Source organism: Pleurodeles waltl, chromosome 2_2, assembly GCF_031143425.1.
Source record: "Pleurodeles waltl isolate 20211129_DDA chromosome 2_2, aPleWal1.hap1.20221129, whole genome shotgun sequence".
Lineage (NCBI taxonomy): Eukaryota > Metazoa > Chordata > Amphibia > Caudata > Salamandridae > Pleurodeles > Pleurodeles waltl.
Genome location: NC_090439.1, coordinates 1,097,093,798 through 1,097,237,976, shown reverse-complemented (window position 1 = coordinate 1,097,237,976; position 144,179 = coordinate 1,097,093,798). Strand labels below are relative to the sequence as shown.

Below are 144,179 nucleotides of genomic sequence, written 5' to 3'. Positions count from 1 at the left end.
GCAAACCCCAGATTAGGCCAACAGGTGTCACCTGTAGTGGGTTAGACTCAGTCCCCCACACCACAGGCGTTCTGCCGCTCAAATCCAGTAGTCTCATTAGAATAATGAGAGCCTACGCAACATTATCACCTCTGGCCTGTTCTTAGAACACTGCAGGATTTCTTATAACAACACCGCATGAGCCTAAGGGGGACAAAGGGCATTCCAGTCATGACCATCTGTAGTAGAATCCTTAAAGTTGATAGAAGAAAGTCTCCAAGGAGAAAGATGAAGGTATTTCTTTATTCATCAAGTAGAGTGGTACAGAAACTCCAGCCACACCTACAGGCAGCCCCTCTAGTTCTCAACTGCCAGAATTCAACACATTCTAGATCAGCCAAGAGCTGGTGCGGGGGGGGGGAGCAGAACATATCAAGTACAATATGTGCTACACATACATTATAGACTTAATCACAAAATACAGAAATCTGAAATATGACTAACAAAATACAGAAATATGAAATATGACTAAACTAACACCTATATACTACACCATCCTTTGACATTCACCATTCCATTGACAGCTTCACTAATCCTGGCGCTGACTCTTCAACCAATCGAGAGGATTGCCATTCAGACAAACAGGTATGGGGTAAGGGTCCTTCTCTTAGACCAGAAAAGGCAGAAGGGTTATCACTGCTATGCTCTCAGATTTTAGACATAGGGTGTAGGTAGGTAGGAATCATTTTGTTTTTTAGGGTCATACAAGATGGTGGGGTTGTTTATAATCTTTACCCTAATTGTGATGACTATTAGGTTTATAACAACTTACAATAGAAGAGCATCCAAAATAAGACAGGTATTCAGAAATAACTGGTACATTCTGCGTACAGACGACAGTCCAGCTAAATATCGGACCATACAACCATGTATAACTTTCTGAAAGTGTAGATTCCTGATAGACATACTGTGCACTTACATGACTACCATTAGACAGCAGGGCATAAGCAATTTACCAAAAGGGTTTTTCGAATGCGCATGCTGCAAAGCATGTGAGAATAGTGCAAATACTAAATACATTTTATTTCCTGAGAGTGTCAGGCCACTCAGCATACAGAAACATCTATCTTGCAACTCTGAGTTTTGTATATACAATCTAAAGTGCAGTTGCAACAGGTACTATATAGGAAGCACAATCCATAAGGCCAAAAACATGGTACTGGAGAACATAGGAACAATAACACACAATGACAGACAATACCCTGTGGTGAGACACTTTAAGGAGTTTAATGCAAGCTGTGTCTCTAAATTACAGATGATAGTCATGGACAGGATAGAACCTAACATGAGAGGATGTGACTGGGTCCTGAGCCTTAGGCAACTGGAGTCAAGATATATTCTCAAATTCAGTACCATGACCTCAGTAAGTCTGAATGCTGACAAAGAATTGGCAGCAGACTTTGGCTAACTATGATGAATTGGACTGGGTTAGATCATCCCTAGGTATAATGCAGTGTGAATATCATGGTTGTTTTGTATGGAGGGTTTTAATTGTATAATGGTCTTAATTGTATAATGACTTTAACTTTCTCTGACAGGTGCTGATAATGCAGGTGACTAGGTGTAAGGTGCCTGTGCAGGGAACTGGATATGAGATGAGCTAAGTGGTTTTACAATTTTGGGGGATTTTGATATATAAATAAGCCCACTTGGGTGCAATCTTACATGCTGAATGTACCATATATGTAAAGTTGCAAACCTTTTTTTGGGTGCTATGGCATATGCCTACTAGGGCGGTACTATATTTTGGTTTGATCTCCAACAATAATGGACATTGCTGTAAACATGTAACCAAAAATATTAAAGTTATTATGCTAAATAATCAGATTAATAATGTGGTAACTGCAGTTTAACTTTGATTAACGTATTCGCATGAAGGAATTTTGCGCTTTAATTAAAATTTCAGATACATGATCAGGGGTGATCCATTAGATGTATAGTATATTCAAATACTGGATAATAAAATAATACCAACTAGTGAATCACTCACTTAAGAGTTTATTTTCTTATTACATGTATTTAACTTATCTACTTTGTGTTTGACTCGTAGATTGGAATGCCACCCATGGCTGATGTCAATTAAATAACTGGTTTAGCTGATATGTTAAAACTAGTCTAACATGGTATTTGTAAACCAGAATGCAGATCAACACCTGTATCTGCATGGCCGTCTTTTGTGTCAATATCTCACATTGTCACCTTATAGTCACTGAGTTTGACTATGTTTGTAAAACATGACCCGTGATCAAGGTGAAGTATCCCCAAAACGAACTGGGTGCAGCTGTTTGCCGTGATAAACAGGGAGCACATTTGCACACTTGCAGCTCATGTCCTGTGTTCTGTTACCCAGAATGCTTTGGGTGGAGGACATTACATATCGATATTCTAAAATGACTTTACTTCATAATTCTTCAAATCGTAACTCATTATTGTGTTTTATCTGTTTTCTATGTCTATGATAAGGAATCATGGTGAAGGGCACTTTAAATTTGTGGAGAAAGTGACGTGGCGTGTCATGTGATCAGGGCCGGTTTGAGGCCTAAACACGTTATAGCAGACTAAGAAATTAATTGGAAATATACCAGAGACCAATCTTTTGATGTGCGAGTGAGGCAGTTGATGAGAAAATATATACATACATATATATATATATAGATATATATATATATATATATATATATATATATATATATATATATATATATATATATAAATATTCACTTGAAAAACCAAAGTTCATAGGGACATTATAGTAGGTTCTGAATTTATTCACACAAAACCTGAGAAATTCAGTAGTTATAGTTAGAGTTATTTCAAGTAACTATAACTCCTGGCCTAAGGTAACAATGACTCGCGTTGTCGGCATGCACTGCTAATGACCCCAGATATTACAGCACTCACACAACAATGAAACATTATTAGTCAAAATATTTAAGAAAACACTGTGCATGGTAGGGGCGCGAGTTATAGTTACCTTAGGCAGTGAGTGGAGTGGAGTAGAGTGTTGTGGAGTGGAGTGGCATACAGTGGAACACTTTGGGCATCATTACAACTCTGGCGGTCACAGACCGCCAGGGTTAAAGTGGCATTCATACCGCCAACAGGCTGGCGGTATGATTCTCCATAGTATGACCGTGGCGGTAGCACCGCGGTTACACTGCCGGGACCGCCGGTTTACTGCCATGGATGTCCCGGCGGCCAGAATCTGCCAGGGCAGCGCTGTCCTGGGGATTTTTATTCACCCTACTGCCAGCCTGTCCATGGCGGTAGACACTGCCATGGAAAGGCTGGCGGTAACGGGAGTCGTGGGGCCCCTGGGGGCCCCTGCACTACCCATGCACTTGGCATGGGCAGTGCAAGGGCCCCCAGGCACAGCCCCATCGCGATTTTCATTGTCTGCCTGGCAGACAGTGAAAAGCACGACGGGTGCTGCTGCACCTGCCGCACCGCCACATTGCCACCAGCTCCATTAGGAGCCGGCTGCAATGTTACGGCCGACATCCCTGCTGGGCCGGCGGGGATGTCCAAATGTGGCCGATTGGCGATTCAGCCTTGGCGGTTGGCCTCGTCCGACCGCCAAGGTTGAAATGAGGGCCTATGTGTGGCTTATAGTGGAGTGTCATATAGTGGCATGGAGTGGGGTACAGTAGAGTGACAAAGAGTTAAGTAGAGTATTTTACAGTGGACTGTCACAGAGTAGAGTGGAGCAATCTAGAGTAGAGTGGCATAGGGAGTAGAGTGAAGTGGCATCGAGTGGTGTAAAGTGGAGTAGAGTGGCATAAAGTGGAGTGGAGTGTCAGAGTTGAGTGGCATAGAGTGGAGTGGCATAGAATGGAGTAGAGTGTGGTAGAGTGTGGTAGAGTGGAGTGGCATAGAGTGGGCGTGACATTAAGGTGAATAGAGTAGCATAGACTGAAGTAAAGTGTTGTAGAGTGGAGTGGCATAGTGTAGAGTGCATATAGTGGAATGGCATGGAGTGTTGAAGAGTAGAGTTCCATAGAGAGAAGTATTGTAAAGTGTAGTCAAGTGTTTTAGAGTGGAGTGGAGTAGAGCGTTGTAGAGTGTCATAAAGTCATATAGTAGAGTGGCATAGAGTGGAGTAAAGTGGTTTGGAGTGTTGTAGACTGGAGTGGAGTAGAGTGTTGTGCTGTGGAGTGGCAAAGAGTGAGTGGCATAGAGTGGTATGAAGCAGAATGTGGTAGATTGAAGTACAGTGTCCTAGCATGGAGTGGTGTATTGTGGCATAGCCCGGAGTTGCATCGAAAAGAGTAAAGTGACGTAGATTGGAGTAGAGTGGCATAGAGTGGCATGGAATAGTATGGAGTGATGTAGAGTGGTGCAGAGTAGAGTGGCATAGAGTGGAGTTAAGTGTCGTTGAGTGATGTATAGTGTCATAGAGTGGAGCAGAGAGTTGTGGTGTGGAGTAAAGGGAAGAGGAGCAGAGTGTCGTGGAGTGCTGTAGAGTTGAGAGAAGTAGCATGGAGTGTTGTAGAGTGGAGTATAGTGGAGTAGAGTGTCATAGAATGGAATGTTGTAGAGTGGAGTGGTGTAGAACTGAGTAGAGTGTCATCTAGTGTGATGCAGAATGGACTGAAGTACAGTGAAGTGGATTAGAGTGTTGTAGAATGTTGTGGCATAGAGTGGAGTTGTTTAGACTGGAGTGGCATACAGTGAAGTTGCATAAGGTAGAGTGGAGTAGAGTGCCATATAGTAGAGTGGCATAGAGTGGCATAGAGTGTTGTGAAGCAGAGTGGCATAGGGTGGAATAAGTAGAGAGGAAGCGTAGAATGGAGTAAAGTAGTGTGGAATGGAGTAGAGGCTTGTGGAGTTAGAGTAGTGTTGTAGAATGTCATAGAGTGCCAAAGAGCAGAGAGGAGTAAAGTGTTTTAGAACTGGAGTGACCTAGAGTGGAGTGGAATGTCATACAGTGGAGTGGTGTAGAGTGAAATAGAGTGCTGGAGACTGGTGTGGAGTGGTGTAGGTGGAGTAGAGTGTTGTCAAGTGAAATGGCATAGAGTGGCGTAGAATGGCTTACAGTGTAGTGACATAGAGTGGAGTGGCGTGGAGTGGTGTAGAGTGGAGTAGAGTTTTGTAGAATGGAGTTTCATACACTGGAGTGGTGTAGAGTGGAGTAAAATAGCATAAAGTGGCATTGTGTGGAGTGGAGTGATTCATGTGAAATGTGCCGGCCGGACAGCAAAATGAAAACAGCCTAGCTGACGCTGACTAAGTGAGAGTGAAGAAGACGCCAGTCAATCATAAGTAATGGGTGAGCTCTAAGCCCTTTTTAGTTTTTGCATGCATAGCACTTACGCTGTACTAAAATGTCATGTAAACGGAAACAAAATAATTCCATTACTTACTGCTATTTACCACTGGTAGACTCCGACGTCACTCCTGTTTCCTTGCTTCTTATTGATCAAAGCCTCCTCTTTGCCTCAGCTTCCTCCTGAGCTTCTCTGTGTGTCCCTGCAGTGGAGCATGGGCCAAGTACAGCTTCCTATCTGCAGCCAGTGTCTTTCCACTGGCTGCAGGCTTCTGCTGGTACTCTTTTTTAATTTTGTACATGCACTCTTCCTATAAGTGCATATGTCTGCATTTCCTCTCTCTTACCCCCTCTACTCTTCCTTTTGTCCGTATGTTTCCCCAACCGTGCCATCCTCCCACTGTCTGATCTGTTTAAGCCATGCCCTGCCCTCCTCCAGCTATTGGTTCTGTTCAATTCCTCTCATTATCCTTTCCTTTAATCCACCTGCCCTCCTCCCGGTGTACGTTCTCATTAAATAATCCCCTGCCCTTCCCCTGCCGTTCTTTTTAAATCCTCCCTCTGTCTGTTCTTTTTAAAACCTCCTTCTGTCTGTTCTTTTTAACATATCCAACCCCCACCCTTGTTCCGTTCTTTATAACTCCCCACCCCACTCTCCGTCCGCTGAACATTCTTTGTTCCCCACTCTCCTTCCTCATGTTGCTAGCCCTCCTAGCCCCCCCACTCTGTTTTAAGACATATTGCACAGCACCGTGGGCTGCTCTGCAACATGACATAAAGAAAAAAAATCGCTATGATGCGGTGAAGACTGACTGCATCATAGCATTTTTTTCTTTCTTTTTTACTTTAAGTCATGTTGCACAGCTGCTCGTGCTACTGCTTTGTAACATGTAAAGAAAAACATTGACAACACCAATATATCTGCATAAGTGAAAACTATTGGCTTTGTTGATTCTTGTTAGGTTTGTTTAAGATACAATAAATATCAAAGAGACAGTGCACGCTCGCTACCACAGGCAAGACCTAACAACAACTTGCAACAAAGAGATAAATGGGTAGGGGATGTTTGGCTGTGGATGAAAGAGGCATGATGTGGAATCAAGACCAGACAGCATTGGTATTGATACCCCTGACGTTATTGGTGATGGCTGCGGGCTTCTGACCAAAAAGTTTACCTTGGCATATATTGTTTTACCAGCTAGGCACTTAAGCACAGACAGGAAAAATGGGAAAGGCAGTGGTGAAAACGGAAAGGGAATTTATGTCTAGGATAGGAAGAACAAAAAGGAAGTACCAGTGAGGAGGGGAGAACACAATGCATCATTTGAAAAAGAAAAATGCAAAGGGACATCAGGGGACAAAAATACCAATACTATGGAGGGCAAGGGCTGACAAAATGAGTTAACTAATAATCTCACCCTAAAACGCTACAACCACTCGCCAGGGGAAGTAAGCACTATATAAATAAAACTATATTGCAGTGTCACAAAAAGGACAGGCTTAGTGGGACTTTAGCACTTTAGCAGGATTTTGGAAGCTTATGCAGTGTGACAATAGGCATGCCATGAAGGGCTGGCACAAGTGAGCAAGTCCCAAAGGAAGAGATCCGCTCAGGACTAAGAAGTGGGAAAGAAACAGAATTTCATGTTGCCTTTTCAGAATTGTGACTTCAAATCCAACTTTACCATTTAAGAGGATTTTAAATTAAAATTCATTTGAGTCCAAATTTGACATTTCCATGCGTTCGCAATCAAAAGTTAACACTTAAATCTGATAAGGTAAAGCAATGTTATCCCTTGGGAAAGACAGGCCTTACCATAATGAAAATAGAATTTGGGTTTTTTCACTACTAGGACATGTAAAACTAAAAGTAGATGTCCTACATTTCAAATACAATGAACCTTGCCTGTGAACCTTTTAGGGACTAGCTTAGGGGCAGCTTATATTTTTTTTAAAGGAAGGGTTAGGCCTAGCAAAAGGTGTATTTTATTTTGCCTGGTCAAATTGGCAGTTTCAAATGGCAATGGCTTGCAATGGCAAGCCTGAGACTTGTTTCAAAGTGCTACTTAAGTGGGTGGCACAAAGAGTGCTGCACTTTAACATTGGAAAGCAGTGGTAAAGTGGACATAGTTCTAATGCCAACAAAAAAAGGAAATTCAGATAACAGGAGGGTTGAAGGCAACAAGTTTTCGGGTGACCCAACATGGGCCATGGCATCTACAGCACAACCACTTGGCAGTTCTATGCCCACTTAAATCCAGTTGGATTGTTCTGTCAACACTCACCTGAACCACTGAATTGACCCATGGGGAACCCGTATAATCACTTGTAAACCCCATCAGTGAAGTACCTACCCTTAACCTGCTCCCAGATGCATATCAGTGGGCAGACTGTAACACCATGGCCAATAAAGTGATGTGGTCCATTCCACTCCTTGGATCAGGCTTCTGTACCCAACCCAAGGAAAGCTATGCCCCTAAGGAAAGCACAAACAGAGGCCACTAACAGCTGTCAGTGTCAAAAGCCTGGCCGGAGTCATCGACTACCAGCTGGAGACTCCAATTAAGGGCCTTGGATATTCCTCCAATCCAGCCTTGGCCTGACATGGAGTTCCCTACTTGCTCCTAAACACCCCCAAGCCTCTGAGGTTCCTCAGAGTAAGGGAGGGGGAAACAGGCATGGTTGTTAGGCACCCCCTTCAACTCTCTTTCCCACTTTTCCATGGGTGGTAGCCTGGGACTGGTCCTCCAGCCCAGGGTCTGTACCCTGAGATTGAACAGGGGAGAGGGCTGAGCCTTCCCACCTCTTGTCCATCCATCTAGGCCTCTGTACCCTCTCCGTTTGGGAGTGATACCACCAGAAACCATTGTTCTGATCTTGGCAAACCAGCTTTTCCGCTACCATAAACTGTCTGACAGCAGTATCCCTCGGAGCAGTGATAGGGATCCCCATCACTGTGATCTGGTGGAAGTGACGACTCCTACCTTCAGGGCTCACAATCTCACTCTCTGAGTCTATTTCCGAATTAAGGGAGACTAGAGCATGTTATATATCCTGCCCCTATGGACTATATCCCCCTAAGGCCACATGGACAACACCTGTAGTTTCCATCAGTGGGTGGTTTCTTGGGACAGACAAAGCCCCTCTGTTTGAGTCCTAACTGGGAACACTCAAAGCAACTGGGTTTGAAAGGGGGCTCTCTGGTCCTCTGCCCACCACAACATCCCCCTTACTTTCCCCGCACCTTACTCTGGGTCTTGTCTGTGTTACCCTGGGCCTATCCCTCACTCTCCTGGGGGGTACCTTAATTACCCTTCTTGCGGTCACTCCCAGGCACTTTATTAAAAACTCTTGTACTAATCCAGACTTCTGCATCCTTTGCAAGCTACCTGGGGTCAGTGAGCTTTCTATCAATCATGTGTTGGTGCTATTCTGTAAAGAAAGTACTGAGCATGTGCTCTCTCACAATGAGGTCCTATAGCACATTAAAATCACTCACTTAACTGCCTCTCACCCAACCTCTCAGTTACTGTAGGAAAGTACCATCTTGCCTGGCATGTTACCCCCATATTTCACTGTATATATGTTGTTTTAATTGTATGTGTCACTGGGACCCTGGCAGCCAGGGCCCCAGTGCTCATAAGTGTGCCCTGTATGTGTTACCTGTGTTATGACTAACTGTCTCGCTGAGGCTCTGCTTTTCAGAACCTCAGTGGTTATGCTCGCTTATTTCTTTCCAAATTGTCACTAACAGGCTAGTGACCAATTTCACCAATTTACATTGGCATACTGGAACACCCTTATAATTCCCTAGTATATGGTACTGAGGTACCCAGGGTATTGGGGTTCCAGGAGATCCCTATGGGCTGCAGCTTTTCTTGTGCCACCCATAGGGAGATCTGACAATTCTTACACAGGCCTGCCAGTGCAGCCTGAGTGAAATAACGTCCACGTTATTTCACAGCCATTTACCACTGCACTTAAGTAACTTATAAGTCACCTATATGTCTAACCTTTACCTGGTAAAGGTTGGGTGCTAAGTTACTTAGTGTGTGGGCACCCTGGCACTAGCCAAGGTGCTCCCACATTGTTCAGGGCAAATTCCTCGGACTTTGTGAGTGCAGGGACACCATTACACGCGTGCACTATACATATGTCACGACATATGTATAGCGTCACAATGGTAACTCCGAACATGGCCATGTAACATGTCTAAGATCATGGAATTGTCACACCAATGCCATTCCGGCATTGGGGAGACAATTCCATGATCCCCGAGTCTCTAGCTCAGACCCGGGTACTGCCAAACGACCTTTCCCGGGGTTTCACTGCAGCTGCTGCTGCTGCCAACCCCTCCGACAGGTGTCTGCCCTCCTGGGGTCCAGCCAGGCTTGGCCCAGGAAGGCAGAACAAAGGACTTCCTCAGAGAGAGGGTGTTACACCCTCTCCCTTTGGAAAAAGGTGTCAGGGCTGGGGAGGAGTAGCCTCCCCCAGCCTCTGGAAATGCTTTGATGGGCACAGATGGTGCCCATCTCTGCATAAGCCAGTCTGCACCGGTTCAGGGATCCCTCAGCCCTGCTCTGGCGCGAAACTGGACAAAGGAAAGGGGAGTGACCACCCCCCTGACCTGCACCTCCCCTGGGAGGTGCCCAGAGCCCCTCCAGTGTGCTCCAGACCTCTGCCATCTTGGAAACAGAGGTGCTGCTGGCACACTGGACTGTTCTGAGTGGCCAGTGCCAGCAGGTGAAGTCAGAGACTCCTTCTGATAGGCTCCTTCAGGTGTTGCTAGCCTATCCTCTCTCCTAAGTAGCCAAACCTCCTTTTCTGGCTATTTAGGGTCTCTGCTTTGGGGAATTCCTTAGATAACGAATGCAAGAGCTCATCAGAGTTCCTCTGCATCTCTCTCTTCACCTTCTGCCAAGGAATCGACTGCTGACCGTGCTGAAAGCCTGCAAAACTGCAACAAAGTAGCAAAGATGACTACTGCGACCTTGTAACGCTGATCCTGCAGCCTTCTCGGCTGTTTTCCTGGTGGTGTATGCTGTGGGGGTAGTCTGCCTCCTCTCTGCACCAGAAGCTCTGAAGAAATCTCCCGTGGGTTGACGGAATCTTCCCCCTGCAACCGCAGGCACCAAAGAACTGCATCACCGGTCCTCTGGGTCTCCTCTCAGCACGACGAGCGAGGTTCCTTGAACTCAGCAACTCTGTCCAAGTGACTCTTCAGTTCAAGTTTGGTGGAGGTAAGTCCTTGCCTCCCCACGCTAGACTGCATTGCTGGGAACCGTGTGTTTTGCAGCTACTCCGGCTCCTGTGCACTCTTCCAGGATTTCCTTTGTGCACAGCCAAGCCTGGGTCCCCGGCACTCTAACCTGCATTGCACAACCTCCTGAGTTGTCCTCCGGCGTCGTGGGACCCTCTTGTGCAACTTCGGGTGAGCTCTGGTTCACTCCACTTTGTATTGCCTGTTCTGGCACTTCTGCGGGTGCTGTTTGCTTCTGAGTGGGCTCTTTGTCTTGCTGGACGCCCCCTGTGTCTCCTCACGCAATTGGCGACATCCTGGTCCCTCCTGGGCCACAGCAGCATCCAAAAACCCTAACCACGACCTTTGCAGCTAGAAAGGCTTGTTGGCAGTCTTTCTGCACAAAAACACCTCTGCGTGACTTTTCACGACGTGGGACATCCATCCTCCAAAGGGGAAGTTTCTAGCCCTTGTCGTTCTTGCAGAATCCACAGCTTCTACCATCCGGTGGCAGCTTCTTTGCACCCACAGCTGGCATTTCCTGGGCATCTGCCCCCTCCCGACTTGATCGTGACTTTTGGACTTGGTCCCCTTGTTCCACAGGTACTCTCATCTGGAAATCCATTGTTGTTGCATTGCTGGTGTTGGTCTTTCCTGCAGAATTCCCCTATCACAACTTCTGTGCTCTTTGGGGAACTTAGGTACACTTTGCACCCACTTTTCAGGGTCTTGGGTGGGCTATTTTTCTAACCCTCACTGTTTCCTTACAGTCCCAGCGACCCTCTACAAGGTCACATAGGTTTGCGGGTCCATTCGTGGTTCGCATTCCACTTCTAGAGTATATGGTCTGTGTTGCCCCTATCCCTATGTGCCCCCATTGCATTCTATTGTGACTATACATTGTTTGCACTGTTTTCTATTGCTATTACTGCATATTTTGGTATTGTGTACATATATCTTGTGTATATTTGCTATCCTCATACTGAGGGTATTCACTGAGATACTTTGGCATATTGTCATAAAAATAAAGTACCTTTATTTTTAGTATATCTGTGTATTGTGTTTTCTTATGATATTGTGCAAGTGACACTAGTGGTACTGTAGGAGCTTCACTCGTCTCCTAGTTCAGCCTAAGCTGCTCTGCTAAGCTACCTTTTCTATCAGCCTAAGCTGCTAGACACCCCTCCACACTAATAAGGGATACCTGGGCCTGGTGAAAAGTGTAAGTACCCCTTGGTACCCACTACAAGCCAGTCCAGCCTCCTACATTGGTTGTGCAGCGGTGGGATAAGTACTTTGCAACTACTTACCACTTTGTCATATTGTACTTTTCATAAGAGAAAAATATACAAAACAAGTTCAGTGTATGTACACCTAACCAAAATGTTTTGCTTTTCTTCTCTCACTTCTTTGCTAAGTGCTGTAAAGTACCTCTAAACTTTCAAAAAGTTCTTAAAAAGTTTTAAAAGTTTTTTTTTCTGTTCTTTAAAAAGTTCTGAAACTTTTTCTTTCTTTTTCTGTCCCTTAAACTCTTGTCTATCATGTCTGGTACAGGCCAAACTCTTGATCTGGCCAGAGTAGCTTATGACAACCTTAGCTGGAAGGAAGCAAGAAGTCTCTTCGTAGATAGAGGTTTAGGGGTAGGGAAGAATCCCTCAAGACAACTGTTAGTTAATATGCTCATTGAACAAGATAAGACCTTAGGTGGCACTTCTGGTGAGAAATTAGCTGATGGTTCCCAATCTGATCCAGGGGCACCCCTAGCAAAAGATTTGGGAGGGAATCTTTCCAACCTGCCCCTTAGCAGGCCACCTAGCATAGCTGGTACTGATGTGAATTCACATCACAGTAATAGTGTTGCTTCTCATCACAGTAGAAGTGTTACTTCTGTAGGCCAGAATGTTAGAGTGCCATCTGTTAGGGAAAGGTCTCCCTCTGTTCATTCTCACCATTCTTTTGTGTCAAGGAATGCCCAACCCACCCACCCTGATGACAGAGTGTTAGAAAGGGAGCTCAATAGATTGAGAGTGGAACAATCCTGACTGAAGCTCAAGAAGCAACAGCTGGATTTAGATAGGCAGTCCTTTGATTTAGAAAGAGAAAGACAGAGGTTGGGGTTAGGACCCCATGGTGGCAGCAGCAGTATTCCAAATAGTCATCCTGCAAAAGAGCTTGATTCTAGGAATCTGCACAAGATAGTTCCCCCTTACAAGGAGGGGGATGACATTAACAAGTGGTTTGCTGCACTTGAGAGGGCCTGTGTTGTACAGGAGGTCCCTCAAAGGCAGTGGGCTGCTATCCTATGGCTATCTTTCAGTGGAAAGGTTAGGGGTAGGCTCCTTACTGTTAAAGAAAGTGATGCCAATAATTTTACAGTTCTTAAGAATGCACTCCTAGATGGTTATGGCTTAACCACTGAACAGTACAGGATGAAGTTCAGAGAAACCAAAAAGGAGTCTTCACAAGACTGGGTAGACTTTGTTGACCATTCAGTGAAGGCCTTGGAGGGGTGGTTACATGGCAGTAAAGTTTCTGACTTTGAAAGCCTGTATAACTTAATCCTGAGAGAGCATATTCTTAATAATTGTGTGTCTGATTTGTTACACCAGTACCTGGTAGACTCTGATCTGACCTCTCCCCAAGAATTGGGAAAGAAGGCAGACAAATGGGTCAGAACAAGGGTGAACAGAAAAGTTCATACAGGGGGTGACAAGGATGGCAAGAAGAAGGATGGTAAGTCTTCTGACAAGGATGGGGACAAATCTAAAAATGAGTCTTCATCAGGCCCACAAAAACACTCTGGTGGGGGTGGTGGGCCCAAATCCTCTTCAAATCAAAACAAAGAAAAGAAACCATGGTGCTATTTATGTAAAATAAAAGGCCATTGGACAACAGATCCCAGTTGTCCAAAGAAAAGCACCAAGCCTCCTACCACTACAACCCCTGCTGCTACACTTAGTGCCCCTAGTAATAGCAGTGGTGGTGGGAGCAAACCTACTAATAGCCAATCCAAGGGAGTAGCTGGGCTCACTTTTCGTAACTTAGTTGGGGTTGGTCTGATTAGGGAGACCACAGAGGCTGTGTTAGTCTCTGAGGGGGCTATTGATTTAGCCACCTTGGTTGCTTGTCCCCTTAACATGGATAAGTACAAGCAACTACCCCTAATAAATGGTGTTGAGGTTCAGGCCTACAGGGACACAGGTGCCAGTGTTACAATGGTAATAGAGAAACTGGCCACCCTGAACAACACCTACTTTGTCACCAGTACCAAGTAACCGATGCTCATAACAACACTCTTAGCCACCCCATGGCTGTTGTGAATCTCAACTGGGGGGGGGGGGTTACTGGTCCAAAGAAAGGTGTGCTTGCCTCAGATTTACCTGTAGACTGTCTACTAGGGAACGATTTAGAGACATCAGCTTGGGCCGAAGTGGAGTTGAAGGCTCATGCAGCAATGCTGGGCATTCCAGGGCATATTTTTGCTTTAACCAGGGCTCAGGCCAAAAAGCAAAAAGGACAGGGTGACTTGGATCCTGGAAGAATGGACCAAGTGCTCCCTAAAGCTAGGGTTAGTAAAGGTAAAACACTACCTACTATCCCTCCCTCTACAGTGGATTCAATTTCTGAGGAAGAAGAATTTCCACCCTGTGCAGAACCTACACCAGAGGAGCTGGAAGCAGACACTGCTGAGCTTTTGGGTGAAGGGGGGCCTGCCAGGGAGGAGCTGAGTGTGGCACAGCATACCTGTCCCACACTAGAGGGTCTAAGGCAGCAAGCTGTCAAACAAGCAAATGGGGATGTCTGTGACTCTCACAGAGTTTACTGGGAGGATAACCTTTTGTACACTGAAGCAAGGGATCCAAAACCTGGAGCTGCCAGGAGATTGGTGATTCCTCAGGAATACAGAAAGTTCCTCCTAACTCTAGCCCACGACATTCCCTTAGATGGACATTTGGGGCAAATGAATACTTGGGACAGGCTTGTCCCCTTGTTTCATTGGCCTAGAATGTCAGAGGACACAAAGGAATTTTGTAAGTCCTGTGAAACCTGTCAAGCCAGTGGCAAGACAGGTGGCACTCCAAAGGCACCCCTTATTCTACTGCCTGTGGTTGGGGTTCCCTTTGAAAGGGTAGGGGTTGACATAGTTGGCCCCCTTGACCCTCCTACTGCTTCAGGCAATAGTTTTATCTTGGTGGTAGTGGACCATGCCACCAGATATCCTGAAACAATTCCTCTAAGGACTACTACAGCTCCTGCAGTGGCAAAGGCCCTCCTGGGAATCTTTTCCAGGGTGGGCTTCCCAAAAGAGGTGGTATCAGACAGGGGAAGCAATTTCATGTCTGCTTACTTAAAGGCCATGTGGAAGGAATGTGGTGTTACATACAAGTTCACCACACCCTATCATCCACAAACAAATGGACTGGTTGAGAGGTTTAATAAAACTCTCGAAGGAATGATAATGGGACTCCCTGACAAACTCCGCAGGAGATGGGATGTCCTGTTACCTTGCCTCCTTTTTGCTTACAGGGAGGTACCCCAGAAAGGAGTGGGCTTCAGCCCCTTTGAACTCCTATTTGCACACCCTGTAAGAGGTCCTCTAACACTTGTGAAGGAGGGTTGGAAACAACCTTTAAAAGCTCCAAAGCAAGACATAGTGGACTTTGTACTTGGCCTAAGATCTAGAATGGCTGAGTGCATGAAAAAGGCCAGTAAAAACCTTCAGGCCAGCCAAGAGCTCTAAAAGCAATGGCATGACCAGAAGGCTGTTTTGGTTCAGTACCAACCAGGGCAGAAAGTGTGGGTCTTGGAGCCTGTGGCCCCAAGAGCACTCCAAGTCAAATGGAGTGGACCCCACATAATTGTTGAAAAGAAGGGTGAAGTCACCTACTTAGTTGACTTAGGCACTGCCAGGAGTCCCCTTAGGGTGCTCCATGTCAATCGCCTGAAACCCTACTATGACAGGGCTGATCTCACCCTGCTCATGGCAACAGATGAGGGACAGGAAGAAGAGAGTGACCTTCTCCCTGATCTCTTCTCTTCCACAGAACAAGATGCTCTAGTGGGAGGTGTAGTACTGGCAGATTGTCTTACTGCTGAGCAGAAAGACCACTGCATAAATCTCCTGGGTCAGTTTTCTGAACTCTTCTCTACTGTGCCATGCACCACTTCTTGGTGTGAGCACACTATAGATACTGGAGACAGCTTGCCTGTCAAAAGTAAGATCTATAGGCAGCCTGACCATGTCAGAGACTGCATAAAGCAAGAGGTGCAGAAAATGCTTGAACTGGGAGTGGTTGAGCACTCTGAAAGTGCATGGGCCTCTCCTGTGGTACTTGTACCAAAACCTCATTCCAAGGATGGTAAAAGGGAAATTAGATTTTGTGTTGACTACAGAGGTCTCAACCAGGTAACCAAAACTGATGCTCACCCTATACCCAGGGCAGATGAGCTAATAGATACACTGGCATCTGCCAAGTATCTAAGCACCTATGGTTTGACTGCAGGGTATTGGCAGATCAAGTTATCAGAGGATGCAAAAGCAAAAACTGCATTTTCAACCATTGGAGGCCATTACCAATTCACAGTAATGCCTTTTGGATTGAAAAATGCACCTGTCACTTTTCAAAGGTTGGTGAATACAGTCCTGCAAGGGCTGGAAGCTTTTAGTGCAGCATATCTAGATGATATAGCTGTCTTTAGCTCCAGCTGGGATGATCACCTGGTCCACCTATGGAAAGTTTTGGAGGCCCTGCAGAAGGCAGGCCTCACTACCAAGGCTTCAAAGTGCCAGATAGGGCAGGGGAAAGTGGTTTATCTGGGACACCTGGTAGGTGGAGAACAGATTGCACCACTTCAGGGGAAAATCCAAACTATTATTGATTGGGTTCCCCCTACAACTCAGACTCAGGTGAGAGCCTTTTTAGGCCTCACTGGGTATTACAGGAGGTTCATAAAGAACTATGGCTCCATTGCAGCCCCTCTTAATGACCTCACATCTAAGAAAATGCCTAAAAAGGTATTAAGGACAGCAAACTGTCAGAAAGCTTTTGAGGAGCTGAAGCGGGCCATGTGCTCTGCACCTGTCCTGAAAAGCCTCTGTTACTCCAAAAAATGTATTGTCCAAACTGATGCATCTGAATTAGGGGTAGGGGCAGTCTTATCACAACTTAATTCTGAGGGCCAGGATCAACCTATTGCTTTTATCAGCAGGAGGTTGACCCCTAGAGAAAAGCGTTGGTCTGCCATAGAGAGGGAGGCCTTTGCTGTGGTCTGGGCACTGAAGAAGTTGAGGCCATACCTGTTTGGCACTCACTTCATTGTTCAGACAGACCACAAACCTCTACTTTGGCTAAAACAAATGAAAGGTGAAAACCCTAAATTGTTGAGGTGGTCCATATCCCTACAGGGAATGGACTATACAGTGGAACATAGACCTGGGAGTACCCACTCCAATGCAGATGGACTCTCCAGATATTTCCACTTAGACAATGAAGACTCATCAGGTCATGGCTAGTCTTATTGTCCTTCGTTTGGGGGGGGGTTGTGTAGGAAAGTACCATCTTGCCTGGCATGTTACCCCCATATTTCACTGTATATATGTTGTTTTAGTTGTATGTGTCACTGGGACCCTGCCAGCCAGGGCCCCAGTGCTCATAAGTGTGCCCTGTATGTGTTACCTGTGTTATGACTAACTGTCTCACTGAGGCTCTGCTATTCAGAACCTCAGTGGTTATGCTCTCTCATTTCTTTCCAAATGATCACTAACAAGCTAGTGACCAATTTCAACAATTTACATTGGCATACTGGAACACCCTTATAATTCCCTAGTATATGGTACTGAGGTTCCCAGGGTATTGGGGTTCCAGGAGATCCCTATGGGCTGCAGCATTTCTTGTGCCACCCATAGGGAGATCTGACAATTCTTACACAGGCCTGCCAGTGCAGCCTGGGTGAAATAACGTCCACGTTATTTCACAGACATTTACCACTGCACTTAAGTAACTTATAAGTCACCTATATGTCTAACCTTTACCTGCTAAAGGTTGGGTACTAAGTTACTTAGTGTGTGGGCACCCTGGCACTAGCCAAGGTGCTCCCACATTGTTTAGGGCAAATTCCCCGGAGTTTGTGAGTGCGGGGACACCATTACACGCGTGCACTATACATATGTCACGACATCTTTATAGCGTCACAATGGTAACTCCGAACATGGCCATGTAACATGTCTAGGATCATGGAATTGTCACCCCAAAGCCATTCTGGCATTGGGGAGACAATTCCATGATCCCCCGAGTCTCTAGCTCAGACCCGGGTACTGCCAAACTACCTTTCCCGGGGTTTCACTGCAGCTGCTGCCAACCCCTCAGACAGGTTTCTGCCCTCCTGGGGTCCAGCCAGGCTTGGCCCAGGAAGGCAGAACAAAGGACTTCCTCAGAGAGAGGGTGTTACTCCCTCTCCCTTTGGAAAAAGGTGTCAGGGCTGGGGAGGAGGAGCCTCCCCCAGCCTCTGGAAATGCTTTGATGGGCACAAATGGTGCCCATCTCTGCATAAGCCAGTCTGCACCGGTTGAGGGATCCCTCAGCCCTGCTCTGGCGCGAAACTGGACAAAGGAAAGGGGAGTGACCACCCCCCTGACCTGTACCTCCCCTGGGAGGTGCCCAGAGCTCCTCCAGTGCGCTCCAGACTTCTGTCATCTTGGAAACAGAGGTGCTGCTGGCACACTGGACTGCTCTGAGTGGCCAGTGCCAGCAGGTGACGTCAGAGACTCCTTCTGATAGGCTCCTTCAGGTGTTGCTAGCCTATCCTCTCTCCTAAGTAGCCAAACCTCCTTTTCTGGCTATTTAGGGTCTCTGTTTTGGGGAATTCCTTAGATAACGAATGCAAGAGCTCATCAGAGTTCCTCTGCATCTCTCTCTTCACCTTCTGCCAAGGAATCGACTGCTGACCGTGCTGGAAGCCTGCAAAACTGCAACAAAGTAGCAAAGACGACTACTGCGACCTTGTAACGCTGATCCTGCCGCCTTCTCGACTGTTTTCCTGGTGGTGCATGCTGTGGGGGTAGTCTGCCTCCTCTCTGCACTAGAAGCTCCGAAGAAATCTCCTGTGGGTCGACGGAATCTTCCCCCTGCAACCGCAGGCACCAAAGAACTGCATCACCGGTCGTCTGGGTCTCCTCTCAGCACAACGAGCGAGGTCCCTTGAACTCAGCAACTCTGTCCAAGTGACTCCCACAGTCCAATGACTCTTCAGTCCAAGTTTGGTGGAGGTAAGTCCTTGCCTTCCCATGCTAGACTGCATTGCTGGGAACCGCTTGTTTTGCAGCTACTCCGGCTCCTGTGCACTCTTCCAGGATTTCCTTTGTGCACAGCCAAGCCTGGGTCCCTGGCACTCTAACCTGCATTGCACAACCTCCTGAGTTGTCCTCCGGCTTCGTGGGACTCTCTTGTGCAACTTCGGGTGAGCTCCGGTTCACTCCACTTCGTAGTGCCTGTTCCGGCACTTCTGCGGGTGCTGCTTGCTTCTGAGTGGGCTCTTTGTCTTGCTGGACACCCCCTCTGTCTCCTCACGCAATTGGTGACATCCTGGTTCCTCCTGGGCCACAGCAGCATCCAAAAACCCTAACCACGACCTTTGCAGCTAGCAAGGCTTGTTGGCGGTCTTTCTGCACAAAAACACGTCTGTACAACTCTTCACGACGTGGGACATCCATCCTCCAAAGGGAAAGTTTCTAGCCCTTGTCGTTCTTGCAGAATCCACAGCTTCTACCATCCGGGTCAGCTTCTTGGCACCCACAGCTGGCATTTCCAGTGCATCTGCCCCCTCCCGACTTGATCGTGACTTTTGGACTTGGTCCCCTTGTTCCACAGGTACTCTCGTATGGAAATCCATTGTTGTTGCATTGCTGGTGTTGGTCTTTCCTGCAGAATTCCCCTATCACAACTTCTGTGCTCTTTGGGGAACTTAGGTGCACTTTGCACCCACTTTTCAGGGTCTTGGGGTGGGCTATTTTTCTAACCCTCACTGTTTCCTTACAGTCCCAGCGACCCTCTACAAGATCACATAGGTTTGGGGTCCATTCGTGGTTTGCATTCCACTTCTAGAGTATATGGTTTTTGTTGCCCCTATCCCTATGTGCCCCCATTGCATTCTATTGTGACTATACATTGTTTGCACTGTTTTCTATTGCTATTACTGCATATTTTGGTATTGTGTACATATATCTTGTGTATATTTGCTATCCTCATACTGAGGGTATTCACTGAGATACTTTGGCATATTGTCATAAAAATAAAGTACCTTTATTTTTAGTATATCTGTGTATTGTGTTTTCTTATGATATTGTGCAAGTGACACTAGTGGTACTCTAGGAGCTTCACTCGTCTCCTAGTTCAGCCTAAGCCGCTCTGCTAAGCTACCTTTTCTATCAGCCTAAGCTGCTAGACACCCCTCTACACTAATAAGGGATACCTGGGCCTAGTGCAAAGTGTAAGTAGCTCTTGGTACCCACTACAAGCCAGTCCAGCCTCCTACAGTTACTTGCTAAAGTAATTCAGGAAATCCATTCAAGATTGATTAGGCAACTCCTCATGGGTTACGTCTCAAGGGTAAGCCTAAACTTAGTGAGAAGAATGGCTTTCATGGGAGCATACCTCATCTCGTCTGCTACCTCCAGTGTGAGCAGAGTATCCTTTCCTGCTGTACACATGCGTTTCCAGAGACCCACCCCTAATTCTACTCTGGGATCCTGTTTATACTCAGCTCCACCTTGTAGGCTGAAAACCATATACCTATGTCATCCTTCACCAAATAGGTAGGCACCAGGTCTTGGTGAATACGAACCCTCAGTTCTCCACTGGCCACTGTATTGCTGCCAGCATAGATGCTGGACTGTGAGATCTGCTTGCCATTTAGGTCGAGCTTTTGTTTACTCATCTCATAAGCCAGCAGAATTTTCTTCTCCTCTTGCGCCAACTTGCTCTCCTCTAGGGCCCTGTCAGCCTCAGCTTTTCTCTCCACTGCAGCAAATTTCAATTTGACCAGCTACATCTGAAACTCTCTCTGAGCCTTACTGTCCTTCAGTTTCTCAGGGAACAGGTTGCGGGAAGGCACACTTCTCCCTGCCCTGAAGGGGGATCACTTCTGTGAGCAAGTTGTCCTTCTCCTCTGGTGCTGCAGCTCACGGCCTGTGACCAGGCTATCTTTCTCTTCTTCCTCCTCTATTACGCCCACCTCCTTCTCCTCGGGACCATCCACTTCCTCCTCCTGTCATGTGATCGGCATCCTTCTTAGCTCCTCAAAGGCTTGCAGGGCTACATGAAGATCCACCTTTGTGGCTTTTCTTCCCACATTTAGCCCTCTTTTCTTTCAAAGCCTCTACAGCTCTACATTGCTGAAGTTATCATTGTTGGTCAGCTCCATCTCCATTGTAGCAAAAAGGATGTGAGGCAAATTTTAATTTGGAAAAAGGAAACAATAGCCAAATCAAACATAAGGTGAATTAAAACAAAATCCAATTCGATGTCATATACACCTCTGAGTACCAATGTAAGAAATCAGGTTCTGATTGAGGGGTATAAACCCATCCTAAGCAACCAAAGACTACAGTCCTCGTCAGGATGAACCACAGAAGTCACCAAATTAACCTGTGCTTAACCCTCCAGTAGTCTGGCACAAAAGCAATCAGGCTTAACTTAGAGGCACTGTGTTAAGTATTTATGCAGCACTCGAACAGTAATACAGTGAAAACACAACACAAGAAAAGGCCCACAAAAATTTTGAAATATAGGGAAAATTCTAATAAATAAAATTACAAAAAAATGAATTAAATCAATAGAACCAGAGTTATGAATTTTTGAAGTTTTTAGTGAAAAATAGCGCCTTGAAGATCAACGTGCCAACAGCAGGTATTTGGTTGAGCAAGACTCGGGCAAAGGCAAAAGTTAAAGCCAATTGCGATTTAGCACAGTTCGGACACAACAGGTAGATTGGGCCCCCCTGTCTCTGCTTACTTTCGGACCTAGAAGAAATTCTGAAAAATGTTAATGCAGCAGGGCTGTTACCAAGCAGGAGTCACCATTGGTGGGGATCACTGGACAAGGTCTTGGTAAAGTAATCAACAATGGTGAGAAAAGGCTCTAAGAGGGAGAACTGGATTTCTATGTCATCTTCATTGATGGGGAGCCTGTCGCAGTCGAGTCCAGTGAAGATTTTTCCCTTTGGACTTTTAATCAAAATCTCCAGCGGGGCAAAGCTGCAAGTCATAGTGGAAGAGTGCTCCACAAAGCCAGATACTGTCGCTCAGAGGTCTGGATGAAAAGGATTTGCTGCCCTGGAGAAGAACGTAGCAGGAACTACCATGAAGTAAAGCCAACATGTGATGCAGCTTAAGCAGATCAACTGGGTTCTGATCTTCTGTTGGTTTTTCTGGCATTTTTTGGTGAAAAGTTTTCAAAGTCCTAACTTTTAGGGTTAAGCAGGAGAAGCACTACTAACATCACTTTCAAGGGTCCAGGACCTGGGGCGGGCACTACTTGGGCGGTTTTGGACTCAGTCCAAGCGAGGCCAGGTGCAAGGTTCAAAGTGTCTGGAATTTATAATGTCACTGTAGCACACACAGGAGGCCACACAACTTGACCTTGGAGTCACTCTGGTAGTCCTGGGCTCAACAAAATGGTCCTTTCTCCTTCCAACACCAAGGCAGGCCTCAAGCAGCTGGGCAGTCTTCCGAAGAACAAGGCAGGCGTCAAGCAGAAAGGCAGTCCTCTGGAGTCAAGGCAGCCTTCTGAAGTCATTCCATTGGCCCAGGAGTAAAATTAGGAGGTGGATCAGGAGGTCCAATATTTTACATGGTGTCAGCCATTGAAGTGCGGGTGACATCCTTGCTATACCCACATCTGATTCTGGAAAGCTCTTCCCTTTCCCTTTAGGCTCCAAGTAGTCAGGGTGACAAAAGACTGGTGGCAGGTTCCTTTGCATGTGTGCTGGGGGTAGCCCTTTGAAATGTAAGTGAAGCAGGGAACAACTCTGCCCTACCTATCCTGCAGGATGGCTCATCCTGCCAACACCTACTCCCCCTTTGACTCACTCTCTGGGAGGTATACACAAAGGGCAATTGCCAAGATATTCAAAGTCATGTAACCGGGGCACAGGCAGCAGGCACCAGATGGTTAGGACAAGAACATGCTAACCTACTAAAAGTGGCATTTTAAGAATTGTGATTCAAAATCTGACTTTGCCATTAAAGAGGATTTCAAATTTCAAATAATTTCTGCCCAGACCTAACGGTCCTATCTCTTTCTAATCAAATGTTAGTACTTAGTAAAGGTGATTAGATATCACAGTGTTATGCAATAGGAGAGATAGCCCTTACAGTAGTAAAAAAAAACAAATTTTAGGAGTTTTGCATTACCAGGACATTTAAAACTTAAACATGTCCGAATTGTTAAATACAATGCAGCATGCCCAATAGGCTTTTTAGGATCTACCTTAGGGGTGATGTATATGTATTAAAAAGGAGGGTTTGGCCCTAACAAAGGGTTAATTTTGCCAGGTCAAATTGGCAGTTTTAAAACTGCACTAAAGGCTGCAGTGGCAGGCTTGAGGCATGTTTTAAAGTGCTACATAAGCAGGCGGCCCAATGAATGCTGCGGGACCACATTTAATTTGCAGGCCCTGTGTACATGTAGTACTATATACTAGGAATTAACAATACATTAAATATGCTGATCAGGTGTAAATCAAGTGTATATGCTATGTTTTAGGTGGAAAGCACAAGCACTTTAACACTGGTTAGCCATTGTAAAGTGCACACTTAATGCCAATAGAAAGTAAACTATAAAAACATGAGGGGTGAAGGCAAAATGTTTAGGGTTTACCCTGCAGAGAGGGCCAAGTACAGCACATGCTGCATAATGTTTGCACTCCAGCCATGCTCCCCTGTCCCCCTACTCCAGCTGTGTGTCTCTTTTGAAAACTCTTGACAAGATCAGCTCAGCTCTGATCATTTCAGTGGCCCTATCCATTCTGTGTTTGACCCTAATTACTCCTGTGTTTTATTCCTTACAGTCCCTCAGCACCATCACTGGTAACCCCTGCTAATGACACACTCAAAAATGCACGTGCACTCTCTCCTTAGCAGACCTCTACCATCCAGACAGGTCAATCTATATTGTCTTGCTCTGAAGCAAATCCCTTACTGAACTCATTTCATATATCATAGCTGTCAACACACCTAGCACACAATAAGACCCTTTTGCCTCTCAGATCTTCAGCTCTCATATCCAGCGCTCTCCTCTGTCTGACCACTCATAAATCACTTTCATACTTCTGGCATACGTCCGACATGTTTAAACTCTGCAGTCTTTCTAAATCTCCCTAAGAGTACCTATTGCTGATCTCTCATCTCTCACTAACAATTGCCCTCTTTTTTAACTCCCGTTTCCCTCCTCTTCTTTAAGAACCTTATCAAGCTGTCCCAATCAGGTTTCACTAAGCTCCACTCCACAGAAACAGCTCTCTCAGAAACATCTAACTTGGTCACCTCTGTACACCAGAACTGACTCTCTTCCATCATTATACTTTTGCACTAATCTTTTGGACACTACTCTAAGCTCCTCTGTAGAATCACTAGGCCCCACCATAGTTATCTCTACACTAGACTGTAGAAAAGCTTAATTCACTAGTCGCCTAACTACAGTCAAAGTGGTAATAAATCCGGCTACGAGAATTGTCTCACGCATAGAGAACAAACACATTTCACCGGTCCTAGGATTGTGTTAACTCCATACAGCCATTTTCCTGAGATGGCGAGTGTGGAGAAGAAATCAATGTGGTTGCTGTGCAGTAAGGCAGTGTCTCTGTGAGGAGCATGACTGGGTGGCCTCACTACCTAGACCGTGCTGATGTTTCCACAGCTGCAGCAACCAAGAAGATTGCTCGGAAACTTCTGTGGAGCATCAGTGGGGAAGAACTGCAGTTGAAGAGCAGAGCCTTGAATCAGAGGAGAGATGCCAAACTTAGGGTTCTTTCTGTGTCTAGTAGACGCCATGTGCTGGAAGAAAGGGCATGACCAAGGCTGATGAATGGCCCTTTCCAAGATGGTGCTTTGTCCAGAGATTGCTGCTTCTCAGTTAAAGATCAAATTGTCTTTTCCGGTGATGTCACTTCCTTGAAACATGACAAAGAACAAACAGAAACACTCAGTCCTTCTCCAACTCTGTCCTTGGCCCTCTTCTACAGTCATTACACACCAGCTCTCCCTATGACATCATGTTCTTGTTTGGTTTCTCAAATTGCTTCTACAATGAAAGTAATAAAGTGTGTTTCTTTCCGAGATTTTACTTTGCCTGCATCCAAGTATTTAAAACTGCCTCACAGTTGTCCAAACCGGAGTGCACTACAATCAGTCTTCAATGAACTGATATCCTATACTTTCCCTTCGCTTATGCACCTTTGCCTTTTTACTGACCTTATTTTTTTCCTTCAGACTCTCTGAAATGTACCCCATTAACTAGAAACCTTGGGGCTCTCTATCCATGAAAGTGACTGCTTTGTTACTAACACAGCACTGTAGCATTCTTCCAACCTCAGACAATATTCACCTACTCATACCATTCAGTGCGGTGCGAGGGCCCCCCTCAGCACAGTACACTGACTGGGCCTGGGAGGTGTGAGGTGGGGGGACCCCCTCCATGTACTTTGAAGGGGAGCCCATACAAGTTCTGTAACACCACTGATGTCTGCTGCACAGACTTCTGGGAGGGCTCTGCTATTACTTTTACACATCACTAGGGGATGTTCTAAGCTTTGACACCCAGATCCTGTCTAACTTATCTAGGAAGACGCTGCCTCAGCGAATGCCACCAGGCCTGCTGGCAGCCCGCTCACAATGGGACGTACGTAAAAAAGCAGTAGTATTCAAATCAAGGAAAGGCTAGCCCCTAGCCCTTCCATCAGAACCTAGGATCTGCCCATCACAACCTTCTAACACAACAAAAGCACCATCCTTGGTATCCAAGTTCTTCAACCTTGTAGGATCGCTACACTGGAAATCCCTGCACTTTACACGTGGGCTATATACTCTGTTCAAGAGTTCTCAACTGCACTGAGAAGAGATATATATGTATGTATGTTATATATGCTTTATGCTTACATATACCATGTTTGCCTCTTCCACTCCAGTGCATACACTGATTCAAGTTATCCAATGAATGTTGAATACCTCAAATCCTGCAACCTATGTACTCGCCACTGTCTCTATGTAGCTTTCTGAAATGTTGAAGCTACTGAAAGCATACACTTTGCTGCTTATATGCTCTTTGTCCTTCAAATAGGCATGGCACTGGAGAAGACAAACCATCCTTCCTGCTATCAAGCCTTAATTTGCCTTGCTCTACTTTTACTGGGCTTCCACTCTCATCCACCAATCAAAAACGGGCTTAAGTGTCAGGCAGACAGTTCTGCAGGCCTTCCACGAGTATCCGTATTTTCCTCAGTATATTTCCTGCAGCTTCTCACTATAATCCATCTAACTCACAATAATGCCAAAGAACCACTGTCCTCAAAAAGTGCACTCTTTACTTACCGGCCCTACGTCAAAGCCCCTGCCACTCACCTACCCCATTAATCTACATTAAAGCTCCCCGGAGATGCACCATGAGATATGCAAAAACAGCAGCTGGGTATGTGAAAAAAGCCTAAGCACAGGTCAACCAGAAGGGTCCACTCAAAGGTTGTCCATGTGGGTCAAAGGCTAATCCGGATTTGCAGGGGGGGTTCTGGCTCTCCTTCCTCTTAAAATGTGCTGTGATGATTTGTTGGTTCTGTTTAAAAATTATGGTTTATTGTAGCAACACTGACTCAGCTGTGCCTGCTTTCTTTCAAGCAAACCACTTGAGCTTGGTAGAAGGAGGCAGATCACTGTAGCTCAAGTGATGTACCTCATGACAAAAATATCACATCCACTAGATTGATACCGTTGCACTAACAAGGTGAGTGGACATAGAGTTAAGAATAGTGAATATGTACTTACCTTGATGATGTAGCAGATGCAGTAATTTTGTAGGATGATGATGTTGAACTTGAGTTGGGGGTGCACAGTCTCCTGGACTCTTTTGGGAGCAGTTCTACTTATGAGTGTGTGGGAGCAGCGGTTTGAAGCAGGGTGTGTGTATGGTGGATGGTTTAGACAGTGGTGCATGCGCTGTTGTTTCATTGTGTGCATCTCATGTATTAGGCTTTCCTCTGGAATGTTCTACTTCTGTCGTTCTTGGAAATGTCAATATTGTTTAGAAGCCATTGTGAGTGTTCCTCCTTTATCTGTTGAGCTAAGGCGGGAATCCTGACAGCTATTTTTTGCTGTTGTCTCCGAAATAAAGAGATTTTGTAATACAGTGATGTTCCACACCGTAGGAGGCACACTGTAGCTTGACTCTCAGATACACCCTCCTGGCAGGCGGCGGCTTATGTCACATCACGTGCTAACTGATACTGACTCACCAGGCACAGTGAACCATAACACCACAATCTACTGATGCTGCGTGTGCCGCATGCAACAAGGCTCCCCCTTAGCCAAACAAGTGTTTACGATGCTCGGAAGGTCATTACAGTGCTTAAGCTGTAAAATAATAAGTGACGGGGCTTAAAGTCTTATTCAGGAGTCTGCTGAAGGCGTCGGGGAGTCGGGTACCAACACTTACTAAAACCTGATGCCTCGTTAATCCACCACCAAACACTTCATGCCTCTTTATCTCACCCTTGAAGGTCCAGTTTCTCTCCTGATGTCTCCATTTGTCACTGTTTTTCCGTTTATCTTTTCCACCATTTGTTTTTTTTCCCTCTAGGGCCCTGGATCAAGTCTGTTAAGGAAAAATACGTGCTGCTCCGGAAAATGAGTGTCGGTGGCCTCACCTGAAGCACCGGTTGAAATGAAGCACTGATTCTGCAGACAGGACGTACTCCTAAAACGTCTTGGGTGTATACCACTTCCTGGCTGATTGTCTCGTCGGAGGGTTCATCGGATTCTTCTCTTCGCTAGAAACCTTTGTTGTTTGCAAAGACATTGCCCCGGAGCACAAACTATTTGTGGCTGGTGCTGTGTCATGCCCTAGTGGTAAGTAAGGCCACGCTAAGTGGAAACCACTTTTACCACGGTAATATGAAAGCAGATTTCTGGAGGAGTTAATGTGTGAGGAAAAATATCTGTGGGTTATTTACGCAGACAAATGCAGTTAAAGTACAACCAGTACACACCACCAACTTACAATGTCAAACCACAATAACACCAATACTGTTCAACCACACAATGGAACAACACAGCAATGCAATACAAAACCAACAAATGTATAATACAGCAAAATACAGCACAACATCAAACTGCAACAGATGAACACACCAAATACACACAGAAAACTCACCCAACACACCAACACAGGTTAATACAGCAGTACACTTTCGCAATTGTGTTGTGGTAGGTTGTGTTGTATTTTTGTTATTTTGCATCGTGATGTGGTGTAACTGTGTTCCACAGTGGTTGTGTTTTTATTCTGTTATGACACACTGTTGTGCTGTTTTAAACGTTTGTTAGTTTGTTTACTTTTTGTTTCAGTGTTCTATTTTTATGTTGTCTACTTGTGTTAAATGCGTTATTGCTATTGTCAGTTGTGCCTGTGTTGTTCTTAGTCTATATTTTTAGGTGATGTTGCTGTGTCGTTGTAGTTGTGTGTTAACATTTTATTTTACTGCATTCCATTTTGTTGCAGTGTTGATGTATTGTGTTGTTTTTTGTGGCCATGCTGTTATGTTGCATTATTGCATTGTGTTGCTGTTCTTCAACATTGTTGCTGTGCTGGTGTTGAGTCCTGTTATGATTTTGTCATGTTGTTATTTTGCTTGGTGTTGTCTTCTGAAGTTACTTTAGAGACATCAATAAATGATGTAGCTTTTCCAGCCATAAGCATTCCGTTCCTTTGATGTTCCAGTGATAAACAACCATTTTCCATTTTCTAAGATGGCCGCAAACTGCTGCAGTAACTTAGATATGCAGCTGTCATTGGCATCTACCATCACAGATCGAGCGCTGCTCCCTGTCAACTACAGTCTAGGTGGCATTTCCTTATCTTCTCAAAGATGTGGTGCTCCACAATAGCATCTACCCACATGTAACTGCTTCCTGCCATCTGCCATACTGAACTATAACCTCTAAGTTTGGGAACGTACTGCAGCTCACAGTCATGCATACGTGCCCTGTCTCTTGATATCAAGAGTCTTTTGCCAGAAGCATTATTGCCACATTACCCTTTCCTGTCACCTAGAGATGTGGCGCCGACTGTGCCCTGTCTCATCGGGGTCCCCTCCTGGTCTGACGGAGGTGGCATAGTTTTAGTTTGGTTAGCAAATACGTGATTTAGCCAAATTTCAAACTACAATTTGTGTTTTATTCACTAAGGACCACATGTACAAAGGTAAATGTTTGCAATTACCAAATAGCATATTTTTGCAATCGCTATTTGGTAATCGCAAAACTCTTGTACAAATGTGTGTTTTAACCATTTTGTGAGTCCCAATGGGTCGCAAATAGACCTACCTCATGAATATTAATGAGGTAGGTCTTGGTTTGCGATCCACTGGGAATCGCAAAAATCAAAGGGATGGTGGACTGACGGGGTCAGCAGACCACAATGATTGTGACTGCTTTTCATTAAAGCAGTCTATTTTAGGGTCAAGTGCGAAGCCCTCTGTCCCTGGCATAATCTCTGTATGGGCTTTTAGCCATGCCCATGTCAAGCCCATCAGTTTCGTTGGTTTGTGGGCTTGCCTTTTAAAATTAGCTTGATTTAATTAATGAAAGGCATGCATACGTCATGCCTTTTCTGTAGCCCGCCTCAAGGGCACCGGCTAACTACTGAAAACATACGAGGCTCCATGTTTTCCGTATGGTTTCTGCACTACTTTTTCTCTTTATTTTGTAGGCAGGACGATCTCGCTGGGCAGTAGTTGAGCGCTTTGCATGACATCGACCCCGTTACATGGATATTTGCACTTTTGCTGATTATATGGATAATTGCACTTTTGCCAGTTAAATGGATAATTGCACTTTTACAGATATGTTTCACTGTGAGCGAACTTCTGTTTCCTTTTGTGTGTATGCTTTGCGCTCTAGACGGCCGTCGGCTCGCTTATGTGAAACTGTTTTACTTTTCAGTTTATGTGGCAAGAAAAGTCTGGTTAGGAGTTTACGCTAATAGCTTTAACTCGAGCAAAGGAGAGAACCATTGGATTACAAATGCTTGTTTTAAATGCAGCCTGTTTTCCTTAAAGAAAAAAAAGTTTTCTTTTCATTTTTTAAGAGCAGGCACTGGTCGGAGGGACCACTGCCTGCTCCTAAAAAATGTTTTTACAAACATTCACAAAAGGGAAGTTGTAATTTGAGGAACCATTCCTATTTGTGAATGGGTTACCACCTGCTTGAATGTTTTATGACCACATTTTGGTTGCAAAACTTTGATACATACCACTGCGATTTGGTATTAGGAATGGACACCCAAAACACGCCCCTCCCTAATACCGAATCAAAACCCAATTTGTGATTCAATAATAGTTTACCAAATCACAAATAGGGCTTTGCACTTTTCAAAAAGCCTTTTTGCATTTGCAAGCGGGACGATTTTATGAATCAGCCTGCGTGCGAACACCAAAACGCTTTGTAAATGTGGCTCTAAGTTCAATTTACTGCAATTTGGTAATCGCCATCTTTTCCTAAAATCGTTGTGTTTAGCAAACGAAGAGAGTGCAGCGAGGAAGTGTGTCATGAATACAAGAGATGGCAAACCTTTTTAAAAAAGACAGAGGAAAGCTGGTAAGACTGCCTTAATCTCCTTTTGGGATTCTCGCAAGAAATAAAAACATTTCCGAGCCCCCAGTCATGAGAAAAGGTAATGGATTCACTGTTGTGGTTTGTGAAAACTCCTGAAAGCACAATAGGTAGGGCTGTAAGTAAAAAAGCCAGATTGTGGATTAGGGGGTGGAATCGAAAGATGATGTTGGAGAGAGACTTAAGGAAAATCTAGTGTATCTCAGCACATTAAACTCTGCAGGAATATGTCACAGTGAGTTAATTCTTCTGTTGTCAAGATCCTTGAGTATGCTTTAAATGCAATGTTACAAGTTGGACAGAGGTAACTCAGCCTTTAATACTTCAGAGGTCGATAAACTAGTTGGCATTGATGTGGGTAAAATGGGAATCACAAAACACCAGGGCACTTTGAAGCTGGCTAGGTCCAGGGATGAGTCAATCACAGTGATGTACTTTATCCTTGTGAGTCATGAATAAAGGAGTGCCACTGAGGTGTGCATTGAGAAGCTAGCATTGCATCCTGTCCCTCTGAAAAGCAGAAACCAGTGTGTCATAGCAGGATGTGGATGACATATGCCTGACTCAACCTACCGTCCACTTGTCGATAAAAACGATCTCAGATATTTGACCTCTAGTAACTTTTGTGGAACTGGCCTAGCAGGAAACATTTCAATGTCCCAACACATCAATGAGTCTTTGAGGCAGACAGAAGTCAGACAGACAGCCAAATATCTGCCTTGCCCATTTTTAGGTTGAGCATAGCAGCACGCAAGCACTGCTTTTCGATGTGTTGGAATGTATTTGGGATTTTAACCACGCTCACCTCACGCCCATCACTACCACTCGTTCATGGGCTTGCCCTTCAAAAATGCTTTGAAGACAGTGGTAAATGGTTTACCTTTGTCACTCCTTGGGGAGATTTTGTTACTGCCTTAGCCATCGCCCCTGTTACATGGCTAGTTGCACTTTTGCTAATAAGTTTGACTGTGAGCGAACTTCTTTTTCCATTTGTGTCTCTCTTCGCACTGATAATCATGGTGGTCGTGGAGCTGTGAATCAGCTCGCTTATGTGAAACAGTTTTATTTTTAATTTTCAATTTATGTGGCAAGAAAAGTCAGATTAGAAGTTAACAACTCTAATAGCTCTAACTCGAGTAAATACGAGACCCATTGCATTGCAAGTGCTTGTTGTAAGTAAGATATCAGTGATTGTGCCACTTTCCGCCGTCCTGTAAGTGCTTTTCTATTGTTTTTCAAGCGCCTTGCCTCCTGCGCATCTGCCCCCGTTGTGCCCCTCTGATTGCTGTACCCCGATTGTATTTTGTGCCATTAGTGTATTTATGTGACTGTTTTTCAAATTGTGCCCGACTTTTTTGTGCCTTGTTTTTCTTGTTTTCGCCCCTTGGGCGCTCCCCCTTGCAGTTCTCTCCCTGCCGCTGCCTCCCTGCGGCCCGCCCCCCTCGCGCCCCCATTCGCCGCTCCCTCCCGCCTCCCGCCTCCCAGCTGCTCCTCCCTCCACCCTCCCTTCTTAATGGCTGGCGCTGCGCGTCGCGAGTGAGCGACCTCTGACCTGCCTTAGGTCTAGAGCTCGCCCCCCACGTCCGCAGAACCAACCTGCTGTCTCCTGCCTCTGACCCCCACCCACGCTGCTGCTAGCGTGTTCGAGGCCCTCCTCCACCCGCAGGCATCCTCCTGCACCTCATCCCTGGTGTCTAGTGGGCTCTAGTAAGCTTCACTTGACCCGTGTGCCGCTTTCCGCCGTCCTGTAAGTGTTTTTCTATATTTTCAGCGCCTTGCCTCCTTGCGCTTCTGCCCCCGTCGTGCCCCTTCTGATTGTGCCACTTTTCGCTGTCCTGTAAGTGCTTTTCTATTGTTTTTCAAGCGCCTTGCCTCCTGCGCATCTGCCCCCGTTGTGCCCCTCTGATTGCTGTACCCCGATTGTATTTTGTGCCATTAGTGTATTTATGTGACTGTTTTTCAAATTGTGCCCGACTTTTTTGTGCCTTGTTTTTCTTGTTTTCGCCCCTTGGGCGCTCCCCCTTGCAGTTCTCTCCCTGCCGCTGCCTCCCTGCGGCCCGCCCCCCTTGCGCCCCCATTCGCCGCTCCCTCCCGCCTCCCAGCTGCTCCTCCCTCCCCCCTCCCTTCTTAATGGCTGGCGCTGCGCGTCGCGAGTGAGCGACCTCTGACCTGCTATAGGTCTAGAGCTCGCCCCCCACGTCCGCAGCACCAACCTGCTGTCTCCTGCCTCTGACCCCTGCCCACGCTGCTGCTAGCGTGTTCGAGGCCCTCCTCTACCCGCAGGCATCCTCCTGCGCCTCATCCCTGGTGTCTAGTGTGCTCTAGTAAGCTTCACTTGACCCGTGTGCCGCTTTCCGCCGTCCTGTAAGTGTTTTTCTATATTTTCAGCGCCTTGCCTCCTTGCGCTTCTGCCCCCGTCGTGCCCCTTCTGATTGTGCCACTTTTCGCCGTCCTGTAAGTGTTTTTCTATTGTTTTTCAAGCGCCTTGCCTCCTGCGCATCTGCCCCCGTTGTGCCCCTCTGATTGCTGTACCCCGATTGTATTTTGTGCCATTAGTGTATTTTTGTGACTGTTTTTCAAATTGTGCCTGACTTTTTTGTGCCTTGTTTTTCTTGTTTTCGCCCCTTGGGCGCTCCCCCTTGCAGTTCTCTCCCTGCCGCTGCCTCCCTGCGGCCCGCCCCCCTTGCGCCCCCATTCGCCGCTCCCTCCCGCCTCCCAGCTGCTCCTCCCTCCCCCCTCCCTTCTTAATGGCTGGCGCTGCGCGTCGCGAGTGAGCGACCTCTGACCTGCTATAGGTCTAGAGCTCGCCCCCCACGTCCGCAGCACCAACCTGCTGTCTCCTGCCTCTGACCCCCGTCCACGCTGCTGCTAGCGTGTTCGAGGCCATCCTCCACCCGCAGGCATCCTCCTGGGCCTCATCCCTGGTGTCTAGTGGGCTCTAGTAAGCTTCACTTTACCCGTGTGCCGCTTTCCACCGTCCTGTAAGTGTTTTTCTATATTTTCAGCGCCTTGCCTCCTTGCGCTTCTGCCCCCGTCGTGCCCCTTCTGATTGTGCCACTTTTCGCCGTCCTGTAAGTGCTTTTCTATTGTTTTTCAAGCGCCTTGCCTCCTGCGCATCTGCCCCCGTTGTGCCCCTCTGATTGCTGTACCCCGATTGTATTTTGTGCCATTAGTGTATTTTTGTGACTGTTTTTCAAATTGTGCCCGACTTTTTTGTGCCTTGTTTTTTCTTGTTTTCGCCCATTGGGCGCTCCCCCTTGCAGTTCTCTCCCTGCCGCTGCCTCCCTGCGGCCCAGCCCCCCTCGCGCCCCCATTCGCCGCTCCCTCCCGCCTCCCGCCTCCCAGCTGCTCCTCCCTCCCCCCTCCCTTCTTAATGGCTGGCGCTGCGCGTCACGAGTGAGCGACCTCTGACCTGCCTTAGGTCTAGAGCTCGCCCCCCACGTCCGCAGCACCAACCTGCTGTCTCCTGCCTCTGACCCCCGCCCACGCTGCTGCTAGCGTGTTCGAGGCCCTCCTCCACCCGCAGGCATCCTCCTGCGCCTCATCCCTGGTGTCTAGTGGGCTCTAATAAGCTTCACTTGACCCGTGTGCCGCTTTCCGCCGTCCTGTAAGTGTTTTTCTATATTTTCAGCGCCTTGCCTCCTTGCGCTTCTGCCCCCGTCGTGCCCCTTCTGATTGTGCCACTTTTCACCGTCCTGTAAGTGCTTTTCTATTGTTTTTCAAGCGCCTTGCCTCCTGCGCATCTGCCCCCGTTGTGCCCCTCTGATTGCTGTACCCCGATTGTATTTTGTGCCATTAGTGTATTTTTGTGACTGTTTTTCAAATTGTGCCTGACTTTTTTGTGCCTTGTTTTTCTTGTTTTCGCCCCTTGGGCGCTCCCCCTTGCAGTTCTCTCCCTGCCGCTGCCTCCCTGCGGCCCGCCCCCCTCGCGCCCCCATTCGCCGCTCCCTCCCGCCTCCCAGCTGCTCCTCCCTCCCCCCTCCCTTCTTAATGGCTGGCGCTGCGCCTCGCGAGTGAGCGACCTCTGACCTGCCTTAGGTCTAGAGCTCGCCCCCCACGTCCGCAGCACCAACCTGCTGTCTCCTGCCTCTGACCCCCGCCCACGCTGCTGCTAGCGTGTTCGAGGCCCTCCTCCACCCGCAGGCATCCTCCTGGGCCTCATCCCTGGTGTCTAGTGGGCTCTAGTAAGCTTCCCTTTACCCGTGTGCCGCTTTCCACCGTCCTGTAAGTGTTTTTCTATATTTTCAGCGCCTTGCCTCCTTGCGCTTCTGCCCCCGTCGTGCCCCTTCTGATTGTGCCACTTTTCGCCGTCCTGTAAGTGCTTTTCTATTGTTTTTCAAGCGCCTTGCCTCCTGCGCATCTGCCCCCGTTGTGCCCCTCTGATTGCTGTACCCCGATTTTTTTTGTGCCATTAGTGTATTTTTGTGACTGTTTTTCAAATTGTGCCCGACTTTTTTGTGCCTTGTTTTTTCTTGTTTTCGCCCATTGGGCGCTCCCCCTTGCAGTTCTCTCCCTGCCGCTGCCTCCCTGCGGCCCAGCCCCCCTCGCGCCCCCATTCGCCGCTCCCTCCCGCCTCCCAGCTGCTCTTCCCTCCCCCCTCCCTTCTTAATGGCTGGCGCTGCGCCTCACGAGTGAGCGACCTCTGACCTGCCTTAGGTCTAGAGCTCGCCCCCCACGTCCGCAGCACCAACCTGCTGTCTCCTGCCTCTGACCCCCGCCCACGCTGCTGCTAGCGTGTTCGAGGCCCTCCTCCACCCGCAGGCATCCTCCTGCGCCTCATCCCTGGTGTCTAGTGGGCTCTAGTAAGCTTCACTTGACCCGTGTGCCGCTTTCCGCCGTCCTGTAAGTGTTTTTCTATATTTTCAGCGCCTTGCCTCCTTGCGCTTCTGCCCCCGTCGTGCCCCTTCTGATTGTGCCACTTTTCGCCGTCCTGTAAGTGCTTTTCTATTGTTTTTCAAGCGCCTTGCCTCCTGCGCATCTGCCCCCGTTGTGCCCCTCTGATTGCTGTACCCCGATTGTATTTTGTGCCATTAGTGTATTTTTGTGACTGTTTTTCAAATTGTGCCCGACTTTTTTGTGCCTTGTTTTTCTTGTTTTCGCCCCTTGGGCGCTCCCCCTTGCAGTTCTCTCCCTGCCGCTGCCTCCCTGCGGCCCGCCCCCCTCGCGCCCCCATTCGCCGCTCCCTCCCGCCTCCCGCCTCCCAGCTGCTCTTCCCTCCCCCCTCCCTTCTTAATGGCTGGCGCTGCGCGTCCACGCCCGTCCGTGCCTGGACCGCGCCCAGCGCCACCCCCCCTGGTCCTCGTGCCCCGCGCCCCATGCCTTCGTTGCTCGGCCAGCAAACTCCTCGCCCTCAACCCTGGCCCCTCCACAGAGTGCTTCCAGGCCAGCCCGAAGCACACCAAAGGACCTTTTTCCTGCCGCACCTGCAACTTCACCTGCAACAGAACGAAGCCAGCAACAACCAACACAAACCACCTGCACTGCATCCTCCTCAACACACGCTCCGCACGAAAGCACGCCATCGAACTCTGGGACCTGCTCGACAGCCCCGCCCCAGACGTAGCCATCCTGACCGAAACCTGGTGGAACGACTCCTCGGCCCCTGACATCACCATCGTCATCCCTGACGGCTACAAGATCACCAGAAGAGATCGCACCAACGGAATCAGCGGAAGAATAGCCATCGCCCACAAAGCTAACCTCAAGATCCATACCCACACGGACGACACCCTCAAAACAGCCGAACACCTCCACTTCCAGATTCACACGGACCCCAACACTACCCTCAGAGGAACCTTCATATACCGTCCTCCAGGACCAAGAGCCCTCTTCAGCGACACCGTCTCCGACCTCGCAAGCACCCACGCCCTCGCCTCTTCAGACTACATCCTCTCGGGAGACCTAAACTTCCACCTGGAGAACAACAATGACGTCAACACCGCATCACTGACCACCAAGCTCTCCAACCTCGGACTCCGTCAACTGGTCAACACTCCCACCCACATCGCCGGCCACACCCTTGACCCACTCTTAACTTCATGCAACCACATCTCTTTCAGCCACACCTCCGAACTCCACTGGACCGACCATCACTGCGTCAATTTCTCCTTCAAGAAAAACACCGAACACCACCGCACCCCTCTTCCGCCTCACCGCCGCTGGGGAAAAGTCACCGAAGACCAACTCACCAACACCCTCGCCAAAAACCCACCACCCGACCCCACCGACCCGGACTCCGCCGCCATCAACCTCCAACAATGGATCCTCAACTGCGCCAACATCCTAGCCCCACTCAAGAGACCCACCGCCAACCAAGAAAAGAAAATACCAGCCTGGTTCACAGACGAACTAACCACCTCCAAACGCACCTGCCATAAACTTAAGAAAAAATGGATCCTCAAGCGCACATCCGAGAACCTTGCTACCCTCAAGGAAGCCAACCGTGAACACCACCAACTGATCCGACTCGCCAAGCGCTCCCACTTCACAGAACGCCTTAACAACAACGCTCACGACTGCAAGGAACTCTTCAGCATCGTGAAGGAACTCTCCAACCCCAACGCCAACGTCAACGACATCCCTCCATCCCAGAAACTCTGCGACGATCTCTCCACCTTCTTCTACCAGAAAATCGCAGCCATCCACGACGGCTTCAACACCTCACCTCCGCCAGACCCCACCCCCAACAACTCCTCCCACGCCGACCACATCACCACCTGGACCAAGTAGACGAAACCCTAAAAACCATGTACTCCATCCACTCAGGATCTCCCTCGGACCCCTGCCCACATCACGTTTTCAACAAAGCCGACGTCGCCATCGCCCCCAAACTCCGCAAGATCATCAACCTTTCCTTCAACACCGCTACCTTCCCGGACAGCTGGAAGTACGCAGAAATCCTACCTCTCCTCAAGAAACCTAAGGCTGACCTCAACGATCTCAAAAACTTCCGACCAATCTCCCTCCTCCCTTTCCCAGTGAAAGTAATCGAGAAGATCTTCAACACACAGCTCGCCCACTACCTAGAAGACAACTCCATCCTAGACCCCTCCCAATCCGGGTTCAGACGAAACCACAGCACAGAGACTGCACTCCTCGCCGCCACAGATGACATCAGACTACAAATGGACAACGGCGAAACCTCAGCCCTGATCCTCTTAGACCTGTCAGCCGCCTTCGATACAGTCTGCCACCGCACCCTACTAACCCGTCTACACGAAGCCGGCATCCAAGACAAAGCCCTCAACTGGATCTCCTCCTTTCTCTCCGGCAGAACCCAGAGGGTCCGACTCTCACCTTTCCACTCCAAAGCCACCAACCTTATCTGCGGCGTCCCCCCAGGCTCCTCACTAAGCCCAACGCTATTCAACGTCTACATGGCCCCCCTCGCACAACTGGCCCGCCAGCACAACCTCAGCATCCTTTCCTACGCCGACGACACCCAGCTCGTCCTCTCCCTGACCAAAGATCCTCTCACCGCCAAAGCCAACCTTCACGAGGGACTGAAATCCATTGCCGAATGGATGAGCAACAGCCGCCTGAAACTTAACTCCGACAAGATGGAAGTCCTCATCCTCGGGCGCACCCCCTCGGCCTGGAACGACTCGTGGTGGACCACCGCCCTGGGCCCTCCACCCACCCCAGCCAACCACGCACGAAATCTCGGCTTCATCCTAGACTCCGCCCTCACCATGTCCAAACAGGTCAACGCAGTCTCATCCTCCTGTTTTAACACCCTCCGTATGCTCCGCAGGATCTTCAAGTGGATTCCAACAGGAACCAGAAAGACGGTAACCCAAGCCCTCGTCAGTAGCAGACTCGACTACGGCAACGCACTCTACACAGGCATCCCAACAAAAGACATCAAACGACTCCAACGCATCCAGAACGCATCCGCCCACCTGATCCTCGACATACCCCGCCGATGTCACATCTCCCCTCACCTGAAGGACCTCCACTGGCTCCCCGTGGACAAGAGGATCACCTTTAAACTCCTCACCCACGCACACAAGGCTCTACACGACACCGGACCCACCTACCTGAACACCAGACTCAACTTCTACGTTCCCTCACGTCAACTACGCTCTGCCAACCTTGCCCTCGCCATCGTCCTCCGAATCCAGTGCAAGACCTCTGGCGGCAGATCCTTCTCCTACCTCGCCACCAAGACCTGGAACGCACTCCCGACCTCACTACGCCAGACCCAGGACCTCCTCACCTTCAGGAGACTCCTCAAGACATGGCTCTTCGAACGATAGCAGCACCCCCCCCCCAGCGCCTCGAAACCCTAACGGGTACATAGCGCGCTTTATAAATTATTGATTGATTGATTGATTTTATTTGTAAATAAAAAGATGCCAGTGCGCAAAATTCTCCTCTGAAACCCGCGGATGCTGCAATATGCTGGGCGAGCACAGTATACTGAGTCAGCGTAATCCTAAAACCATCTCAGGCCTCTTAAATCTATTTATAGGCACTCCGTGCTCTTTCAGCTCACTCTTGCAGCTTTCTACTTTCTCCCTTTGTGTCGCTTTTCGGTCCGTCTCTTTCTCCATCTTTCCCCTATGTGTCTTGCTCGTAATAAATACTTGATGGAGAAAAATAAGTGCCGTTGCCTCTCACCGGCAAACACTGGCTCAAATTAAGCACTGTCATAATTGCAGAGAGATTTGATTTAAATATCTTTCGGCTACCTTAATACTTGAATTTAGCTGCAGACGAGGTTACAGTTTTCAGGTACAGTTGATTAGCTCAGGGCGAGTAAGGGAGAGATGGTGGCAATCTTTGATCGTTCTGAAGTTCATAAAATGAGTACCATTTATTTAGATACTATTATTGACAGCCCCTAGCACATGAAGCCTGATGTACAATCATCCAATCACCAACCTGATTGTGCCGTTTGCACATCAGCTGGTTTGCAAATGGCTATACAGTTTGTGAAATGACCTATATACTACTGGATCACATCAGTGGGATTGCACAGCAGTCTACCCAGTGAATACACAGCTCAAAATGTATGGCCTTTCATGAATGGCTGTAAATGCACAAGTTATGGCCTGCAAGATACAGAAGAGCTTGTCCCTGTGTTTGTTTTTCTAAATAGTATGTTTTCTAAATAGTATTTGGAAAACAGAGGAGTCTCCCACCACCATAGGGCGTCTCATAGAAATAACTTCACGTTTGCAAATGAGGTACTACTCTCTTTGTGGTGTTGGTGCCTGATCTATGGTTTGCAACAACAATTGCAGTTTTAAAGCATTAACACGATCCACTGAAGCTCCTTAACAAGACGGTCGTGGTTTGTGGGGATTCATGAGGGAGGGGCAGGCGGCACGCAGGGGGGGGGCACGGGAGGAATTAATAATTAAATTTACAAAAAATTAACCATACCTCTGCTCCAGCGCCAAGCCGCTCCTTTCCTCGCCTTTGTCCGGATGCTGCAGGCACAGGCTCCCAGCCTGTCCTGCGGCCAATCCTGATGCTGCTCAAAGCAGCATCAGGATTGGCTGGGAGCACCCAGCCAGGGCCCTCCCAGGACGACTGGGAACCCCCAGCAAGGGCACTCCCAGGCAGACTGGAGCCTGTGCAGGCTCTCTCAAGCCGCTGCTGGGCTTGAGAGAGCCTACTGCGCATGTATGTTTAGCCGGACAGAGACGACCGGCCAAACATACATGCGCAGCGAGGGGGAATGCTGTGCACACCCCCTCAGTTCACGTCACCTCTGTGGCCCTCCCCCTTTCAAAGAAAATTTATTTTCCTTTTCCTTTTCTTTGAAAGGTTTTGCAGCTGCCGCTGCTGGCGAGGGCGTTGCTCCTCCGCCCTTATGGAGGAGCCACCCCTGCATGAAGCTGCAGCTACACAGGTCGTCACTAGATGTCCCTCTCAAGTCAGATGCTAAAGCATTTAAATTCTTTCCTGAAGTTGCAGTTCCATTAGTTGTCACTAGGTGTCCCTCTCAAGTCAGATGCAAAGTAAATGAAATTCTTACATGAAGGTGCTCTTCAACAAATTGTTACTAAGGGCCTGATTATGACCTTGGCGGAGGCGATTACTCCATCCCAAATGTGACGTACATTCCGTCCGCCGTATTACAAGTTCCATTATATCCTATGGAACTTGTTACACAGAGGACTGGCTATCCGCCACATTTTTGAAGGAGTCATCCCCTCCACCAAACTCATAATGAGGACCTAGGTGTCCCTCACAAGTCAAATGCAAAAGCATTGACATTTTTTCATGAAGCTGCATTCCCGCTAGTTGTTACTAGGTGTCCCTCACACGTCAAATGCAAAACCATTGAAATTCTTACATGAAGTTGCAGTTCCACGAGTTACTAGAGGTCCTTCTGGAGTCTGGTGCAAAAGCATTGAAATTCTTTCCTGAAGCTGCACTTCCACAAGCCATTCCGAGGGGTCCCACTCAAGCCAGATGCAACTTCTGCATATGACCTGTCAATCACAAACTGGAGGGGCTGTGGTGTTAATCCGGAAATATGCATATACACTCCAGCTACTGTAATGACTTGTATTCATTTTCTGTAGATTAAATAAATATACCAAAGCTATTTTTTAGCTGTATGTGTACATGTGCAAAGGCAAAATGCAGTTACTCAAAGTGAAAACATCAAGAGGCTGGAGTGGGCTGGTCTGTTGTGTGGGAAGGAGTATAATTTGAGTTGCATGTCAACATAGAAAAGGTGAAGGACTGTTGATTGGGAGCCCCTGTATATGTATGTATTTTTGTAGATAGTTTCAGGAAAACATAAGGCTGGCAAGACAGCTAAAGCTGTCTTTGGGCCAGACCTAAGGAGCAGCTCATACAAACTCTGAATATGAGCTCATGAGTGGGCTCTATCTTTGCAACCTTGACTGTCTGTTTACCTTTTTTTCCTTTGCTGCAGTGTACCTTCAACATTTCTGAATTCTGGTGTATCCCTGAGCAGATTCCGGTAGTTTTGAGTTTATTCAAATTGATTGGCCCAGGGGTTTGGATGAGTTGACATTTGCAACTTAACTAACTCTGTGCCAAAAAGAGTGATGCTTTCCTGTCAAGCTTGACGAATAGGTTGCAAAGATGAGCAACATGAGCTTTCACCTTACAGGGGCAGTGGCAAAGCTGTGTGGCGTAACAAAATTATGTCAACCTATGCAAAATGTGGTGAGGGGTCCTAGGATTCCCATGTCTCACAGCTATCCATAGGAGTTAGGCTTTATGGGACGCACCCTATATGGGGATGCAAATGGTCCTGTGGTCCTCGGAGTGCTAATGTCTCAATACCTGGGGAAAACATTCAAGCAGTGAGCGGTTTGGTTTGTGAAAATGGCTGACCAAAAGGATTGGGTCCATAAAGAACAGCTCAGAGTAAGTACTCTAGCGACAACATATATCAGAAGAAATCTTTATTGATTTGAATTATGTCCATGTGTAAAAAGGATGAAATGAAATCACGATCTATATCGAAGCATGTATTGATATAATGCTTACTTCTCTAATACAGTGCATATTGTTCAATAGGTGAGTGGATAATAGTGCATTACAATGAACTTTTTCAACCACATAACTAAACAAGGACGCCCATTTCAAGGATGCTGCAAATGACTACAGTTCAATCATACATTCTAACCTTTTACATTATAAGTATGAACTTTTATGCACCTACAGTCCGGAGGATCATGTCAATTTTTTTCATTAAAGCCACTTCTAAGGGACCGTGTTCAGGTCCTGTTGTTGTTACTAAAATGAGAGAAAACGATATTGTGCCTTTTTAGCATTAGTGCCAGTTTAAATAATTGCTTAAATTTCACTTTCTCCAGGCTGGAGGTGACAGCGAGCTTAGTCAAAATATAGATCAAACATACCGAAAGTGGGCAGAAACACCGTTTTGTGCCCATGTGCACATGAGACTCCAAACTCGGAAAATATGCAACAACATTGTCAATTGCACCAGGGAATCTTTGCACAGTCCCTAAATGACCTCCGGAAGTTACTTGAGCTTGAGGTGTCATGGGTCAAATGGTAACTGAAGGAGCAGAGACAAGATTTAATTCCTGCTTCTAAACCTTTCACTTATCCAGTAGTCCAGGGTTTCTCAAGACAGGCCCTAAAGGGAAACCGGCTGCTTAATTAGGCCGAGTAGTAAACAAGGCTAATGTAGCATGATTCAGTGGTATCATTTCTCAGCAATCAGTGCTACGCTGATTCTTCCTTCATTGACCCACCTCAGTCCCCACCCTTCATCTATCCTTGGATGTATCATAATGGGCTGTGCTGGTGCATCACAGAGCCGCTCAGGGCGTAGTGTGAATTCACGTGCCCCAATGTTTCTGTTGAGTTAGGGCCTGATTTAGAGTGTGGAGGATGGGGTAACTTGGTCACAAAGGTGTTACGATCCCATGATATCCTATGGAAATTGCAAAAAGGGGAATGGGAGATCTGTCACATTTGTGACGGATTAACCTGTCCGCCAGTCTCTAAATTAGGCCCTTAGTTCTTTATTTTCAGACAGCACAGCCCAGAAACAGGAAGAGACCGACCTTGCCCAATGTTCCCAAGCCCTACTATCTGAAAATAAAGCACTAACTCAAAGAAATATGGGGTTAAATGAATCCACTTTAGGCACTACAGGTACATAAAACAAGCGATCGTCTTTGCGCTGCCCCAGTAAGCCTATCATGACACAGCCCCAGATCCTTCTTTCAACAGACATTACAACGCCAGCTTGAACAGTGCGCCGATGACCGCTACTGCAGTCGCCTCTGCCAAAAAGCTGATTTTGACGCTGGAAGCGCTGGATGCGAAGCCAAAGATGGTGTTGTCGTCGCCGATGCTGTGGGTGTTGCACAGGTCTGAGCCACAGCAGCCTTCAGTGGCGTTTGCAATGACCATATCCTGGTTGCCATTAACGCATGAGGAAGCGCAGCGTTTCATCATCAGCTTGATGGACAGGAAGTGACCTGGAACAGAAGTGAATGAGACATCAGAACTTATAGACCGATGGTCAGAGATATTTTGCCATTTATGAAGCATTTTAAAACAAAATGCTCCACTAATGTACACCTAGGTTTGTGCTGCACAAATACCACCTCATTCATACATGAGGAATATTTACTGAAGCAATGCTTGACCACGTTTTTGAAATGCTACTGCCATTTTCTGTTCTTTTTAAGTATATTTTGAGGCTATTGCTCAAACACTCAATCACCAGTAGGTTTGAAGTCATGCTGCACATAACATTTTACTAGAATGCCACACTGAATCAGAGCTAGAAATGACTTTGTTACAACTTCTAAAAATCATAATGTAAAGAGCCTAAGATGTGGTTTAACCTTTTTTATTTAACATACCAACTAATGCTAAAGGAACCAATCATGAGCTGACGATCTTGAGAAACACTCACCCACTCTTTCAAACAAAGCACTATAGTGCGTTCCACTACATTCCTGTATATACTTCTCTGAGTCCATTCATTCAAAAGGAGCATAGGGAAAAAACACATCACAATCATAGGACCTGGATTTTGGAATTGTGTGCTGAGAATTCACAGTGACACAGAATGCGATCCAGGGCTGCACTCTGTTGTCTGGAGGAGCACACCATGGGGGTTATTCTAACTTTGGAGGAGGTGTTAATCCGTCCCAAAAGTGACGGAAAAGTGACGGATTTACCACCAGCCGTATTACGAGTCCATTATATCCTATGGAACTCGTAATACGGCTGGTGGTATATCCGTCACTTTACCGTCACTTTTGGGACGGATTAACACTCCTCCAAAGTTAGAATAACCCCCCATGTGTATCCTCCTTTAGTGCATCAAAAAACGAAGTAATGGATGGAATTCTTCAATTGATCTCAGTCACTGGCAATCGGTAGGGCTGCATGCCAATCTAACATTTTTCTCCCACCGTACCATCTCAGTTTGGACCCAGCCATATACAACTCAGCCTTGACCCAACTCCAATGGGAACAGTTCAGCCCGGACCGCCAGGCCAGGTCCTCCATGAACAGAAAAAAAGCAACCCAGCACCGATTTCACCCTTACTTGGGCTCATCAGCCAGATTTAGCCTTGATTCCAGTGACACACTGACACACTGACACAGTGAGCATGGGACCCACGTCTGGGCATACCCGTCACACTTAGGGCATCAAAAAGCAAAGTGATGGATGGAATGCTTGAATTAATGACAGCCACTGGTGATCGCTTGGGGCCGCATGCCAGTCCATCATTTTTTGCATACTTTAATGTGTCACCCTAAGTGGGAGAGTTGAGTTTCTCAGTTTGATAATAAGATTAAATGAACTAAAAGACTGTATATTAGCTCAAAGATAGCTTACTTATTTTTGTTACAAAAACGTACATCTTCAGTGTTAGAAACTGGGTCTCTAGTTGGCAGAAGTATTGTCCTCTGAGCAGCAGAGAAGTCCTTCTGACAGAGGTTTAGTTCCAGGTCCAGAGGTGTCTGATTTGAGGGGTTCAGAGACCCAGTACGTATACCTAAATGTGCCTTTGAAGTGGCGGAGACTTCAACGAGTGATTTTTAAGTCCACCAGTTCCCTTTCAATTAAGTCCTGTCTGTGGGGGGTTATCAGTATTTTGTGTGGGATCAGGCCACTATCCTTTAAAGTATAAGTGAGAACCCCTCCACCCTTCCTGCCCAGGAAGACCCATCAGTATGCAGATGAATGCTGATGCAGTTGGGTGTCCTGTGTTTATGGCTGTCTGTATGGAATGCAAAAGGGGAGCTGTCAGCCAGCACAGACCTGACGTGGATTGGAAACAGGCTGTAAGGCACATAGAGCAGTAAGAGCAGGGAAATGCCTATTTTCTAAATCCAACATTACCAGTAAAGAGGATTTATCATTGCCATTACATATTTATGAAACATGAAGTAGCTACTTTCTGACCAGGAATACAGCTTAAAGGTATATGAAAGAATTCCCAATGCTGGCCTGTGAGAGGAGCAGACTTCCTGTTGGAAATGGCCCTTTTTGCTGGGTTATCCCCAATCTTTTTGCCTCCTGCCTCCTATTTTTTCTGACCAGCTGCTGTTGGCTTTTGAACGCTGAGCACTTTACCACTGCTAACCAGTGCTAAAGTGCAAGTGCTCTCTGTGTAAATTGTATGTAATTGGTTTATCCATGATTGGCATATTTGATTTACTAGTAAGTCCCTAGTAAAGTGCACTGCTGGTGCCAGGGCCTGTAAATCAAATGCTACTAGTGGGTCTGAAGCACTGGTTGTGCCACCCACATAAGTAGCTCTGTAATCGTGTCTCAGACCTGCCACTGCAGTGTCTGTGTGTACAGTTTTAACTGTAAATTCGACTTGGCAAGTGTACCCACTTGTCAGGCCTAAACCTTCCCTTTTCTTACATGTAAAGGCACCCCTAAGGTAGGCCCTAGGTAGTCCCAAGGGAAGGATGCAGTGTATGGTTAAGGTAGGACATATTTTTATGTTTTGTATATATCCTGACAGTGAAATATTGCTAAATTAGTTTTTCACTGTTGCAAGGCCCGTCCCTCTGATAGGTTAACATGGGGGCTACCTTTAAATCTGATGTAAGTATAGATTCCCTTTGGGAGCGGATGGACATATGGAGTTTGGGGTCTCTGAGCTCACAAAATAAAATACATCTTTTAGTAAAGTTGATTTTAAGATTGTGTGTTTAAAAATGCCACTTTTAGAAAGTGAGCATTTTCTTGCTTATACCATTTCTGTGACTCTGCAGGTTTGTGGCTTCCCTGTCTAGGTCAGTTTGACATTTGGGCTGGTTGCACCTCACACTAGACAGTGACACAAAGGGAGGTGGGGTGTAGTCTGCATTTCCTGATGAGCCATCTGTGCTAGGAGGGAGGGGAGGAGTGGTCACTTACACCTGAAAGGGCTGTACCTGTCCTCACACAATGCCGTCTCTGACCCCCTGGTGAGTGTCTGGGGCCTGGCCTGGGAAAGGCAGGATTTCACATTCAAAAGAGACTTTACTTTGAAGTAGACCTACTTCAAAGGAGAAATTGGGTAGAAGAAGGGCACCCAAAACCACAGACTTTAGATCACTTCTGGACATCAAGAGGAACCTCTGCCTGGAGAAGAGCTGAAGAGCTAAGGAGATGTGCTGCCCTGCTTGTGACTGCTCTGTGGAGCTATCCTGCAGTTGCTGCTTCTGCCAGAGTAAGAGGGCAAAGACTGGACTTTGTGTGCCTTCCATCTTGTGAAGAAATCTCCAAGGGCTTGATTTAGAGCTTGCCTCCTGTTTGAAGTCTCAGGGACAGCAAAGACTTCTCTCTGCCAGCACCTGGAGTCTCTGGAGCGACTCCTGCTCTGACAAGTGGTGCCCTATCCAGTCCCTGGGCCCTTGAAGGGCAAGCTGGTGGAAATCCAAGGAAATCGACTTCGAACGACTTCGGACCTACGCCGCCCGCAACCGACTCCGTGATCTTCGCTGGAACGCGACTACCTTCACAGGCCCCACGCCGCTGCAGCTCCGCTGAAGTCCGCAACTCCGTGGAAGTCTCCCCACCACGTTGTGACCGACGTCGCTCGAAGTGCGCGGATTCAACGTTTCGCACAGATGCTGCGATCCCCGACTTCGCGCATCGACTTGTTTTCACACTTCACCAAAGGTACTGTACTTGAGGGTCTATGTGACTCCGTGTCCGGCGCCGCTGGTGTCGGCTTGTTGGGAACTAACACCTCATCGAAGCATTTTGTGTTTCTAAGCGCTATTTTTGAGCTTAATATTCACAAATTCATAACTTGACTTGTGTATGTCGGATTTTAGTTGTTTTGGTCTTTTTTTGTTTAGGTAAATATTTCCTATTTTTCTAAACCGGTGTTGTGTCATTTTGTAGTGTTTTCATTAAGTTACTCTGTGTGTTGCTACAAATACTTTCCACCTAGCCCTCTGGATTTAAGCCTACTGCTCTGCCAAGCTACCAAGGGGGTAAGCAGGGGTTAGCTGAGGATGATTCTCTTTTGCCCTGACTAGAGTGAGGGTCCTTGCTTGAACAGGGGTAACCTGACTGTCAACCAAAGACCCCATTTCTAACACTTTCCTAAATGAATAACAACTTTTGGAGTTTTTCACTACCAGGACATGTAAAACTTAAACGCACATGTCCTGACTTTTAACTACACTGCACCCTGCCCTGTGGGTCACATAGGGCCTTTCATAGGGCCATAGGGGTGACATATGTAACAAAAGGGGACTTTAAGGCATGGCACATAGTTTTAAATGCCATGTCGAGGTGGCAGTAAAACTGCATTCACAGGACTTGCAGTGGCAGGCCTGAGACATGGTTAAGGGGCTACTTATGTGGGTGGCACAATCAGTATTGCAGGCCCACTTGTAGCATTTAATCTACAGGCCCTAGGGCTGCCTACTGCACTTTACTAGGGACTTATAGGTAAATTAAATATGCCCATTGGGTAGGAGCTAATGTTACCATGTTTAAGAGCACAAGCACTGGTCAGCAGTGGCAAATTACACAGCGTCCTAAAACCAGCAAAAAGGAGATCAGAAAAGGGAGGGAGGCAGGCAAAAAGTTGAGGGAAGATCACCCTAAGTATGTCAGGTCTAACTTTCGGTAAATAGTTAACTACTAGCAATAAAGCAAAACATTGTTCAAACTAAGCAGGTTGTTTACCTGCAAACTATCAGTATCGATGTAAATAAGATACTATTTCTTAGAAATCAGGATGATGTTTTGATTACGTCATTATAAGGTATTGCTGTAGAAGTGCAATCCCTTAAGTGAACAATAAATAGCAACTCAGAAAATCCATGAACGCATTGTTTTAACCTTTTTATCCAAATGTAATCTCCCCAAAATGTAACAAGATAAAGTTCTATTATATGCACAAATCTCTAAATGTTATTTTATGGTACAATATTTGTAGAGCTCTCTGTTTCCCAGTTAAAGGTACCCTGGTGTTGAGATGCCTACTTAATCCACACCAAGGAGAAGGCCCTTAATTTAAAGTATTGGAAAGGCTGGGTTTTCAGTTTTTTGTCAGTAGTTTAAGACATGATTCTCTGTCTGACAGAAATGGGCAATTCATTCAACTCTTTTGTAGCAGGTAATGAAAAAGTATTTGCGCCCTCACAGGAGCAGTAAATGTGGGGGAAAGAAACCAATGAAGCATTCACATAGCGTATGACAGCATAAGAGCGTAGGACTCTTAGCTTGAAATGACCTAAGCCTAATTCCTAGGGCCCAGCCATTTAAAATCCTATGTACAAGACAAAGAGACTTAACTGTGCTCCTCTTGCTACCTGCCAATGTAGTTTGTGTTGTTCTGGGAGAATTGAGGTGGAGTTCTGGGCCACCTGTAAACGCTCCACCAGACACTCTGAAATGCCAAGTTATGGAGGATTTCCATAGTCTAGTCTAGACACAATCAGGACAAGGACAACTGATTTACAAGCCCTAAATAGAAGGACCCTAAATATTTTTCAGAGCATTTTTAAGAAGAGGAAAGAAATTGGCTCAGCTTTTCCCACTTGATTAGTCATAGTCAGTTAATGGTCTAGAAAAACTCCCAAATTCCTGACCTGAGACACAGATGTCGGAGCAGCTTAGAGTTCCACTGGCTGCCACTCCTCGATCCAAAGATGGGATAGACACAGAGAATGCTTTTAAATCTTGAAAATCTTTCAAGAATCATGGCCCTGATTTGCCAGTGTTATTTGTAAAGTTTTTCAGATATTTTAGCTACTCCTATTACATTGTTTTTAATGAGATTGCCATAAAACGAGAAGTACTGAGTTATTTTTATAAAGCAATATTTGTCCTTCTTTATAAACCAGGGAATAATCGTGGCCCATTTGGCAAACATTTATTCAATCAAAAATCCACATTGATCAGTCTGTTTTAAATAATTTCACAATGTAATTTGGTAATCTATATAGTTTTATTTCCATGTAGTCATATATTTTCATATAGGTTTCATATCGTGGTATTTAAAAGGGGTGTCCTCACTCTCTCTTGTTTTTGTCATTAGCTTTTGTGATGGTAACGATAATTTTCAAGGTATGCAAATCTATAACAGAAGTATTATATGGGGCCCCCTGATAGAGCCAGCTCTGTTCTGCAGAGTCTTGTCCTAATGAACTGAATATTTTTTAAACACTAAAAACCGTTTTCCTTTAATGTATTTTTAATATTGGTGATGTGTGAGTATATTACAGACATTTTGCAGTGAAATGTTGCATATGTTTCATGAAACATCCATAAAAAAGTTTATTTTAGATCAAAACAGGCCCTCACATATAAGAAATGGGAGGTGTCACAGAGATTATTGGCAGTAATATTCGTGAGCTGCTGCTGTGTTACAATATGGAAAACATGTCACTATGCTTAAATATTAGATGTAAGCACAATCAGAATTTGGACCAGTGTGTCAGTGAGTTGGCAAAAAGAGGGCATGAAAGAGCTGAAATTGGATCATAAATTCCAAACTGTTCCAAACAGGGTCCCCCAAACTACGTTTGGCCCAAGGCTCCCAAATTCCTTAAGATGTCCCTGTGACTCAGTGGGAGTCCCCAGATTCCAATAGTGACTCATTGGGGGTACCTGGGTTCCAGTAATGATTACGTGGGGGTCCACAGGAGTCAAAAGGTTGAAAAGCACTGCCTTTGAGGGTAGAAGAGCTGCCTGACCCTGAAGATGAGACTAAGGCCATATCAACAGAAGCCTTAACACTCTAAGTCCTGAGTCCTGAGTACTGCAGCATGACTCGCGTGATCTAGACCCAAAAAGCATCTATGATGCATCACTTAATGGTAAAGGTTGTGTAGGATCATCAAAGGACCGTGACCTGGTGATGAACATTTGCTACCCCTTGACATGGCAGATTTTGAGAGAACTTGGATCACTGTTCCATCAGGCTCATGTTAGCATTAGGGAGTTCTCCTTCACCATAGATACCTGGGATGTGTTTTACTGGCTAATACAACATTGAATCTGTAATGGTCTGAACCGTCCCTTTACGATTATACGGAATAGGTATTGCTATTTAATGAGGTAGTTGTACCCCAACTTTAGACCAGTAGTTTTCCTAGACTATGGTGGGAAGCTGTGTGTTTGCCAGTCAGCACCAATTAGGGGACGGCCCCCGGCTACCAGTCATGAAAGAGATTTATTTCCATTTTCCTGGGGCTTGTTTGTCATCACCAGACATTTGCAGCCAGAAAGAAAAACACAGAAACCTAGAAAGAAGGAGAGAGAGAAAGATCGGCAAATTGTGTCAAATGCGGGAAGTAAGGATGAAAAATAAACTGCAAGAGCGAGACAAAGAGATAGGAATTGGTGAAAGAAGGAGGCGAGGGTGGAATTAAGATTAGGCTTTTAAGAAAATCTTCAGTCTCCTGCAATAATTTTTTCACAAATTAAACACTGGTGTTGTACTGTGTGATCCTGTGTGTATTCTCAGGAAGGCACTTATAGGAGCAGCAAATACATGTGGTCAGAGTTTCAGTTATCATTTTTCGAGAGAAGAAATGATAGATTCCATAACTAATACTCGGGGACTAAATGGCGTCCATAACTATATAATGTAAATAATAGAAGTGTGAGGAACCCGCTGGATGCATCCGAATTTGTGGAGTATGTAAGAGTTCCATGGACTGGATGGGTCATAGGTCTTTCAAAATCTAAATGCATCTGAATAGTTCCAATGCTCCATCTCTGAAAATGCTACAAACTGAAGTCTGGGTAAGTGTTTCATTTCTGGCTCAAATCTGTGGAGATGTTTAGTTTTTTTGTGGACTTTACAAATCTCCAGAAGAGGCCCTGCATGCAGCAGAAGTTGGCTTATGACAATCATGTACACAATGCAATAATAGTCAAATATGTCCCCTCTTAATCTATTCCTCAGTAATTTGCTGCTTAGCACAAGGATACCTGCAGATGATTTTACACAAACCTACACTCTCTTCAAGGCAGACCTGAGAACATACTAGTTCCAATGTTCATTGAACTGAACCGCATACCTACAAGGCACTAACTGAAGAAGATGAAACCACAATCTTTCCTTTACTGGTTACAGTCTAACACGAGGGAACAAAACGGGGGTGGGGGGGCGGGGCTACACGCGGGTACTCGACGTTCAGCCAGTATTTTCACAGGGTGGACGCCGTCCACCCTGCAAGAAGGGGGCCCAACTGAAACATGGGGAAGGTGCAGGGAGAAAGGGGTCTTTCATGTTTCAGACTCCAACTGAGCCCATAGCAAAGGCCGAATTTACGTGCCCCTGAGGCCTCCTTTTGTTCCACTTATTGGGACTGGGAGCTATCTGAGCCTCACACCTTGATGCAAATGCAGGGGAGGGGCAACAAAGGTGCACAGCTGGTTGTTATCACTTCACAAATACTTGAGGGGCGTGTTTTTTATGTTTTTCAATTCCTCTTTATACAAGATTTTCATGCACTGTAAGAATGTGAGATTTGTTGGTCTGTTCCAGTATTTGCACAAATAACAGGGTGTCAAAGCACTTTGCATCACACGTACACATTATACATTGACAATAAATCCTATAAACAAGTAAATCAACGTACAAAATATGTTACATAAGACAGAGAGGGTTACAAGGTATAGGAGTCACATGTCATTCATAGCTTGATATATTAGAAAAATTATCATTTATGGACTGTGAAAAACAAAACGATCTATGTGTTAAAATTAGTAAGTGATTTACCTAGCAACATTTAATAAAAATCTGTAATTTACAGTTAGATGATGTGCTTTGAAGCAGACACATTAACCCTCTATGCCAGTGGTTCCCAACCTGTGGGCCGGGGACCCCTGGGGGTCCGCGAAGCCTCCTCAGGGGGTCTGCGACTGCTTAGAAAATGGAATAATATTAAGTTCCAACTATCAGTAATGACTCAGTGGGGGTCCCTGGATTCCAGTAACGATTCAGTGGGGGTCCCCAGGCTCCAGTATTGATAAAATGGGGGTCCACAGAAGTCAAAAGGTTGGGAACCACTGCTCTATGCTACTTTGATTCAAAACTGGGACTAGAGAAAAATCAGGTTTCTCCAGCAAATGCATTACCCCCAAAATGTATCTTACAATTAGTATTATTCCCGGGGATATACTGGGCACACAAAGATCTCTGCAGCAGGTGCCTTAATCCCATAAGATATTTTAAGATGTACACTGTGCAACCAATTAAGCAGAACAGATGTATTGCCCACATTTCTCCTTGTTTTTAATCTCTTTATGGCAGGGTTTTTAAAAATAAATGTGTAAATTGAGGCCCATATTTTGCATCTGATTGTGTCACTTGTTTTGCACAAGGCCGTCTCAAATTCTCATTTATTAAATATTGTAATGAATGTAAGCATGGTACATCTGCTGTCTTAAAACGTGATGTCACTTCATGTGATGCCACTTCTTGTGAGGTCATGGGGTGTGATGCCACTTCCTGTGATGCTACATGCGATGCCATGCACCATGTTGTCACGCACTGTAATGTCACGTGCCACGATGTCACTTGCATACTGCCTAACTTGGTTAGTCCTCCCCCTTATTTTATTTTTTTAGGACTTGTGCCTTGTCTAACACCACCTTTTCTGTACTACACTGAGTGCTTGGAAGTAGCCAGAAGGACATGTATAGCGCTCTACAGGCATTCTAAATAGGTAAGTGAGCAGATGTGTGCCTCTGTAGATCACACTAATGTTTTGTGAATGTTTCCCCTTAATGTCACTTGCTATGGTCCCCAGAACTGAACACAGTTCTCCAGATGTGGGTGGTGAGTGAGTGCGTCAATGTGGCTTGTCCAAAAGCAACACAATTTCACTATAGTAGTTATACCTCACTCAAACAACACCACGGTCAGCAGGGCTGGTTTAGGGGGGTGCAACCGATGCAGCCACACTTGGTGTTGACCTGGAGGAGGAGGGCACTCATTTTAGGGGAGGGGCGCTATGTTTAGCAATAACTCACAATTTAAAAGCACTGATGCAGAGTTCCTTGTGTGTCCAGCTTTCAGGCAGCAATACAAACATCACAATAACTCTTGTGATTAATGTTCCTGCTAGAGAGAGAGTGATGGAATTTTGTATAGTTTACTCACCATAAAGTAGCGCAGAGGGTTAATGTGCCTGCTGCAAAGAATAGATCTGTATTGTATGTGGATAGCTGAGTGGATTTGTAAAGCCAGCCTTTACCAGTGCATTAATGCTGAATGTGAGAGACGGGCCATGGGCAGATGATAGGCATTTTTGCAGGGTGGTAGTGAGAGAATCAGAGGAGGAGGTCGTGGTTGGTGCAAAAAAATGACTGCTGCACCAGGCGCCTACAGCGCTAAAGCCGGCCCTGAGTATCAATACAAACTGCGCAGGTCGTCCTCTGAAGCTGGATCTTACCCTCTGGTTTCTGGGCTGTCTCTCACCAGCCTCTGCTACCTTGTTGTGTGTAATAAGTTACTTACTCACTCACACAGTCCCTCAGAGTGATGTGCGACCACCTGATGACTGGCTCCAAGGAAGAAACTGAGCCTTTTCAAAGACAGCAGACTCAGAGGGGCACTTTAAAGTGCCCCGCAAAGTGCATAGTGCACAATACAAGTCCCAAGTGTTGGTAATCAGGGTAACAACAACTCACCAACTACGGTCTCACAGTAATTCTGTGAGTCAGAGCAGTTCTGGATGGACGTGCAGTCTCTGTCGTTTATTGCTGCAGTACATGAGAAGCATGCACGAGAGTGAGCTGAAAAAGAAAACACAGGGCATGTTATATTAATTACCTTTGTCTTCGGACCTCAAAGTTGGGTACATATTTGCAGGTGTACTACCGACAGATCTAGTGTAAAATATATTTCCTAAAAAACATCATGGGCAAAATATCATCAGACATTGGGAGTCATAGTATTGTCTGCACTTACGTTGTTAAGTAAGCACTAAAGTTGGAAAAGGTTTAGAAGTCAGGTCAATGTTACCATTAGGACTAGCGCAAAGGCTAGGTGTAGAGTTATAGTTAAAGTGACTGGTATATACAATTACTCTTACATTATCTACATTTATGTGATATGATATTATGGTAAAATGAATTGCACATAACTTCAAAAACAACATTTTTATACTCGATATTTTGGCTCCAATAACAAGCCTTTAAGGTGCCAAAAGATTGCATTTCGAGTCGTAACTGAACTATTTACAATAAAAACACTGCTGTAGTGGGGAAAACGAATAAAAAGATGATTACTTTCTTCAGTTTCTATATACAGTGCACTTATCAGATAAAGATTTCGATGTGTCATGATTCACTATATTTTCAGATATGAAATAGTCCCTCATGCATTGCTATGAAGGCACCCCAAAAGGGGCGGAAAGATACACCAAACAGCCAGTAGCTTGAGGGGAGATGACAATCCTCCTCTGAGCGCAGCCAAAGCCGACTCTGCTAAAGAACTGGTAACAGACAGCTGCGCTCTCAAGACAGACCTTGAAGTGCACCCCGATATTCTGGCACTGGATATTTTGAAACACGTTGGGTCAGATGGAACACTTACACTACAGACAAGATGTTCTAAGATATTGTGACACACTTGAAGTTGCAGGAAATCTGATCTTTTTAAACTTTTTTCTGGGTCCCTGCAGTAGAGAAGGCACCTCGGTACCCCCCTCTACCTCCTGGGAAATTAGAGAAATGGCCAATGTCCCTGGTAGGAAGAACGTACGGTGGGCGGGGATCACAAGGTGCTGCACGAACTTGGATCATAGTTTTTTAGGTCTGGTGTTGGACAAGACCTTTAACTACACTAAAATTATAGGTATAATACACTTATTTCTTTTTTAAACCATCTTTATTAAGATTTTATTTTGTACGGTATAGGGAGCATGCCAACTGATGCAAGCTTCACAACAATATCATTACAGGTATGGTGTGGTATGTTCCCACAGTTACAAACATACATGCGAAATGGCTTGGCAGTGCTGGTTCAAGTAACACAACAAATAATCACTCTATGAGCCTGACAAATTCTCCCTAAATATTATGCAGTCCGTGACAGCAACATGCAGTCTACCCTGTGATCACTTTGCAGCATGGGAGACCCAGCGCCAGGTATGCAGCGTAAAATGTCGTCTTTGAATCATGGCCATGTGATGGAGGAAGAGAGGAGGGGTGCAGACCTTTACTTGGGAAGTGTCACTGATGGGCTATTATACAGCTTGTTTGGTTAGTATGAGATGGGGGCATTGTCCTGCACTCCCTGAAAGGCGGAGGGTAAGCCATTCCACTCAGATGTGATGGAGCCTTTCCGCAGCTCTTTCACTTCTTCGTTGTGAAGCTCAGTGGCTTTAGTCTTGCCCACACTTAATGGTCACCGCCTGCCAATTCACTATGCCTGGAAGTGTACTAGCCTTTCAATGCATCTCAATCTGTATACGCGCCAGATCTATGAAACGAGTGGGAGCCCCACCAGACTTGTGTCATTTATAGAGGCTCAGCAGACTGAGGCCATCAGTTGAGGTCTGTGTGGCCTATGACTCTGGTGAGGGTGTCTGTGACCTCTGACAAAAGAGTGCAGACTATTGGACAGCTCCAAAACACATGCAACATGTCCTCCCGATAGAGTGGCAGCGCAGGCAATCTGATGATGCCTTGGGTTAGATTTTATGAAGATTAGCCGGGGTAGGATGTAATCTTGTATATACTGAAAGGAGGCATTGTGGGGACTTTCCACGGGTGTAACACTGTTCTATCCCATTCTTTCTGGGTCAGTTTGCGACCAATGTCATTCTCCCAAGCCCGTCTGAGCTACACTAGTGGGTCCTGGATTGTAGGGAAGAGGGCATTAGCAAGCCAAGTGACCAGCTGATGACCAGTGCCCATTGTGGGAGTGTGGGGGGTTCTGTGTCCACTATGCCCGACAAGCGCTTCAGCTGTCCTCTCATCTGTCTGTAGGCTATGAATTGGCCCGTCTGGAGGTCCGTGCGATTTGTTAGTTGATCGAAGGGGATGAGGGGCCCATCTTGGAATGGATCATCTAGGGTTCCAACCCCTGCCGATTCCCAAAGCTCCATCCCCTCCCCTGTGATTTGTTCCTGAATCCCCCGACATTATTGTGACATTGCTGACATGATCCGCAGTGCTCTCCTGTAGCTTTCATATGCTATTGCAGGAAGCCATTAGAGGGGGTGGACAGCACTGCATTTGAGAGAAATAGTTCTCACACCAGGCTAATCGCTCTCCCTTCAGGTTACAGTCCAGTCTCTGCTGGATAGCTCCCCGCAAGCCTGCATGCAGGCCACTGCACCTACCTGCACCGCCAGGTAATAATGCTAAAAAATTAGGGCACCCAACCCTCCTCTAGTAGGCTCTGCATTTTGGCCAAGGCTACTCTGTGCCTGAACTTGTTCCTGATAAGGCCGCCAAGCATTGTATTCAATGATCTGATTGTAGTGTGTTTAGGAAGCTAGCTCTTTATATAGTGCACGAACAAGAGGTACACTGTGCAGAGTCCAGACAAACCCCAGAGGAATTACAGAGGCACAAATGCCACCCGAAATGCTCTCTTTTGTGGTAGTGTGGGTGAGCAGTTAGGCATATTAGAGGGCAGTGCTAAGCATGTAATGCACACACATAGGCAATAAGTGAGACACACTCAATAAAGAAATCCAACACCAAGATCACCAGAATCAGGTGAGTACTTTTCGAGTTAGGAGTTTTTACTGTTTTCAAAAGTTGACACTTTTTTGGGGCGGTAATGTTATCCTATGGGGCAAAAACATTTACTACATTCGAACACTTCACAGCGACTTATGTGACTGTTCTCCAGGACTTAAGGTGAGTATGGGCAGCGTCCAAGGCCACACCAACAGGTCCTGGAGGCTCTGGGGGGTCTGGGTGCAGAGGTGTGTTACTGCATCGGGTGTCCCATTCGCTTTAATTGGTAATGGTCCGGTCAGGAAGTTGCTGCAAGCTGGGACTGGAAGGTCAGTCCAGGGGAACCCATATGAGGGGGCCTCACCCCTTGTGGTCCTCTGCACGTGGGGACACTATTGGGCCACCTCTCCAGTCACTTTGGGGCTTGGTTGCAGTGGTATCTTTTGGCATTGGGTCCGGTGCTGGAGTAACACGGGTTTGGAGGAGGGCCTGCAGAAAGAGGCTACAGACAGCAACTGTAAGTCCAGTCTGGCCCAACCCAGGGATGGGTTCAGCTCCAGAGGGTCTCAGGATCTTGTGGGCACTGTCCACCCCCTCGGACTTGCGTGCAGAAGTGCTTTGAGGTGTCGGGTTGATGTGGTCAGGGACTTGCTTTGGGTCTTGGTGACCTGGTGAAGAGGGAAACAGGGCAATGGGGCCACTCTCCTGAATGGCCTTATATATCCTGATTTCGCTCAACGGTAGGTCTGCTTTGGGGCTGTTGGAATCCGGATTTGACCACCAACAAGCCTTGGTTGCTGTAATGGGTCCAGTACGTCAGGTATAGGTGTAGGGAGTGTCCGGTTAGAGTCAGCGTCTCGGGCTTCAGTGAAGTGGTGGGGCTGACCTTCTCGGCTCCAAACAGTCTTCTCATTCGTTGATCCCTCAGGGGCCCGATGGCAAATGGGGTAGAGTACCCGCCTCTACAAGTGGTGCCTGCAGATGCAGGGAAGCAGCTCCCTGCTCCAATGGAGTTATTCTGGCAGCAATCCCGGTTTCCTGGAGACTGCTGTGGCAGGACAGGTCAGTTGCTCCACAAGGGTCGGGTGCAGCAGGCAGGGTTGGCACCAAGTCCGTTGTGCGCCCTCAGTTCTCAGGTCAGCAGGCTGCTTGTCCATTCCTTCTTTTGTGTCCAGAGCAGATCTGAAGTTCTGGTATCAGGGGGTCCCTAAATACTCAATTTATGGGCATTAAGGGGAGTGAAGGGTAGTACTCAATAGGCTACTTACCCATAGGGTCACTGTGCCTCCTAGATGACCACTTTTTTTGGGGAGTGGGCATCACCCTGTCTCAGAATGCCTAATTCCACCACACACAAGATGCCGGAATTCCTAATGTTGTGTTCACATCAGGTTGGTCACCCTATAGGTGTATCCAGCCTGGCAGTGCAACACACCTACTGCATAGATAATTTTCCCACCTGTCCAGATGCCAAATGGGTCCTAGGGCAGTGGGGTCGGCATCTCTTCTGAAGGAAGCCAGATCTTCATAGCAAGGGTGGTGGGCTTCTTTGAAGCTCCTTGCCTTGGAATGCAGATTTGCAGGTCATCGTGTTAGGAGGGGTGTGTTAACACACCTGCCAGAGCACACTTTATTCCTGACCTGCCCAGAGCAAAGGTTGTTCATCTTGGGAGTCAGTCAGAACACAGGCAGTTGGTAGTTTTTCAGGGGGGCACCTCTAAGGTGCCCTCTCAGAGCATGTATTAATAAATCCATCACTGGAATCAGTGAGGGTTTATTAATACAAGATGGTTGAATCCAAACATCCCTACCCTCCATGAACTAATCATGTAGCTGGGGAACTCGTATTAACCAGTGTCCAGCACATGTATTAAAAAATGCCTTACCTCTTCAGTTACTTTGTCTAAGGATCGACAAAGACATAGAAAGGGCATATTTACTCATGCATATATGTCCTCACCTGTAACATAATGCACCCTGCCTTAGGGCTGTACAGCGTACTGTTGGGGTGACTTACAAATATTACAGGCAGTGTTAGGGGACATGGCACAAATGTTTGTGCCATGTCATGTTTTCGAGCACCTTGTCATGCGGCATGCAGTGGCAGTCTGTTAGAGTTTGGTGCTTGATCCCTTACAGTGGCACAAGTTATACCGCAACTCTTAGGGACCCTCTTTAGTTCTTATGCCCTAGGTACCAGTGGTACCATTTACTAGGGACTTACAAAATGTGCTAAAGGCTTGGTCACTTGAGAATCAAGTGACGAGTGTTCTTGCTTTTGGGGAAGGAACACTGGCACTGGGGACCTGGTTTGCAGGAACCCAGTGCACTTCATTCAAAGTTGCATCAAAAACCAGACAAAAATTGGGGGAGAGGGGCTTCTGCAACCATAACCCAGTTTCGTATACTGTGGTAAATGTACACTGGCAAGTTAGTAAAATTATAGAGTAGTCGTGGGAGCATCACCATTTTGGAGAGAGATACTCAGCCCTGCACTGTGAGTGGGAGGGAGCACCAGAAGGTGATTTGGGGTCCGAGGCAGGCAAACGCCTTCATGAAGTTTCTGTATATGAGGTATTGGTACAAGTGGTAAATGTTAACGCCCAAGTAAGAGAAGGTGTGAGGTTCCCAGTGAATGGCATAATAGCCCACCATGACATACTGTGGAAGGAACTCCGGATGAAGTGGGAACAAGAAGTTCTTGACGCAGTTGATCCCTAGTCCCAAGAAAAGTCTAAAAACATCCAAGATATGCGCTATCTCATCAATACCCTCTCAATTATCTTTGACAGAAATTAGGATGTCATCAGCCGACAAAGAGTCTGCGTGGATTGCATCTCCAACAGGTATGCCCCACTCCTGGCCTGCCTGATGGAAACTCTGTGAGTGGCTCCATTGCCAGTGCAAAGAGCAAGGAGAATAGAAGACATCCCTGACATGTGCCCCTGCCGACTGGGAAGTGGGCTGATATCTGTTGCCCTATTTTCACCATCGCCTTGGGTTACATGCCAAGGAGCTTTATACATGTTCTGCAGCCTGCCTCTCATGCCCATCACTCCTAGCATTGCAAGCATGTAACTCCAGTCTATGGTACTAAATGCTTTTTTGAGATCCAGGGCTGTGCATGTTTGGCAAGGGCAAGCATCCCTGCTAGCAGCCTATGCAGGCTTTGGATTTTGAGGGTCGTGTATCTATTTGGTGTAAACTTGTTTTGGTCTGTGTGCACCAAGGTCTGCATGTGCTCCAAGAGCTGTATTGCTAAGGCCCTGCTTGGGATTTTGTAATCACTACCCAACATGGACAGTGGTCTGTAGGAAGCAGTCTCAGCAGGGGGGTCAATCCCTGACTTCAGGAGTGAGACCAGTAGCGCCTCCCGAAGAGTCAGGGGCAAACATCCGGCAGTGAAGGCAGATGCATAGATTTTAAACAGTTTAGAGATCAGTGCTGCCTCATAGGCCTTGTAGAACTCAATAGGCAGGCTGTCCAATCCCAGAGTTGTGCACGTAGGGGAGTCACAAATTACTCCCTAAAGTTGTGTTCCATAAGAGGGCCATTCAGGTTTTTGCTGAGGTGCGGCGTCACAGCTGGCAGTGTGACCAATATATAATACACTTACTTTCAGGCAGCACTATTGAGCCACTGGTCTGCTGTTGTGTCTTTCAAATTGTTCTTCCATCCAATACAGCATACAGTATGGGGCAGTGACACTGCAACCATTGGCTAATTTCACTGTGAGTGACAGCATTCTGTCCATCCACAAGGTGCACATGCTCACATAAAATAGTTTATTTATATGCCAAGGACTGCTGTGGCAATATGTGCTATTTGAACCCCCACAATATTTTTTCTTTTTAGCCATTTCACCAGAACAAAAAAAACAAAATCATTGACAAAGCCAAAAGGATGGCAGCCAACACAAGACCTAAACATTTTGCCAATGCATATTTAAACATTGTGTCATAGAGACACTTTAGCAAGACAACTAATTTCCCCCTTTTGGTGCCTTAGTCATGTAATGGTGAGAAGTGAGACTTAAGGAAAGTGGGTAATGGATGCTTCATAGTTGTTCATAAATTCCACTTTGCTTAAAGTTGCACATATTGTATTGTATTGTAATCGTATTTATATAGCACTTACTACCCCTGACGAGGCGTTGAAGCGCTTTTTGATGAGTAGCACGCTACTCTGGAACCCAACAAGAATTAGTGATGGATTAGTATCGGGAAATAATGAGTACAGTTTTAGTATTATTATGAGTTAATTTGAGCCACGGATATGAGAGTTTGTTAGTTAGATTGATTGGAGTAATGGAGGGGTATTGGAGGAAAGAAATCCAGAAGTGTTAATTGGGAGTATATCCTTCAATTACTCAACCCAAAGGCTTGGGATGAGTAAAGGGGGATGGAGGAGGGAAGAGTATGTGGAAGGGTTAGGGAAAGCATAGTAGCAGGGTGAGATAAATGCTGGAGAATTTAGTAGGGTTGTGTGGGAGGTCACGGTAGTAGAGTGAGGTTTGGTGAGTTAGATGTGGAAGCGGAGGGAAGAGCTTAGGCAGAGTTATTTAGGAGATGAAAGTAGTAGAAAGGATTTGGGATGAGTCAGAGTGAGAATGGAGGATAGTTTGATAGAGACATGACATATGATGATGGGTAGATAAGTCTGATAAGATGAGAGCAGGAATTCATAGATATCTAGTATAACAACCCCCCCAGGAGCCATGCAATGACCCACGAACATGCCAAGCACTGAAACAACATATACACATACATACATATATATATTTATACATACACACACACATACAAACACACATGAATACACACACATATGCACATACAATAGATAATTAGAACCATGGGTAAAAATATACTTAGTCAAACAGGTTTAAAGAGTGTGTGTGAATTTTATTGTTATGACATAGTAGCGATACATATTTTCTAAAGAACTATACATAACTAGAAATATACACATAATCAGAAAAAAATATTTATCATCATAGGCATGTGCAGTCCATAGTTATTTGAATATGGTGGTTATAAAGGAAAGAGCCTCTTGAGTGGTTTTCTGAAGACAAGAAAGTTATCTGTGGCTCTTATAGTTGGGGGTAATGAATTCCCTAGTTTGGCTGCTTTAACTGAGAAGGATGTACCACCTATAGTCTTTTTCTTGTATGGTGGTGTTCTAAGGAGGGGTGCTAATCTTGAGCGGAGGTTTCTTTGTTGGATGTATTTGGTAGTTTTGTTTCTGATAAAAAGTGGTCCTGTTCCATGTATAGCTTTGTGGGTGATACAAAGCAGCTTGAAAGTGCATCTTCTGGCAACGGGTAACCAGTGTAGTGCTCTCAAGGCAGGGGAGAGGTGGGCTTGCACATATGGCACACTTAGATTCTTGAATGCATGCTGATGTTGCCTACCAGTAATTGACTACTCTGTTACTACTAGGTTGCCATCTTAAAATGGTTGCTTGTTTGATCTATGTCAGGATGTCTTTCAAACCCTACGCAATACTGTGTGTCATGATATTTAAGGCTCGGGTGATCCTCGCTGTCGGGGCTTGGGGTGTACTGGGAAAGGGGTTGGTTTACATGAGAATTTGGAAAAAGGCCTAAACCGTGTTGTGTTGTTGATGTGTGCCCAAACTAGGCCTCATGACAAGTTGGGTGCAGTTGGAGACTCTCCCACTCGCTTATATGTTTATAGGGAGAATCAACACACACAGTAAAACCTAAAAGGCTTTCCTGTCTATTTTCCTCCTGCGAAAAACAGGAGGTAAATCCGAGTGGAAACCAGCCCGAATCGGGGAGAACATGCAGAAGCTGAGCAGGTCTTCCGAGCAGAAAACAGCCTCATGAACGTCAAGTCCTGGAGGCTCTGGTGCCAGTGGCTCTGGACGCACCAGTGATGCCAGCAGGTACAAGAGGGACCACTGCCAGGGCTGCCCTGGAAACCAAAATCAGTCCTGGCAAAGCTGTCCAGGCCAGTCCCTCGGACAAAATAAAGCCTCCTTGCGCGTGTTTGGGTCCTGGCTGCTCATGGTACTCTATAAACTGCCCACAGCATGCAGCCAACGGGGGGAATGCCAGTGCCAGGACTGGCACCCAGACCCTGGCCACTGCCACCAGGAGGAAGTTCTGAAAAGCATTTTTGTGTACATGGAAATCTGCACGGTTGTTTTGTGCTGGTTGATTTTTTAATCTTGTCTGGTTCAGGGTGGACTTATTTCACATTCCACTTGACTTTGTAAGTACTATTGTTATGTTGGGCTTGTTCGATCTTTTAAGTTTCTTATTATGAAATAATAATACATAAAATGTTTCAGATGTAACATCTTCAGTTTTTCCAATACTCTATGAGTTAAATAATACCCAGATCAGACACAAATCAATGCTAACTAATGCTGTGGACTGTGGTTGTGATTAGTTCTCATGGTTTAGTTCAATGCGGCACATGAAACAGGCGCTTAAATATTTGGATCAAGTGTAATTAGTTTTGTAAATGATCCCCTTGTTGGACATTTACTTCAGTTGATTCTGTTACCCATGCTCTCAAGTGGTTACTAGGGTGCCCCTTTCTTCGTAGCACATTGCTGAGTGCCAGTCGCCTGGTTACACTCCTCACACCCGCTTCTGCCCACCAGCCGTGGTCCATTCTAACGCTCTACGATCTCCTCTCTAAGGCATCACCGCCTGGTACCAGCCTACATGGCTATTGGTTCTCTTTACTGAGCTATGTCTTGATTTATCGCCAAAGGGATGTACTTCCAAAGTGCCCTGTGGCTACCTCTTGGTGGCTTGCAGCGCTTTACAAAAACAAGACAGAAATAAATAAATTAATTCTGAAAAACATTCATGGGATTGTGGCACAATGGCGTAATAAGGGCGCCTTAGAGAAAGAGGTTGGGAGAAGCAGAAGGACAATGCAGTTTGGATTCTGCGCAACGTGATCGACACAGGGATCACAACCATACATATAGCATGAAAATATCTGGTGTATCATTTTATGGAAAAACCTTTGGGGGCTAAGAGTCGCGGGCAGAGGAGATGAGCAGCAGAATGTTGGAAGTTTTAGGAAAGGCGGAAAGAAGAGGAATGGGGCAATAACTCACGAAAGTGCTTGCAGAGCTCTATAACTCAACATTGGAGCTACTGGCATTGAGGTCAAGCTTTACATTCATGTTTTGGGGTAATCAAGAGCATTTTGGTTGAAAGACTGGAACAGGTGTGGGAAATGGAGGCCTGCCTGGTTGTGATGGGCAAAGTAGAGCACAGGGGTGAGAGGTGTATTGTAGGACATTTGGGAAATAGGGCACTTAGAAGATTTGAATGGAGTGGATGGTTAGGTAATTGGTCACAAATGCCACAGGTGAAGTGGCATCGGGGCCCTGGAGTATGTTGTGCCACTGCACTGTATTTTTTCTACGGTTCTATTCAATCATGGTGGGGGGGGGAATATTTGGATTTTCCAAAATTGTGGCATCTCTGATGTACTAACATGCCCTTCTCATTCTTTTGATAATAGTGGCAGAATAGTTCTCAAATCTTAATTTAAAGTGTATTGTATGAACAGAGACCAGCGTTGGACATATATCATGTACCAACAAGTAAATACCTGCCCTTCTGATGCCATTTATACTGTCGTATTTTGCTCTTTCCTTTCGCTTTTCATTTCTCGTCCCTTCACTGTTCACACAATACACTTTAAATGAATATTTGCAGCGTATTCTGCCACTATTATCAATAGAATCAGAAAGGCATGTATTTACATGTTAGTGCATGCTAGCTGTCCAACCCTGGTCTTGAAGGATTGAGTCCATGCCGGAATTTTGAAAAATTTAAATTGCCCACCCACCGCCGCTTGGATAGATAAATACAGTGCAGTGGGACCACATACTCACAATGCTAGTCAGTCAGTGGCTATATTGGGGAGATCTATCACCCTTTATGTTGTGGTGGGTGGAAGAAAATGTGAATGAAAGTTGAACAGATCAGTGAGGACCCCCAGACGAGGCTTTGCGGATCCTAGGGTGTCCCCGGAACACAGGGTGGGAACCACTGCTACACACCATCCAAGCCAAAAATATGTTTTTTTCCGATTACCACTTTAACTAGAACAACTCTTTCCCTACCCGTAATCTTCTTATAATACACCCATCCCATTTTCCATCCCATTTGCTTTATTATGTTTATTTTATAACCACCTACAGTCATAAATGAAGCAGAAGTGGGGGGAGTCTAGAGAGCAAAGGCAAAGCAGAAAAAACACAGAGGGCCCCACATTGCGAGCAGTTAAAACTTGTTTAGGGCTGGCCTTTGAGACAGCTTTACCTGTTTCAGCAGACTATTGCCTTAAAAATAATATCATACATAAATACAGACAGAGAAGGGGTTTTGATCTTCATCCATTGGTCTGTTAAACAATCACCCACATTGTGTTTGTGCCCACTGCAGCATACACTCTTGAGCAATGGGTCCACTCATTTGCCTACTGGCTCCCTTCACTTTGAGTGGCTGCACAAAGCTTGTGCACATTGTTCATATCTACCAAAATTGTATTGGTTTTTTTTTTATTTACTTCATTATATGTTACTTTTCAACAATGGCTATATATTTTGCCTGCACTCCAGGGGTCCAGTTAGATGATGATTTATTTTGTGTCTCCTTTTAAAATTGCTATTATAAAGTGACATTGTGACATTGTAGCTGCCCGCAATTTCAGTGTTTTCTTCTTGTCAACTACACAAAAAATATTAGTAAAATACATTATAGCTTGTATTTAACAAAATATCAGTAGTGAGTCAGCCACATGGGCAAATGTTTTTGCAACTTACCTTTTTAAGCATATGATGGCCACATTTAGGTGACAGCACGTTTTAAAAAAAAATTTGTAGCATTCACTTGTGATGAACATTTTTAAAATAACCATTATATCAGCATATTTAGACCATCTATATTATCTTTGTCAATTATTGTTTTAGGTCTTGCTTAATGAATGTTGCTTCTGGCATTCATACCGACTATTTAAGAGCCATTATGAGAAAGAACTTGGATGTACAATGAGAAATGATAGGCTATGTTCATGGTCCAAGAATAGTGGCATAAAGGTGTTAAGAATAGTGTTCGGAACGTAGTTGGTGTTTTTGTAGGAAAGATTCTTTATTTTTGTTTTTTGTTGTTGTTGTATGGGGACAAAATGGCAGAAGGTAGAAACAAAAGATTTTTTGCTTATGATGGTATGTTTCAGTCCTCTCTTCCTTGCTCTTCAGGGTATTGAAGAGTGACATTGCAAAGAGGATGGCTGGAAAGGTGACAACCAGTCTTCTGGTGATCAAAAGATCTGTGAAACTGCAGGTATTACAAAGTGGGTGCAAAATATGAGGTGTATTGTGAGTTCATAACTTTGTGTGCAGCAAATGCAAAAGACATGCATTTATGGGGTAAACTCTCCTGGGAAATTGCAGGATGGCAAGTGATGTAAACTTCTTCAGAAAGAAAAGCTCGTCTTGACTCATCCTCCCTATTTTGGATGCCTCAGGTTGGAATGGAACAGTGATGGTGTTGAGTCTGAATTTTATAGGCTGTGTCCACATCTCTGGACACAGTCAGAACAATGCTCTGTTTTCAAAGCCTCCCAAGTAACTAACTGGGGTCTAAAACTGGGGCTGTTCAAGTCTTTTTTTTGGATGAAAAGTTACAGAGGAAAATTCTGCCTCAATTGCAGTCCAAAGTGCAAAGGGTAACCGATGGGGTTTCATAGGGTTCACATTGTTACCGCTACCATATAATACATCTACAGACCTTGCGTTGCCTTTGTAAGGTCTTGTAGAATTACATTTCATTATGCTGATGATATGAAGCCAATTATTACAATCCAGAAATCTGTGATAAAAATGAAAACCTTTTGACGTATCTTCAACCAATTTACAACTAGATTTGTCTCAGACCGTTGAAGTTACATCATCTTAAAAACAAACTTATGGCAGCTGGAACTAAATTGGTAACATTGCCAAAATAACTACAGTGAGGAGTGCGGAGGACTGAGAACCAGCTGGGGCGGTAAAGAATCTTGGCATCTGGACTAAACAGGATCTGCCTCCCCGTGGCTCAGGTCCCCCGAGTCACTTTTTGGTCATCTGATAATAAATGCTCGCAGATCTCCATTCCTTTCCTTTCAACACTTGGTTCCGGTTGTCATGGCAACAGTGGAATCATGTCAACAATGTGTATTTGGGGTATTGAAATTTCACCTGAGCCACCTTCAAGTAGTTGTGAATGCCACTAATCCAGCTGAAAAAGAGGTCTTGCGCTTCCCCAATCCATGTTACTCTACGCTGGTTGCCCATACAGAGTGTGAAAATCACCAGGCCACTATAGCAAGGTACTGATTATCAGCCCGCTATAGCAAGGTATAAATCATTAGACGTGCTAGAAAAAAGCATTGTTCTCCATGCTACTATAGAAAGGTATTGCTCACCAGGGCCGCTATAGAAAGATAGTGTTCACCAGGTGTTAGACCTGACAGCCTTAGGGTGGTCACCCCTAACTCTTTGCCTGCCTCCCTCCACTTTTGAGATACTGTTTTTGCTGGGTTTTAGACTCTGCGCACTTTACCACTGCTAACCAGTGCTAAAGTGCATATGCTCTCTCCCTTTAGACATGGTAACATTGGATCACACTCAATTGGGCTATTTGATTTACTTATAAGTCCCTAGTAGAGTGCACTATATGTGCCCAGGGTCTGTAGATTAAAAGCTACTAGTGGGCCTGCAGCAGTGATTGTGCCACCCACTTAAGTAGCCCCTTAACCTTGTCTCAGGGCTGCCATTGCAAGGCCTGTGTGTGCAGTTTCACTGCCAACTCTACTTGGCATTTAAAAGTACTTGCCAAGCCTAAAGCTCCCCTTTTTCTACATATAAGTCACCCCTAAGGTGTGCCCTAGGTGACCACTAGGGCAGGGTGCTGTGTAGGTAAAAGGCAGGACTTGTACCTGTGTAGTTTATGTGCCCTGGCCTGCTCCCTTCATAGGCTATCATTGGGGCTGCCCCCATACATTGTTTGAGTGGTAGCTGCTGATCTGAAAGGAGTGGGAAGGTCATATTTAGTATGGGCAGAATGTTAATACAAAATCCTGCTGACTGGTGAAGTTGGATTTAATATTACTATTTTAGAAATGCGACTTTTAGAAAGTGAGCATTTCTCTGCACTTAAACCTTTCTGTGCCTTACAATCCACATCTGGCTGGGTTTAGTTGACAGCTCCTTGTGCATTCACTCAGACACACCTCAAACACAGGATACTCATCCTCACGTGCATACATCTGCATTTTGAATGGGTCTTCCTGGGCTGGGAGGGTGGAGGGCCTTCTCTCACACAAAGGACTGCCACACCCCCTACTGGGATCCTGGCAGACAGGATTGAACTGAAAGGGGACCTGGTGCACTTCTAAGCCACTCTTTGAAGTCTCCCCCACTTCAAAGGCACATTTGGGTATAAAAACAGGGCCTCTGCCCTACCACCTCAGACACTACCTGGAGAAGAAAGCTGAACCAGAATCTGCACCCTGACAATAAGAACTGTCTGGCTGCCCAAAGGACTCACCTGACTGCTTTCTGAAGAGGACTGCTGCCTTGCTGTTGCCCTGCTGTCTTGATGCTCTCTTGCTGTGCTGCAGAAGTGCTGTTCAAGGGCTTGGATAGAGCTTGCCTCCTGTTTCCTGAAGTCTCAGGACCATAAGGACTTCTCTCCTGCAGCTGTAAAATTAGACGAACCGCCTGCCAAGAACAACGCACAGCCTGCTCGCAGTGAAAAATTCACGACACGCTGACTCCGGAATGACGCAGCCTGACTTCGTGACAGAAGATCGACGCAGCGCAGGTGACGCGACCGGAACTTCGACGCACGGCCCTACTGGATCGACGCAAGCCAACTCAGAACAACAACGCCCGACTTCCTGAGAGGAATCGACGCAGCGCCTGCCATGCGGAAGAAAATTCTACATATCGCCTACCGGAATCGACGCAGCCCCTGTGACTTTGCTCAGCAAGCCTATGATTCCACAGATCGTCCCCTGGGCATCTGAAAACCCCGCAACCCGAAGAGGATCCACGTCCGCACAACGGAAATCAATGCAACGTCTTCTGCACGTGGAAAATAACGACGAAAATCCGTGTGTGAAGAAGCAAAACCGACGCACACTCACCGTTTTCCACACATCTCCTCCTCTGCGGTCCCTTGCGAGGATTTTATAACACAAACCAGGTACTTTGCCCTGCAAGAGACACTTGTTGTTTCTAGGAGGACTTAAGACACTTTTTATTGCTTCTACAGGTATACTTTAACTTTAAAGACATTTGACATCACCTTTAGTGATATCCCTACATTTGCTTATTTCATCTTTAATCCTTTTGACCTGCATTTATCCAGATAAATATTATATATATTTCTAAACACTGTGTAGTGTATTTTTGTGGTGTTATATTGTGGTATTGTATGATTTATTGCACAAATACTTTACACATTGCCTTCTAAGTTAAGCCTGACTGCTCAGTGCCAAGCTACCAGAGGGTGGGAACAGGATAATTTGAATTGTGTGTGACTTACCCTGGCTAGAGGGAGGGTCCTTGCTTGGACAGGGGGTAACCTGACTGCCAACCAAAGACCCCATTTCTAACACCAGGCCACTATAGAAACGTATTGTTAAGTAAGCCACTATAGAAATGGATTGTTCACCTGGGCCCTATAGGAAGGTATTGTTCACCAGGCCACGCAGCTACAGAGGGTACTGTTTGCCAGGCCGCTATAGAATGGTACTGCTCATCAGACCCACTTCAGAAAGGTATTGTTTACCTGGCCATTGTAGAAGAGTATTGTTCCCCAGGTCTCTACAGAAAGGTATTGTTCACTAGGCCGCTATAGAAAGGTGTTGTTCATTAGGCCTCTATAGAAAGATATTTTTTGCCAGGTCGCTATAGAAAGGTATTGTTCAGCAGGCTGCTATAGGCTGCTACAAGCTGCTACATAGGCTGCTGGGATTATCTCAGATATGTTTCGCATCTGTGAATCTGGAAGATCATTAGGATTACCTAAACCCACCCTAGGGGTTGTTACCTGACTTTAAGAAGGTGAGAAGGTATGGATAAACTTTTCAAGACCAAAAACCCAAGCAGACGTTATCTAAAAAAGAAACTTTTGGAATCCCTATTGTTGGTGATTGTTAGCAATAAAGAACTAGGTCATTGTTATGCTTTCAAAATAGGGGTGCGTTGAACTCATGGAGTTTAACTGCGGAATTCCTCTGAGTTACATAAAATCTTACCGATGCTCTGCTGAGTTCTGCCAACAAGTGGAAAATATCCAGCTTGTGCTGCAGTTTAGCGGCTGCATTGCAAACAGCGCTGAAAAATCAGCGTGAATGGCACCATGCATTGCACAAGAGTGTGCGGTCATTTGAGTTGATTTTGTTGCCACTACAGTGTAAATTCTACTTGAGTGGCAGCAAATCTACCTGAGTGGCAGCCCTTTGACTGCAACCACTCATGACCACCTGCGAGCCCCTGCACCCCCCTGCATTAGAAAATAGTCCTAGGGGACATCAAATCTTGCTCGCCAGTTCACATTTTCTGCAACCACACAGGAGAAAAATTCTGCCATGCGGCAATTGTGGAATTTAGCCAGAACTCTGGATAAAGAGTGTTAGACCTGGCAGCTCTTGGCACGGTTTCCCTGTTCTTTGTACTTCTGACCTCCTGTTTTTGGATTCTGTGCTGTAATTTGTTTTTGCTGGTTTTGATACTCTGGACACTTTATCACTGCTAACTATTGCAAGGCATATCTCGTGCAAAGATTACCATAGGGATTACCTATAAATACCTTCTACATGTAATTTCCCACTGGGAGCAGACAGAGATTTGGAATTTAGGGTCTCTGCACTCACAATTTAAAAATACATATTTTAGTGAAGTTGGTATTTAGATTGTAAGTTTGAAAATGCCACTTTTAGAAATTGGGCATTTTTTTTGCTTAACCATCATGTGCTTCTGCCTGGCTACTGAATACACGTCTGGGTCAGACTGACAGTTGGGTTGTTTGTCATCTCCCTCTAGAGAGTGACACAAAGGGAGCTGAGGTGTGTCCTGCATATCCTGATAAGTCTTCCTAGGCTTGTGTGGGAGGGAGGTGCTGACACCTGCACCTGAAAGGGCTATGCCTGTCCTCTCATAATAGTCTCCAACCCCCTAGTGTGTGTCTGTGGCAAGTCAAGGAAGTAGCAGTATTGAACCAAAAACCTCAGACTTGTTGATTACTTCGAGATCAACAGGAACTTCTGCCAAAGAATAGAGCTTGATGCTTGAGGAGGACCTGCCACTCTGCCTGTTGCTTTGCTGTGCTGGCCTGCTGCTGCTTCTGCTTTAAAAGGGTAAGGCCTGGACTATGCTTTCTGAAACCCTGCTTGTGAAGTTTCTCCAAGGGCCTGGACTGGGCTTGGCCCCTGTTCTGAAGTCTCAGGGCCATCAAAGACTTCATCGGCCAGCACCTGAGCCCTCTTGCTGGGACCCCTACCCTGGCAAGCGGTGACACATCCAGTCCCTGGGTCCTTGAAAGGAGAGCCTGGTGAACCGAAGGTGAAAATCCATGCACCGGAGGAGAGCAGCAGAAAGATGGATGCAGCACCTGCACCACGGCTGAAAAATCGACTCAGCACTGGTGAAATCGACTTATTGCCAGCTCAGAGCAGATTCATTGCTGCTGTGCATCTAGATTTTCCACGCATCGTCCCTGGGCGTCAAAGTCTTCAACATCACCGCACGGACCCGAAGCTGCCTGCCTGGAAATCGAGGCATCCCTTCCATGCAAGGAAAGAACTAAGGCATTACTTACCTGGCGGTGAGAGAATATACGCATGGCCTCACTTGCAATTAAGGAATTGATGCATTGCTTACTTTTACAATGCACGCCCGCCCCTGCTGCTTTATTTTTGATGCATACCAGACACTTTGTGCTAAAACAACTCATCCATTGATTCTTATGGATTAAGACTCTTTTTACTTTAAAAAGTTGATATCTTTACTTGTGTATGTATCTTTACTTGTGTACTTGTGAGTCCTAAGGTCGGACAAGTCCTACCTGATCCAGGTCTGTAGAACGCGTAGAGTCAGGTGGGGAGACAAAGCGTTTACAGTGGCGGCTGCCAGATATTGGAATGGTCTACCGCTATACATCAGGAAAGAACACAATTTCACGATATTTAAGAAGCGGGTGAAAACTTTGCTGTTTCCACAGTAGGGTTACTGGCTTTCGGTCATCCTCTCGTTATTTATGTCCTCAAGAGATTCGATGCTAAGGCCGGAACACGCTATATAAATGTTCATATACATACATACATACATACATACATATGTTGGATTGTTGTTGTTTTGATCGTGGTTGATTTAGAAAAATATTGGCTATCTTTCTAAACTTGTGTGGAGTCCTTTTGTGGTGTTGTCATTGTGTTACTCTATGTGTTTGTGCAAATACTTTACACATTGCCTCTGAGTTAAGCCTGACTGCTTGTGCCAAGTTACCAAGGTGAGAAGGGGTTATCTGAGCTATGTATCTCCCTTATCCTGACTAGAGTGAGGGTCCCTACTTGGACAGGGTGTAAACTGACTGCCAACTAGAGACCCCATTTCTAACAAAGCGTAATGCAGAGGTACCAAAATTCAGTGGAAAGAATTAAACATTCTGCCAACTCTTAGTCATAAACCCCTTAACACTACATAACAGCATACAAGATGTCCTCAAAGTGTGTAAATGTTGTGATGTGGGATTTAAGGAGATGTTTTGTCAGGCATAGTGGCATAAAGTTCCTAAGGTGTGACTCCATCGAATGCAGAACCTCCCTCCATCTTGAGTACAGGAGGTTGCCAACTTCCCTCTCTCACACAATGGGAGCCACCATTGTTGCCGAGTTATGCAAAATCATTGTCAAGTCTGCCATTCAACGCAGATGTCGCCTGACCTTATTTTTCTAAAGAAAGCACCATGCCATTTGATTAATTACACAGATACAGCCATAAATGCTACATTTGTTTGCGTCACATATCCACTTTACACCATGTTTAGGATAATTAAGAACACATACAGACATATAACTAAAATAGTGTAGTCTGAATTGACGATCTTTTATCTTCTATGTTCATTAGGAAACGTCTAGGACGCATTCCTTTATGTTCATAATCTATGTCAGATATTCTTGAATTTATGTCAGAAATTCCAGTTTGAGATAAATTTTAGTATATAGGGACAACCACTTAACCACTTGTCAGGAGAGGTCCTTTGTCCAGATTGCCGTCCGATATTTTGGCAGAGACGATCTCAACTACTGCCGGCACACTTCATTTTTCGCAGATGCTGCATGTTGTATGAAGCTGATAAATGCTGAGTTCTGGAGGGAGACTGATTGCATGCTACCGCAGAGTGTGTTTGCCCTTCAGGGGGAACACTCTTCTTTGAGCCTCCACTGATAAAGACAGCTGTCTCTTCTCCTTAAGAAACTCTAGACTGCGAGTTGCTCTGCCTTCCATGCTCTCGTAGTATAGCACAGAGAAGTAGATGACAGACTGTCAGCTTTCAGATGATGTTTCAGTGACATTTCTTTACAATGGTAGAAGTGTTAATTTTATTGTTGTTATTCAAAATGTGTCTTCTTGTTTTTATATTATCCTGTGTACTTGTTTTAGACGTACTGAGAAACAGATTGTTCCTGTAGTAATAAATACTTTTAACATAAAAGTGTTAATTCTTCCAAGTGCAATGTGTGTGATGCAGTGAATAATGATAAGGGTTGTTGCTGTTTCCATGGTCTCCCTGATCCCTTTATGGGAGTGACAGTAACCTGAATGCAATAGTTCTATGTCAGTTACACATTGAATAGTCTTTGGGGGGACACAATAATTTGTCTTTCACATTCATCCCTGGTGCATTGAATCAAGTTCACCCATATCACTAAAGGGTGGGAAAGTACACCGTGTAGAATTTTGCGAAAGTCTTAGCTTACACAACAATAGGAAGAGCTGGGGCCTTTTGAAAAGGGACTTTCCCATTTAAATATTTTGATTGACATTTAAGGGAGACAATACACTTGAATTGAGTTAGAATGTTATCACCATGTCAATTATTTCCGTAGATACTAAATCAAACTTAGTAAACTATACTAATGAATAGTAATAAATGAAATACATTACACCAAGGATTGATAACTACAACAATATTTTGGCCAACAAATGGAAAGCAAAGTCAAACCCATGAGAGATCAGATCAACTACTGTCAGCAAACAAAGTCCCTGGGTTTCATTTTAGATAACCAACTCTCACCAGGACATGTTAAAAGACATAGCTTAAAATGGTCAGCGGCAATTATGCACCACTTGCAACCTTAAATACGTGATCTTGGAACAAGATATACTATCTCCAGTTCATTCTTAAGCTATCTCCAGACTAGACTATGGAACAGAATTGCTCCCTGACTTATTGAAATCTAGCCTGACTCCCATCAAATTGCTGCTAAACTCTGCAACAAAGGTAGTTAAAAGCACAAAGAGGTCACAACAAGTCCCACAGGTTCCAAGGTCTCTGAACTGGCTCCCATGGTACTTATGATGGCATGCTAAACTACAAAACAGGGCACTATATCTCAATGTCCTGCCTTGTGCAGAACCTGCACATCCCGGGCAGAAACAGAAACTCTCTACGCAATAAAGTCTTGGTGCTTGAAGCCCCGAAATTCAACAAGCATAAGACAATCAATCCTTCTGTGGGGCAGCACACAGAATCTGGAATATCATCCTTTCAGAATTAATGGTGGCTCGCTCAAACTTCTTTGATAAAGGATTGAAAAAATGTGTCTTAATGCTTTACCTTGCCTGCCTAAGTGCTTTCTGCAGGTCTGTGCAGCTTTACATTTAAGTTTTTGTTGTGGGACAGGCACTCATGTAGCGTGCTAGAAGGGCTCCTCCCAGGGGGGTAAGAAGCGCTATACAAATGACACAAATCCTACAATATAATAGGCTATCACACATACAAATAATGTTTCCTTCCCCCTATGGTCGCAAATCATTGCATGAAAATTGACCTTGACTTAAAATGATCAATTCTCCTCTCCCCTTTCTTACTATCAAATGACCCTTTTCTTATCCTCCATCCTTTGCATGCCCTGCCCTCTCTGAATGTAGGCTGCCCTAAGCGTATGACTGTCTGCCCTATTGTGTATTATCTTTCTGCAAACTGCCTGCACCTTACCTCAGAGATCACAAGTTCTCCTTTTCTGAAACCAAATATGTGCAATTTAAGAATAACTAATTCCCTCTCACTGGTATATCCCAAAAACCTTTGCAAAAACTCACACTTAAGATCACATGTTATGTTATTAATCTACCACAAAGAAACTAGAGTGAATGCATGGAACTGTTTCCTTGAGAGTACAGCACTAATCCGAATAACCAATAATAACCACTGGATTAACGACCAACCCTGGGTTCTGGAGTGGTGTGATATCCACCGTAAAGCTCTTCAACCCCTAATTTGAAGTAGTAAGCACTTTAGAAATGCAATGATAAAACAATACAATTTAAAGTCACAAACTCTGCCTAGTATAAAGTATTTTGATGCCATCCTGATGCAGACCACTCTATAGAAACCTTCAAAATGAATGAATGAAGACGCTCTAGTGCTCTGTGAGCAGCTGATTGTCGGTGGGGTTTCTGGGTTCTGTAGCTAGCAGACAGCCCCTGTGCATGGTGGCTGCTGGGTTGAAACTTTGAAGGGTGTGATAGTAGGCAACAGTGTGTGGTGAATATACCTTGGCTGCCTCGTGTAATCTGTCCCTCTCAATGTCTGTGTGCCTGGTAATTGTGTTTGCTCTTACAACTGGTTCCAGTAAAACGCATCTGTTACTGTCAACTGAAACTTCCACCAAGACACAAACAAAAATACTTTTTTCGATAGAGACAAGGCACCATAGCGCCCAGAGACCCTCAGGGGCGATAGTATGCACTCTACAAATAAAGTAAATTATACTAATGAATAGTAATAAATACATTATACCAATGATTGATAACTACAACAACATTTTGGCCAACAAATGGAAAGCAAAGACAAACCCATGAGAGATCAGATCAATTACTGTCAGCAAACAAAGTCCCTAGGTTTCATTCTAGCTAACCAACTCTCACCAGGACAATGCAGAAGAAAGGAGAAGATGTGAAAGGAGGAAGATGGTGGATTTCAGCTGCAAGTGGCCTGGTCCCTCCACATCACTGGAGTGTGAGGCAAGAGAGCACAATGTCAACTTCTTCAATGGTTATTTACAAAAAAACTCAATTGAATGACACCTTCACGCAGCATCTCACCACTCCTGAGCATTTTATAGATACTGGAGTGAGTGTTAGTATTTACCCTAATCCTGTGAGCTCTGCCTTTCATCTACAGAGAAAGGCTTTAATAAATATACGGAAATAAATCAAATAATAATGGTGGCCCAAAGAATGGTGAAGGAAAAGAGATGGTGAATAAGCAATGGAACACACAAGGGACTCTTCAAAGAGGTGAGGTGAGCCAGCTGATGGAGCACAAAGGGGATCTTTGGGGAAAGGACAGTGAGGAGCACAGAGGCGAGCAGGATGGGTCAGGATTAGAGGCAGGAGACTAGTTATGCAGCAGAGGAGCACCAGTTTATGTAGCAGGCTTGACTAAATTATGTGACGAGAAAAGGCAAATTATGCGGCATAATGCAGCACATTTTTCATAGGATTACTTCATTATTTTGTCATCTTTACACATTGTGATACTGTCTGAGCAAAGATTTCACCTCATTAGCACTGGTTTAACATCCAAGAAATAAACAACTAAAAGATGGCCAGTTAACCTTTGCAAAGGGCCTTCCACTACATGCAAACACATATCGCAGCGTTTTTAGTAGGTTTTGATTTATTTTGAACTAGAAATAGTTTTTTGTTAAAATCTGCAGATTGTGCAGCAGATGATGGATTAAATACCAAATGTGCAAATCTATATTTATGCAAAAAAAAAGTCCTGGCCGCCTAAGCTCATAATTCCAGTGACCCTGATCATAGATGATGTTAACAAACAAATGATAACAGATGGGGAATGGGACGCAGGAGAGCGAACAGGTCAGGTCAAATATAGCGACCCCAGGCAGTGCTTTATTTGTAAAATAAGAAGTGCCGGTGCCCAAAGCGCTGCTCAGACTCCAGCAGTTGGCGCTATAAAATGTCAGAGCGTGAATAGCAAGGGTGCATAGTCTTGAATCCACCTCGGGCCTCTTTAATTCACTGCCATGCACTCCCTACCTTGTTATCTTATTCTTTTAGGTCTCTGCTTTCTCCTTTGGTGAAGGATTTTTTTGTAGGTATTTTCGTTTTTGTTTGTTTTACCCTCTGCTATCCTCGGGGAATCTCTGAAGTGAAGAAATAAGTGCTGGTCCCCCAAAATATGTGCTGGTTCCCCCTCCCCACCGGCTCAAATTAAGCACTGACCTCAGGTCGCAATACGGCTGGATCTGCAGGGAAATGTCAAGAACTTGGTTATGCCTCACGACGGGCACATCTAAGCCAATAATGCCCCATAGAATGGAGTCCACAAAGAACAAGATTTAGAAGGAGTAGTTTATGAGGATTTACAAATGGAAGTAACCTTCAAAGGAAGAGAAAGGGGAGCCAGTAAGGAGGCCTCGGGTACACAAAGCCATAGAAGATTGAACATGTGCTTGTTTGATCTATATGAGGGTCTTACAAACCCTTGTTTGATCTATATGAGGGTCTTACAAACCCTAAGAGATACTGTGTGTCATGATATTTAAGTATGTAAGGCAGGGGTGAACCTCGCTGTCAGGGCTTGAGGAGTATTGGGAAAGGGGTTGGTTCATATGAGAATGTCTAGTAAAATTGTAAAAAAGGCCTAAACAGTGTTGTGCTGCTGATTTGTGCCCACACTAAGCCTTATGACAAGGCAGGTGCAGTTGGAGACTCTCCCGCTCGATTATATGTTTATAGGGAGAAGCAACACACCCAGTAAAACCTAAAAGGTTTTCCTTTCTATTTTCCTCCTGCGAAAAACAGGAGGAAAATCCGAGTGGAAACCAGCCCCGAATCGGGGAGAACATGCAGAAGCTGAGCAGGTCTTCCAAGCAGAAAACAGCCTCATGAACGCCAAGTCCTGGAGGCTCTGCTGCGAGTGGCTCTGGACGCACCAGTGATGCCGGCGGGGACAAGAGGGGCCACTGCCAGGGCCGCCCTGGAAACCAAATCAGTCCTGGCAAAGCTGTCCAGACCAGTCCCTCGGACAAAATAAAGCCACCTGGCGCGTGATTGGGTCCTGGCTGCTCATGGTAATCTATAAACTGCCCACAGCATGCAGCCAACGGGGGGAATGCCAGTGCCAGGACTGGCACCCAGACCCTGGCCACTGCCACCAGGAGGAAGTTCTGAAAAGCATTTTTGTGAACATGGAAATCTGCACGGTTGTTTTGTGCTGGTTGATTTTTTTAATCTTGTCTGGTTCAGGGTGGACTTATTTCACATTCCACTTGACTTTGTAAGTACTATTGTCATGTTGGGCTTGTTCGATCTTTTACGTTTCTTATTATGAAATAATAATACATAAAATGTTTCAGATTTAACATCATCTTCAGTTTTTCCAATACTCTATGAGTTAAATAATATCCAGATCAGACACAAATCAATGCAAACTAATGCTGTGGACTGTGGTTGTGATTAGTTCTCATGGTTTAGTTCAATGCGGCACATGAAACAGGCGCTTAAATATTTGGATCAAGCGTAATTAGTTTTGTAAATGATCCCCTTGTTGGACATTTACTTCAGTTGATTCTGTTACACAAGCTCTCAAGTGGTTACTAGGATGCCCCTTTCTTCGTAGCACATTTCTGAGTGCCAGTTGCCTGGTTACACTCCTCACACCCGCTTCTGCCCACCAGCCGTGGTCCATTCTAACACTCTATGATCTCCTCTCTAAGACATCACCGCCTGGTACTAGCCTACATGGCTATTGGTTCTCTGTACTCTTTATCGCCAAAGGGATGTACTTCCAAAGTGCCCTGTGGCTACCTCTTGGTGGCTTGCAGCACTTTACAAAAACAAGTCAGAAGTGCAGAAAGAAATTCATTCTGAAAAACATTCATTGGATTGTGACACAATGGCATAATAAGGGCGCCTTAGAGAAAGAGGTTGGGAGAAGCAGAGGGACCATGCAGTTTGGATTCTGCGCAACGTGGTCGACACAGGGATCACAACCATACCTATAGCACAAAAATAGCTGGTGTATCATTTTATGGAAAAACTTTTTGGGGCTAAGAGTCGTGGGCAGAGGAGATGAGCAGCAGAATGTTGGAAATTTTAGGAAAGGCGGAAAGAAGAGGAATGGGGCAATAACTCACGAAAGTGCTTGCAGAGCTCTATAACTCAACATTGGAGCTACTGGCATTGAGGTCAAGCATTACATTCATGTTTTGGGGTAATCAAGAGCATTTTGGTTGAAAGACTGGAACAGGTGTGGGAAATGGAGGCCTGCCTGGTTGTGATGGGCAAAGTAGAGCACAGTCCAGGGGCGAGAGGTGTATTGTAGGAAATTTGGGAAATAAGGCACTTAGAAGATTTGAAAGGAGTGGATGGTTAGGTAATTGGTCACAAATGCCACAGGTGAAGTGGCATCAGGGCCCTGGAGTATGTTGTGCCACTGCTCTGCATTTTTTCTATCCATGCATGGGTTGGGGAATTTGGTTTTTCCAAACTTCTGGCATCTCTGATGTACTAACATGCCCTTCTTATTCTTTTGATAATAGTGGCAGAATAGTTCTCAAATCTTAATTCAACGTGTATTGTGTGAACAGAGACCGGCGTTGGACATCTATGATGTACTAACGTAAACACATGCCCTTCTGATGCTATTGATACTGTCGGAATTTGCTCTTTCCTTTCTCTTTTCCTTTTGTCGTCCCTTCACTGTTCACACAATAATGAGGATTTGCGAAGTATTCTGCCACTATGATCAATAGAATCAGAAAGGCATGTATTTACATGTTAGTGAATGATAGATGTCCAACCCTGGTCTAGAAGGATTTTGTCCATGCCAGAATTTTGAAAAATCGAAATTGCTACCCACCCCCGCTTGGATAGAAAAATGCAGTGCAGTGGGACAGCATACTCACAATGTTTGTCAGTCTGTGGCTATATTGGGGTGATCTATTATCATCCGTTATGTTCTGATGGGTGGAAGAAAACGTGAATGAAAGTTGAACAGATCAGTGGATGAAGTAGGCTCACCCAAAGCCCCCCTCCGTATGTTTATATGTGTGTATTCATTTCTACTCATGATTTGTTTTTCTTACCTGTTTTGGATAGACATTTAAATCTGTTTCTAGGCCAGACCGAAAAATATTAAGCTCAATTGATTCACAGAAGGGCATATGAGTGTAAATTGCACGAGTACATTTGGGTATTCCTCACCATGTGTATAACTAGTGATCAAGAGTTGACTGAGCAAATGATGACTCACTAAGCCACAAAAACAGGTTTGAGAAATCTAAAAATAAGACACAGTATCTTCTCATTTTTTTCTCACAATAAAGCACTTCTGTTTCGAGCTGGTGTACAGCAGAAAGTTTATCCCAGCAAACCTGTTTTTCTAAAACAAGTTCTCATCATTTAAAAATGTACTGATGTAACTTTATGATTAAATATGAGAATTTGTAATTTCCATGCAGCAAAATGGACAGGTTATATTCTCTGCACTTACAAATGTGAACGATTTAAATGTGGGAAGAGTTACTCTTTTAAGAAAAAGCAATAAAATAATCCATGTATAAACGTCCTGTTTAGGAATGGTCTAGACCTCTGACAAAATGCTTTTATTTTAGTGAATCACCTAATTTATATATTTATTTTAAACCATTGGCAATTCGCTCAGGTAGATCAATGAAATGGGTTTAAATTTGTAAAAAAATGATCTTCGCTAATAATGTTAGATAAATTCTTCTGGGTCGTTATGAGTGGCCTCAAGCTAACCTTCTGATAAATAATTTGTTACATGCGACGAAAAAGACCTTTTACTAATATCTCATTGCCTTGCGCCCTTTCTTTTAAAAAAATGACTCGAGCTTTTTACCCTCACCAAACTATGTATGCATTTCCATTCTCAGGAGGCCTCTCATAATCTTCAAATTGGTTTCCCAGACTGACACCCAAACAACAATGTTATTTTCTATGAACAGAAATTGACATGGGTTGAATTTGCATGAATGTGAATTGCTCCAGGACTCTCACTGAAAAGATGTGGTCACTATCCCATTTAGCGTAAATCAAATCCCCGAAAATGTAACCCTATTGAAATGGTTTTGTCATGGTTTTGATCTCCACCTTCTCATTTTGTCACCCTTTACTCTATGCTTCTGGCTCCTTAATGAACTGCTTGAGAAGACCTGGGGTGTAACAGACTGCTGTCAAAGGCCATGTTGTTACTACGAGTGGGCAGAATATTCCTTTCTACCCACGGAATCGACTAATTTACTCTGTTTTACTCTTGTAACGCAGAGTTCCAGCCGAGTCCGCCAACTGACGCATAGTGGATTTGTTTTTCCCACGCAGTCCAGAATGGTAAGTTGGTGAGTGGGAGCGACATTCGCCATCCCCTAGTGCGATTTCCAATCTCTGGGAGGACAACCAGCAAGATTTCTCTAACACAGGCGGTCGCACCCGTTCACGGTCAGAAGGTTCCCACTCAAGTTTAAAATCTACACGAGCACCAGCAAAATCAACTCGAGTAGCTGCACCTTCTAGCACATCACATGGTGCAGTAGGCACTGACTTTTCAGCGTGGAATGCACTATCAGCGCTAAGTCACAGTGCAAGCTACGTAACATGGCTTTTCCACCCATTAGCAGAACTCCACAGAATTTTGCTGAGTTTTTATGTAACTCCGCAGAATTCCACGGAGTCATATTCCATGTGTTCCGCTCACCCCTAGTTATCACAAGCTCTTGATTTAAATACAATGAACATCCAAAGAGCTGGCTAGCTAAAGGTGTATGGTTGGTTAGATAGCCTTAAAGTTTGGCACAACGTTACATAGACTTTCACTACTGCCACTTGTCAACAAGATCACAAGTGATCAAACTTCATAATCTTCCAATGAGTCTCTTGTGAGGCAATACTATGTGACATCTGTTAAGAAAGAGGACAGGATGACTTTCAAGATTGCCACATGGGCTCCCCATCGAAGTAAAATGAGTGCAGAGACATCTTTGAATCTTAAGAGATATCATAACAGATTGGTACACCTTGCACAGAAAGGACTGTATGCCCATTTTTGTGAGCACTAGATTAACGTCCTAAATTTGCAAGCCACTGACGTCGATTTACTTCAGTGTACATGCTAGACCATCAAACACACTCCTGCTGTTTCTTTTCCCTCTGTGACTTTTGTGGATTAGTCAATATCCCTAATTTAATATCTTTCGGTAATTCCAATTTACTTATGTCATTCATGTGTGGCCTTTTACTATTACTGTCCAGTGGTTCCCAACCTTTTGACGTCTGTGGACCCCCACTTTATCAATACTGGAACCCTGGGCCCCCCACTGAATCATAATTCAGATCTGGGAAATCCCCACTGAGTCATTAATGAAAGCTGGGGACCTAATCTGTTAATATTATTTCATTTTCTAACAGTTGAGGACCCCCAGACGAGGCTTTGCGGCTCCCAGGGGTCCCCAGACCACAGGTTGGGAACCACTGCTTTACACCATCCAAGCAAAAAATATGTTTTTTTACGATTACCACTTTAACTAGAACACCGCTTTCCCTACCCGTAAACCTCTTCTAATACACCCATCCCATTTGCTTTATTATGTTTATTATATAACCACCTACAGTCATAAATGAAGCAGAAGTGAGGGGAGTCTAGAGAGCAAAGGCAAAGCAGAAAAAAACACGGAGGGCCCCACATTGCGAGCAGTTAAAACTTCTTTAGGTCTGGCCTTTGAGACAGCTTTACCTGTTTCAGCAGACTATTGCCTTAAAAATAATATCATACATAAATACAGACAGAGAAGGGGTTTTGATCTTCATCCATTGGTCTGTTAAAGAATCACCCACATTGTGTTTGTGCCCACTGCAGCATACACTCTTGAGCAATGGGTCCACTCATTTGCCTACTGGCTCCCTTCACTAAGCTTGTGCACATTGTTCATATCTACTAAAAATTGTATTGCTTTTTTAATTTACTTCATTATATGTTACTTTTCAATAATGGCTATATATTGTGCCTGCACTTCAGGGGTCCAGTTAGATGGTGATTTATTTTGTGTCTCCTTTTAAAATTGCTATTATAAAGTGACATTGTGACACTGTGGCTGCCCGCAATTTCAGTGTTTTCTTCTTGTCACCTACACAAAACATATTAGTAAAATAGTTAAATCTTGTATTTAACACAATATTAGTAGCGAGTCAGCCACATCGGCAAATGTTTTTGAAACTTTCCTTTTTAAGCATATGATGGCCACATTTAGGTGACAGCACGTTTAAAAAAAAAAATTGTAGCATTCACTTGTGATGAACATTTTTAAAATAACCATTATATCAGCATATTTAGACCATCTATATTATCTTTGTCAATTATTGTTTTAGGTCTTGCTTAATGAATGTTGCTTCTGGCATTCATACCGACTATTTAAGAGCCATTATGAGAAAGAACTTGGATGTACAATGAGAAATGATAGGCTATGTTAATGGTCCAAGAATAGTGGCATAAAGGTGTTATGAATAGTGTTCGGAATGTAGCTGTTTTTGTAGAAGAGATTATTTATTTTTGTTTTTTGTTGTTGTTGTATGGGGATAAAATGGCAGAAGGTAGAAACAAAAGATTTTTTGCTTATGATTTTATAATTCAGTCCTCTCTTCCTTGCTCTTCAGGGTATTGAAGAGTGACATTGCAAAGAGGATGGCTGGAAAGGTGACAACCAATCTTCTGGTGATCCAAAGATCTGTGAATCTGCAGGTATTACAAAGTGGGTGCAAATTATGAGGTGTATTATGAGTTCATAACTTTGTTTGCAGCAAATGCAAAAGACATGCATTTATGGGGTAAACTCTCCTGGGAAATTGCAGGATGGCAAGTGATGTAAACTTCATCAGAAAGAAAAGGTCGTCTTGACTCATCCTCCCTATTCCCGCCAAAGCTAACCTCTACCGAGGATTGAAGGCCGTAGCCGACTGGATGAAGGACAGCAGACTGAAGCTGAACTCAGACAAGACGGAGGTACTCATTCTCAGACCCACCCCATCAGCCTGGGACAACTCTTGGTGGCCAACGTCACTAGGCACAGCCCCGGAACCCACGGACCACGCACGAAAACCTGGGGGTCATCCTCGACTCCACTCTCTCCATGACCAGGCAAGTCAACGTCGTCTCCGCGTCCTGCTTCAACACCCTCCGTATGCACCGCAGGATCTTCAAATGGTTCCCCCTCGACACGAGAAAAACCGTTACTCAGGCCCTCATCACCAACAGACTCGACTACGGGCACGCTCTCTACAAAGAAGCTCCTGAGACGACTCCAACGCATCCAGAACACCTCGGCCCGACTCATCCTCGATGTCCCCCGCCGCAGCCACATCACACTCCACCTGAGAGGCCTGCACTGGCTCACCGTCAACAAAAGGATCACCTTCAAGCTCCTGATCCACGCATACAAAGCACTGCACAACACCGGACCCACCTACCTCAACAACCGACTCAGCTTCCACACCCCCACCCGAAGCCTCCGCTCAGCCAACCTCGCCCTCACCACAGTCCCCCGCATCCGAAAAACCACCAGCGGCGGCAGATCCTTCTCCTACCTCGCCGCCAAGACCTGGAACACTCTCCCCACCATCCTACGACAGACCCAGGACCTGCTGGCCTTCAGAAGACTCCTCAAGACCTGGCTCTTCGACCAGTAGCACCCCACCTCCCCAGCGCCTTGAGACCCTTGCGGGTATGTAGCGCGCTTTACAAATGCAGTGATTGATTGATTGATTGATATTTTGGATGCCTCAGGTTGGAATGGAACAGTGATGGTGTTGAGTCCGAATTTTATTGGCTGTGTTCACATCTCTGGACACAGTCAGACACAATGCTCTGTTTTCAAGGCCTCCCAAGTAACTAACTGAGGGTCTACAACTGAGGCTGTTCAAGTCTTTTTTTTGGATGAATGATTATAGAGGAAAATTATGCCTCAATTGCAGTCCAAAGTGAAATGGGTAACCAATGGGGTTTCATAGGGTTCACATTGTTACTGCTACCATATAATACATCTATCAGACCTTGCATTGCCTTTGTAAGGTCTTGTAGAATTACATTTCATTATTCTGATGATATGAAGCCAATTATTACAATCCAGAAATCTGTGATAAAAATAAAAATATTTTGAAGTATCTTCAACCAATTTATACCTAGATTTGTCTCAGCCCGTTGAAGTTAAATCATCTCATAAACAAACTTATGGCGGCTGGAACTAAATTGGTAGCATTGCCAAAATATCTACAGTGAGGAGTGCGGAGGAATGAGTACCAGCTGGGGGGGTAAAGAATCTTGGCATCTGGACTAAACAGGATCTGCCACCCCGCGGCTCAGGTCCCCAGAGGCACTTTTTGGTCATCTGATAATAAATGCTCGCAGATCTCCATTCCTTTCCTTTCAGCACTGGGTTCCGGTTGTCATGGCAACAGTGCAATCCGGACTTATGTCAAGAATGTGTATTTGGGGTATTGAAATTTTAGCTGAGCCACCTTCAAGTAGTTGTGAATGCTACTAATCCAGCTGAAAAAGAGGACTCGTGCTCCCCCAGTCCATGTTACTCTAGGCTGGTTGCCCATACAGAGTGTGAAAATCACCAGGCCACTATAGCAAGGTATTGATCATCAGCCTGCTATAGCAAGGTATTGATCATCAGCCTGCTATAGCAAGGTATAAATCATCAGGCCCGCTAAAAAAAAGTATTGTTCTCCATGCTACTATAGAAAGGTATTGCTCACCAGGGCCGCGATAGAAAGTTATTGTTCACCAGGCTGCTACAGAAAGGTACTGTACAGCGGACCACTATAGGAAGGTATTGTTCACTAAGCCACTAAAGAAATGGATTGTTCCCCAGGCCACTATAGGAAGGTATTGTTCCCCAGGTCCCGCAGCTGCAGAGGGTACTGTTCGACAGGCCGCTATAGAGTGGTACTGTTCATCAGGCCCGCTTCAGAAAGGTATTGTTCACCTGGCCGTTGTAGAAGGGTATTGTTCCCCAGGTCGCTATAGAAAGGTATTGTTCAGCAGGCTGCTATAGGCTGCTACAAGCTGCTACAGAGGCTGCTGGGATTATCTCAGATACGTTTCACAACTATGAATCTGGGAGATCATTAGGATTATCTAAGCCTACCCTAGGGATTGTTACCTGACTTTAAGAAGGTGAGAAGGTATGGATACACTTTTCCAGACCATGAAACAAAAGCTAGAATTTCATATATAACAGTATAGAGGCCTTGATGAATCATGTCACAACAAACTGCAAACCCAAGCAGACGTTATCTGAAAAAGGAACCTTTTGGAATCCCTATTGTTGGTGACTGTTAGCAATAAAGAACTCGTTAAAAAGAAGTATTCTGCAACCACTTGTGACCATCCGCTAGCCCCTGCACCGCCCTGCATTAGAAAATCATGCTAGGGGACGTCAAATCTTGCTTATGCTTGCCAGGTCATATTTTCTGCAACCATGCAGGAGAAAAATTCTGCCACGCAGCAATTGATGGAATTTAGCCAGAATTCTGCATAAGGAGTGTTAGACCGGGCAGCTCTTGGTGTGGTTTCACTGTACTTTTTGCTTCTGACCTGTTTTTGGATCCTGTGCTGTAATTCGTTTTTGCTGGTTTTGATACTCTGGCCACTTAATGACTGCTAACCAGTGCTAAAGTGCAAGTGCTCTGTCTAAATTGTATTGGCAATCAGCTTTTACATGATTGGCATGTTTGATTTACTAGTAAGTCCCTAGTAAAGTGCACTAGAGGTGCCAGGACCTGTAAATCAAATGCTACTAGCGGGTCTGCAGCACTGGTTGTGCCACCCACATAAGTAGCTCTGTAATCATGTCTCAGACCTGCCATTGCAGTGTCTGTGTGTTTACTTTTTAACTGCCAGTTCAACCTGGCAAGTCTACACACTTGCTGGGCCAAAAACCTTCCGTTTTACCCTATGTACACCAATCCTTAGGTAGGCCCAAAATAGCCCCATTGGCAGGGTGCAGTGTAGTTAAAGGTTAGGACATGTACTGATGTGTTTTACTTGTCCTGATAGTGAAATACTGCCAACTTCGGTTTTCAGTATTCCAAGGCCTATCTTTCCCAAAGGTTACCATATGGAATGCCTAGAAATACATTCTACATGTAATTTCCCCTTTGGGAGCAGCTAGAGATATGGAGTTCAGGGTCTCTGAACTCACAATTTAAAAATACATCTTTTAGTGAAGTTGTTTTTTAGATTGTAGGTTTGAAAATACCACTTTTAGAAAGTGGGCATTTTCTTGCTTAACCATCCTGTGCTTCTGCCTGGCTACTGAATACACACCTGGTTCAGACTGACAGTTGGGTTGTTTGTCAATTCCCTCTAGAGAGTGACACAAAGGGAGCTGAGGTGTGTCCTGCATATCCTGATGAGTATTCCTGGGCTAGAGTGGGAGGGAGCTGCAGACACCTGCACTTGAAAGGGCTATGCTTGTCCCCTCATAATACAGTCTCCAACCCCCTAGTGTGTGTCTGAGGCAAGACAAGGAAGAAGCAGGGTCTTGTGCACTACAAAGACTTTCCTTTGAAGTTTGCCTGCTTCGAAAACCTCAGACTTGTTGATTACTTCAAGATCAAGAGGAATTTCTGCCAAGGATAAGAGCTTGATGCTTGAAGAGGACCTGCCACTCTGCCTGTTGCTTTCCTGTGCTGGCCTGCTGCTTCTGCTTTAAGAGGGAGAGGACTGGACTTTCCTTTCTGAAATCCTGCTAGTGAAGTTTCTCCAAGGGCCTGGACTGAGCTTGCCCCATGTTCTGAAGTCTTAGGACCATCAAAGACTTCATCTGCCAGCACCTGAGCTCTCTTGCTGGGACCCCTACCCTGCCAAGAGGTGCCACATCCGGTCCATGGGTCCATGAAAGGAGAAGCTGATGAACCGAATGTGAAAATCCATGCAACGACTGCACCACGGCTGAAAAATCACCGCAGCACTGGTGAAATTGGCGCATTGCCAGCTCAGAACAGATTCATCGCTGCCGTGCGTCCAGATTTTCCCCACATCCCTGGGCGTCAAAGTCTTCAACATCACCGCACGGTCTCAAAGCTACTTGCCCAGAAATCGAGGCATCCCTTCCCTGCGAGGAAAGAACCAAGGCATCACTTACCCAGTGATGAAAGAATCGACGAACAGCCTCACTTGCAAGTAAGGAATTGGTGCATCGCTTACTTTTATGATGCACTCCTGCCCCTGCTGCTTTATCTTTGATGCATCCCAGGTACTTTGTGCTAAAACAACGCATCCATTGATTCTTATGGATTACGACTCTTTTTACTTTAAATATTTTATATATTTACTTGTGTATGTTGGATTTTTGTTGTTTTGGTTGATTTAGACAATTATCGGCTGTTTTTCTAAACTTGTGTGGAGTCCTTTTGTGGTATTGTCACTGTGTTACTGTATGTGTTTGTGCAAATACTTTACACATTGCCTCTGAGATAAGCCTGACTGCCTGTGCCAATGTACCAAGGGGGTGAGCAGGAGTTATCTGAGCTATATATCTCCCTTATCCTGATTAGAGTGAGGGTACCTACTTGGACAGGGTGTAAACTGACTGCCAACTGGAGACCCCGTTTCTAACAAAGAGTAATGCAGAGTGACCAAAATTGAGTGGAAAGAATTAAACATTCCGCCAACCCTTAGTCATAAAGCCCTTAACACTACATAACAGCATACAAGATGTCCTCAAAGTGTGTAAATGTTGTGATGTGGGTTTTAAGGAGATGTTTTGTCAGGCTTAGTGGCATGAAGTTACTAAGGTGTGACTTATCTTATGTAGAACCTGCCTCCATCTTGAGTAAAGGAGGTTGCCATCTTCTCTCTCTCACACAATGGGAGCCACCATTGTTCCCGAGTTATGCAGAATCATTGTCAAATCTGCCATTCAACACAGATGTCGCCTGACCTTATCTTTCTAAAACCTGTGAAAGCACCAAGCCATTCGATTAATGACACAGATATGGCCATCAATGCTACATTTGTCTGCATTAAATATCTACTTTACACCATATCTAAGATAATTGAGGAAAACACATACAGAAGTTTTTTTTTTTTTTTTTTAAATATTTTTTATTGATTTTATATTTCAAAATATAATACAAATTGTTCAATTTGCAATCACAGGATAAACCAATACAATAACTAATATCTAGGTCATTTAACAATCACCCCCCCCCCCCCCAAAATGCACTTCACGGAACACTTCTAGTTTTACAGTATTATTTCTGGCTGCACCCTCTATGGGTTTATCCTTTATTATTTATTTTATATAGGCATTCGCTCATGACCAGTGTGGGCCTTGTTTTGCGTGCATGAGTTTCCTGGCTGCCTGAGGAGGGCGCCATCCGGATTAGTGTATGCAGATAGCAACCCTAATTTTCTGCTCCTCACGTGTTGCTGGTACTGTGGTGACGAAGGTTTGATAGACAATTATTACTAGAAAGATGAAAAGAAATGATGTACATGCGCTGTGGTGCCTGGGTGCCCTATGGGTTTTGTTTCCGTAGCGGAGGATGCAGGGGGATTTATGTCGTGGTTATCGCGAGTATATGTACCCCAATTCAAGGAGGCATCTCATTGTTTTTGGCCTCCAATTTTGTTACCAAATCCTCCCAAGTGGAGCATCCTGTGTGTTGTCGCCCTTCACGCACCATTCTTTTTAGTACCTGGTATTCAGTGAAAGCCCAACGTATTATTAGAGAGTACCAGGATTTCAGATCGGGAGCCTTGGGGGCTTTCCCATGCATTGCTATTAATCTTTTGTACATTAAAATGGCCAAGTATGTAAATTTGTGCAGGTGTCTTTGTTTTTTGGGTCTCTTTCTCAGCCCCAGCAGGCAGGACCCAGGGTCTGCTAATAGTGCAAGACCCGTTAGCCCAGATACCTCCCCTACCACCTCCGCCCAGGCCGTTTGTATATTAGGGCAATCCCATACCATATGGTAGAAGGGGGCTGACGGTGTTTTGCATCTGGGGCATATTGGTACTGAATCAGGGAACATGCGCTTTATTCTGGCTGGGGAAAGATATGTTTGATGAGTGTAATTGAATTGGGTATATCTAAATCTGGGATTCCTTGACACACCTCTGATGTGAGACAAGGCCTTTGGCCAGTCTTTCAGTGGGATCGGGGTGGGGAGGACTGCGTTCCATCTACCCCATGCCTTCCCTGCCTGTGCATCAGGCGTCTTGTTGAGGATTCTATATAGGTTGGATATTATTTTTGTTTGATCACTGTGTTGTAGTAGCTGGTGGAGCACTGGAGAGGTCTCTGGTTCCAAAGTGCCTATTCCCCATATTTTTCTAATTTCGTGACATACGGCATGGTATGTCAGGAACTGACCCGGATTTATCTCCGTAAGGGCCTGGAGAGCCTCGAACGTCATTAATTTGCTGTCTTCAAAGCAATCTCCTACTGTCTGTATTCCTGCTTCACTCCACAGCTTTACAGCTTGCATTCCTGCTGCAGTCCCCGCCAATAGATAGTTTAGCAGTATGTGTGGGGAGTAAGGAAGCTTATCCGCTCCTTTTTGTACATATTTAGCCCAACACGCATGCGCGGCTGCAAGCAAAGGGTTGACCAGTACCACTTTGGGGGGCTTAGACGTCAGCCAGTTTATGAGGGGGGTCCCGTTCCGCAGAGGCTCTAGACTCATGGGCTCCGCTTGCTCTGGTCTGTGGATCCAGTATTGGACCCACTGAAGTTGTGCAGCTGCATAGTATCTTTCAAAATTCGGAGTTCCCAGGACACCATTATCTAGCGGGCATTGCAATGTGGTTAGCGCCACTCGTGCTCTGCCGCCTCCCCAAATGAGCTGCAGCAGTGCTGTATTTAAATTACCAAAGAAACATTTGGGAATGGTTATCGGCAGGGCCGCAAAATAATATAAGAGCCTAGGTAGAATCAACATATTGGCAATCGCCGAGAGCGGGAGCTTGTTCCAGAATTGTAGGGAGCCTTTTATGGAAGTTAGCGCCTTCCCCAGGTTCCCGTCTCTTAAGTCTTCTGTGGCATGATATATGTTTATCCCAAGATACTTAAATGTTGTCGGGCACCACTTTAGGTGCCCTACCTCTGGGGGGGTCTTGATTGTTGGAGGCCCTTTTTGCCAGGGGGAACACACAGGACTTCTCCCATTTTACCACAAGGCCAGACAGGCCTCCAAATTCAGCCGATAAAGATATTACAGGTGGAATAGCTGCACAACCATTCCTGATATATATCAAAGCATCATCTGCGTATAATGAAATCGTGTGATATAACCCATTCCTAATAATTCCCCATTCGTGCTCCATGAGGCGTATTTTTGCCACTAACAGTTCCATTGCTATGGCAAACAGTAGCGGGGATAGGGGACATCCCTGCTGTGTCCCCCTGGAGATCGGTAAACTATCAGAAATCACCCCGCCTGACTTCACCCTCGCACTTGGATTAGAGTACAATGTCCGGACCCAACAAATGTAATTAGGGCCTATTCCCATACGGGCCATCGTGGCCATCAGGAAGTCCCATTCCAGCGTATCAAAGGCCTTTTTTATGTCTAGTGAGAGCACCATTTCCTCTTGTGCAATCTTGGGGGTGTCTCCTATTATACTCAGCAATCTGCGGATATTTAGGAAGGTGTTACGCTTTGGGATGAAGCCATTTTGATCTGCATGAATCAATAAGTGCATGAGGGGAGCTAACCTATTTGCTAATATTTTGCCTAATATTTTGCAGTCTGTATTTAACAGCGATAGTGGTCTATAAGATTTAACATCCGTATGGTCTCGGCCCTGTTTAGGGAGTACCACTATCATAGCTTCCCTTTGAGATATAGGTAAGCTTTCTTTAGTCCACGCCTCTTGGAACACTCCTAGTAGATGGGTAAATAGGCTTTATAATACTCCGAGGGGAGGCCATCTGTACCCGGCGCTTTGTTCCTGGGCAGCTGTGCAAGGGCTAGTTCTATTTCTTCTGTTGTTATGGGGGTTTCAATTCCATCTCTATCTGTTTGTGGTAGTTGGGGTAGGAGGGAGTCCGCCAGAAAAGCCTCAAGTTGTGTAGCTGTGCACGAGGTACGTTTAGTGTATAAGTTTCAGTAGTAATTCCTAAACGTCTCGTTTATTTCTACTTGTGTAGTAGCCATCTCACGCGCGCCCACCCGGATAGCGCCTATTGGAGCTTGCTGTCTGTCTTCACGGAGTAGCCATGCTAGCATTCTACTTGATCTATCTCCTTCCGTTTGCAACCTAGTTAAGTAGTAGTTGTAGTCGTGGCATCTGAGCCTGCTATCTGCCTCATTATATTTTGAGTGCTTTTCTTTGAGAACAGTGCTGGAGATTTCCCCCAGCGCTACCGCTTTTTCCGCAATCCTTAGCTCCTTCTCTAGTTTGCTAATTTCCACCTGTAAAGAGCGTCTCACTCCCCACATAGTGGACATGCATACTCTGCGTGCTACTACCTTGTGGGCATCCCATTCTATCGCCCGAGTTGTTGCAGACATAGCGTTTATTTCCCAATATTGGCCTATAGATTTCCCCAATGTTGCGGCGAATGCTTGATCTTGTAGAGCCTCCGCCTGGAATCTCCAAGTGGGAATTGCCTGACGTGTCCTGCCCCAATTCAGTGTTACTCTCAGAGGCGCATGATCCGAGACTGTCTTTGCTAAGTATTCAGATTCAGTGACCAGCGCCCCTATTTCGCGGGTACCCCATACTATGTCTATTCTAGTGTGGGTGCTATGTGGGACCGAATAAAATGAATATTCTTTTTGCTCTGGATGGCCTAATCGCCATACGTCATGAAGTCCCATAACATTTGCCCATTCTTGCAGGGGACTTACGGGCTTCCTACTAGTTGGTGCGCTCGGGTGGGCACTGGTTCTGTCCATTGCTGCTGATGGGGTACTATTAAAATCCCCGCCCCAGATAGCTAGGGGCATCGGGTGGGACAGCAACGTTGGGGTGAGGGTGGTAAGAAAGCCCGTGATGCCACTGTTTGGGACGTATACCCCGACCACCGCGATTTGTCTGCCGTCTAGTCTGCCCTCCACTACTATGTACCTCCCTCCCTGGTCTATCTTGTGTGATGTCATGAGGAATGGAACTCCTGCCGCTATCCAGATCAACACCCCTCTTGCAAAGGCCGAGCATGTTGTGCCTATCAACTGGCCTCCCACTTCGTGCGCAAGTCGCGTAGGTCCCCCTCTAGCATGTGTGTCTCTTGCAAAATAGCGATATGCACTCCTAGGGCCAGATGTAGGAAAAAATCAAATTGCGACTTGCAATTTGCGAGTCTGTGCGACTCGCAAATTGCAAGTCGCAATTTGACATGCAGAAAGGTGTCTCAGACACCTTCTGCAACTCGCAATGGGGTCGCAAAGACCCACCTCATAAATATTTATGAGGTGGGTCGCAGTTTGCGACCCCATTGCGAGTATAGGCACTCGCTAACATGGAGGCCTGCTGACGTCAGCAGGCCTCCATGTTAGCAACCTGCCTTTTAAATAAAGGTTTTTTTTTTTTTTGAAGTGCAGCCCGTTTTCCTCACAGGAAAACGAGCTGCATTTCAAAAACATCCGAAACCTTTTGTTTCGTTTTTTTCAGGGCAGGGAGTGGTCCCTTGGACCACTCCCTGCCCTGAAAAAATAATTTGGGGTCCATTCACAAAGGGGAAGGGGTCCCATGGGGACCCCTTCCCGTTTGCGAGTGGGTTACCATCCACTTCAAGTGGATGGTAACTGCGACTCCATTTGCGACCGCGTACGCGGTCACAAATGGAGTTGCATACCACTCCGACTCGCAAATAGGAAGGGAACCCCCCTTCCTATTTGCGAGTCGCAAATGCATATTGCGAGTCGGTAACGACTCGCAATATGCATTTGTGCATTGCAAACCCACGTTTGCGAGTCGCAAACGGCGATTTTCGCCGTTTGCGACTCGCAAAAGGGTTGCTACATCTGGCCCCTAATCTTTTAAGTCGAGCGTACACTCTAGCCCGTTTGCTCAGCGCCCCAAGGCCCCTGATATTCCATGTTAATGTAATATACTGGTTTTTCGTATTGTTTCGGGAAGACATCATATGGGGTCCTGGGGATGTGTTGCTGTGTTGTGGGTCTGGGCTTTAGTGTTGGGCCGTCTGGTCACTACCTTTCTGTAGCTGAAATTTAAATATAGCGGGTGCAGGTCTATTCTTTGTGTATTAAGTAATTCCGGTCCTTGCATTTCTACTAAACTGTTAATCCCCTCCCCCCTAGTTAAACCCCCTATACTACTTACAGCTACAGTGAAACTACAAAACTTAAAAGTGTGTGAAATAACTCTTATCCGGGTGGATTTGCATAGTGGGATTCTCATATCGTACAGATGTGGCTCTTGTAAGGGGCTCACATCATGCCGCAGACTTAGGGGGTCATTCTGACCCTGGCGGTAGACTACCGCCAGGCCAACGACCGCAGATGCACCGCCAACAGGCTGGCGGTGCATCCATGGGCATTCTGACCGCGGCGGTCCCGCCGCGGTCAGAAACGGAAAACCGGCGGTGTCCCGCCGGTTTCCCGCTGCCCTGGGGAATCCTCCATGGCGGCGCTGCAGGCAGCGCCGCCATGGGGATTCCGACCCCCTTACCGCCAGCCTGGCTCTGGTGGTTTTGACCGCCAGAACCTGGCTGGCGGTAACGGGTGTCGCAGGGCCCCTGGGGGCCCCTGCAGTGCCCATGCCACTGGCATGGGCACTGCAGGGGCCCCCTAACAGGGCCCCACCAAGATTTTCAGTGTATGCCAAGCAGACACTGAAAATCGCGACGGGTGCAACTGCACCCGTCGCACCCCTTCCACTCCGCCGGCTCCATTCGGAGCCGGCATCCTCATGGAAAGGGGTTTCCCACTGGGCTGGCGGGCGGCCTTCTGGTGGTCGCCCGCCAGCCCAGCGGGAAACTCAGAATTACTGCAGCGGTCTTTTGACCGCGCAGCGGTATTCTGACGGCGGTACTTTGGTGGGCGGCCTCCGCCACCCGCCAAAGTCAGAATGAGGCCCTTAGTCTGCCAATATCATCAGGCGCCCCCCCTTGGCATAAATCTGTTCCCTCTGGCCCCGCTCATCCGCCATGTACCGCCTTCTTATGCCCCCAATCACTTAGCTTTAGTGTTTATATCAAGGATGCATTTTGTTGAAGGCACTTTGTCCCCACGTCACGGCAGTGCCGCAAAGTCTCTGCAGATCTTCAAGTTACAAGCATCATCCCTGGTAGTCTCTCTGGGCCTGTACGAATAGTTTAAAGTTCGTCAGCGGTTCTTGGGGTGACCTTCGGCCCGCCTAGTTCTCCTGTTACCGTGGATGCGGAGCTGGCCGTGTCTGAGTCCGATCCCAGCTCTGGAAGACCACTAGCAATTGTACTGCGACTTTGCATGTGTATCAGCGTCTCTTTTAGCACTTTTGCTCTTTCATCTGCTGCTTGCCAGTCATTGGGCTGACCTCTGGTGCGCCATTTGGATCGCTTCCCTGCAGCGGGTTTCCGCCATTTCTCGTCCCCCTCGTCGTCCTCCCGGGGATGTGCAAAGCCCTTGGCGTGGAGCCATGTACAGGCATCTTCGGGGTTGGTGAATATATGGGTACGGTCCTCCATCACTACCCTTAGCTTGGCTGGGAAGAGCAAGGCATATTTTATGTTCTGTTCCCGTAAGCGTTGCTTGATTTTAACAAAAGAATTGCGTTGGTTCTGCACCTCTTGCGTAAAGTCTGGGTAAGCGTTAATGTTCGAGTCTTCATACTTGAACGGGCCCTTATTGCGGAATTGTTGCAATATTGCGTCTCGGTCTCTGTAGTTCAAAAACCTGGCAATCAATGGCCTGGGAGACTGGCCGGGAGCCGGAGGTCGGCCCGGGATTCTGTAAGCCCTTTCAATTGAGAAAAACTTGGATGGAGCCCCATTTAACACCTCCTTGATTAGCCACTGCTCTAGGGAGATTTCTGATTCCGGTTGACGCATACTTTCCGGAAAGCCCAGAAACCTCACGTTGTTTCGGCGCGCCCTACTCTCCATTTCCTCCTATCTTCTCCATAGTATCTTCAGCTCCTCATCCATGCGCTGAATCTGTTTTTGGTTCCCTTGCGCTATTGGAGTTAGGTCGGCAATTTCAGCTTCAGCTGTTTTCACTTTTTTGGCTTCGATGATCCACTCGTAATAGATTCAAGTCTTGCGCAACTGCATCGATTCTGCCTTCCAAAGATGACTTAGTGTCCAGTATTGCCTGCAATACTTTCTCGAACTGAGCCGAGTGCGCAAGAAGTGTGCTTTCCAGTGACTGTAGGGATGGGCCAGATAATTGGTCGGTAGGCGTTATCACTTGGGTAGTTCGGTCTGGATTCTTGGTTGATTTGGCTCTGCCGGCCATTTTGGCTGTTCTGAGATTACCTCCCAATCTGCAGTGAGTACGCACTTTTAATCTTCCTGATACGTTGTTTTAAACTTTTACTGAGTGACCTGGGCATGGAGTGCACATCCGGCGTTAAGAGCGTGAGATTGGCCAGCAAAGCAAAGGGACATTTAGGGGGTGATTCCGAGTCTGGCGGGCGGCGGAGGCCGCCCGCCAGACTTCACCCAACAAAATACCGCTCCGCAGTCGCAAGACCGCTGAGGGTATTTTGGGATTTGCCCTGGGCTGGCGGGCGGCCGCCAAAAGGCCGCCCGCCAGCCCAGGGCAAATCAACCTTCCCACGAGGACGCCAGCTCAGAATTGAGCTGGCGTAGTGGGAAGGTGCGACGGGTGCAGTTGCACCCGTCGCGTATTTCAGTGTCTGCTTTGCAGACACTGAAATACTACGTGGGGCCCTCTTACGGGGGCCCCTGCAGTGCCCATGCCATTGGCATGGGCACTGCAGGGGCCCCCAGGGGCCCCGTGGCAACCCCTACCGCCATCCTGTTCCAACAGGATGGCGGTAGGGGGTGTCAGAATCCCCATGGCGGCAGAGCGCGCTCCGCCGCCATGGAGGATTCTGTAGGGCAGCGGAAAACCGGCGGGAGACCGCCGGTTTTCCCTTTCTGGCCGCGGCCGAACCGCCGCGGTCAGAATGCCCTTGGGAGCACCGCCAGCCTGTTGGCGGTGCTCCCGTAGTCGTTATTCAGGCTTATTGTGGCCTGGATATTCAATGACAAATGCTGCAATCATTAATGGATTCAATGTTCCAGCTTTGAGTTCTTGTGGGGCTGTTCTCCGGGCCCACTGGAGTATGCGAAGGGTGTAAAAGCTGGGGGGGGGGGGACACTCGCTTCCTCCTTTGTGATGGGAAGGCTTGGTGCCAGAGGCTCCCTCAGATCGAGGGGAGAACTACTTGATGGGCGGGAGAGGTGGCGACACGCGGAAGAGATCGCGGGTCAAAGCGATCGCAGGGTGCCACAGATAGGCTTTGTGCAGCTAGGGACAGTCCCTGCAGGGGCCCACTGCAGGGGAGTCCAGGGCAGGTCACACGTCCGCGGTCCAACCAAGCCGTCCGTTCTGCGCTGGTTGATTAGTCCGAGCTCACAGGAGCACGCGGTCCACATCAATCTTGCCCTCATGGGTTAATGGAGAGGTGAGGTGGGGGGGTGCCCGACGTTCCAGGAGTTTTTCCCCCACAGCTTAGTTTTGGTGTTCCCCCCCTCGCAGGTGCCCTCCTCACCTCATTCCTTAGACACTGCACCGGTAACCCCCGCAGCCTGCTGGGCCGCCGCCGCTGTGCGTCTGCTTTGCCGGGCTGGAGTGCCCCTTCTTTGTTCTTCTGCAGCTTACACACGTGGCTACTGCCGCAGCGAAATTCAAGATGGCGCCCCAGCTCCTCAGGCCTGCACCAGCTTCACGCGCCCCGGGGCGCCCAGCGAAATCTGCCGTGCGGTCCGCTTTTGGCCGCAGCTCTATAGCCCCCCCGGCCATGAGCAGGCTTGGAAGCGGGAGGCGGCCGCGCCAGGCCAGAGCGCGATCGGGGCCGCAGTCGCAGCTCCTCCTCCACAGCGCCGCACCCAGCGCAGACTCGCGAGTCTCAGCCCCGCTTTGCCCGCGCACCGAGGGGCGCTCGCGGCTTAAATTGGGCGCCCCAGTCTCCCCCGGTCAAGCCGCCATCCCCCCCGTCGATACAAGGCCGCGGGGGCGCCTTCCAGGATGTTTCGAGGTAGCCGGGAACGGAGCGCTCAAATCAAGCGACCGTCCCGGCCACCATTTTGGCTCCTCCAACACATACAGACATGTAACCAAAATAGTGTAGTCTGAATTGACGTCCTTTTGCCTTCTATGTGCATAAGGAAACGTTGAGGACGCATACCTGAATGCACATAATCTATGTCAGATATTCTTTAATTTATGTCATAAATTCCATTTTGAGATACATTTTGGCATACAAGGACAACCGCTTAACCACTTGTCAGGAGAGGTCCGTTGTCCAGATTTCCGTTCGATATTTTGGCAGAGATGATCTCAACTAATGTTGGCACTCTTTGTGTTTCGCAGATGCTACATGTTGTTTGAAGCTGATAAATGCTGAGTTCTGGAGGGAGATTGATTGAGTGCTACCGCAGAGTTTGTTTACCCTTCAGGGGGAACACTGTCTTTGAGCCTCTGCTGATAAAGACAGCCTTTGTTGTCAACAAGGTATGCAGTGCACCTCTTCTCCCTAAGAAGCTATAGACTGCAAGTTGCTCTGCCTTCCATGCTCTCGTAGTATAGCACAGAGAAGTAGATGACAGGGTCGTCTTTACAATGGTAGAAGTGTTAATTTTATTTTTGTTATTCAAAACGTGTCTTCTTGGTTTTATATTATCCTGTGTAGTTATTTTAGATGTACTGAGAAACAGATTGTTCCTGTAGTAATGAATACTTTTAGCATAAAAGTGTTAATTCTTCTAAGTGCAATGTGTGTCATGCAGTGAATAACTATAAGGTTTGCAGCTGTTTCCATGGTGCCCCTGATCCCGTTACGTTATGGGATTGTTAGTAACCCGAATGCAATAGTTCTATGTCAATTACACACTGAATAGTCTTGGGGGGACACAATAATTTGTCTTTCACATTCATCACTGGTGCATTGAACCAACTTCACCCATATTACCCATGGTTGGGAAAGCACACCTTGTAGAATTATGCCAACGTCTTAACTTACACAACAATAGGAAGAGCTGGAGCCTTTGGAAAAGGGGCTTTCCCATTCACATATTTTTATTGCCATTTAAGGAAGCCAATACAATTGAATGGAGTTAGAATGTTATCACCATGTCAATTTTCTCCTTAAATACTAAATCAAACTAAGTAAATTATACTAAGGAATAGTAATAAATGAAATAAATTATACCAATGATTGATAACTACAACAAAATTTGGACCAACAAATGGAAAGCAAAGTCAAACCCATGAGAGATTAGACCAATTACTTTCAGCAAACAAAGTCCCTAGGTTTCATTCTAGATAACCAGCTCTCACTATGACACGTTAAAGACATAGCTTAAAATGGTCAACGGCAATTGTGCACCATTTGCAACCTTAAATACGTGATTTTGGAACAAGATATACTATCTCCAGTTCATTCTTAAGCTATCTCGACTAGACTGTGGAACAGCATTACTTCCTGACTTATTGAAATCTAGCCTGACTCCCATCAAAGTGCTGCTAAACTTTGCAGCGAATATAGTTAAAAGCACAAAGAGGTCAGAACAAGCCCCACAGGTCCTAAGGTCTCTGAACTGGCTCCAAATGTACTTATGATAACATGCCAATTTACAAAACAGGGCACTATATCTCAATTTCATACCTGGTGCAGAACCAGCACATCCCGGGCAGGAACAGAAACTCTCTATGCAATATAGGCTTGGTGCTTGAAGCCCAGAAGTTCAACAAGCACAAGACAATCAATCCTCCTGTGGGGCAGCACACAGAATCTGGAATATCATCCTTACGGAATTAATGGTGGGTCGCTCAAACTTCTTTAACCTTTCGGGTGCCTTGGACAGCGCTCCCCCCTGTGCTCCCCACCCCCCTCCAAAGGCAGGGATGGAAGAGGAAGCCCTTCCCCTTCCACCCCGACCCCCCCCCCACCCTCCCTGTGACGTCAGCGTGCGCTGATTTGTCACAGGGCCTCCCCCATCGCACTGGAAGCTCAGCTTCCAGCGCGATCGAAAGAGAAATGCTCAGCATTTCTCTTTCGATCACGTGGGGGAGGCCTGGGGAGGCTTCAAAGGGAAGGAAATCTATTTCCTTCCCTTTGAAGTCTCTCCGAGCTCTCTGGCTTTTGAAACGCCCACTAGACACCAGGGATTTTTTTTTTTTTTAAACTGGCATAAGGGAGTGACCCCTTGGGCAAGGGTCGCTCCCAATGGGGGGCATTTTTTTGGAAGGCCTTTTCTGCCCCCCCTGGGGGCAAATCGGCCTATTATTAGGCTGATCTGCCCCCAGGGGGGGCAGAAACCTCTAGGCTCCAGGGTTCATTTCTTTTTTTTTTTTTTTTTTTTTTGTAGGTGGGGAGCGACCCCTTAGGTAAGGGTCTCTCCCCTAGGGGGAACATTATAGATTGGCCTATTTTGATGAGGCCAATCTGCCCCCAAGGGGGGCAGAAACCACTAGACACCAGGGAGTTTTTTTTGTTTTCGTGAATTTCACGCAAGGGGAGCGACCCCTTAGGCAAGGGTCGCTCCCCTGATGGGGAGGGGAATTATTTTAGGCCATTTCTGCCCCGTTGGGGGTAGATCCACCTATTTTGAGTAGGCCGATCTGCCCCCAAGGGGGGCAGAAACCACTAGGCACCGGGGATTTTTTTTTGGTGCCAATGTCACGCAGGGGGATCGACCCCGTAGGCAAGGGTCGCTCCCGGGGAGGGGTTGGGGGGGGCAAGTTTATTTTAGGCCATTTCTGCCCCCCCCCGGGGGCAGATCGGCCTATTGTTATTAGGCCAATCTGCCCCCAGGGGGGGCGCAGAAACCACTAGGCGCCAGGTCCATTTTTATTTTTGTGTTTTTTTTTTTTGTTTGTTTGTGTTTTTAGTGATGGGGAGCAACCCATTAGGCAAGGGTCGCTCCCCTAGGGGGCAAATTGTATTTAGGCCATTTCTGCCCCCCTTGGGGGCAGATTGGCCAATTTTAGGTCAATCTGCCCCCAAGGAGGCAGAAACCACTAGGCACCAGGGATTTTATTTTTGGCGCCAATGTCACGCAGGGGGAGCGATCCCATAGGCAAGGGTCGCTCCCGGGGGGGGGGGAATTGGGGAGGCAAATTTATTTTAGGCCATTTCGGTCCCCCCTGGGGGCAGATTGGCCTATTGTTATTAGGCCGATCTGCCCCCAGGGGAGGGCAGAAACCTCTAGGCGCCAGGGCAAAAGTTTTTTTGCGTTTTTTTTTGTTTGTTTGTTTTTTTAGAGATGGGGAGCTACCCATTAGGCAAGGGTCGCTCCCCTGGGGGGCAAATTGTATTTAGACCATTTCTGCCCCCCTTGGGGGAGGATTGGCCGACTTTAGGTCAATCTGCCCCCAAGGGGGAAGAAACCACTAGGCACCGGGGATTTTTTTTTTGGCGCCAATGTCACGCTGGGGAGCGAGCCCGTAGGAACTGGGTCACTCCCGGGGGTGGGTTGGGGGGGCAAATTTACTTTAGGCCATTTCTGCCCCCCCCCTGGGGCCGGCTGAGCTAGAGGCCAAAATCCACAGGTAGGCACTTTGCAAAAAACACCTCTGTTTTCTGTGAAAAAATGTGATGTGTCCACGTTGTGTTTCGGGCCATTTCCTTTCGTGGGCGCTAGGCCTACCCACACAAGTGAGGTACCATTTTTATCGAGAGACTTGGGGGAACGCTGGGTGGAAGGAAATTTGTTGCTCCTCTCTGATTCCAGAACTTTCTGTCACCGAAATGAGAGGAAAAAGTGGGTTTTTTGGCCAAATTTTGATGTTTGCAAAGGATTCTGGGTAACAGAACCTGATCAGAGCCCCACAAGTCACCCCATCTTGGATTCCCCTAGGTCTCTAGTTTTCAAAAAGGCACAGGTTTGGTAGGTTTCCCTAGGTGACGGCTGAGCTAGAGGACAAAATCTACAGGTAGGCACTTTGCAAAAAACACCTCTTTTTTTCTTTCAAAAAATGTGATGTGTCCACGTTGCGTTTTGGGGGGTTTCCTGTTGCGGGCGCTAGGCCTATCCACACAAGTGAGGTATCATTTTTATCGGGAGACTTGGGGAAACATAGATTAGCAAAACAAGTGTTATTGCCCCTTGTCTTTCTCTACATTTTTTCCTTCCAAATATAAGAGAGTGTGTAAAAAGACATCTATTTGAGAAATGCCTTGTAATTCACATGCTAGTATGGTCACCCCGGAATTCAGAGATGTGCAAATAACCACTGCTCCTCAACACCTTATCTTGTGCCCATTTTGGAAATACAAAGGTTTTCTTGATAGCTATTTTTCACTCTTTATATTTCAGCAAATGAATTGCTGTATACCCGGTATAGAATGAAAACGCACTGCAGGGTGCAGCTCATTTATTGGCTCTGGGTACCTAGGGTTCTAGATGAACCTACAAGCCCTATATGTCCCCGCAACCAGAGGAGTCCAGCAGACGTAACGGTATATTGCTTTTGAAAATCTGACATTGCAGGAAAAAGTTACAGTGTAAAACGTAGAACAAAATTGCTGTTTTTTTCACCTCAATTTCAATATTTTTCTTTTTCAGTTGTTATTTTCTGTAGGAAACCCTTGTAGGATCTACACAAATGACCCCTTGCTGAATTCAGAATCTTGTCTACTTTTCAGAAATGTTTAGGTTTCTGGGATCCACCATTGGTTTCATGCCCATTTCTGTCACTGACTGGAAGGAGGCTGAAAGCACAAAAAATTGTAAAAATGGGGTATGTCTCAGTAAAATGCCACATTTGTGTTGTAAAATTGGGTTTTCTGATTCAAGTCTGCCTGTTCCTGAAATCTGGGAAGCTAGTGATTTTAGCACCGCAAACCCTTTGTTGATGCCATTTTCAGGGAAAAAAACACAAGCCTTCTTCTGCGGCCCTTTTTCCCATTTTTTAAAAAAAAACGAAATTTTCACTGTATTTTGCCTAATTTCTTGGCCTCCTTCAGGGGAACCCACAAAGTCTGGGTACTTCTAGAATCCCTAGGATGTTGGAAAAAAAGGACGCAAATTTGGCTTGGCTAGCTCATGTGGACGAAATGTTATGAGGGCCTAAGCGCGAACTGCTCCAAATAGCCAAAAAAAGGCTTGCCACTGAAGGGGGAAAAGGTCTGGCAGCAAAGGGGTTAATAAAGGATTGAAAAAACATGTATCTTAATTCTTCACCTTGCCCGTTTTAGTGCTTTCTGCAGGTCTGTGCAGCTTTACATTTAAGTTTTTGTTGTGCGACAGGCACTCACGTAGCATGTTAGAAGGCCTCCTCCCAGGGGAGTAAGAAGCGCTACATAAATGACACAAATCCTACAATATAACATGCCATCACACATGCAAATAATGTTTCCTTCCCACTATGTTCCCAAATCAGTGCATGAAAATTGACCTTGACTTAAAACGATCAATTCTCATCTCCCCTTTCTTACTATCAAATGACCCTCTCCTTATCCTCCATCCTTTGCATGCCTTGCCCTCTCTGAATGTAGCCTGCCCTAAGCGTATGACTGTCTGCCCTATGATGTATTATCTTTCTGCAAACCGTCTGCACCTTACCTCAGAGATCACAAGTTCCCCTTTTCTGAAACCAAATATGTGCAATTTAAGAATAACTAATTCCCTCTCACCTGTATATCCCAAAAACCTTTGCATAAACTCACACTAGTAATCACACGTAATCAATCTACCACAAAGAATGATGGAACTGTTTCCTTGAGAGTACAGCACTAATCGGAATAACCAATAATAACCACTGGATTAACGACCAACCCTGGGTTCTGGAGTGTGCTATCCACCGTAAAGCGCTTCAACCCCTAATTTGAAGTAGTAAGCACTATAGAAATGCAATTATAAAGCAATACAATTTAAAGTCACAAACTCCGCCTAGTGTAAAGCATTTTGATGCCACCCTGATGCAGACCACTCTATAAAAACCTTCAAAATTAATGAATGAAGACGCTCTAGTGTTCTGTGAGCCTCGGATTGTCGGTGGAGTTTCTGGGTTCTGTAGCTAGCAGACAACCCAACCCCTGTGCATGGTGGCTGCTGGGTTGAAACTTTGAAGGATGTGGCAGTAGCCAACAGGGTGTCTTGAATATAGCTTGGCTGCCTCCAGTAATCTGTGCCTCTCAATGTCTGTGTGCCTGGTAATTGTGTTTGCTCTTACAACTGGTTCCAGCAAAACGTATTTGCTACTGTCAACTGAAACTTCCACCAAGACACAAACCAAAAAAAAGTACTTTTTTCGATGGAGACAAGGCACCATAGCGCCCAGAGACCCTCAGGGGCGATAGTATGCACTCTACAAATCATTGATTGAGTGATAAAAGGTCCACCTAGTTTGCGTGCAGGTGTTTCTGGCATATATTTCAGGCTGTGTTGGTCCTGATCGGCGTGGTACTGTTGATGTCTGGGGTACTCTTTCACGAATATAAAAAAGAAACGTAATGCCGAGGAAAAATACACGTTTCTTATGGATTTAAAAAAATATATGTTGCAGTGTTTGAATCAACACTTCCAATAAAACATACTTTTGAAATATACCCAAAATATTTTGATATCTTTCCCCATTACTCATAATTGCCTCAAAGGTGATGAAGCTGAAATGAAGGTTTTACATTTATTGACGCTAAACGTAGTGTGAAATAATCAAGAGTGACTTTAACCGAACTAATAAAGATTGTACGGGGACAAAATGTGCCCTCAGAGTAGTTTGCCAACATTTATAAGCGTGCTTTATATAACGTGGTGTATTAGAATTGCACTAATCCGACATAATCATAAACGTGTGCTACGATTTGCTTGTTTGAAATGTTTTAGCTTAGCATTACTTTAGTGCAGGCTTCGGCCTAGTTGCCTGGTCTCACGGTTTAGATGCTCGTATTTTTCCAATGTGCTAATAAACGTGTATTTTTGCTTGAAGCTGTATTTTTCCACTGAGATCGTTCACATGCTTATCTTAAGGTTTCGTGCCAGCCTGGCATTTTTCTCTTTGCTCCAAGGTCAATCTGCAGGTGCGGACAATGGAAGCTCTGAAAGTGAGTTAATTGGTATAAAATGTTGCAACTTGCGTACCCGTCTCCAAGGATAATGTATGCTTAAGTAAAAGCTTGAGAACTGTTGTTTTTGATTGGACAATTTGAAGCCAACCTATGAACCCTCCAATGGAAGACCCTACTGGATTTGAACTGTTGTCTATTTAAACCAGGTGCACGAGAAGAAAGCAGCCATTATTGCTGTTACCAGCCATTTGCAGCCATTATTGGACATCCCGCCATTTTGTAGACTTTGCAGTTACTATGGCCCACCTTGCTGCGAAGCCATTTTGAAAGAGACTTTGATGCTTTCTCTAATCGAGAGAAAGAGACTTTAAATGATTCTTGCCCTAGAGACCTTAACTTTGATCCCTTTGCATGAAGTAGTAGTTTTATCTTGCCGCCGTGAGGCAATTGCCCCGTCTACCCCTGCCCCTTTGCCCCGTCCCATGCTGATCGAGAAACGGTACCTGTGAGACGAAGACTTCCTTGAATGCTGATTGTAATTGGTAAATATGAAAGGACATTGTACAATTGCATTGTGTTTCTTTTAGGTAACCAACTGCTGATTTTTGATAAGAGCCCTAGCTAGGAGTTTTCCAAATTAATGTTGCTAAATTGTGTTTGCATGAAGTCCCACATGCTGATGCTAATTTGAGGTTAGATGAGGATTCCTTTTGATTGCACGATGCAATTTGAGACCTTGTTATGCTGACTAAATGTATGCAATTAGTTCATTACAGATTATAGTATTAGTGATTTGCATTGCTATTATCGAATGCCTTGTTATTCAAATGCTGCATAGATTGCACCTGTTTCGCCGTTATGGACAGCTATTAATGTTCATTTACGTATATCATTTGGTGTTGAGACACATCTATATTGTGCTTGCTTTGTTAATATAGGGAAATAAATTCACTAACTTTGAATAAACTGGTGTGGTTATTCCTGACTGAAAGGTCAGGGTTCGCCGAAATGTATTCTGGATTAATTGTTAAGTGTTATGTTGATCAGGGTATTGCTTATGTTCGTTATTGATTATTGATTTGATAAAATTGACTGGTCTCGGGTGAAGAGAGTCCCACTTAGCCAAAAGATCCATCGGCCTAAGGAGCGTCCAAAGTACGGGTAAAATTATCTGTACGGATCGCTCTATCAGTAGATGCTAGCAGAGGACGGTTTCGCCTTTTGGGACTACGTACTGTTAAAGTACATGGTGTTGAATTAACGGTTTCGACTTTTGAGATCCCACTCGAGAAGTTGAATTAGATTTTTCTTGGGTAAAATAGATTGACAGAATGATGATGGGCTAAGTCCACCGCGACTTTCCCGGGATCTCGGAGCTTGCGAATGGAGAGAACGGAGATGTGGAATAGGCGTTGGCGGTACTAGTGATGGTATGAGTGAAGTTAGGATTTTTGCGCTTGCATAGCTTATTGCCGCAGATTGTGTGAAAAGGTTGCGAGGATTTTAGAGAATAGCGGAGGTGCGACTCCGAGTGTAGAAGTAGGGAAGTCGTCGAACTCCATAGAAATAGCGGAGGTGCGACTCCGAGTGTGAGAGTAGGGAAGTCGTCGAACTTCATGTGCATGTGGCGCTTTGTGCATAAAAAGGTCCACGTGGTTGTTGTTGTTGAGACGGGCCCTGCGAGGTCAAGAGACTCCGGAGTATGTTGTTTTATGTTGTGGTCTGGGCGGTTTAGTAGGTTGATCGGGCGTGGTCGACGAGCCGGTACGTGTGTTAAGGGAGTGAAAGAAAACTTCGACTTCGGGCTTTGACAAAATTCTAAGTGCACTAGAATAGATCATTGACAAGTTGAGAGTAGGTCTGCGGGTCAGATTTGCTTGCGAAAGCGGGGACCGAGAAAGATGGAATAACTGCCGAGGCTAGTGAAAAATCCCTAAGGTCCTGAAGCGATTGTGTTACCCTTCCTGTAGTAAACCGACAGATCTGTTTTCTTATTAATTTTTTGGTAGCTCGCGATACATGCAAGAAGTTGTTACGAGAGGAGCTGAGTGAAGGAGGACTAGCCGCGAGGCTTTGTCAGCCGCAGTGGGTGTGAGTGTGACGTCACTAGGAGCCGCGCTGGGATAGGTTGGTTGCAGAGAAGGGTCGCGCACGGATTGGACGCAGTCCGTGGGGCTCGATTGGAAGGGGAAAGGCAAGCGAAGAGTATTCCGGGAATTAAAGTCACCTATTGATTACAAACTTAGTGAAATAAAAGACGAGAAAATGAAATTTTTTAAAGCATTAAAGAGTGCAATGAAGGGGGAGTCTTACATTAAAGCGAGCGTAGGAGAGGAGACGCCGCCCGAAGGCACACCAGCTTACATCGTAATGGAGGAAAAGGGGGTAGCTCCGTGCCTTTGGCTAAAGCAATGGCACAAGTTGACAGAGAAACATGGGAGCGTAGCATTCCCGATCCATGGGACATTCAATATAAGGATTCTAGAGAATTTGAGATTCGCGATGTACGACATGAAGGTGCCTCCAAGGCCAGCACAGTTTGAGGCTCTAGCGATTTGGGAACTGATGGCTAGACAGCAACAGCAAAATAAGTTTGAGACCAGGATAAGGAAGGTAGAAAAGACACTAGCGGTCGCTAGGTTGGATAATGCACAGAAGGTGTGGAGGTCAGATGTGTTGCAGGGGATAAAATTGTTTCCTGCAATTACTAAGGAAGAAGAGGAGACAGGTAAGAAAGCTACCTGTAAGACAAACAGGAGGTGTTCCAAGGATAGGGAGGACAAGGAAAAGTTGAGAAGAGAAGAGGAGTTAGAGGATGAGGAGTTAATCATGCAATTGCTGAACGACCGTCCACCACCTTATGCAGAGAGTGGACAAGGTCCAAGTACCAGTTCTGCCCCTCCGGCACCGGTACAGAACAGTGAAACTCAGAGTTCAGGAGCATCATCGGGGTCTAAGGACCCGAGTTTACTGTTCAGCCCGCAGATACCGCAGGTTAGGAGAATATATCCAGATGTGCCCATGTTGAAACCAGCAGAAAATTATCAGCCGCAGATCCCAGGGTACTACAGCAGTGACGACAGTGCAGGAATGATTCTAGATCCAACCGTAAGGGGAGTACAGAATGGTCACAACCCGACATTGGCACAAGCCGAATCAACCCAGTTTTTGATGCCTCAAAAGCAGATGCAGGGGGGGACAGCACATGCTCAGATGACGGGGAGTCAGATGGGCATGCCGGCAATGATGACCCATAGTGTGGGAATGAACATGTCTCAGAACATGGGAAATGGACAAAACCCAGATGCGATATCGCTACTGTTGGACCTGGCTTTTTGACAGGGACATCCCCAAACTTTTTGCCTCCTTCCTCCTATTTTTTCTGACCTGTTGTTGTTGGCTTTTGACCTCTGAGCACTTTACCACTGCTAACCAGTGCTAAAGTGCATATGCTCTCTGTGTAAATTGTACTATTGATTGGTTTATCCATGATTGACTATTTAATTTACCTGTAAGTCCCTATTAGAGTGCACTACATGTGCCTAGGGCATGTAGATTAAATGCTACTAGTGGGCCTGCAGCACTGGTTGTGCCACCCACCTCAGTAGCCCCTTAACCTTGTCTCAGGCCTGCCATTGCAAGGCCTGTGTGTGCAGTTTCACTGCCACTTCGACTTGGCATTTAAAAGTACTTGCCAAGCCTAGAACTCCCCTTTTTCTACATATAAATCATCCCTAATGTGTGCCCTAGGTATCCCCTAGAGCAGGGTGCTGTGTAGGTAAAAGGCAGGACATGTACCTGTGTAGTTATATGTCCTGGTAGTGTAAAACTCCTAAATTCGTTTTTACACTACTGTGAGGCCTGCTCCCTTCATAGGCTAACATTGGGGCTGCCCTCCTACACTGTTGAAGTGGCAGCTGCTGATCTGAAAGGAGCAGGGAGGTCATATTTAGTATGGCCAGAATGGTAATACAAAATCCTGCTGACTGGTGAAGTTGGATTTAATATTACTATTCTAGAAATGCCACTTTTAGAAAGTGAGCATTTCTTTGCCCTAAAATCTTGTTGTGCCCTTCAATCCACGTCTGGCTAGGTTTAGTTGACAGCTCCTTGTGCATTCACTCAGACACACCCCAAACACAGGGTACTCAGCCTCACTTGCATACATCTGCATTTTGAATGGGTCTTCCTGGGCTGGGAGGGTGGAGGGCCTGCCCTCACACAAAGGACTGCCACACCCCCTACTGGGACTCTGGCAGACAGGATTGAGCTGAAAGGGAACTTGGTGCATTTCTTAGAGACTCTTTGAAGTCACCCCCACTTCAAAGGCACAACTTAGTATAAAACAGGGCCTCTGCCCTACCTCATCAGACACTTGCTGGAGAAGAAACCTGAACCAGAAACTACATCCTGCCAAGAAGAACTGCCTGGCTGCTCAAAGGACTCACCTGTCTGCTTTCTCCAAAGGACTGCTGTCTTGCTGTTGCCCTGCTGCCTTGCTGAACTCTTGTCTGGCTGTGAAAGTGCTCTCCAAGGGCTTGGATAGAGCTTGCCTCCTGTTCCTTGAAGTCTCAGGACCAAAAAGACTTCTTCCTTTCACGTGGACACTCCGTGCGCCAAAAATTTCGACGCACAGCTTGTTTCGCGGCGAGAAAAACGCCGCACACCGACGCTGATCAACGCGACGCCCTCGGGACGATCGAGACTTCGACGCACAACCTCGCAAGGACAAAGCCGCCCGACTTCCAAGGAGAAATCGACGCGACGCCTACCGTGAGTGCGAAACTTTGACGCACGGCCTCGCAAGGACAACGCCGCCCGACTTCCAAGGAGAAATCGACGCGACGCCTGCCGTGAGACCAAAATTTCGACGCACGGCCTCGCAAGGACAACGCCGCCCGACTTCCAAGGAGAAATCGACGCGACGCCTACCGTGAGATCGAAACTTCGACGCGCAGCCCCGCAGAACGACGCGCAGCCGGAAAATAAGCAGGAGAATCCACGCACAGACCCGGGACATCTGGTAATCCTCGCGATCCACAAAAAGAGACTGTCTGCGCGCCGGAAAACGACGCCCGACTTCCCCGCGTGGAAAAGAACGACGCAAGTCTGTGTGTGCTGAGCGGAAAACGACGCACACACCCCTTTTTCCACGCATCTCTTCTCCTGTGGCCCTCTGAGGAGATTAACCACCAGAAACCAGGTACTCTGTGCTTGAAAGACACTTTATTGCTTTTTAAAGACTTAAAGACTCTTAATATCACTTTTCAGTGATATCTTTACAAATTCGTATTGCAACTTTGATCGTTTTGACCTACAATTATCCAGATAAATATTCTATATTTTTCTAAACACTGTGTGGTGTATTTTTGTGGTGTTATACTATGGTGTTGTATGATTTATTGCACAAATGCTTTACACATTGCCTTCTAAGTTAAGCCTGACTGCTCGTGCCAAGCTACCGGAGGGTGAGCACAGGCTGATTTTGGATTGTGTGTGACTTACCCTGACTAGAGTGAGGGTTCTTGCTTGGACAGAGGGCAACCTATCTGCCAACCAAAAACCCCATTTCTAACATTGGTGATCAGCGGTGAGGATAGGACTTGTGTTTGTGCAGTGACATACAGTAGCTAAGTATTTCACTACCTACCCACAGTTGAAGGTCAACTTGATTTTTCATCTTTTTTGGCTTTTTGTTCTCTGATGTCCTCCTGGATATACTAGTGATATTTTGGACTTTGGATTTTGTTTTTTGCTGATAAGATCTTATCAGAATGGGATTGCTTACCAACTCATGCTTTGTTCGTACTGACCACCTCACTAAGGATGACCTAAGGAAGCTTTGCAGACAATGGGGCCTTCCTGTAGCAAGGAGATCTACTAAAGTGGAGATGCTCCATCACTACATAGTCTGGGGGGAGGAAAGATGGGCAGAGAGAGAGGCAGCAAGAAACCAAATGACTAAGTACCCCTCAGATGAGGAGGAAGACTACTCAGATGAGGAGGAGGGCTACTCAGAGTTGGACAGTGACCCAGAAATAGATGAATGGCTCCGAAGTCAAAGGCGACAGGAGCAACAATTAGAGGAGTATCTTGCAGAGGTTGAGGCAAAAAGACTTTTAGCCCTGGAAGAAGAAAAGATTGCAGCTCAAGAGCTGAGCGGTAAAGAGCTGAAACTGGAGGCCGGAAGGGCTGAGTCCAGTTCAGATGGTGGCAGCAAAAATCTTGCATCTAGTACTGCTGAAGAAGGGCACAAGCCCAGAGATGTGGTGCCCAACTTGAAGAAGGGAGTTGACACACCCCAGGTAGTTCAAGGGTATGAGGTAGTTCCCGTTATGCACAGGGTCCCTGAGAAGGATTGGGGAACTGGCACAGGGAGTCATATTCCTACTGGGGGGAGGGACACTTTACTGACTCTAGCAGAGAGTGACAGAGAAAAGGGTTCCCCCCTGGTGGACGTCCTGGATATAGAGTGTAGAGACATCCCAGAAGAGTATGGGTTGAGTGTCAGGGACAGGCAGATACTGTCTCACCAGTCTCAAGAGGGTGACATAGAGTGCTTTTCCAAGGCTGAGTTACTGGGTGGTTGGGTGAAGGGTACTGTGGTTAATACATGTGAAGGGCAGAGTGATGTAATTGCTGGAGAGCATATGTCTAGTCCTTATTCTCCAGAGCTACGCCAACACCAGGTGGAGTGTGAGTTCTCTGACCCAAGGGAACTTACAGTGGAGGCAGACTTTTGGGTGAGTACCAGAGAGTCTGAAGAGGCATTTGGGGGTGCTCCTGAAGGGAGAGGTCTAGGTGGTTCCCGACCAAGTGAGGTGGGAGAGGATTGTAGTGTCCCAGGTAGGTCTCAGAGCCTAACCTGTACCGTAGGGCCACCTTTTGAGGGAAGCCCCGCAGTGTCAGAAGAACTTGGGGGGGATGACTGTAGACAGCATCCCAACAGTTCTGGTGTCTGGCAGTACCACTCCTAGTGAGGGGGTGCAGAAGTCCAGACATAGGGTTGAGAGGGGGTGGCAGACCCCAGTGGAGGATCTTGAAAGTCAGGGGTCAGCTCTGAGAGCAGAGCCCCCCAGGAATGACCCAGGTGAGACCGTTTCTGGTTTGGGGGAAACCCAGACTCTGCCGGATGGGCAGAGGTCGGGAGACCTGCGCCAACCAGACTCTTGTGTGGCCCTTGGGGACGGCGTGTCCCTTGTGGGGGGTGAGAGTGCCCCCCAGGAAGTCCTGGCATGCCAGGCAAAGATTCAACCTCAGGGTGGTGACTCTGGGTTGGATAACCGGGTTCAGAGGTTAAACTTTGACCTGGTGGGGGGTAGATGTGCCCCCCAGAAAGTCCTGGAATGCCAGGCAATGGCTCAACCTCAGGGTGGTGACTCTGGGTTGGCTTACCAGGTGAAGAGGTCAAACTCTGACCTGGTGGGGGGTAGGTGTGCCCCCCAGAAAGTCCTGGCGTGCCAGGCAGTTGTCCAACCTCAGGGTGTCGACTCTGGGTTGGATGGCCAGGTTCAGAGGTTAAACTCTGACCTGGTGGGAGGTAGGTGTGCCTCCCAGAAAGTCCTGGGATGCCAGGCAATTGCCCAACCTCAGGGTGGTGACTCTGGGTTGGCTAACCCGGTTCAGAGGTCAAACTCTGACCTGGTGGGGGGTAGGTTTGCCCCCCAGAAAGTCCTGGTATACCAGGCAATGGTTCAACCTCAGGGTGGTGACCCTGGGTTGGAGAACCAGGCTCAGAGGTTAAACTCTGACCTGGTGGGAGGTAGGTGTGCCTCCCTGAAAGTCCTGGCCTGCCAGGCAATGGTTCAACCTCAGGGTGGTGACTCTGGGTTGGATATCCAGGTTCAGAGGTTAAACTCTGACCTGGTGGGGGGTAGGTGTGCCCCCCAGAAAGTCCTGGCGTGCCAGGCAATTGTTCAACCTCAGGGTGGTGACTCTGGGTTGGATACCCAGGTTCAGAGGTTAAACTCTGACCTGGTGGGGGGTAGGTGTGCCTCCCAAGAAGCCCTGCTGTGCCAGGCAATTGTCCAACCTCAGGGTGTTGACTCTGGGTTGGATGACCAGGTTCAGAGGTTAAACTCTGACCTGGTGGGGGGTAGGTGTGCCCCCCAGAAAGTCCTGGCGTGCCAGGCAATTGCCCAACCTCAGGGTGGTGACCCTGGGTTGGAGAACCAGGCTCAGAGGTTAAACTCTGACCTGGTGGGAGGTAGGTGTGCCTCCCAGAAAGCCCTGGTGCGCCAGGCAATTGTTCAACTTCAGGGTGGTGACTCTGAGTTGAATGGCCCAGTTCAGAGGTTAAACTCTGACCTGGTGGAGGGTCAGTGTGCCCTCCAGGAAGTCCTGGCGTGCCAGGCAATTGTTCAACTTCAGGGTGGCGACTCTGAGTTGAATGGTCAGGTGCAGAGGTTAAACTCTGACCTGGTGGGGGGTAGGTGTGCCCCCCAGAAAGTCCTGGTTTGCCAGGCAGTGATCCAGTGTGAGGGTACAGACCCTGGGCTGGAAGACCAGGTTCAGGGTGTCCCCCCGGACCTGGAGAGAGGGGCTACTGATAACAGTGCCCCTACCCTATTGTCTTCTGAGGAGGCCACTCCTAGTTGGAGAGTGCTGGACCCCAGAAGGGAGGGCAGGGGGAGGGAAGCCTCACCCCGGGCCCTAGTCCAACCTGAAGGTACAGACCCCAGGTTGGAGGGCCAGTTGCAGGTTAACAGCCCTGCACTGGTGGAGGAATGGTACAGGGCGACTTCTATAAGCACCCTGACCATGGTGGACTCTGGGGGTACCGCTCCAGGAGAGAGGGTACAGAGCCCCAGAGGGGAGGACCAGGTTCAGGCTGTCATCCCTGACCTGGTGGAAGGGAGAGTGGTTAAAGGGTGCCCAGCACCTGGGGCTACCGCCCCCCACTCTCCACAGCCACAGTGGTGGGAGAGCTTTGAGAGGCCTGGGGCCTGGCTCTCATCCCTGACAACTGTCAGTAACCACAGTGGCTTGCTGTCCGGGTGGACAGAGTTATCCCTGGGGAGGGGACAAGTGTCACACCCCGGGGATAGAATGGGTAACACCACTGTGTTGGTCCTGGTGGTACTATCCTGCTCCTGGGATACATCTGTGAGCAATGTCAGGTTAGGTGCTGCACAGATGGGATCCGCAGGAAAGGAGAAAGGTTCCCCATGGATGGGCTTAGTGGGCCCTGAGAGTATGGACAGAGGGATCCAATTGGAGTCAGGAAGGCGAAGAACTGGAGCATGCCCCTGCTGTTGTGGGCCTGGGTCCTTGTTCTGTCGCCTCAAACAGGGAAGTACATCAGGATAGTGATTGTTCTCCCCTGGCTTTAGGCTGGTGGGGGGTCATGTTGGACCTGGCTTTTTGACAGGGACATCCCCAAACTTTTTGCCTCCTTCCTCCTATTTTTTCTGACCTGTTGTTGTTGGCTTTTAACCTCTGAGCACTTTACCACTGCTAACCAGTGCTAAAGTGCATATGCTCTCTGTGTAAATTGTACTATTGATTGGTTTATCCATGATTGACTATTTAATTTACCTGTAAGTCCCTATTAGAGTGCACTACATGTGCCTAGGGCATGTAGATTAAATGCTACTAGTGGGCCTGCAGCACTGGTTGTGCCACCCACCTCAGTAGCCCCTTAACCTTGTCTCAGGCCTGCCATTGCAATGCCTGTGTGTGCAGTTTCACTGCCACTTCGACTTGGCATTTAAAAGTACTTGCCAAGCCTAGAACTCCCCTTTTTCTACATATAAGTCATCCCTAATGTGTGCCCTAGGTATCCCCTAGAGCAGGGTGCTGTGTAGGTAAAAGGCAGGACATGTACCTGTGTAGTTATATGTCCTGGTAGTGTAAAACTCCTAAATTCGTTTTTACACTACTGTGAGGCCTGCTCCCTTCATAGGCTAACATTGGGGCTGCCCTCCTACACTGTTGAAGTGGCAGCTGCTGATCTGAAAGGAGCAGGGAGGTCATATTTAGTATGGCCAGAATGGTAATACAAAATCCTGCTGACTGGTGAAGTCGGATTTAATATTACTATTCTAGAAATGCCACTTTTAGAAAGTGAGCATTTCTTTGCCCTAAAATCTTGTTGTGCCCTTCAATCCACGTCTGGCTAGGTTTAGTTGACAGCTCCTTGTGCATTCACTCAGACACACCCCAAACACAGGGTACTCAGCCTCACTTGCATACATCTGCATTTTGAATGGGTCTTCCTGGGCTGGGAGGGTGGAGGGCCTGCCCTCACACAAAGGACTGCCAGTCTGCTTTCTCCAAAGGACTGCTGTCTTGCTGTTGCCCTGCTGCCTTGCTGAACTCTTGTCTGGCTGTGAAAGTGCTCTCCAAGGGCTTGGATAGAGCTTGCCTCCTGTTCCTTGAAGTCTCAGGACCAAAAAGACTTCTTCCTTTCACGTGGACACTCCGTGCGCCGAAAATTTCGACGCACAGCTTGTTTCGCGGCGAGAAAAACGCCGCACACCGACGCTGATCAACGCGACGCCCTCGGGACGATCGAGACTTCGACGCACAACCTCGCAAGGACAAAGCCGCCCGACTTCCAAGGAGAAATCGACGCGACGCCTACCGTGAGTGCGAAACTTTGACGCACGGCCTCGCAAGGACAACGCCGCCCGACTTCCAAGGAGAAATCGACGCGACGCCTGCCGTGAGACCAAAATTTCGACGCACGGCCTCGCAAGGACAACGCCGCCCGACTTCCAAGGAGAAATCGACGCGACGCCTACCGTGAGATCGAAACTTCGACGCGCAGCCCCGCAGAACGACGCGCAGCCGGAAAATAAGCAGGAGAATCCACGCACAGACCCGGGACATCTGGTAATCCTCGCGATCCACAAAAAGAGACTGTCTGCGCGCCGGAAAACGACGCCCGACTTCCCCGCGTGGAAAAGAACGACGCAAGTCTGTGTGTGCTGAGCGGAAAACGACGCACACACCCCTTTTTCCACGCATCTCTTCTCCTGTGGCCCTCTGAGGAGATTAACCACCAGAAACCAGGTACTCTGTGCTTGAAAGACACTTTATTGCTTTTTAAAGACTTAAAGACTCTTAATATCACTTTTCAGTGATATCTTTACAAATTCGTATTGCAACTTTGATCGTTTTGACCTACAATTATCCAGATAAATATTCTATATTTTTCTAAACACTGTGTGGTGTATTTTTGTGGTGTTATACTATGGTGTTGTATGATTTATTGCACAAATGCTTTACACATTGCCTTCTAAGTTAAGCCTGACTGCTCGTGCCAAGCTACCGGAGGGTGAGCACAGGCTGATTTTGGATTGTGTGTGACTTACCCTGACTAGAGTGAGGGTTCTTGCTTGGACAGAGGGCAACCTATCTGCCAACCAAAAACCCCATTTCTAACATTGGTGATCAGCGGTGAGGATAGGACTTGTGTTTGTGCAGTGACATACAGTAGCTAAGTATTTCACTACCTACCCACAGTTGAAGGTCAACTTGATTTTTCATCTTTTTTGGCTTTTTGTTCTCTGATGTCCTCCTGGATATACTAGTGATATTTTGGACTTTGGATTTTGTTTTTTGCTGATAAGATCTTATCAGAATGGGATTGCTTACCAACTCATGCTTTGTTCGTACTGACCACCTCACTAAGGATGACCTAAGGAAGCTTTGCAGACAATGGGGCCTTCCTGTAGCAAGGAGATCTACTAAAGCGGAGATGCTCCATCACTACATAGTCTGGGGGGAGGAAAGATGGGCAGAGAGAGAGGCAGCAAGAAACCAAATGACTAAGTACCCCTCAGATGAGGAGGAAGACTACTCAGATGAGGAGGAGGGCTACTCAGAGTTGGACAGTGACCCAGAAATAGATGAATGGCTCCGAAGTCAAAGGCGACAGGAGCAACAATTAGAGGAGTATCTTGCAGAGGTTGAGGCAAAAAGACTTTTAGCCCTGGAAGAAGAAAAGATTGCAGCTCAAGAGCTGAGCGGTAAAGAGCTGAAACTGGAGGCCGGAAGGGCTGAGTCCAGTTCAGATGGTGGCAGCAAAAATCTTGCATCTAGTACTGCTGAAGAAGGGCACAAGCCCAGAGATGTGGTGCCCAACTTGAAGAAGGGAGTTGACACACCCCAGGTAGTTCAAGGGTATGAGGTAGTTCCCGTTATGCACAGGGTCCCTGAGAAGGATTGGGGAACTGGCACAGGGAGTCATATTCCTACTGGGGGGAGGGACACTTTACTGACTCTAGCAGAGAGTGACAGAGAAAAGGGTTCCCCCCTGGTGGACGTCCTGGATATAGAGTGTAGAGACATCCCAGAAGAGTATGGGTTGAGTGTCAGGGACAGGCAGATACTGTCTCACCAGTCTCAAGAGGGTGACATAGAGTGCTTTTCCAAGGCTGAGTTACTGGGTGGTTGGGTGAAGGGTACTGTGGTTAATACATGTGAAGGGCAGAGTGATGTAATTGCTGGAGAGCATATGTCTAGTCCTTATTCTCCAGAGCTACGCCAACACCAGGTGGAGTGTGAGTTCTCTGACCCAAGGGAACTTACAGTGGAGGCAGACTTTTGGGTGAGTACCAGAGAGTCTGAAGAGGCATTTGGGGGTGCTCCTGAAGGGAGAGGTCTAGGTGGTTCCCGACCAAGTGAGGTGGGAGAGGATTGTAGTGTCCCAGGTAGGTCTCAGAGCCTAACCTGTACCGTAGGGCCACCTTTTGAGGGAAGCCCCGCAGTGTCAGAAGAACTTGGGGGGGATGACTGTAGACAGCATCCCAACAGTTCTGGTGTCTGGCAGTACCACTCCTAGTGAGGGGGTGCAGAAGTCCAGACATAGGGTTGAGAGGGGGTGGCAGACCCCAGTGGAGGATCTTGAAAGTCAGGGGTCAGCTCTGAGAGCAGAGCCCCCCAGGAATGACCCAGGTGAGACCGTTTCTGGTTTGGGGGAAACCCAGACTCTGCCGGATGGGCAGAGGTCGGGAGACCTGCGCCAACCAGACTCTTGTGTGGCCCTTGGGGACGGCGTGTCCCTTGTGGGGGGTGAGAGTGCCCCCCAGGAAGTCCTGGCATGCCAGGCAAAGATTCAACCTCAGGGTGGTGACTCTGGGTTGGATAACCGGGTTCAGAGGTTAAACTTTGACCTGGTGGGGGGTAGATGTGCCCCCCAGAAAGTCCTGGAATGCCAGGCAATGGCTCAACCTCAGGGTGGTGACTCTGGGTTGGCTTACCAGGTGAAGAGGTCAAACTCTGACCTGGTGGGGGGTAGGTGTGCCCCCCAGAAAGTCCTGGCGTGCCAGGCAGTTGTCCAACCTCAGGGTGTCGACTCTGGGTTGGATGGCCAGGTTCAGAGGTTAAACTCTGACCTGGTGGGAGGTAGGTGTGCCTCCCAGAAAGTCCTGGGATGCCAGGCAATTGCCCAACCTCAGGGTGGTGACTCTGGGTTGGCTAACCCGGTTCAGAGGTCAAACTCTGACCTGGTGGGGGGTAGGTTTGCCCCCCAGAAAGTCCTGGTATACCAGGCAATGGTTCAACCTCAGGGTGGTGACCCTGGGTTGGAGAACCAGGCTCAGAGGTTAAACTCTGACCTGGTGGGAGGTAGGTGTGCCTCCCTGAAAGTCCTGGCCTGCCAGGCAATGGTTCAACCTCAGGGTGGTGACTCTGGGTTGGATATCCAGGTTCAGAGGTTAAACTCTGACCTGGTGGGGGGTAGGTGTGCCCCCCAGAAAGTCCTGGCGTGCCAGGCAATTGTTCAACCTCAGGGTGGTGACTCTGGGTTGGATACCCAGGTTCAGAGGTTAAACTCTGACCTGGTGGGGGGTAGGTGTGCCTCCCAAGAAGCCCTGCTGTGCCAGGCAATTGTCCAACCTCAGGGTGTTGACTCTGGGTTGGATGACCAGGTTCAGAGGTTAAACTCTGACCTGGTGGGGGGTAGGTGTGCCCCCCAGAAAGTCCTGGCGTGCCAGGCAATTGCCCAACCTCAGGGTGGTGACCCTGGGTTGGAGAACCAGGCTCAGAGGTTAAACTCTGACCTGGTGGGAGGTAGGTGTGCCTCCCAGAAAGCCCTGGTGCGCCAGGCAATTGTTCAACTTCAGGGTGGTGACTCTGAGTTGAATGGCCCAGTTCAGAGGTTAAACTCTGACCTGGTGGAGGGTCAGTGTGCCCTCCAGGAAGTCCTGGCGTGCCAGGCAATTGTTCAACTTCAGGGTGGCGACTCTGAGTTGAATGGTCAGGTGCAGAGGTTAAACTCTGACCTGGTGGGGGGTAGGTGTGCCCCCCAGAAAGTCCTGGTTTGCCAGGCAGTGATCCAGTGTGAGGGTACAGACCCTGGGCTGGAAGACCAGGTTCAGGGTGTCCCCCCGGACCTGGAGAGAGGGGCTACTGATAACAGTGCCCCTACCCTATTGTCTTCTGAGGAGGCCACTCCTAGTTGGAGAGTGCTGGACCCCAGAAGGGAGGGCAGGGGGAGGGAAGCCTCACCCCGGGCCCTAGTCCAACCTGAAGGTACAGACCCCAGGTTGGAGGGCCAGTTGCAGGTTAACAGCCCTGCACTGGTGGAGGAATGGTACAGGGCGACTTCTATAAGCACCCTGACCATGGTGGACTCTGGGGGTACCGCTCCAGGAGAGAGGGTACAGAGCCCCAGAGGGGAGGACCAGGTTCAGGCTGTCATCCCTGACCTGGTGGAAGGGAGAGTGGTTAAAGGGTGCCCAGCACCTGGGGCTACCGCCCCCCACTCTCCACAGCCACAGTGGTGGGAGAGCTTTGAGAGGCCTGGGGCCTGGCTCTCATCCCTGACAACTGTCAGTAACCACAGTGGCTTGCTGTCCGGGTGGACAGAGTTATCCCTGGGGAGGGGACAAGTGTCACACCCCGGGGATAGAATGGGTAACACCACTGTGTTGGTCCTGGTGGTACTATCCTGCTCCTGGGATACATCTGTGAGCAATGTCAGGTTAGGTGCTGCACAGATGGGATCCGCAGGAAAGGAGAAAGGTTCCCCATGGATGGGCTTAGTGGGCCCTGAGAGTATGGACAGAGGGATCCAATTGGAGTCAGGAAGGCGAAGAACTGGAGCATGCCCCTGCTGTTGTGGGCCTGGGTCCTTGTTCTGTCGCCTCAAACAGGGAAGTACATCAGGATAGTGATTGTTCTCCCCTGGCTTTAGGCTGGTGGGGGGTCATGTTGGACCTGGCTTTTTGACAGGGACATCCCCAAACTTTTTGCCTCCTTCCTCCTATTTTTTCTGACCTGTTGTTGTTGGCTTTTAACCTCTGAGCACTTTACCACTGCTAACCAGTGCTAAAGTGCATATGCTCTCTGTGTAAATTGTACTATTGATTGGTTTATCCATGATTGACTATTTAATTTACCTGTAAGTCCCTATTAGAGTGCACTACATGTGCCTAGGGCATGTAGATTAAATGCTACTAGTGGGCCTGCAGCACTGGTTGTGCCACCCACCTCAGTAGCCCCTTAACCTTGTCTCAGGCCTGCCATTGCAATGCCTGTGTGTGCAGTTTCACTGCCACTTCGACTTGGCATTTAAAAGTACTTGCCAAGCCTAGAACTCCCCTTTTTCTACATATAAGTCATCCCTAATGTGTGCCCTAGGTATCCCCTAGAGCAGGGTGCTGTGTAGGTAAAAGGCAGGACATGTACCTGTGTAGTTATATGTCCTGGTAGTGTAAAACTCCTAAATTCGTTTTTACACTACTGTGAGGCCTGCTCCCTTCATAGGCTAACATTGGGGCTGCCCTCCTACACTGTTGAAGTGGCAGCTGCTGATCTGAAAGGAGCAGGGAGGTCATATTTAGTATGGCCAGAATGGTAATACAAAATCCTGCTGACTGGTGAAGTCGGATTTAATATTACTATTCTAGAAATGCCACTTTTAGAAAGTGAGCATTTCTTTGCCCTAAAATCTTGTTGTGCCCTTCAATCCACGTCTGGCTAGGTTTAGTTGACAGCTCCTTGTGCATTCACTCAGACACACCCCAAACACAGGGTACTCAGCCTCACTTGCATACATCTGCATTTTGAATGGGTCTTCCTGGGCTGGGAGGGTGGAGGGCCTGCCCTCACACAAAGGACTGCCAGTCTGCTTTCTCCAAAGGACTGCTGTCTTGCTGTTGCCCTGCTGCCTTGCTGAACTCTTGTCTGGCTGTGAAAGTGCTCTCCAAGGGCTTGGATAGAGCTTGCCTCCTGTTCCTTGAAGTCTCAGGACCAAAAAGACTTCTTCCTTTCACGTGGACACTCCGTGCGCCGAAAATTTCGACGCACAGCTTGTTTCGCGGCGAGAAAAACGCCGCACACCGACGCTGATCAACGCGACGCCCTCGGGACGATCGAGACTTCGACGCACAACCTCGCAAGGACAAAGCCGCCCGACTTCCAAGGAGAAATCGACGCGACGCCTACCGTGAGTGCGAAACTTTGACGCACGGCCTCGCAAGGACAACGCCGCCCGACTTCCAAGGAGAAATCGACGCGACGCCTGCCGTGAGACCAAAATTTCGACGCACGGCCTCGCAAGGACAACGCCGCCCGACTTCCAAGGAGAAATCGACGCGACGCCTACCGTGAGATCGAAACTTCGACGCGCAGCCCCGCAGAACGACGCGCAGCCGGAAAATAAGCAGGAGAATCCACGCACAGACCCGGGACATCTGGTAATCCTTGCGATCCACAAAAAGAGACTGTCTGCGCGCCGGAAAACGACGCCCGACTTCCCCGCGTGGAAAAGAACGACGCAAGTCTGTGTGTGCTGAGCGGAAAACGACGCACACACCCCTTTTTCCACGCATCTCTTCTCCTGTGGCCCTCTGAGGAGATTAACCACCAGAAACCAGGTACTCTGTGCTTGAAAGACACTTTATTGCTTTTTAAAGACTTAAAGACTCTTAATATCACTTTTCAGTGATATCTTTACAAATTCGTATTGCAACTTTGATCGTTTTGACCTACAATTATCCAGATAAATATTCTATATTTTTCTAAACACTGTGTGGTGTATTTTTGTGGTGTTATACTATGGTGTTGTATGATTTATTGCACAAATGCTTTACACATTGCCTTCTAAGTTAAGCCTGACTGCTCGTGCCAAGCTACCGGAGGGTGAGCACAGGCTGATTTTGGATTGTGTGTGACTTACCCTGACTAGAGTGAGGGTTCTTGCTTGGACAGAGGGCAACCTATCTGCCAACCAAAAACCCCATTTCTAACAGCTACCCATTACTGTAGGTCCACCGGTACCTTTGTACAGTCAGCCTAACTTAGGTATGAGCGGTCAGGGATCAATGCTGCAGAATGGGACAGATAGGAGGTGCATAGAAAACACTCCAGGGATAACTCCGATAGCGGCTCAGCCAACTGGATCTGGGTCCTTGATGGAGTTTAGTCCCATATGTGCTCAGTCAACACTGGTGAGGTCGAGTCCCCCACTGGTGATACCGCTGTCATCGAACACTGAAAAGTTGCCGCAACCATCAATGGCAGTCGATGTGAACGCTACACTGATGGGGTTGAATGCGCAACAGCTGACACAGTGGTTCAACAGTCTGAATTCCACACAAAGCTCAGCCAGTGGGAAGGGAGAAGACTATCTGAATAGGGTCAGGTTGAACATGGAAGCACAAGAATTGGTGGAAGGGACTATGGGTGTGAATAGGTTAGAGTCCTACTCGGAAGAAGAGTTGAGGTATCTATGTCCCAGGATTACTAAAGAAGTGAACAAGGTACATAGAAGCTTGCAAGAAATAGCTGACAAAAACGGGGTTGACATAGACAAGACGAAACACTTGAGCAGGAGCTATAGGTTGGATTTCGGGACCACAGATTTTGAACACATGAGGTCAGCAGGCATGAAGGCCCACCTTAGAGAATTGTTGCAGAGTGCACAAGTGTGGAGGTGCTTAGACAAATGGGAAAGCAGATGGGTAAAGAGAAAGGAAAAGAGGAAAGACAGTGTCCCAGAGCTCAACGAGAAAAGACCACAGAGTAGTGATGCAGTAACCATGTTACCAATGAGGGAGACAGCAGGGGGAAAATTAATACATGTACCATGGCACAGAAGCGACATTCAGTCTTTTACGGATGATTTTCCCAAACTGAGAGAGAAACCGATTGAATGGTATCAACAGACTGACAGGTTTGTGAAGCTTGCAAAATGCCTCTGGGAAGACCTGAACACTCTCTTTGAGATTGTGGTTCCGGCGGATTTGTGGGAGGATTGCAAAAGAGCTGTAGGTTGGCCGACAAGTGAACCAGAGAGAGACAGGGATACGGGTGCACCATCACCTATGGTGATGAGCCTGTACTATAAGGTGATTGAGCACTTGAAGACGAAGGTTGCCGCGAAAAATGTGGATTGGCAGAAGATCGATCGAACTGCCCAAGAGGCTAAAGAGTCGATACATAGCTACTATGAGAGATTGTTGAAGGCGTTTAAGAACTACAGTGGCACGGAAACAATAGAGGCGAAGGACATGCTTCATTTTGTGTTCAGATTTGTGGAAGGGCTGAGACCGGAGATAAGTCAGATGATAAAGTCGCATTTGATTTGTTGGCAATCGAAACCTATTGATGAGGTGTTGAATTATGCGAAATACTGTAGCGACGAAATTGAAGTGAAACAGAAAAGGTTGAAGGAGAAAGTGATGATGATGCAACTTAAAGCAGCTCAGACAGGTCTGCAAGGTTTGCAAGGGTTGCAAGGGTTCCAACAGCAGGTACCGCAACCGCAGCCGCAGTTGCAGGGAAATATGATGTTTCAGCCACAGGCGAGAGGCAGAGGCAGAGGAGGTTTTGGGAATAATGGTCCGGATTTGAATACTGTTGTGACTCCGAATGGTGTGCAGGCATTGAAAAAGGTGATGCCGTGTCACGTGTGCGGAATTGTCGGACATTGGAAACGCGAGTGCCCGATGGTGGTGCAGGAAGGTGCAGGTGTTGGTCAGCAAAACAATGATGTCAATGCATTTCAGACAATGAGGGGACCGAAAATGAGAGGTCCAAACCCAAATTTTCAGACCATAAATCAGCTGCAGGGATTACAACCTATGCAGCCGCAGCAGATGCAGATGCCCCGTATGCAGATGACGCAAATGCAGCCAATGCAACAGCAGTTTCCCATGGTACCTAATCAGCAAATGCAAATACCTTTGGCACCAATGAGTCAGCAGCAAGTGATGGTTCCTCCACAGGTCTCGGGTCAGGTAATGAATACAAATGGCACCGTACAACAGTTCCCATTACACAGTGAGAGTGGAATAAACAATGTGTGGGAGAGTGAAAGTTCAGGAGAGGAAGGAGATTGTGTGCTTGCAGCATCCTTGGAAGTTGATCAAAAGGGTCCGTACGTGGCGGGAAGAGTAATGGGTCATCGTGTTTCATTCTTGGTTGACACAGGAGCAACACGTTCAACTGTTAAGAGCATTGAAGTACCAAATTTGCCACTCTCAGGGAGAACAGTTCAAGTGGTGGGAGTAGCAAACAGGCACCTGACAAACCCAATTACAGATCCGGTACCAGTCAGCATCGGTAACTATCAAGGGTTACATAAATTTGTGGTATGTGACTCAAGCCCGATAGCACTGTTAGGGAGAGACTTATTGTGCAAGTTGGGATGTTCGATTATGTGTTCGAACAAGGGAATTAAAATTCAGACGAGCAGTGATGGGGAAGAAGAGGACAGTGTAGAGGGGGATGAGATGGAAACTGTTGATGAAGAGTATCCTCTGATTTGTCTTTTCCCGATGATAACTGAAGAAGATATTCCAGCTGAATTACGGGAAACAGTCGGAAAGGAAGTTTGGGATATGACAGGGAAAGAGGTGGGATTGATGAAAGGAGTGGAACCAGTGAAAGTGACTGTAAAACCCAATGCAACCTTTCCCCAGACCCCACAATACCACATGGCACAAGACACCCTCATGAAAGTTGCCCAACTCATTGACGAATTTGTAAAGCAGGGAGTACTGAAAGAAGTGTTAAGCAGTCCATGTAATTCACCAATCATGGGACTAATAAAGCCAAGTGGAAAGGTCCGAATTGTGCAGGACTTGAGGAAAATAAATGACATCATAGTCAAGTGTTGCCCTGTCGTACCAAATCCATCTGTGATAATGTTTCAAGTCCCTTGCGATGCCGAGTGGTTCTCAGTCATCGACTTGTCACAAGCATTCTTTTCGGTGCCTCTTCATGAGGACAGCCAATTTCTCTTTTGTTTCAAATTCTTAGACAGAGTGTACAGTTGGTGTCGAATTCCTCAAGGGTTTTCTGAGTCACCGTCAATCTTCAATCAGATTCTAAAGAAAGATTTGGAAGCATTAGAATTGCCATTCGAGTCAACCCTAGTACAGTACATTGATGACTTACTGATTGCATCAAAGACAGAAAGTGGCTGCACAGCCGATACCATTGCTCTGTTGAACCATTTGGGAAGGAATGGACATAAGGTGTCTCATTCCAAATTGCAGTTCTGTCAGAAGAAAGTGAAATACTTGGGTCACCAAATAGAGAAAGGGTCACGGAGAATAATGAAGGAAAGAATAACAAGTGTACTTCAAATGAGTCCACCAAAGACAAGGAGGGAGGTGAGGAAGTTTTTGGGGATGGTGGGCTACTGTCGCCAGTGGATTCCCAACTTCTCAACTCTAGCAAAGCCTTTACTGAAGTTGACCCAGAAGGATGCCTTGGATCAAATTGAGTTGAAAGGAGATGAGATGGATGCTTTTATCGAATTGAAAGAATGCATGTGCAGGGCTCCAGCTTTAGGTATGCCTGATTACACAAAGCCTTTCACATTGTTTTGTCATGAACGTGATGCATGTTCTTTGTCTGTCTTGACTCAAGCCCATGGTGGCATAAACAGACCAGTAGCGTATTTTTCAGCTACTTTGGATCCGGTTGCAGCAGCACTCCCAGGGTGTTTGCGCGCCGTAGCAGCAGTTGGTATCAGCCTCACTCAGAGTGAAGGAATAGTGATGGGACACCCAGTAACAGTCATGGTCCCTCACTCAGTTGAGATACTTTTGACCCGCTCCCGAACGCAACACATGACTGGAGCAAGACTCACAAGGTATGAAACGATAATTCTGGGCTCACCGAATGTGCAGCTGAAAAGGTGCACTACGTTGAATCCAGCAACCTTGCTTCCTGGAGAAAATGCTGAAATTGAGAACGCTGAAGACGTCGAGCATGACTGCCTTCAGGTGACTGAATTTTGCACAAAACCTCGACCTGACATTAAGGATACTAAGCTTGATGAAAATGACCAAATTGTTTTCGTTGATGGTTCATGTCTAAGAGATGGGATGGGAATTTTGAAAGCAGGATATGCTGTATGTACTGTAACAGGTGTCTTGGAAGCGTCCTGGCTTCAAGGAGTCTATTCTGCACAAGTAGCAGAACTTGTAGCCCTTACAAGAGCATGTCAACTGTCTGCATTGATGAAAGTCACCATTTACACTGATAGTCAGTACGGGTTTGGAATTGTGCACGACTTTGGCCAACTATGGTCACAGAGAGGTTTCCTGACTTCTTCAGGATCCCCAGTGAAAAACGGGGAGAGAATAAGGGAATTGCTACACGCCATTCAAATGCCAGCCGAAGTTGCAGTGGTAAAGTGTAGTGCTCATACAAAAGGACAGGACTATGTTTCTCTGGGAAATGCATATGCGGATCAAGTCGCAAGATTTTGTGCATTGAACTGTATATTGCTCAGAGATGAATGGAATTCGATAAGTGAACCAGAACTCGAACCAGCTGAAGCATTTGCCTTGAAGGTCGTAGATACAATAGATGAATTAAAAGCATTACAGAATAACGTCAGGGAGGATGAAAGAGATTCCTGGATTAAATCACAATGTATAAAGAGACCAGACGCGTTATGGGTTTCAAATGAGGGAAAATTTGTTTTGCCAAATAGTCTCTTATCACAGCTTGCGCGGTTCTATCATGGGCAAGCTCACCTAGGGAGAGATGCCATGATAAGATTGTTCAAAACTGATTGGTTTAACCCCAGATTTCGTCAAGCTGCAGAAGCAGTTTGCCATCGATGTGTCACTTGCCAGCAGATGAACCCAGGAAAGGGAACAGTTGTGAACGCGAGCCACATTGGCAGGGCCAGTGGCCCATTTAGTAGGATGCAGATGGACTTCATTGAGATGCCTGTGCATGGAGGTCTAAAGTATGTGTTGGTGATTGTGTGCATTTTTAGTCACTGGATTGAGGCATACCCCACACGTAGAAATGACAGCCTTACAGTTGCAAAACTATTGTTGAGGGAGTTGATACCACGTTTCGGATTCCCGATCTCTTTAGAATCAGATAGGGGAAGTCACTTCAATAACGAGGTGATAAAGTTACTTTGCGAAGCACTGAACATTGAGCAAAAACTGCATTGTAGCTATCGCCCTGAAGCATCAGGACTGGTGGAGCAGATGAATGGTACACTGAAATCAAGAATGGCGAAAATATGTGCATCGACAAATTTGAAATGGCCTGACGCATTGCCCTTGGTGCTAATGTCAATGAGAAACACCCCTGATAGAAAGACTGGATTGTCTCCGCACGAAATTCTCATGGGCAGGGCTATGAGACTTCCTGCAGTTCCCGCAAACGCGCTTTTGAATATTACAGATGATATGGTGTTAGACTACTGCAAGGGTCTGGCTGACGTGGTTCGCTCTTTCTCTCACCAGGTGGAAGCAACCACCTTGCCACCGATCCAAGGTCCAGGACACGCACTGAAAGCAGGTGACTGGGTCGTGGTAAAGAAGCACGTGAGGAAGTCGTGTCTGGAACCCCGTTGGAAAGGCCCTTTCCAAGTGATCCTGACGACAACTACCGCTGTGAAGTGCGCGGGGGTTCCCAACTGGATTCACGCCAGTCACACAAAGAAAGTGTTGTGTCCCACAGATGAGGAAGTTGAAGCGCTGAAACTGCCAGTGCCTGATAAAACAGTGCTGAGTGCTGAGACAGAGCAAAACCGAACTGAAAGCGAACAGGCAGGAACAGAAGAGAGGGAAACATTCTCTGAGGACGAAGCAACAGACTCACTTGGGGAAGACCAAGGAGAAACATCAGACAGCGACGAAGCAGCTGAAGGTGACAAAGAACCTGAAGCAGCTGAGGGTAGCAAAGAGCCTGAAGCAGCTGAAGGTGACAAAGAACCTGAAGCAGCTGAAAGTGATAAAGAGCCTGACGAAAGTAATAGTGACGAAGGGCTCGAAAAAGGTGAAAAAGCAGGAGAGCCTGATCAGAGGAGGGCTTTCCCAGAAGCAGACGATACAGAAAAAGAAAAAGAGAACGTGATTGATTCCCCAGAAGGAGGGGACAAGGCAGAACAGAACGAAACAGTTCAAGCTTCCACAGAAAAGATCGCAGGTCCATCAAATGGACATGGTGCAAAGAGGAGACTAAGTATATCACCAGTAAAACTAAGAACTAGAGAAAACTTGAACGACGGAGAAAGGCCAAAAGTGAAAGAGAAAAGAAAAGAAGTGTCTGTCGTGGTACCATCCTCAAGTGAAGGAAAAGACTTGGCCAAAGAGGAAAGTACCAGTGAGGCAGAATCGAAAAGAGAAGCAAAATTGAAAAGGAAAAGGATACCAAACAGGAGATATTCCGGTCCAGAATGGGCATATGCAGTCAATGACGATTGGACTGACGAATTTGTATCTCTAAGCCTTGAGAACGAAGAAGAAGAGATACCAATAGAAAAGAAAAGTTTTATGGACTCGGTCGATTGAAAGGGTAATAAATGATATTGCTTGCTACAATCTAACGTGATACAACCAGCTGAGACATTGCTAAACCGGATAAGACACTTGCTGAACTGATAAAGACTGAGTTATTGCCGAATTGAGACGAATGCTGCTAACCGATAAGTGACTGGCCTCTTGAAGAAAACTGTGTGAACATTGCGCTTGTTCAGCTTCGTAACTGAATTGCCAAATAGTTTCTTTTATAGGTGCTTCTAGCTCTCTGATTCTATACAGATCATGACGCAAAACAGTAGAAAGAAATATTGTAAATATGCGTGTATAGGCTTGATAATTGCATGTGTACTAATCATAATGGCAATAGTGCTTGCAATGCATGGAAGGGGTGAGAATGAGAAAATTTATGCTTCTACTTTTGCTCCTGTTACTGTCACTGAACTAACCGCATTGAAAAGACTAGAATTAGATGAGAGACACTTGCATGATAAGAAAGAGCTTTCGTATAATGTTTTCTATCGCCTATTAACAGAATATGTTGAGACTATGGATGCGAAAGATTGTTATGTGTGTACACAGATACCGACATCAGTAAAGGAAGGGGTGACTTATCACCACATGCCTCTTACATACGGGATTACATGTAGTATAGTCATGTCTAGATTTTATGGTCAAACTAACATACAGTATTTGTACTCAAATTATGATGTTACCTTTGCATATGTTCCTATAATAGCGCAGCTAAGCCAGATTGCTAAAGATTGGGATGCTAAAATAATGAGGGAATTTTTCGAGCCAATGCAACCTTTTGAAACGGCTCACGCTCATAGGGAAAACCTTACCTGCTCGCTCTCTGCAGTAGAAATAAGCTTTTTAGATCGCACAGATGATAGAACGGCACAAATGAATGCGAAATTAGAAAAAGAGCTACATAAGAGGACTTCAGTAGATCATTATGATTTTGCCGCAATAAAAACACAAGGGAGAATAGCTTTAGATGCTTGGCATGTAGGGAAATTTTGTATATATCGAGGTGAATCTTATTATGACAACATTTTTGTAGGAGCGAGTGAGTGTAAACATACGTTTATCTTTAAGGCCAAATGGACATTCATGATGAACGGACTTGACCCTGTCATACCAGGTGTATATTACATTTGTGGGTATAATGCCTATTATCGTCTTCCAAAGGGATGGTGGGGGAGATGTTATTTGGGTATAGTGTTCCCAAAGGTTTATCAACTGGATGACCTATCGATGATTCCAAAGACATCTGGATCCCATCGTATCCAGAAAAGAGAGACCGCAGCTGCTGTGGTAGGAGATATATTTGGAGCCATGATTCCTTCATTAGGAGTTGTGTTGAATTCCATCAAAATAAGAAAGTTGTCTACTATAGTGGATAACATGTTGACAAAGTTTTCAGGTGCTATAATCCTGATAGATGCTGAACTTGCAGCGGAAAGAGCTATGACTCTTCAAAATAGGCTTGCTTTAGACATTCTTTTAGCAAAGGATGGCGGCGTTTGCAAAATGCTTGGTGCACGACACTGTTGCACATATATTCCAGATAATAGTGTGAAGATTAAAACAATGCTTGCTAATCTAACAAAAGAGAGTGCAGATTTGAAGGAACTGAAAGAACCAGGAGTGTGGGAGAAGGTTGGAAAAGGACTTGCTTCAGTGGGAGATTGGCTTGGTGGCATTTGGAATGGACTATTGCTAAAAATAATACAGGGAATTTTAATAGTACTAATTTGCATATTTGGAATTTGGGGAATAAAAAGGGGAATAATAATGATAATGGAAAGAATTAAGAGAAGAAAGGAAGAGAAGATGATGAAAAGAATGGCAGAAGAGTACAAAGCGAAAACTAGGGGAATTAAAAGGAAAAGAGAACTGACAGAATTTTAATGGAATAAAATTTGTGGGAATAGTTTGTGTGATGACAAGTAGTCATCAGAGGAGGGATTGATGAAGCTGAAATGAAGGTTTTACATTTATTGACGCTAAACGTAGTGTGAAATAATCAAGAGTGACTTTAACCGAACTAATAAAGATTGTACGGGGACAAAATGTGCCCTCAGAGTAGTTTGCCAACATTTATAAGCGTGCTTTATATAACGTGGTGTATTAGAATTGCACTAATCCGACATTGAAATGTTTTAGCTTAGCATTACTTTAGTGCAGGCTTCGGCCTAGTTGCCTGGTCTCACGGTTTAGATGCTCGTATTTTTCCAATGTGCTAATAAACGTGTATTTTTGCTTGAAGCTGTATTTTTCCACTGAGATCGTTCACATGCTTATCTTAAGGTTTCGTGCCAGCCTGGCATTTTTCTCTTTGCTCCAAGGTCAATCTGCAGGTGCGGACAATGGAAGCTCTGAAAGTGAGTTAATTGGTATAAAATGTTGCAACTTGCGTACCCGTCTCCAAGGATAATGTATGCTTAAGTAAAAGCTTGAGAACTGTTGTTTTTGATTGGACAATTTGAAGCCAACCTATGAACCCTCCAATGGAAGACCCTACTGGATTTGAACTGTTGTCTATTTAAACCAGGTGCACGAGAAGAAAGCAGCCATTATTGCTGTTACCAGCCATTTGCAGCCATTATTGGACATCCCGCCATTTTGTAGACTTTGCAGTTACTATGGCCCACCTTGCTGCGAAGCCATTTTGAAAGAGACTTTGATGCTTTCTCTAATCGAGAGAAAGAGACTTTAAATGATTCTTGCCCTAGAGACCTTAACTTTGATCCCTTTGCATGAAGTAGTAGTTTTATCTTGCCGCCGTGAGGCAATTGCCCCGTCTACCCCTGCCCCTTTGCCCCGTCCCATGCTGATCGAGAAACGGTACCTGTGAGACGAAGACTTCCTTGAATGCTGATTGTAATTGGTAAATATGAAAGGACATTGTACAATTGCATTGTGTTTCTTTTAGGTAACCAACTGCTGATTTTTGATAAGAGCCCTAGCTAGGAGTTTTCCAAATTAATGTTGCTAAATTGTGTTTGCATGAAGTCCCACATGCCGATGCTAATTTGAGGTTAGATGAGGATTCCTTTTGATTGCACGATGCAATTTGAGACCTTGTTATGCTGACTAAATGTATGCAATTAGTTCATTACAGATTATAGTATTAGTGATTTGCATTGCTATTATCGAATGCCTTGTTATTCAAATGCTGCATAGATTGCACCTGTTTCGCCGTTATGGACAGCTATTAATGTTCATTTACGTATATCCTTTGGTGTTGAGACACATCTATATTGTGCTAGCTTTGTTAATATAGGGAAATAAATTCACTAACTTTGAATAAACTGGTGTGGTTATTCCTGACTGAAAGGTCAGGGTTCGCCGAAATGTATTCTGGATTAATTGTTAAGTGTTATGTTGATCAGGGTATTGCTTATGTTCGTTATTGATTATTGATTTGATAAAATTGACTGGTCTCGGGTGAAGAGAGTCCCACTTAGCCAAAAGATCCATCGGCCTAAGGAGCGTCCAAAGTACGGGTAAAATTATCTGTACGGATCGCTCTATCAAAGGTACACGTAATTATGCATATTTAAATGAGAAGCGTAATCCAGCATTTAGCTCCATTTTCTTAGTGCAAAATCCACTCTTGCATCCAAAATGGGCACGAGGATGCATTTAGCGCTAAGAAAATACCACTGAATGCTACATTACATGAACAGCAGTACACAGCAGTCGCTTGCGTTCTATTGGTTCATTGTTACTGTGCTACTACGAGGTGACTTTTGCCCCAAATTACTCTCAGTTACTCAAACTGGCATAATTGTGTGATTTCGTTGATTACGACAGTAATGTGTAATTAGCGAAATTACTCTGATTATTCCTGTGTAAATAGCATTTCTCCAAGGCTTACCTCCAGGAGCCATGTCGCTTTTTTTTGTCAAACCTGCGATTAAGTATTCTTAAAAAGAGTTAGGCATGTGCTATAAATGGCACCTGTCAGGCCTTCAAAAGTAATCTAGGCTCCGCTGGAAATGCACATTTCCATATGGATTATGCAAGGTGAATGGAGTCAAAACTGAACCTCTGGTGGAAATTCCAGTTAAATAGTACAAAAGGTTTCCACTTGATTTGGATCTTGCTAAACCGGCTTTTTTAATACATAGATAAAAATGCCTATTAACTCCAGTTGCATCCAGGAACTGGTTACTAGCGCCAATGGTTACTGTAAGTTTAATGTGTTTTAGTTGTTTCTTTTACAGTACGGTATACACGGTGTGGAACTCGTAAATTACAATTGATAACAGAGACAGCAGTTTTGTTCTAATCCACCTTTTTTTTCCAAAGGTAAAGGGAGATCTGCCCCACTCTGGTGCAGAAAATGCATACTTCATAAATGCATTTCTTTGTATAATGGTCGAGTCGATCCTTAGATGAACGCTGTACTGACGAACAGGCAGCTATTGCAGGGGATTGACACTCTGTCAAAGATGATTTGCTGGTTATCAGGCGCCAGTCTCTCCCAAGAAACTGACGCTCATCCGGCCCATGGAACATTCTCAGATGTTCCCAGAAACACACGTGGATGATAATCTAGAATCAGGTGAAGTCTCAAACTTTCCAGTCCTCAATTCCAGCACCTCCTCGCCTCTCACTCTTCCCCCAACCCCCATGTGCATCGCCCTCTGCCTTCCACTTGGTCTTAAGTGAAAACGCTCTGAAGTGCCCTAAAGCCGTATGTAGGCGCTGTAAGAAACAACAGCAATACATGAAATTTTAGGTATATATATATATATATATATATATATATATATATATATATATATATATATATATATATATATATATATATATATATATATATATATATATATATATATATTTAGAATTAAATTGCAACGATTGTACCAGCTGTGTGCAGGGAAAGACTTACCTAGCCCAAAGCACAGGGCAGCAGCCACGAGCGTGACAAGGAGAGCCTTCATGTTTTTCAGGTGTCCGGAGTCTGCACAAACACTGGCGGGGACTTGTATATATAGACGGTGTTTGGTGACAAGCCTGACGGTGTACAGTGAATTTTTGTAAGCAGGTGGGTAGTGGGGGCCGTTGGACCGGAGCAACAGGTTTATTGGAGGTATGCGACTTCTCCCTTTGGCCCGTGGTTTTTGAATCTTCCCCTCCCACGACTTAAAAATCACACCCGCGATATAGGTAAGCGCGCCCTTTTTGTTCAGGTGCGAAGATAACCAGTCAGGGACTGGCTCGTTCTCGTGGACTTCAATTCACCGAAATGCCAGGAGTGGCGGAAGTGACATCACACGCCCTTTCATCTCCTCTGACACACACATACTTATACATACACACATACTCACAATTACATACACTCTCTCACACATAAACACACTATCACCCGCAAGCACAAGCACACAGACAACACACATTTACAAGCATTATTTACTTCCCTCAGCTGCCATGGAAGGGCATATTCCAGCTAACTGGTCTCCATTTGTATTACACTAAAGGTGAATAATATATTATTATTCACTATTAGTGTACACAAAAACAAAAAAATAGAGTGCAGCCCCAACTGACGTCCTTAAGGACGAACTGCCTCTGAGTTCCTGCCATCAAATTGTCCACCTCTGAGGCCAGGGGTCGCAGCTGCGACCCCCAAGTGACGTCCATGCGCGTTCTTCTCCTGTCCCTCTCTCTAGGCCCCAGAAGGGGGCTGGGTGGGAGCCACCTGCTCTTACACTAAAAACACAGAAACTCGCTGAGCAGGTGTCAAGGTGCACATTTGTTTCCACTTTGCATGGTTTAAAAGGGCCCTGCAATGAGGGAACAGTGTTATCTGCACCAACTCTTAGTACCTAATAACTCGTGTGAGTCAATTCACCAAAATGCCAAGGGTAGCGGAAGTGACATCACACACCCTTGACCTCCACCTTCACTCACACACATCCTAACATATACACACATTCACACTTGCACGCACTCTGTCATGTAAATAAACACTCACCCGTAAGCACTCACCCAACATACATTTAAAAATATTTTTTTTAATTACCCCAGATGCCAGGAAACGTCATATTCCAGCTATTTGTGCTCAATTTTATATTACATTAATAGTGAATAATAGGCTTCCATGTGGTTGCGTTTGGCTAACAGTAGGCCGCTAGGCTGACAATCCGGCAGCTTGCTTCAAGAAGATCCGGACTAGCCTCCTGGCTACCTGTAGGTCTGGCAGTTACGTTACAGTTGTGGCTGTATTCCAGACCTCATGTCATCGACAATAAAAACACAGGTAGAGAAGGGCTACGCGTCAGCATCTTTCGGCCGCTGGTTCCTTCTGGTCTGCCTCTTTTAGCCATTGCTTGAAGAAAATGCAACTCACCTTTTAGATCGAGCTGAAGGTGTATCCCAGTCGCCCAATAGCTATTAGGTGTGGTGGTCTGTAGGCATATAGTGCCTTCACTACTGTACAAGATGGTGACGTGAAGCTTCCATATCCCTCAATGGAGGCGCATTTGTGGTAGTAGAAGTATTTCCTTACCCCTACTGATATTGCACTAAAGTTGAATTTACACCTAAAATAACTTGACAACTAAATATGCTTTTTGATCTTAAACTTTATCCAAATTCATGATGTTGTTGCACCAAGGGTGATTTTTGCACCGAAATGTGGTTTTGCTCTTGAATTTAGTTTGTGCTGCTAATTCCTGCTGATGTTGCAGCAAGAGTGATTTTGTACTTTAGAGTGATTTAGCACCCACATTGTTTTTTCTTTTATATGTAATAACACCACGTTGCTTATTTTACACCAAATATGAGAATTAGAAATAATTTGGTACCTAAATGTGCTTTGTGCTCTAAAATTTTGTCCAAGTTATTGCTGATTTTGCACCACAGGCAATTTTTGCACCTCGATAGGTGAACCAAATATTATGTCACGCAGATGGATAACTTCTACTGCTATTGTAACATTTTGCTACTGCATTTCACTCTCTAGTAAGATATTTTACTCATACATATGATAATACACAGCTGAAGATTTTGCACCAAAAGTGATTTTGCACCTAACTGTGTTTGTGCAAGCAAATGTGATTTTTGCTACTAAATGTGTTTGAGAACCCAAACACGACTTCTCACTCCTGCTGAATTGCACACCGTATTCCACCTTTACCTGATATTGCAGCTACATTTAATTTAGCACAGAAGTATGATTTAGCACCTAAATGTGATGCTGCTACCATATGAAATTCTACCATACTGTTTACTTGAACAAAGGGTGTTTTTTTATCTTTATAGTGATTTTGCACTCAAAAGTCATTTTACACCTAAATATGATTTGCACCCCTAAACGTTTTCCATGATCATGCTTCTCTTGTACCTGTGGTTCTTTTGCACTTCAATGTGATGTCAACAAGATGTAAAATCTTCTAGTGATGCACACCTTTTACACTTAATGTGATGTTTAACTACCACAATTTCTCTTTACTGAGAGACAATTTACCTCAATGTGATATCTCACTCTTGCTGTCTGAGCATCAAAGATGATTTAGCATGTAACTGCATGTGTGCGACTAAATGTGTTTTTTTTGCTCCAAAACATGTTTATGCTTCTAAAAGTATCCACGCTCCTCTTTTTGATTTTACAATGGTGAATTGCACGTACTTTGACTTTTCCACCAAGTGGGCGTTCGTACCATCATCTGCTTTGCACCTAAAAGTCATTCTCCAGCCCTAATGATATTGCCACACGATTGATTTTGCATGCATGTAGTTTGGATTTGTGCTATTAAAATTATTTCAGACTCCTGTTGATGTTGCACAAAGTGGGATTTTCCAAATGTATTGTGATATAGCACCTACATTTGATTTTAATCCCAAATGTGATACTACAATGCTACATGATACGCACCTAGTGTGAATTTATACCTATAGGGTACTTTATTTTATCGAATAGTAATTTTGATTATGATAGTGTCAGGATTCACTCTCAGGCTGGGGGTTCTCCAAGGGTCAGGTATACAGATGTATGTCACCATAAACATGCAATGGCCTGGAAGCTCAGGAGAATGTGTGGCTGGAAGAAGAGAAAGGCCTTTACAGCTGGGGCTCTGAACCTCATGCATGAGGGGTCAGTTATTGGTTTCACTTCTGGGCCATGTGATACAGTGCCATTTAAAAGGACAGCCGGGGTCAACACTGTGCTTCAGAACAGAGGTCTTAGGGCTTTATCACTAGGATGACCAGGCATCTCTGATTTTCCGGGACAGTCCCAATTTTTCAGCAGCTGTTACAGCAGATTTCAGGAAATTTCGCTCATGTCCCGTTTTTTAGAGTGGGTCGCCTGAAAACCGTGGGAGGCCATTTTTTATGTTTTCCAAAGAAGAGATAGCAGGTGTTATCAGTAAAGTAATTTAATTAACAGGCATTAATTATACTAACTTAAAAAATTGCAATTTATTTATGTTCTTAGTACCTCTTCTGTAATTCTGTGCTGATGAGGCGTGTCATTATGTGCACTCGGGTGAATTAAAATTGGAGCACTTCTATTTTTTTGTGAAATGTCCCGTTTTTTGTTTTTAAAATTCAGGTACACTGTTTGTCACCCTTCTTTACTCTTGACCCAGTTTATCCCTGTTTGCCATGCCTGCATGTTTGTTGTGTTTTCCCTTTCCACAGTGCCCACAGTAGTTATCTCCTTGTAAGGCAAGGCTCTACCTGGTTTACCTCTTCCCCTGTAGCTCCTTGCGACGTACTTGTTGGTGTTTCTCAATTGATGGCACCACCGTTAATTTATAGGCACCATTTTGATTTTGAGCTTTGGAGTGATGGGCTGTGGTTAAAGACTTGCTTCTAATGTATTGTGCGTTTGTTTCTATAGATACCCAAAGCTCTTGCGAGTCTTTGTGAAGTGCTGAGCCACATCACCTTCAGGACCTCCCCTTTATCCCTCCCCCCGACTGAGAATCCCCTATTTAGGAAGCGAGGCAGATTTTGCTGCTTCTCAGAAACTACGACTGGTCTTGAGATCAGACTAATTGCTTTCCACACTCATGCGGATGTTGTACCAATGATGAAGTGTTTACATACTCCTATCGATATTGTGCTAACTGATTTTGCATCTAAATGTGGTTATGCACTTAAATATGATTTGTTTCTGTCAGTGGCGTAACGAAACTTGAGGGGAGCCCCTGCAAAGTACAAGGAGGGCACCCCATCCGCACTCACTCAGGAGCTCTCAGGCCTGGGTACTGTGCTGAGGGCCCCCGTGGAGCTCGTGGGCCCCCGACACCGCAAGGGCCTCTATTACACCACTGGCTTCTGTATGCAATACCATACTACTTTTTTCTTGAACAGACTGTTTTTTTTTCTCAGTGATTTTGAACCTAAAATGATTTTGGACATGAATATTATTTGCAGTGCTAAACGTTTTTTACGCTCATGCTTCTGTTGTGTCAGTGGTAAGTTTGCACCAGTGTGTTGTCAACCAGAGTGTACTGGCATTTGGATGCACACCGTTTACACTCAATGTGACATCTTGCTACTACATTTTCTATGTGTACCAAGTGATTTTTCACCTTACTCTTACTCTCGCTGATTGTGCACCAGAGATGAGTTAGCACTTTATTGTGTTTGTTTCCCTAAATATATTTTGCATCTAAACATGTTACAATTGATTTGCCACTGAAAGTTTGTACCAACATGGGTTTTGCACTTAAAAGTTATCCTGTTGATATATCCCCAAGGATGATTTTGCTTGTACATTTGATTTTGGTTTTAATTATGATTGGTGCTACTGAAAGGGTTTCCACACTCCTGTTGATATTGCAACAAGCATGCTTCTTATACTTACAGTTGGATTTGTACCTATGTGTAATATTGTCCATACATCTGATAGCAGAATGCTGGTTACTTTTCAGCAGGGGTGATTTTATACCTGAGGTCCTCAGTGAGAGTGGGCTCTAATTTAAATGGGGCTGTTAATAGCAGTTACTGGCCTCATCTGAATTATAAATGTTAGACTTGGCATCCTTGGCGTGGTCTTCTGTAACATTTTGCCTCTGTTTTCCAGGTTGTTGATGTGTGCTGGACTCTGTTTTTGCTGTGTTTGTTACTCTGGGCACTTTATCCAGTGCTAAAGTGCAAGTGTTCCTATGTAAAATGTATGTGTAATTGGCTTTCCATGATTGGCATATTTGATTTACTAGTAAGTCCCTAGTACAAGTGCCCCAGGCCTGTAAATCAAATGCTACCAGTGGGCCTGCAGCACTGGTTGTGCCACCCACATGAGTAGCCCTGTAAACATGGCTCAGACCTGTCTCTGCAGTGTCTGTGTGTGCAGGTTTAAACTGCCAATTCGACTTGGCAAGTGTACCTACTTGCCTGGCCTAAAGCTTCCCTTTTCTTACATATAAGGCACCCCCAAGGTAGGCCCTAGGTAGCTCTATGGGCAGGGTGCAGTGTATGTTAAAGGTGGGACATGTACTTGTGTGTTTTACATGTCCTGACAGTGAAATACTACCAAATTCGATTTTCACTGTTGCAAGGCCTATCTCTCTCATAGGTTAACATGGTTACTGCCTTTAAATGTTATTAGACATGTGGAGTTTGGGGTCTCTGAACTCACAATTTAAAAATACATATTTTAGTGAAGTTGGTTTTTAGATTGTGTGTTTGAAAATGCCACTTTTAGAAAGTAGGCATTTTCTTGCTGAAACCATTCTGTGATTCAGCCTGTTTGTGGATTCCCTGTCTGGATTAGTTTGACAGTTGGACTGGTTGCCCCTCTCTCTAGAGAGTGACACAAAGGGAGCTGGGGTGTAGCCTGCATATCCGGATGAGCCATCTGTGCTGGGAGGGAGGGGAGAAGTGGTGACTCACACCTGAAAGGGCTGTGCCTGCCCTCACACAATGCAGTCTCCAACCCCCTGGTGTGTGTCTGGGGCCTGGTCTGGGCACGGCAGGATCTTATAAACAAGAGAAACTTTCCTTTGACGTTTGCCTACTTCAAAGGGAGAAAGGGGTATAAGAAGAGCCCCCAAAACCCCTGAAAACTGGATTACTTCTGGAATCAAGAGGAACCTCTGCCAAGGAGAAGAGCTGAAGAACTGAGGACAAATGCTGCCCCTGCCTGTGACTGTGCTTTGTTGGGCTATCCTACAGTTGCTGCTTCCGCCTGTGAAAGGGGACAAAGACTGGACTTTGTTGTGCATTCCTGCTTGAGAAGAATCTCCAAGGGATAGAACTGAGCTTGCCTCCTGGTGTTGAAGTCTCAGGGCCATCAAAGACTTCCCCCGCCAGCACCTGGACTCTCTGCTGAGACTCCTGCCCTGCCAAGGGGTGCCCTATCCAGTTCCTGAGCCCTTGAAAGGTGAAGTTGGCAGACAAGAGCCGAAAATCTATCCACAGACCACTGTGTGGGGAATTTTTTGACACACCTTTTATGCGCCGCCAGCTTTACGGCTAAAATCAATGCTCCATCTGCAGTGCGACTGGAAGATCGATGCAATGCGGCTGTAGAAACGACGTGCAACACCCACTAACGGAGGCTGATAACGAGGCAAACCCCACCCAGCGTGGTTTTCTGATACCGTGCAACTGGATTTTCCACACATCTTCCTTGGTGTCAAAGTCAACCGGACTTTGCGCGGATCCGAGGTGCCCCATCTGGAAATGGACACATCGCCGATCCGACTGGAGAAGGAAACGAGGCACTGTATTACGGTGTGTTGGTACAAACACTTTACACATTGCTTCTGAAGTTAAGTCTGCCTGCTTGTGCCAAGCTACCAAGGGGGGTGAATGGGAGTTTACTGAGAGTGATTCTCCTTTACCCTGACTATAGTTAGGGTTCTCGCTTGGACAGGGGGTAACCTGACTGCCAACCAAAGACCACATTTCTAACAATAAACATTTGAGGTAACACTGCAGATAGGTTTACTTTCAAATTGGATTTTGGCTACTGAAAATAGACTAAATCTCTGGGGGAAGTCCAACTAAAATGAGGGAATAAAAGTAGAATTAAACTTGAAATTACAGATTCCCTCAGTAATTCCTCATTTCTTAGTGGACCCTATGTTACACGTCATGTAGGCTGGATTTTCTTCACCTGTGGAGTTACTTGTACTCATAGTATTGGTAATTCCAGTGGAGGAAGCTTCTGGCCCATAATGTGGGTCACACAGTACTGAGAGCCAATGTGCGATTTTGCACAGCAGTGAGATTTTTTGCTCATAAATTTGAATTTGTACATACCTCTGTTGTGTGCTCCTAAATGTTGCACAGATGGTGATTTTGAAGCTCAATGTTCTGTCAACCAAATGTGGTGCCACACTGACGCACACCTTTTGGTGGTGTTCTCCCGTCGCTGTCAACAATGACCAAGGACATCACATTGAGGAGGTTGACTGGCTACGGTGTGTCCTGTTGTGGTCGACCAGTCCGATGTGGGCCTCAGAGAGCTCTGCCGCATGTAGGGCACAAGTGGTCGGCTGGGTTAGTTGGCAAAGAGTCGGCTATGAATTTGCGTAGCTCATGCTTCTTCTGTAGCTCTGCAATCCTGCTCTTCTTGTAGGAGGTAATGCCTTGGCTGATGCAGCTTCGCCAGGTGGGGCGGTCTTGCGCTAGGATTTCCCATGAGTCCGGGTCAATGGCAAAGCTCTTCAGAGACACTTTCAGTGTGTCCTTGAAATGCTTATTCTGCCCACCTTGCATTTGCTTTCCACCAGTTCACCATAGAACAGTCTCTTGGGGAGACATATGTCTGGCATACGTACAAGGTGACCTGCTCACCTGACTTGGGCTCTCCTCAGCACAGTGTAGATACTTGCCAGACCAGCTTGAGAGAGGACATCTGTGTCTGGAACTTTGTCCTGACAGGTAATTTTCAGCAGTCTTCTTAAGCAGTTCATATGGAAGCAATTTAGCTTTTTAGCATGGCACTCATACACAGTCCATGTCTTGCAGGCATACAGTAGTGTGAGCAGTACGACTGCCTTATACATCTTCAACTTTGTGGACAGTTTGACTCCTCTCCTCTCCCACACTAACTTACACAACCGTCCAAATGCAGAGCATGGCTTGGCGATGCGTGTCTACCTCATCGTCAATGTTCACAGATCTGGAGAGTGTGCTGCCGAGGTATGTAAACTTGTCAACAGCCTTCAGGATTTCTTCTTCACTGGTTCCGTATACGTCTTTCGCGGTGTGGGCTGGTGCAAGATCTCAGTGTTCTTGGTACTGATTGTGAGGCCGAAATTTCTTCAGGTAGTGGAAAAACGGTTCACGCTCTCCTGCATCTGGGCCTCTGTGGCAGCGTTGAGTGCGCAGTCATCTGCAAACAGGAAATCGCATTCAGGGTCCCCTTCAACCTTGTTCTTGGCCTGTAGCCTCCACAGGTTGAAGAGCCTGCCATTAGTCCTATATCTGATCTTGATGCTGGTTTCTTCATCATCGCAGATGGCACACACTGATGCACACCTTATACATCTAGCGTGACATCTTTTTACATCTTATTACTGCTGCATATTGCATTTGTGCCATACTGATGCTGCTTCCCAAGTTTAATAACCTACATTCTTTTGTAGGTGATTTGTATGTCCACTAAATCTAAAACATGAAGCTTCATGCCAGAACAGACTCGAGGGTGCATAAAACAAAACCTTGGTTGTCCTATTCCTGACTAGCTTGGCCAAACATCCCTGGAATACCGCATTCACCTAGCCTTGATACCCATCCTGGGCTCTTTAATCCGTGATGCATACTACAGTCTCCTTCTGGGCTCTGTTAAAGCTGACCTACTCTTTTTTTAGGACATGCACTCTTGAACCAAGCCTTTTCTTCTTAGTTTCAAAAGACACACACATCCATTATCAGCAGATAGTTACCATCTCAAGTAAGCATAAACAGAAATGTGAGCCACACATCACTCTGCGTAGCAAAGGGAAAGTCGTAATCCAGCCCCTGCACACCAACCTTTATACCATTACCACATTATTAGGTACTCTGAAGGCCCATTTGCCTCTCCAATGACTAAGGACATTAACACATATATCCTGCTAACCACTTTTACTTACTGCAACATCACTAGCTTTTTCTCCTCTACACCATTATCTCTTGTTTATTATCCCTACAGACCAATCAGAGAGTGAAAGCAGATAGATAATGGTGGCATAAATCAAGGTAGTTTGGACCATAACTTGAGATAAATCCACTCCTACATTGACACACACCTAAATACTTTAAAGAATCAAACACACAGTACTCCTAGTGGACACCACAAATCCTTGATACAGCCTCCCTCTGTCATTCAAGTTTAGCAGCACCAAAATAACAGCACACAACAACTTACCTCATAGTTTGCTACAGCACTTACTACTGACCAGAAAACACATCTTATCTACTTCCAAATTAACTGCTTGTCATCAAAATGTGCTTTACTACCTGCAAGAAATTATACAAACTCTACGAAAAAGACCCTTCATTTTTTACTTCCAGGGAGTGATCTGCTAAATTGCTCCCTGTTGCACCTCACTTGACATATCTTATTCTTCAAAAGCTCAACATGCACCCCAATTCAATATAGGTGTGTGTATGTGGTATTTCTATAGCTATCTAGCGAAAAAACAGTAAACCCCCGTGCAAGGTCAAAGACCAGCAGAAGGTTAATGGCTCATTAGAGAGTTCGTTTTTTATGAAATGTTAATGCATTGTGATGTAGTGCCCTTTGAAGAGGTGTGTCTTCAGTTCTTTCCTAAACTGGAGAATCCTTGGAGTGGTCTTGAATAATACAAGGATGTTGTTTCAGATCCTGGGTGCATAGATGGAAAAGGCCTGCTGTCTTGGTTTTTCTTTTTTGCAAGTCTTAGTCTACAGTCTAATGGTGTCCTGTCTGTGGATTTGCCAAGATCCTGTCTGTAAGATATGCAGACGTGCTGACAATCACATCTTTGTAAATGAAGCAGCTGTTTTTTAAAATGGTGCAGGCCGGCAAGAGGAGTGTAGG

At 46.1% G+C, this 144,179-nt stretch overlaps 1 protein-coding gene across 1 annotated transcript; it reads right to left on the bottom strand.

The window, feature by feature from the left end:
* Positions 1–41,798: 41,798 nt before the first annotated feature.
* LOC138282871 (prostate stem cell antigen-like) lies at positions 41,799–134,250 on the bottom strand. Its single transcript, XM_069220862.1, has 3 exons — positions 134,100–134,250; positions 54,023–54,127; positions 41,799–43,367 (listed from the first exon to the last, which is right to left on the bottom strand). The coding sequence occupies exons 1-3, from the start codon at positions 134,149–134,151 to the stop codon at positions 43,120–43,122; spliced, it is 405 nt and encodes a 134-aa protein (XP_069076963.1). The 5' UTR covers positions 134,152–134,250; the 3' UTR covers positions 41,799–43,119.
* Between the last annotated feature and the right edge of the window lie 9,929 nt (positions 134,251–144,179).

Bases quoted from the DNA above. Each gene is read 5' to 3' on its own strand.
- LOC138282871 (XM_069220862.1), bottom strand. From the start codon at position 134,151: ATGAAGGCTCTCCTTGTCACGCTCGTGGCTGCTGCCCTGTGCTTTGGG. The intron at 54,128-134,099 runs GTAAGTCTTTCC...TTTCTTTTTCAG, and splicing joins TGCCCTGTGCTTTGGGCTAG to CTCACTCTCGTGCATGCTTC. The intron at 43,368-54,022 runs GTGAGTTGTTGT...CTTCTGTTCCAG, and splicing joins TTACTGTGAGACCGTAGTTG to GTCACTTCCTGTCCATCAAG.